Genomic DNA, 139,366 nt, shown 5'->3' with positions numbered 1-139,366 from the left:
TCCAGGAGGCTGGCCCAGCCCCAGGCCTGCTGGTCAGGAAGGCAGCCTGCGGGCCCACAAGCCGAGCCTGCAGGTCCTAGTTCCCTCCCGCCAAGCCCCGTGCCAGGGGCAGGGCACAGACCCAGGGCTCTGTGTGCTGCTTGCACGCATCGCTTCTTCCCTTTTGTGGTACGGCTTCCAGCTAAACGTACGTTGTTTGTAAAGTCAAACCAAGAGACACAGAGGAGAGAGAGAGAGAGAGAGAGAGAGAGAGAGAGAGAGAGAGAGAATCCTCAGGAGATGAGATGGGCTCGCAGAAGCAGGGAGGGAGCCAGGTTTGCAGAGAGGCTGGCATGGGCCTCCCAGGGAGACAAGCCATGGCACTCAGGCGGTGGGTGGGAAAGGATGAGATCAGCCCTGCTCCTGCGGCCCCCAGGCCAGAATGGGGGGGTGGGATTGGCTGCCCCCAGTTTGTGGCCCCGTTGGGGGGCTCCCGGGTGCTGGGGCTCAGGTGAGGCTCCTGCACCCCTCGGCACAAGCTCAGGTCCACCCTGTGAAGTGCGGCGAGCAAAGCCTTCCACCTTCCGCTCACTGGACGTCAGCGTGCTCATGGGAACCAGCGGAGCGGGAGCCACGAGTGGTTGGTGCTGAGGGAGGCGCCAGGCAGGGCCCCGGAGAGGAGAGGGCGGGCGCCCGCTACGTGGGGACAGGGTCAGTGCCCGCTCTGCTGTGGCTGTCGCTACACCATCCAATGGCACAGCTGTGGCTTTAAACTATTTTGCAGCCGCCACGCCCCGCCCAAGCCTCTCCCTCTCCATCCCCTTCTTCCCATTAAAGCACCAGGTTGTTCTCTGCTCAGCAAAGAGAATGTGACCACGAAGTGCAGAGCGAAGCGGTGCCCCCTTGTGCCAGATTTCAAAGGGCCCACAGCTTAGCCTCCTGGCGCAGGGAGTGGCCTGCAGCCTGGGGGGCAGGGAGAGCCTGGCGAACAGGAGCCCTGGAACCATGGGAAAGACGCCAAGGGGTGCCTGCTTCTCGAGGCAAACCTGAGCCCAGGGAGGCAACAGACTCCCCAAGGAGAACCGAGCCGGGCGGAGCAGAGAGAGAAGCCCCGTGCGAGGAGTGACGGGAGCTCCCTGGCAGGCGGCGCGGGAGGCTGGAGGCGTCCCTGAGCCCTGTCGCGGCCTGGGAGCCACCAAACGGTTTCTGTCCCCGAGGCAGCAGGGACGCCACCGAGAGGCCTGGCGGGGTCCCACAGCCGGGGCTGGGCTGGGCACAGGGCTGGTCCCCTGCATGGCATCTCAGAGCCCAGCCCAGGGGATGGCCATTGCCAGGGCTGCACCAGGGTGCCAGTGTGAGCAGATGGCATCAGGGACCGGGCCTCCCGCCCCCACTCCCTACATCCCCGAGAAAGGTGGGGAACAGGAACCCCCAAAGCCACCAGCGGCATCTTCTCTGCGCCGGGCACTGCTCTGGACACTTGTATGTTGGCGATAAAATAAAATATTAAAATCCCCGCCTCATGGAGATTATATTCCAGCACGGGGAGACGGACGAAAGCAAAACCAGTGAGACCGAGTGCTGGGAGGCGACCGGACACGGGGGAAGGAAGGCAGCGTGGCCGAGCTGAGGGCAGGGGCGGCTGTGAAGAACGTGGCCGTGGCTCAGTGGCTGGCCATTGACCTATGAACCAGGAGGTCAGGCTTCCATTCCCAGTCAGGGCACAGGCCTGGGGTTTGTGTTGGCGCCCCGGGGGGGGGGTGGGGCAGGCAGGAGGCAGCGGATGAATGACTCTCTCATCATTGACGTTCCTCTCTCTCCCTCCCTCGCCCCTCCTCTCTAAAACGAATCTGTTCTGAAGGCGGGTGGCAGTGGAGGAGAAAGCCCAAAGGCGGTGAGAGAAGGAGCACACGGGGAGACAGCGACTGTGGAACGTTCCTGGCAGGGGAGCAGCAGGTACCCCTGAGGCAGGAGCGTGCCACGCAGGCCCAGACCCCGCATCAAGGAGCCTGAGTGCTGAGCAGGGCGAGGGGGAGGGCCGCCGGGGAGGGGCCGGAGCGCTCACAGGTGCGGAGGGCAGTGAGGGAGGTGGGAGAGGAGCCTGCTCACGGGGGAAGGATGAACGCAGGGCTTAAAGGGGCGGCTTGGCGGCTGGGCTGGGAGCAGAGCAGGTAGGAGATGCCAAGGAAGCAGGAGAGCGGCCAGGAGGTGGCTGCAGAGCCCAGGCAGCAGCTGCCCGTCGGAGGGGCAGTGCAGCAGCTGCCAGCCCATGGCGTGTGGGTCACAGGGAGTGAGAGGCGAGAGCTCAGTCGTCGAGGCCTGGGGAGTGGCCCAGCGGGCGGACGGGTGGCTCAGCGGGAGCCGGGCGTGCTTGTGGAAGCTGAGATTTTGAAGGGTTTTCTCTTCGTCTCTTCAGGAATAGAAAGTACCAGAAGGAAAGCACCAGGCGGGAAATCACGGCCCCAGGGACCACGAGAGGAGCCTCAGCTGGCGCAGCCCTGCCCAGGGTGCCTCCTGCCTGGGGGGCCTGCGCTCTCTCGGGGCTCCCCCCTCTCCTTTCCACGATGCTCCTTTCCTGGCGCTGTCCACGGAGTCTCCCTTCTCACACCTTTACACTCTTACGATAAAACAATGTTAATCCTCACCGAGGATGTTTTCCCATTGGTTTTAGGGAGGGTGGGAGAGAGGGAAAGGCAGAGAGAAGCATCGAGGTGAGAGAGACACACCATTGGTTGCCTCCTGCCCACATCCTGGCCTGGGGCCCGGGCCGGGGAGGAGCCTGCAACCGAGGAGGTACGTGACCGTGACCAGAATCGAACCCGGGACCATTTGGTCAGCAGGCCGACGCTCTGTCCGCTGAGCCACATGGGCTATGGCTATTATGAAATATTTGATGCACAAGCCGTGCATAGGGTAGCCTGGCGAGCACCCCGAGCTCCCACTCCCCTCCCGAGACGTGAGAGCGTGGCCACGCCGCCGCCTCCTCAGTGTGGGTCCCAGAGCGCCCCCGCCCCGCCTCTGAGTGGCTGTTCTCCCAAAGCTGGTGCTGGCCTCCCTCGGCATGTTTTTAAACTATTGTTTCATGTGATCCCCATAAGGTGTGTGCACATGTAGATATCATTGTTTTACATTATTTTAAATTTTACATAAATGACGCTAGGTTCACTAATCACAGTTAGGACACTAATCTACCTGGAATTCATTTTTGTAGGTTATAAGAGAAATTGCAAAATACTGAAAACTGAATAATACTGAAAACACAACATATTTTTTAAAATGTGGATTGCCCGGCCGGTGCGGCTCAGTCAGTTGAACGATGATTCCAAGGTGGCTGGTTCGATTCCCGGTCAGGGCACATGCCCACGTTGCAGGCGCCACCCCCGGGTAGGGGGCGTGCAAAAGGCAGCACTCACATCAACGTTTCTCTCTCCCTCTCCCTCTCCCTCCCCCTCTCTCTAAAAAGCAATAAAAGTATTTTCTCTCCATGTGGATCAAGGAGACAGTGCAGGAGCGACCAGGCAGTGGAAGTTCACACGACGGAGGTGAGGGCGTAAGGGGAGAACCCCAGGAATGTGCAGAGCGCCCCCCAAGTTCGGGGACGGACCAGTGCATGTGAGTGAATGAACTTCCTGAAGCCAGAACGAGATCATCGGAAAGAACTCATGGCAACAGCGTCTAGCGTTGAAAGCGCGGAGAACGGTGCCTGTTCCCATGAGTCAAATGGAAAAACCTCAAACGCACAGGGCACTGGACGAGGCCCCAGGAAGGTCTGCCCAACCGTGGGGAGCAGTGCCCAGGCCGCTGCTCCGGGCCCAGCTAACGCTTCGTCAAGGCAGGAGCAGAGGGATGGAGCTGCTGCCTCGCAAGCTGACGGCTTCCCAGACCATCGGCTGGAAAACTAAACACCTGCCTCTCAACAAGGTGAAGGTCACAGGTCCGGCCTCCAGTCAGGGTGCCCGCGTGCAGAGCCGGGACGGGAGGACAAGGAGGCACTGAGCCAGCGGGCGGACACCGGGGCTGCAGGAGGGGCAGCGCGGGAGCCGCGGGAGCCGTGCCACACGCTCAGGAGGCGGAGAGATGCCGGTGTGGTGTGAAGGAGACCGAGCCCTATTTCTGGAAAGGAGCGCCCCGTGTTCAAGATTAGACACGTTGGATGGGTTAGCGGCAGGCGGGACATGGCAGAGGAGACAGCGGTGCCCGAGGAGACTGGCAGCAGAAACGATCCAGCATTGAACACAGAGAAAGCGTCACCCAGGCAAGTGAAGGCGTCCCAGCGTGGGATTCGAGCAGCGAGTGTGTGTGGAACTAGAGTCCGCAAAGGAGAACAGAGAAGTATTTGAAGAGACATGGCCCAAACTTCCAAACGTGAAGAACCCACCCAGTTATTTCTCCAGCCCGCCGGTGCAGACAGTGTATTCCCTTCCCTACCAGGAGCTCCGGGCCCAGGGCTGAGCCATAACTTCCTCTTTCTTTCCCTCGGTCATGTCACGGGACCGGGCGGTCCTGAGGCAGGAAAGGACCTCCTGCCTAAGAACCCTTTTTGCAGCCACAGGGTGTGCACGGCCTGGGAGGTGTGCAGGACAAGGACAGCGTCCTGGCCAGAGCGTGGGGCACGTGGTTTGTGCGTTGCTTATAAAGCGCAACAACAAACATTTAGAACTACACAAAGCCAGTGGGTGAGCCACAGAAAGTGAGAAGCTCGCCCCTCGTTCTCTCCCGTGCGATGCCGATGCTGGGGGGGGTTGGGGGGGGGGCAAGGAGGGACCATCTTCAGGCCCAGCCCACTGCTCCTCAGACATCAGGTGAGGAGAGCTCTGCCGTCAGAAGAGTTAACGGTGAGCAGGGAATCCTTCTCTGGGACTTCCTATAGGGAAGTAAACTTCAACCAACTCTGACACACTCCATTGGAGTGCAGGTTTTACATAAATCTTAGTAACTATGAACTTATGGTAAACTGATAAGCTTAATAATAGCTGTTTCCCTCCACGAAATCCAAGTTTGAGAAAGGGTCAACAGAACAACATTGGTCCCAAAGACAGTGCTGGAGGCAGAAATTCTCTCATGTTTTCAAATAGGTTGTCAGGTACACACCATGTACCTGACAAAAATCCACCATCACCTTTTATTTTATTTATTTTGTTTTTTATTTTTACTTAAATTAGTTTTCACTTTTTAGACTGAAGTATTATTGCCACTGTAAATAGAGCTCAAAGAAGTTAAATAATTCTCAAATCCACAGAGCTGTACACCCCAGAGTTGCAGCCTGAACCCAATTCTTTCTGGTTCCAGAGCCTTTCTCTTCCTCCTCCTCCTCCTCCTCCTCCTCCTCCTCCTCCTCCTCCTCCTCCTCTTCCTTCTTATAATCCTCACCTGAAGATATTTTTCCATTAATTTTTAGAGAGAGTGGAAGGGAGAGGGACAGACAGAGCGAAACATCAATGTGAGAGAGACACATCAATTGGTTGCCTCCCAAATGCCCCCCCCCCCCCAGGGTCAGGAGCCTGCAACCAAGGTATGTGCCCTTGACCAGAATCAAACCCAGGACCCTTCAGTCCACAGGCCAATACTCTATCCACTGAGCCAAACTGGCTAGGGCTCTTCTTTATTGATTAAAATTATTTTCTCTGTAAAATTATTAGAGAGAAATCAAATAAATTCTAGATGACATCTCCAAAACTATACTATCACTTTGAGAAGCTTCTTTAGCAGTTAGATAACAATATTAGCTGATAGCTGAAGCTGTCCCTCATGCAATATACTCATTACTGGCAGCTTTCAAAGGACTCAGACTCCCATTTTCAATACCAGGGAGTCATATATCCACATTATCCAAAAACAGTTTCAAATCACCAAGATATTGTTAAAAATGAGGTTATTCAAAATGAAAGTTCTATTTTGTGCCTCTCATAGCTGTTATTTGACCTAGGAAGAGTAATTTCTTTCAACCTCAATTCTTACGATTAGGATGCAGAGTTTGTATATGATCAGTAGCCACAGAGTCAAAGGTTAGTGAGGAGACCGTATGACTGTGGTCTTTCATTAGTCTTCACTGTCTCTCCTTGCTTTACTACCTCCCCTGAGCCCTGCTGATTGGCCCAGGTTTGCTAGTGGGTGGAGCCAATGTGTGTTAAAAGGCCATAGTCCTGGTCCTTTCATTCTATTTGCAACGTCCATATGTCTAGAGCTTAGGAGACCAGCCTTCGTGCCCCCTCGTTTATGTTCACACACTCTAATTAAGGCAGTTCCTTGCTCTTGCAGGCTCTTCCCATGACCAGTGCAGAGAGAGAGAACATGGGGGTTGATGAATCTTGATTAGAACGTGACGAGGTTTAAGGAAAAATGAAAAACCACAAGACTGAGACAGAAATAGAGTAAAAGCTGGGCCTGGGTGTGGCGCCTGCCCTCTGATGGAGGGACAGACCCAGAAAGCGCCAGCACCGGAAGGGGTTTATTAAATACTTGAATAACAGGAAGTTACATCACATCTGGGTGGGCCTTGAGTTCCTGGCGACATCATGAGATCCATCCCCTTAACACTGGGCAAGAAGGTCAAAACTGAGTGGTGTCCCAGTCTGTTGACCGGGGCCACCCCCAGGGCATGGCCCTGCCTTCGGTCTGAGTTTCAGCTGACATTTAAGCTGAGTGTTTTTGCCAGCGGCCCTTAAGAAAGATTTAAGATTTAGATTTGGGCCAAGAGGAGAAAAAAATGCCCAAGGGTCTTCAACCTTGGTCATTGCACCAGCCAACTTTTACAAGACAGGTCTGTGGAGACTTGAGACATAAGACCTATGTCATAATGTTACTTTACCTTTCTTTAACATTAGTCTATTGTTTCTTTACGTATAAATTCCCCAGAGATGTCATGTATTTTAAGGTAAGATTTCAGTATACCTGGGTCTGGACAAAATACAGTCTTCATTCCATTAAACATTCCATTTTACAAAGAAGCTTACTTGTCCTCATAAAAATTATTAACTTAGGAAACTCCAATTTTAGTTTGTAAAGTAGAAAATGGGCATAAAATGTACTTAGAATGATAAAGAAGAAAGAGGAGAAAGTGAAAGAGGGAAGAAGAGTCTGAGAAAAAGTGGTGTCTAGAGGTAAGTTAGGAGAGTTGGGAAAGAGAGGAAAAAGAGAATTGAGAGGAGGAGAAGAAGAAATTTATAGATATGTAACTTAGGTTAAAATAGTGGTTTCCTTTCTGATAATAAAATCAAGATGCAGGAGAATAGAGTCAGTAGTCAATGTGTCAGAAAAATAGAGTGTCTGAACTTAGCTACCCCAATAAATGGAATAGCAGTCACACAGAGTATAGCATAAGTGAGTAAACAAAACAATGTAAAAAGATAGAAAAATTTTCTTTTTATCCAGCATAAAAGAAAAATTACTCAAAAAATAGAAGGAGAGAGATTCTAGTCAAGGTGGTAGCACAGGTAAATGCATTACTTGTATCCTCCCACAACCACATCAAAATTACAACTAAATTTCAGAACAACCATGTTTGAGAACCACCTGAAACTTAGGTGAACAGAAGTCTTACAACTAAGGATATAAGGAAGAAGCCACATCAGGACTGGTAGGAGGGGTAGAGACACAAAATGGCTGGTCCCACACCCATGTGTGGTGGATAAAAATCTTGAGGGATATCTCAGCTTCAGAGATCCTCCCTGAGGGTTCCAATGCCAGGAAGAGAAGTCCCCATAACTTCTGGCTATAAAAACCTGCTGGGATTTTGGCTGAGTGAGAAGAAGGCTGCTGGAGTCCCAGGCAGTTCCTCTTAAAGGACCAGCTCATGGGCTTATGAGACTCACTTGCTCTGAGCTCCTGTACTTGGGCAGCAGCTCCAATGGCACCCATAAGACTGTCGGCTGATTTCTCAACAGAAACTTTGCAGGCCAGAAGGGACTGGCAAGAAATATTCAAAGTGATGAAAAGCAAGGACCTACAACCAAGATTATTCTGTCCAGCAAAGCTATCATTTAGAATCAAATGGCATATAAAGAACTTCCCGGACAAGAAAAGCTAAAGGAGTTTATCACCACCAAACCAGTACTACAAGAAATGTTAAAGGGTATTCTTTAAGAAGAAGAAAAAAAGATAAAAAATATGAAAGATAAAATGGCAATATACTAGTATACATATCTAACCCAATTACTTTAAGTGTAAATAGATTAAATGTCCCAATCAAAAGACATATGAAGGCTGAATAATAAAACAAAACCCTTACAGATGCTGTCTACAAAAAATTCACTTCAGATTGAAAGACACACAGACTAAAAGGATGGTAAAAGATATTGCATGAAAATGAAACAAACAAAAAAGTTGAAGTAGCAATACTTATACCAGACAAAATCAACTTTAAAACAAAAGCCATAACAAGAGACAAAGAAGGGCCCACTTCTTTGTATATTCACTTCTGGGTATTTATCCAAAGAAACAAACAAAAAACCCATAAAATTGAAAAAACATACATCTGTTTTTTGAACATTGCAGCATTATTTACAATAGCCAAGATATGATGAATTGGATAAAGAAGGAGTGGTACATATATGCAATGGAATATGGCTTACCTATAAAAAAAAAAAAGAATTAAATTTTGCCACTGCAACAGCATGAATGGACCTAGAGGGTATTGTGCTGCTGAGTGAAGTAAGTCAGACAGAAGACAAATGCCATATGATTTCAGTTACATGAAGAATCTAAAAAACAAAATAAACGAACAAGCAGAACAGAAACATACTCATAGATACATAGTGAACATTTTGAAGGTTGTCAGATAAGAGGAAAGTTGGAGGGATGGGTGGAAAAGGTGGAGATTAAGAAGTGCTAAGTGGCAGTTACAGAATAGTCACAGGGATGTGAAATACCACTGAGGGAATATAGTCAGTAATATTGTGATAAGTGTGTATGCTGTGAGATGGGTACTAAGTTTATTGGGATGATGACAGTAAGTTAGTTATATGTGTAATCACTGGGTTGCACACCTGAAACTAATATAATATTGTATGTCAATTTAAAACTAAAACATTATTTTAAAATAGATCCGCAAATCAATTCATGTGATATACCACATCAACAAAATGAAGGATAAAAATCATATGGTCATATCAATAGGTACAGAACAAGCATTTGACAAAATCCAGCATCCATTTATGGCAAAAAAACAACAACAAAAAAAAACCAAAAAAACCCCACAAAAACACAACAAAAACAAACTCTCAGCAAAGTGAAACTAAAAGGAACATGTCTCAGCATGATAAAGGCCATACATGACAAACCCAGAGCTAACTTCATGCTCAACTGGGAAAAACTAAATGCATTTATTGCCCTTAATATCAAGAAAAAGACAAGGATGCCCACTTTTATCACTCCTGTTCGACATAGTACGGGAAGTCCTAGCCACAGCGATCAGACAAGAAGAAGAAATAAAAGGCATCCAAATTGGGAGGAAAGAAGCAAAACTGTCATTATTTGCAGATGACATAATACTGTATATAGAGAACCCTAAAGATTCCACCAAAAAACTACTAGAACTGATAAGTAAATTTAGTAAAATATCAGGAAACAAAATAATGTCCAGATATAAGTTACATTTTTATACATCAGTAATGAACTATCATAAGGGAAACTAAAAAAACAATCTCATTTACAACTGCATCAAAAATAAGAAAATACCTAGGAATAAATTTAACCAAGGATGTAAGAGACCTGTATTCAGAAAATTATAAGACACTGGTGAAGGGAAATGAAGATACAAATAAGTGGAAGCAGACACTATGTTCTTGTATAGGAAGAATTAACATCATTAAAATGTCCATAGGATCCAAAACCATTTATAGATTCAACGCGATTCCTATCAAGATACCACTGGGGTATTTCACAGAACTAGTAATATTCCAAAAATGTATATGGAACCAAAAAAGACTGCGGATAGCCATTGCAATCTTGAGAAAGAAGAACAAAGTTGGATGAATCATGCTACCTGATATCAAAATATACTACAAGGCCATAGTAATCAAAACAGCATGGAACTGGCATAAAAACAGACATATAGATCAATGGAACAGAATAGCAAGCCCAGAAATCAACCCATGCCTATATGCTCAATTAATATTTGATAAAGGATGGAAAATACAATGGGGTAATGACAGCTTATTCAATAAATGGTGCTGGGAAAATTGGACAGACACATGCAAAAAATGAAACTGGCCCACCTTCTTGCACCATATACAAGAAGAAACTAAAAATGGATTAAAGACTTAAATGTCAGACTCAAAACATAAAACTCTTAGAAGAAACCACAGGCAATAAAATCGTGGACATTTCTTGCGGTAATGTTTTTTCTGATATATCTCACTGGGCAAGGAAAACAAAGAAAAAGCAAAACAAAAGGGACTACATCAAACTAAAAGGTTTTTGCACAGCAAAGAAAACCATCAACAAAATGAAAAGACAACCCACTGAATGGGAGGTGTTACTCGCCAATGTCACATCTGTTAAAGGTTTACTATCCAACATTTATAAAGAGCTCATAGAACTCAACACCCAAACCACAAACAACCCAATTTAAAAACAGGCAAAGTACCTTGAACAGACATTTCTCCAAAGAAGACAAGCAAATGGCCAACAGACATATAAAAAGATGTTCAATGTCACTAATCATCAGAGAGATGCAAACCAAAACAGTGAGATATCACCTCACACCTGTCAGAACGGCTATCTTCAACAAATCAACAAACAAGTGTTGGAGAGGATGTGGAGAAAAGGGAGCCCTCCTGCACAGCTGGTGGGAGTGCAGGCCGGTGCAGCCACTATAGGAAACAGTAGTGAGTTTCCTCAAAATTTTTAAATGGAACTGCCGTGTGGCCCTGCTATTCCACTTCTGGGTATATGTCTGAAGAAACCAAAACACACTAATTAAAAAGAATACATGCACCCCTATGTTCATTGCGGGGTATTTGCAATAGCCAAGATATGGAAGCAGCCCAAGTGCCCATCAATAGACGAGTGAATTAAAAAGCTGGGGGAGGTTTACGCAGAGGAAGACTACTCGGTCATAAAAACAAGTAAATCTTACCCTTTGTGACGGCATGGATGGACCTGGAGAGCAGTAAGCTAAGCAAAAATAATCAGAGAAAGAGAAGTACCATGTGATTTTACTTCCATGTGGAAGCGAAAGGACAATATAAATGAATAAACAAACAGGCTCTTAGATACAGAGAACAGACCAATTGTTGCCTAGGGGAGGAGGGTCAGGGGGTGGATGAAAAAGGTAAAGTCATCAAAAAGTACAGATTGGTAGCTATAGAATAGTCTTAGGGAGGAAAAGTGCAGCATAGGAAATGTGGCCAATAACATTGTAGTAACTATAGGGCACCAGGCAGGTACTGGGCGTATCGGGACCACTTAGGTAGATGATTGTCTAACCACTATGCTGTACACCCGAAACTAACACGAAATAATATGAATGCAAACTGTAATTGAAAAACTTTTTTAAAATTTAAAAAAGAGAAATCTCTGAAAACTTGTTTAAAAAAGTAAGAATGTGTGGTTTCTTAACCAAGACCACTGCTTCTCTCTCCGCTCTCAGCTCAGCAAGGGGGAGACGCAACTCACACTACTGCCCCCAAGAAGACAGGGCTCCCTCGCCCAGCGCAGCCAGCCGGAGGTCTTTCTTCCCCGGAGGAACAGAACTTTAGCGTTTCTCACTCTGTTCCCAGCTGCTTTTGCTCAGGCTAAGTTCCACACGAGGGTAGTCAAGAAGTGAGGACTTCTCTATGCACCCTATGTTCACTGCAGCATTATTCATGGTGGCCAAGACACGGAAACAGCAAAGAAAACCATTGACAGAATAGAAAGACAGCCCCAGATATTCACCACTGGCACATCTGACAGCCTTTATGAAGGAGATGTGGTCCGGGTACGCAGTGGAACACTACTCAGCCACGAGGAAGGGTGAAATACGTCATTTGCAACAGCATGGAGGGACCGTGAGAACATTATGCGAAGTGAAATGTCAGAAAAAGCTAAGAACCATCTGATTTCACTCGTATGTGGGATATAAAACGGAAACTCGTGAACACAAACAGCAGTGTGGTGGCTGCTGGGCGGTGGGGAGAGAAGGGGATCCTAATATGAGGTGACAGGAGAAGGCCTGACTCTGGGTGGTGGGCACATGGTGCTATATACAGATCTTGTAACTTAGAAACCCACACATGAAACCTATATGTTCATGTTGACCAATGTCACCCCAATACAATTTAATAATAATAAAAAAGAAGTGAGGACTCTTCCTTAGGCATGAGGTGCCAAGAAGATAGGGGCCCCAATCGCCCTTTACTTAGCTCACGAGGCAGTGGTTCCACATCAGAAGTAACAAGCCAGGAGGGACTCAGGCTGCTGCTCCTCTCCCCACCACCACCACCCCAACCCTCCACCCTTATTACCCCCTGCTCCCCCCCCCCACACACACATCTACTGGTTATTCAGTATCGCTCACAGAGAAATTTTGCATTGTCCCCATCCTTAGCTCCAGAGCCCCTGCCCAGAGATTTTTCTACCCCCGGGGGGGGGGGGGAGCAGGAGGACCAACACTTCCCAATTTCAAAACTTACTACAAAGCAATGGTAATTAAGGCAGTGTGGTCCTGGATGTGGGCAAACATATAAGTCACTGAAATAGAACTGAGAATCCAAAACTAAACCCATACACCTGCAATCAACTTTTTACAAGATGCCAAGACTATGCAATGGGGGATAGAATGGTGTTTTAAACAGATGATGCTGAAACAACTAGCTAGCCACATGCAAAAAAAATTAATTTGAACCCTTGCCTCACACCATACACAAAAGTTAACTCAAAATGAGTCAAAGATCTAAATGTAAGAGGTACAAGCCTACAAGTCTTAGAACAAAATATAGAGGTAAATCTTTATGCCCTTGGATTTGGCAAAGAATTCTTAGTTGAGTCACCCAAAGGATGAGCAATGAGTGCACAAATAGGTAAACTGGAATTCATCAAAATTTAAAACTTTTGTGCTTCCAAAGACACTGTCAATAAAGGGAGATTTTTCTACAGAATGGGAGAAAATAGTTGCAGCATAGGGAATATAGTCAATCATGTATCCGATAAGGAACTTGTATCCAAAATATATAAAGAAAATTTATAACTCAATCATAAAAAGACAAAAAAGCCAACTGATACACCAATAACTTCAGTGAGCAAAGGATCTGAATAGATATTTCTATAAGGAAGATATACATATGGCCAATAAGCACATGAAAAGATACTCTCAACATCATTAGTAATCAGGGAAATATAAATCAAAGCCACAGTGAGAGCCCGGCCAACGTGGCTTAGTGGTTGAGCATTGACCTATGAACCAGGAGGTCACAGTTCGATTCTGGTCAGGACACATGCCCGTGTTGCAGGCTTGATCCTCAGTGTGGGGCGTGCAGAAGGCAGCTGATCCATGATTCTCTCTCATCGTTGATGTTTCTATCTCCCTCTCCCTCTCCCTCTCCCATCTTCTCTGAAATCAATTAAAAAGAAACAATGAGATGCCCTTCACACCTACCTAGGATTGCTAGAATCAAAAAGTCAGATAATAAGAGTTGGTGAGGATGTGGAGAAACCAGAACCCCCATAAAACGCTGGTGGGGATGCAAAATGGCGCAGCCACTTTGGGAAACAATCTAGCCGTTCCTCAAACGTAATCATCACATGATTCAGCAATTCCTCTTAGGGACACAACCAGAAGAAATAGGAACACATGCCCATACAAAAGTGCCGCACAAACGTTTATAGCAGCAGCGCCTATAGTCGCTGGACAGTGGGAACGACACAAACATCCCTCACACTCAAATGGACAGGCAGAATGTGGTGCAGTCACACAGTGGAATATTGTTTAGACGTAAAAAAGAACGAGTGCTGATGCAAGCTGCGACCTTGAAGACACTATGCTAGCGGACGGAAGCTGACCGCAAACGTCCACCTGGTGTCTGAGTCCGTTCCTAAGAAAGTCTTGAGTATGAGAACCTATAGACAGGAAGTAGATTATTGGTTGCTTAGGGGTGGGAGGCGGGAGGGATGGGCGGCGGGGGGGTTGTAGCTAAAGGGTTTGGGCTATGGTTGTTATTTGAGGTGATGAAAATTTTCTAAAATTAACTGTGTGCCCCAAGTTGTGTGGGAGTGAGGTAGGGGTAGGGATAAAGAGAGACGTTCCAGTTTTGTCTTAGTGTTAGATTGAATCCTATGAAATTGCCATGTGTGTAAGTCAAAAACAGATATCAGCAATGCCATACCATTCTAATTTTTTGCAACAGAAATAGTTATGTAATAAAAAATGACACATGTAATAACAATAAAAGGACAGGTATCTCCTTCCTCAAAACTAGCCCCGAGGGGTTGGGAAGGAATGAGGCGGACGCAGGAGTTTTAGGGCAGAGAAAACACTCGTGTGATGTGATTTGGGGTGCACACCCTCATACAGTTCTCTAACCCCCCCTAAGGGGAACTCTGGACGTTGGGGGATAATGATGCCTCAATGTAGGCTCCTCGTTTCTAGCAAATGAACCATTTGGCCCCAGGCTCAATTCCAGTCAAGGGCACATGCCCGGGTTGCGTGCTCAATCCCCAGGAAGTGTGCGTGCAGGAGGCAGCCAGTCAATGATTCTCTCTCATCATTGGTGTTTCTCTCTCTCTCCTCTTCCTTCCTCTCTGAAATCAGTAACAATATATTTTAAAAACAATCATACATTACTTGCCTTCGCTGACGGTGAAATCTTCTAGAATGGTAGCAGAGGCGGCACCTCTGACCCCCAGGAAGACGCAGCCGGGCACCCAGCCGTGAGGCCACGCAGACCTCCAGCTGCCCACGCCGTCCGAAAGCCTGCCTGGGCCGGATGCAGGCACGAGAGCGGCAGTCGCCTCCTGACAGATGGGCTCTCCCAGGCTACCCAAGGCCGAGTGTGGCGGGCCCTCTCTCTGAGGGCCACGCAGTCTGATCCGCTTTCGGAGTAGACGACGCACACGGGAAGGGAAGCATCGCCCTTTGCAGACGACCGCTTCACGGAGAGCACGGGGAAGCCTCGGGGAGCCCTGCGCCCTGCGCCCCGCTCTGCAGAAATGCCCTCAGAGCGCCAGCTCGCTCTCCGCCTGCTCGGCCGGGGCCTCAGCCTGTGCCCGGACCCAGCCGGGGCGGGAGTGGACCGCGCGGAGCTTAGCCCCGCTGGGCGGCTGTGGAGCAGCTCCCGACCCCTCACCGTCCGGACCCCGGGACCGGGCTCCCTGGGCCCACTCCACACTGTCCGGCCCAGCTCTGCCGGGGCGGCCGGGAGCCTGAGGGCCACTAACTCCCAGGGGGCCTCTGCTGGCCAGGCAGCCCACGCGGGCCTGAGGGGAGAGGCGGGCGCTGCCAAAGGCTCTCCTCTGAGAGTCGGTGCAGGGAGTTGTGGGAGCTCACGCTGCAGAGGAAGAGGTGGGAGTCGTGGTGAGTCTACTGAAGGCCAGAGGCCAAGGTGCTTGGTGGGGGCGGATGGCTATGAGTAAGAGTTTGAGATAAATAAACACAGTAGATTTCTTGGTAGATGCCAGTCCCAAGAACACTTCGCTTCAGTACTTCTCTGAGCAACACAAAGTCAACGAGAAAATTAGAAGTGAGACTCGTTTCTACGAAGGGAGCCTTCGGAGTAAACGAACCGCTCAGAGCTGCCTCCCAGTCACTGTGGTATCTCCAGAGAAATGGCCCGATGGGTCTTAACAACAGAGAGACAGAGAGAACACGCAAAGGCGAAGAGACCCGAAGCAGCACTCAGAAAGCATGTGTGCACCCTGTGTCACAGCAGCACAATTCACAATAGCTAAGACCTGGAAACAGCCCAAGGGCCCATCAGCAGACGAGCGGATAACAAGCTGGGGTACATTTACGCCATGGAACACTGTGCAGCAGTAAAAGAGAAGGATCTCTTACCCTTTGAGGCGCATGGAGGGGCCTGGAGAGTATCATGCTGAGTGACAAAGTCAGTCAGAGAAAGACAAGTGTCACTGATCTCTCACATGTGGAATCTAATCAACAAAATAAACTGATGGACGGAGGGGATCCAGAGACATGGGAGCAGGGAACAGAGTGCGGAATCTCGGAGGGAAGGCGGGGAGGCTGGGTGGGTGGGGGGTGATCAACCAAGGACCTTGTATGCATCTCTGCATGGCCCATGGACACAGACAGTGGGGAGGTGAGGGCCTGGTTGGGGGGCGGGGTGGGCTGCAGGGGCTCAACGGGGGGAGAGGGGACATATGTAATACTTTCAACAACAAAGATTTATTTTTTAAAAAGGCCAGGCCCTGGCCCAGCTAGGCTGCTGAGGTTGCATCCTGGGCCTTCCTGACACCTGCTGCCTCGTCCGGGGCAGTCTCCGTGCCCCAGCGGAGCCAAGACACCCCCGGGGGAGGCGCACGTGGACACCGGCCGCCAGCCCCGCCATCGCGGAAGCCCCACTTAGATTGTCCTCCTGGGAAAGCACGGGAAGACGCTGCCCTGCTGGGAGCGGGTGGCCATGAACAGAGATTCCAGCCGCTCCCAGATTGGAGCAGAAGCTGTAGCCACTCACCTGGGAGAGCCGAGGCGGAGGTCCTGTCACGTCAGCTTCACCCCTGACCGCTGGGCGTTGCTGGGACCCCCCCACCAGCGCCACCGTTTTGACGAAGGTTTGCTGGGCTGTCTGCGTCTTGGGGAGCGTGGGGAGCAGGACGAAGCCCGAGTGCCTCAGGGGATCTCTCCGTGGTCCCCTAGGAGGTGTCCTCAGGCCCAGATGGGACCTTGCCAGGACCTCCACCCTCCTGTGCAGGCGCCCAGAGGGACAACGGGAGGGTTCGGTTTGGTGGTACCCGGACCTTCACATGTTCCTTAACAGCGAGGCACTTACTTCCACGTGTTTAAGAAAAATAGATGCTCAAATCTGAATTTTGTGAACTTTATTGCTCAGGACAAGGTTAAAGGAAGATTTATTTGTGAAAGTGCGTCCCATTGAAGGAGTACACTAAGTCCTCAGCGATGCAGGGGGTGGGGCTGAGGCGAAGGTCATAAAGCGGTTGGGAAGACAGAGCTCTGGATCAACCATGTGAGTCGCACGGGCCACCCCAGGAGAGATGAAGATGCCTCCTGGGAAGAAACGCCCTAAAGGAACAAAGTGCCACAGTGCTCTTCACGGATGGAAGATGAGCCTGGAGTTCAGAATGGCCCACCCACTGTCAATAATCATAACACACTACTTTTGTAATAAAAAAATTTTTAACTTAAAAAGTACTATTTTGCTGAACTTCCCATGGGAGGTCACAAGCCTGAGCTGTAGCAGCTGCAGGGGACAGCATCCCGGACCCCAGGCCCGGCGGGCAGGAGGCCAGCGAGCCCAGGAAGGGGAACGGCTCTGCACAGGGGCCGCCAGGAAAGCTGGTCACAACCGCCAGCCCGGGGCCACCGAGAGTAACTCGAAGGGAAGCCGTGATTCTTGCATGCTTGTTCCACCATCTTGATTTTTTTTTTAAATAGCAGGTCCTACCTGCCTTTATTTATTTTTATTTTTTTAAATATATTTTTATTGATTTCAGAGAGGAAGGGAGAGGGAGAGATAGAAACATCAATGATGAGAATCACTGATCGGCTGCCTCCTGCATGCCTTCTACTGGGATCGAGCGCGCAACTCAGGCATGTACCCTGACAGGGAATTGAACCTGGGACCCTTCAGTCCAAAGGCAGACGCTCTATCCACTGAGCCAAACCAGCTAAGGCCCTTCTTGATTTTAATCTCTATTTTTTTCTGTGTGCTTTATAATGGTCATATACACCACAGTGCAAGTACAACTATGATTTACAAATGCACTAGAGGCCTGGTGCACAGAATTCATGCACCGGTAGGGTCCCTAGGCCTTCCTTTCCCTGGCTGTTGGCTGCTGGCTGCTAGCGGGTCCTTCCTTCATTCTGTGCTGCCCCCTGGTGGTCAGTGCACATCATAGTGAGTGGTCAAACTCCTGGTCAGTCTAACTCCTGAAGGGACAATTTGCATATTAGCCTTTGATTATATAGGATAAGCACGAGAGAGCACACTCCAAATTGTTCACCCAGGGGAGGCGGGAGCCGGACCTTCAGCGACTGAGTGTACATCCTCGCTACATGAGCCCGACCGGAGGCTGAGGGGGCCGCGGAGCACAAACCACCCGCACTGGCTGTCCCGGCGAAAGGTGTGCCCAGGCTCCCTGGAAGGAGGCTTTGCAAAGTCTATAGAGTCCTGGGAGGAGGCGGGCGGCCTGCAGAGGGGCCTGCCCTGAGCACCGGCCCTGCCACATGCCAGGAGGGCAGCCTCTGGTGGGCCGCTCTGAACTTCAGGCTCACCTTCCTGAAGAGCTAATGAGGGACACACCTAATGGCCTTGCTGTGAGGCTCAGGTGCAGTATGAGGGAAAGGGGATCATAGAGCATCTCTCTCCTCCTGGGCCATGTCCTAGGCACAGATGGCCCCAGAGGCTGGGAGCTCTGAAGCCTGCAAGGAGGGGGTGCCACGTGCCAGCCAGGGACCCTGCACTGGGCACAGCCCAGGCACAGCAGGTCTGCCCAGGTGAGCCAGGAGCCATGCCACCCAGCCACCTGCCCCCAACCCTCAGTTGTCTCCCAGCTCCTGCCACTGCTGGGGAAGGAGAAAGGGAGGGAGGGAGAGAAGGAGGGAGGGAGGCACAGAGGGAGGGAAGGAGGGAGGGAGGGGAGGGAGGGAAGGGAGGCAGGAAGGGAGGGAGGGAGGGAGGCACAGAGGGAAGGAGGGAGGGGAGGGAGGGAAGGAGGGAGAGAAGGAGGGAGGGAGGGCAGGCAGGAAAGGAGGGAGGGAGGAAGGCACAGAGGGAGGGAAGGAGGTTTTGGTCTTTTTGGGATCTCTCCTCGGGGGTCTGCCAGGCCTTGGGGTGCAGAGGAGGGAGGAGGCAGCTGGCATACCCAGGTGTCTTCCTGCCTCACAGCCTCTTGTCCCCAGGCTTCCTCCAGACCCCACCTCATACCTCCCGGACACGCACAGGCTGAGCCCCGGCTCATTCCCGCCCACCTACTTCCTCCAAGAGCTTCTCTGGAAGCAGAGCTGGGCTTTGCCTCAGACCACGATAACATTTCTGATCCCTGCGTTTGGGGAAGCAGGAGAGAAGGGCTCTTCCATGCACCTTAGCGGGGGGGTGAGGGGGCAGCAGCTGGCCTACCTCTGCCTGTGCAGGGGCCAGGAGGGGATCAGGGGAGGTTAAAGCATCGCCTCTCCCGCCGGCTGGTGGCACAGAAGGAGGGAAAGCACCTTCCCCTGATGTGCAGACTGCAGTGACTCTGCTGCTGTCCGCGGCGGCCTGAGGCGGTGAGCATCTCACACAGGCCTGTGGCTGCCTGCCCATTGCCTGCGTCCTGGCCGCGCTGGGCTGTAGGCACGCAGTGAGTGAGCTGTGAGGATGAGGCCACACTGACTCAGCTGGTCCTTCTGGGGTTAACACCGCATCTGATGCAGCGGGTGCCCAGCACTGCTTCTGGGATTAAAGCTGCTGTCTCGAGAGGCCACCTCTCCCCCGCCCTCCCCGGCGGAGGCCTCCGAGTCAAACAGGAGCTTTGGACCACCCGTTGGTCTTGCCAGTCAGAGCTGAGTCTCAGAGATGCCCCGCAGAGATGGAGTCTCACGGGGTGTGAGGGCTCCCAGCAGCCCTGGAGGGGAAGGTGCGAGCTCCCCTACCTCAATGCAGGCCGTGACACGCCCGGGGCTGCAGACACCACCACCAGCAAACACCACCAACAGGAGGAGGCGCCCCAGGCCCAGGTTAATCAGCCCTCCCTCCTGGCCCACCACACTCAGGACAAATGCTCCGTGTGGAAACCGCCGTTCTGAGGGTCTGCCTCCATTTCTTTTCCTTTTTTAAAAATATTTTTTCTTGATTCAGATAGAGAGAGGGATAGGGAGAGAGAGATAGAAACATCAATGATGAGAGAGAACCATTGATCAGTTGCCTCCTGCACGCCCCTACCAGGGATCAAGCTCGAAAGCCAGGTATGTGCCCTGACCGGGAATCGAATCCTGACCTCCTGGTCTGCCGCCCTGTTCAGGCTGCGGCCCCTGCAGGCCTGAGGTGGGTGCATCTGATTCTGTATCCCAGAGCCTTCCTGCTCAGAGCTGGTCTCTCCCAGGCGCTGGGCAAATGGTTCTTGAACAATGGAATCCATGAATGTCCCTCGTGCTGGGGACAATGACAGAGTGATTTTGAAAGGTCAGAGTTCAGTCCTGGAGACTCACCTGCAGTCACACCCCTGCCACCCACCCTGGACACCTTCTCCAGGAAGCAGACCCTGAGAAACGGTACCTGGAGCCTGTGCGCCCCCTCGTGGCGGAAATGGCCACCTGCAGCTTCCCCTAAGAACTGGAGGCAGGGCTCCACCCCAACCTCGCCTACAGTCCCGCAGAGCAAGGTGCTTACAGGACCTTATCACAGGGAGGCTCACGTCCTATGGTTTCTGTAATCCCCTGGCCTGGAAGCAGCTATGAGGACTCCTGTCTCCATGCTCACGAAGACCCCACCTCAGACCCAGCTCCCCCGACGGCGGGACGTCCCACAGAAGGAAGGGGAAGTGGGTGCAATCCCCAGGGGAAGAACCTAAGCAACAAAAAGAGAGGACACAGCATGGGGAGGGGGAGGGGGAGGACACAGCTCGGGCCCTGAGGACACGGAGCGGAGGGGGGGGGGGGTGGGGGGGGAGGACACAGCGCGGGAGGAGGACACGGAGTGGGGGGGGAGGACACAGCGCAGGGGGAGGACACGGAGTGGGGGGGAGGACACAGCGCGGGGGGGAGGACACGGAGTGGGGGGGGAGGACACAGCGCGGGGGGAGGACACGGAGTGGGGGGGGAGGACACAGCGCGGGGGGAGGACACGGAGTGGGGGGAGGACACAGCGCGGGGGGAGGACACGAAGTGGGGGGGGAGGACACAGCGCGGGGGGAGGACACGGAGTGGGGGGTGAGGACACAGCGCGGGGGGAGGACACAGCGCGGGGGGAGGACACGGAGTGGGGGGGAGGACACGGAGTGGGGGGTGAGGACACAGCGCGGGGGGAGGACACGGAGTGGGGGTGAGGACACAGCGCGGGGGGAGGACACGGAGTGGGGGGGAGGACACAGCGCGGGGGGAGGACACGGAGTGGGGGGGAGGACACAGCGCGGGGGGAGGACACGAGTGGGGGGGGAGGACACAGCGCGGGGGGAGGACACGGAGTGGGGGGGAGGACACAGCGCGGGGGGAGGACACAGCGCGGGGGGGAGGACACGGAGTGGGGGGGGGAGGACACAGCGCGGGGGAGGACACGGAGTGGGGGGGAGGACACAGCGCGGGGGGAGGACACAGCGCGGGGGGAGGACACGGAGTGGGGGAGGACACAGCGCGGGGGGAGGACACGGAGTGGGGGGGAGGACACAGCGCGGGGGAGGACACAGCGCGGGGGGAGGACACGGAGTGGGGGGGAGGACACAGCGCGGGGGGAGGACACGGAGTGGGGGGAGGACACAGCGCGGGGGGAGGACACGAAGTGGGGGGGAGGACACAGCGCGGGGGAGGACACGGAGAGGGGGTGAGGACACAGCGCGGGGGGAGGACACGGAGTGGGGGGGAGGACACAGCGCGGGGGGAGGACACGGAGTGGGGGGGAGGACACAGCGCGGGGGAGGACACGGGAGTGGGGGGGAGGACACAGGCGCTGGGGGTGAGGACACGGAGTGGGCGAGTGGGTGAGGACACCAGCGCGGGGGGAGGACACGGGTAGGACGGAGTGGGGAGGACACAGCGCGGGGTGAGGACACGGAGTGGGGGGGGAGGACACAGCGCGGGGGGAGGACACGGAGTGGGGGGGAGGAACACGCCTCGGGGGAGAGACACAGCGCGGGGGAGGCCACGGAGTGGGGGGGGAGGACACGCGCGGGGGGAGGAACACGGAGTGGGGGGAGGACAAAGCGCGGGGGGTAGGACACAGCACGGGGGGAGAAGGACACGAAGTGGGGGGGGAGGACACAGCGCGGGGGGAGGACACGGAGTGGGGGGAGGACACAGCGCAGGGGGAGGACACGGAGTAGGGGGGAGGACACAGCGCGGGGGGAGGACACATGGGGGGGGGGGAGGACACAGCGCGGGGGGAAGGACACGGAGTGGGGGGGGAGGACACAGCGCGGGGGGAGGACACAGCGGGGGGGGGAGGACACGGAGTGGGGGTGGCGAGGACACGGAGTGGGGGGTGAGGACACAGGCGGGGGGAGGACCACGGAGTGGGGGGTGAGGACACAGCGCGGGGGGGAGGACACGGAGTGGGGGGGAGGACACAGCGCGGGGGGAGGACACACGGAGTGGGGGGGAGGACACAGCGCGGGGGGAGGACACGGAGAGGGGGGAGGACACAGCGCAGGGGGAGGACACGGAGTGGGGGGGTGAGGACACAGCGCGGGGGGGAGGACACAGCAGTGGGGGGAGGGACACAGCGCGGGGGGAGGACACGGAGTGGGGGGAGAGGACACAGCGCGGGGGGAGGACACGGAGTGGGGGGGGAGGACACAGCGCGGGGGGAGGGACACAGCGGGGGGGGAGGAACAACAGAGCGGGGGGAGGGACACAGCGCGGGGGGTAGGAACACGGAGGTGGGGGGAGGACACAGCGTAGGGGGGAGGACACGGAGTGGGGGGAGGACACGGAGTGGGGGGAGGACACAGCGCGGGGGGGAGGACACAGCGCGGGGGGGAGGACACAGTGGGGGGGGGGGACACAGCGCGGGGGGGAGGACACGGAGCGCGGGGGGAGGACACGGAGTGGGGGGGAGGACACAGAGCGGGGGGGAGGACACGGAGCGGGGGGGAGGGACACAGGGCGTGGGGGGAGGACACAGTGCGGGGGGAGGACACAGGCGTGGGGGGGAGGACACAGCGCGGGGGGAGGACACGGCGTGGGGGGGAGGACACAGGCGGGGGGGGAGGACACGAGTGGGGGGGGAGGACCACAGCGTGGGGGGGAGGACACGGCGCGGGGGGGAGGACACGGCGTGGGGGGGAGGACACGGGAGTGGGGGGGGGACACAGCGCGGGGGGAGGACACGGAGTGGGGGGGAGGACACAGAGCGCGGGGGGAGGACAAGGAGTGGGGGGGGGGACACAGCAGCGCGGGGGGAGGACACGGAGTGCGGGGGGAGACACGGATTGGGGGGGAGGACACAGCGCGGGGGGAGGACACGGAGGTGGGGGGGGAGGACACAGCGCGGGGGGAGGACACAGCGCGGGGGGAGGACACGGAGTGGGGGGGGAGGACACAGCGCGGGGGGAGGACACGGAGTGGGGGGGAGGAACACAGCGCGGGGGGAGGACACGGAGTGGGGGGGGAGGACACAGCGCGGGGGGAGGACACAGCGCGGGGGGAGGACACGGAGTGGGGGGGGCGGACACAGCGGCGGGGGGAGGACACGGAGTGGGGGGGAGGACACAGCGCGGGGGGAGGACACGGAGTGGGGGGGGGAGGACACAGCGCGGGGGGAGGACACGGAGTGGGGGGGGGAGGACACAGCGCGGGGGGGGACACGGAGTGGGGGGGAGGACACAGCGCGGGGGAGGACACAAGCGCTGGGGAGGACACGGAGTGGGGGGGGAGGACACAGCGCGGGGGGGAGGACACGGAGGGGGGGGGAGGACACAGCGCGGGGGGAGTGACACGGAGTGGGGGGGGAGGACACAGCGCGGGGGGGGGACACGAGTGGGGGGGGAGGACACGGAGTGGGGTGGAGGACACAGCGCGGGGGGGAGGACAGCACGGAGTGGGGGTGAGGAGGAACACAGCGCGGGGGGGAGGACACGGAGTGGGGGGGAGGACACAAGCGCGGGGGGAGGACACAGCGCAGGGGGGGGAGGAACAACGGAGTGGGGGGGAGGACACAGCGCCGGGGGGAGGGACACGGCGTGGGGGGGAGGACACAGCGCGGGGGAGGACACGGAGTGGGGGGGGAGGGACACAGCGCGGGGGGAGGACACGGAGGAGTGGGGGGGGAGGACACCGGCGCGGGGGGAGGAACCGGAGTGGGGGGGGAGGACACAGCGCGGGGGGGGACACGGAGTGGGGGGAGGACACAGAGCGGGGGAGGACACAGCGCGGGGGGAGGACACGGAGTGGGGGGGGAGGACACAGCGCGGGGGAGGACACGGAGCGGGGGGGAGGACACAGCGCGGAGGAGGACACAGCGCTGGCCCTGAGGACACGGAGAGGGGGGAGGACACAGCGCGGGGGGGGGAAGACACAGCGCGGGGGGGGAGGACACAGCGCTGGCCCTGAGGACACGGAGAGGGGGGAGGACACAGCGCAGGGGGAGGACACAGCGCGGGGGGAGGACACAGCGCTGGCCCTGAGGACACGGAGAGGGGGGAGGACACAGCGCGGGCCCTGAGGACACGGACACAGGCAGAGGAGACAGGAGAGACCAGGCAGAGGAGGGGAGCAGGCCAAGGTCTCTGGAAGACGCAAATCATGGCACACCACTGGCAGGTCACACGCAGGCCACGGGGACCTGGGCCGAGGCGGCCCCCGCGGACACAGGGCAGGCCAGAACACGGGGTGGGAGAGTGGATCTCGATGAAGAGGAGGTGGAGAAAGGAGCAACACAGAAAGGCCACCTGTTTCCCAGAAAAGCGGGGTGCCAGGCGGACCGGGCTCGCGAGGCTGAGCAGTGGAGGGAAGGAGCGCCACCGGCAGCCCAGCCAGAGCAGCAGGAGGGGGAACCCAGGGAGACCTGGAGAGGCCGGCGGGGCCACACAGGAGGAGCTGCTGACTGACTTCCTTAAGGAGAAGGTAGGATGGGGTTCAGAAGGATTCGAGGGGACAAAGAACAAACCTTCCATTAAAACGGAAGGGGTGTAGAACCGAGATGGCGGCGTGGGTAAACGCGGGCACTCACATCCCCCCACAACGGCAAAAAATTGCACCTAAAATCCAGAACAGCCATTATCCAGAACCACCTGAAAGCTGGCTGAGTGGAAGTCCTACCACTCGAGGAGAAAGGAAGAAAGCGCTCTGAGACTGGTAGGAGGGTGGAGGTGCGGAACGGGCTGCATCACCTCCCATGTGTGGCATTTTTTAATCAGGAGGGACACTGTGGCTGCAGAGGCTGCCCATGAGGAGCCAGTGGTCCCAGCCCCACACCAGCCCCCAGCCCAGGGGTCCAGAGCTGGGAAGAGACGCTTCTTGTCAGCTCAACACCATCCAGGCCTTCACCGCCGCACTGTCTGTGTCCACAGGTAGTGCATGTATGCATGTCAGTTTTTCAGATAATCTCCTCCCAACCCCCCCCCATCCCCCTTCCCTCTGAGATTCCTCAGTCTTTCCATGTTTCCATGCCTCAGATCCTATTTTATCCATCAGTTTATTTTGTTCATTAGATTTCTTGTTTATTTATTTTGATTTTCAGATTTAATTTAGATATGTATTTGTTGCCGTTTTATTGTTCATATTTTTCTTCTTCTTCTTCTTCCTCTTCTCCTTCTTCTTCTTCTCCTTCTTCTTATTCTTCTTCCTCCTCTTCTTCCTAACTGCTTTTCTCTTGCTGCTTGGTGTGGGCCTCTTTGGGTTCCTCTTGTTTAGGACTCTCTGCACTCCCTGGATGTATAAGTCTATTTTTTCACCAGGAAGGGGAATTTTTCTGTCATTATTTCTTCAAATGGGTTTTCAATATCTTGCTCTCTCTCTTCTCCTTCTGGCTCCACCATAATGTGAATGTTGGTATGCTTGAAGTTGTCCTAGAGGCTCCTTACACTATCTTCATATTTTTGGATTCTTTTTGCTCTTCTGATTGAGTGTTTTTTACTTCCTCATATTCCAAATCATTGAATTAAAGTCTCAGAATCCTCTACTCTACTGTTGAATCCCTGTAAATTATTTTTTATTTCCATTAGTGTATGTTTAATTTCTCACTAGTTCTTTTTCGTGTCTTTGATGTTCTCACTAAGATCCTTGAAAGTCTCACTAAGCCCCTTACAGTCTCATTAAAATTCTTGAGCATCCTTATAACCATTGTTTTGAACTTTGTATCTTAGTAGCTTGCTTGCTTCCATTTCTTTAATTTGTGACATGTTTCTTTGTCTCTGCATATTGGCTGCTCCCCTGTGTTTGTTTCTATGTATTAGGTAGAGCTGCTATGTCTTCTGGAATTGGTAGAGTGGCCTTGTGTAATAGGTGTCCTGTAGGCCCAGTGGCTCAGCCTCCCTAGTCACCTGAGCTGGGCACTCTAGGTGCACCCTGTGTGGGCTGTGTGCACAGTCTCATTGTAGTTGAGACTTGATTGCTGTTGGTGTCACTGGGAGGCACTGACCTCCAGGCCAATCGGCTGTGAGGACCAGCTGTGACTATAGTGGATGAGCTGCTGTGCTGGAGACACCCCTATGGAGCAGGACTTGCTTCAGTGGGGCTTTGCTGCTCACTGAGTCTGCTCCTTGAGTGTGTCGCTTGTGGATGTGTAGAGTTGTAATCTGCTAGGGTTTGAAGCTTTCCACCGGTTGCATTGGCGCTTGGGCCTTTCAGGAGGTGCAAAGTCAGCCACTGCCTGGGGCCACCTGGCAGGGGCTGCAGGGCGATCTGCAGATGTCTTCTACTTGTGTTGGGCTTGGAAGTGCCCAGGTGAAGCCAAGTTGTCTTGGGCCTCTTATTGATAGGTCTGGGGCATGCTATGTCAGCTGCTGCTTGTTTGAGAGATTTTAGCAAAGTCTGAAGCCTGAGCCAGGACAGGACATTCATATAGAAAAGCTGCTGCAAACAGCTTGGGTAGGGCTGCAAATTGGATGGGGCAGGGTCTCAGGGAATTACCAGGGTAGAGGGAACAGTGTGAACCAGGAAGATGGAAACTCAGATATGGCTGCCAATCAGCTCTGTATTGGGGAGATCTCAGCATAGGAACAATGATCCCTGTATGGGAGAAAGCTGCCCCTGAGTTCCTGCTTTGATGCCAGGCAATCCAATTCCTCTCTCTATGTCCCTGGACATGCCCCATCCCCAAGCCTCTGGACGAGGCTCTCCCTGCATTTCTTTGCTGCATCCCCTGGAAAAGCAGGTGACTCCCTGACAGGTGACTCCCTGACACTCTACCTCAACCTGGGCCCACATAACACCTCCTAGATCTGGGCACAGGGAGGGTGTCAGCCCTGCCAGGTAAATCCCTGCAGAGCCAGAGGTACCCCCAGGGCAGCAGAGCCCGGAAAATGCCAGTGACCTCCCCACCCTCTGTAGTAGGAAACGTGAAGTGAGGCACTTGCTGTGTGAAATTTGATTCATGTTCTATCTCCTCACCATGGGCTCTGGGCCTGTTGGAAGGAGGAGGCAACCTGGGCTCTGGGCCTGTTGGAAGGAGGAGGCACCCTGGGCTCTGGGCCTGTTGGAAGGAGGAGGCTGCCCTGGGCTCTGGGCCTGTTGGAAGGAGGAGGCTGCCCTGCCTGGCAGACCAGCCTGAAGACCCACCTGTGAGGGACTGGGAGGGGCTGGGGCACCACAGGCAGCAGGGCCCTGGGCAATTCCCAGGCTCAGGGACTCTCTAACCACACCCACTCTCTTGCCTCTCCCCCAGGTGGGGGGGGTGGTTGCCTGGAGTCCCCACCCAGAGCCCCGACAATTCTTATCTGCCAACCACCCTGGAGAGTGAGGAGGAGGAGGGAGGCTGAGGTCTTCCCCCATCCAGTGAGTGCTCCCCTCCACACTCTGAGGGGGACCCTCCCACAGCCTCATGCTGACGAAGAGCTGGGACTGAGTAAGACCTGTTGGCTTGGGAAGGCATGAGTCAGGGCTTCCCTACAGTGGCGTGTTCCTGCAGCCAATGCTGCACCTACTGGCTCTCCTGCCGGGGCAGTGGGGGGCACCCAAGGGAGCAGCAGGGTGGCTGCCCAGCTCCCAGAGAGATGGCCTGCAGCCTCCTTCCCTCCCAGGTTCAGCACCCAGCCTCCTGGTCATGGTGGGGAGCGCAGCGGCCACCAGCTGACTGCCATCCTCCTCTGGGCGGAGCTGGATCTTAGATGGTCCCTCTCCTTCTGCCCTCTTTCCCTCTGGCTCCCTGCCAGCTCCAGGTGCCCTGGGATGCCAGGTCCACATCTCCCTTCAGCATCCCTGAGGATAGCACAGGCCCTCCCATTGCTACCCTCCCGCTGAGGTGCCCTCACCCTTTGGAGTCTGGACAGATACTCGCGCTGCCCACCTGAGAGGAGGGGACAGAGAAAGCAGCTCCCGCTGCCCAGCCCTGTCCCACCACAGTGGTCCTGGGTGCAGGTTGGGTCTCCAGTGGGGAGGCCCAGCCAGCAGAGGCCTCCCTTCTGTGGCCTCACTGCCTCCGGCACCTGGTCCAAGCCCTGCCTGCCCAGAGCTGGGAGACCTCGCACCACCTCTCAGGCCGGACTCCTAGCCACCCTCAGGGTGGCCGGCAGCTGCAGGTGGGCCTGGGCTCTGGCCATCACTGAGCCTCATCCGCCCTCCCCCCCCCCACACACACACACCAATATGGGAGGGGTTAGGAGAGCAGAATGTGCCCTGGGAGCGGCTGCCAAACCCACACCTGGGCCCCTCCTCTGTCCGTGAGGCAGGGACCTGATGCAAACCCCTCGAGGGCGCTAGCAGCAGGGCTGGCACGCCCATTCACGCAGACTCCGCAGAGCCCGAGAAGCCTGCTTACTAAGTGGCCTTTCTGTTGCTATCGTGCCCATGGGCTGGTTTTTATACTGAATTATTCCCGGGACTGGTGTGGCGAGTCCCCACCCCGGGTTGCCTTCCTGGCATTTCCCAGGAAGGCTTATCAGCGACTAGGCAGCCTGTGAGCAGTCAGATCAGGGAGTGTGGGTGGGGTGGGGAGTTTCGGGCTCTGCAAGGCCCACACTCGGCCCCCACACTGTGCCCCGCCCAGCAGAGGCTCCTGTGGAGCCCATTTCCTCCCTCCAGGCCCGATCCCCAGTTCCAGGACTCTGGATGTGACAGTGCCACTGACTAAGCCACACCCAGAGCTCTGGGCCTGGGCCTCCCAGTAGGTGCCGCCCCTCCCACTATGACTGACTTCCCGAAACCAGCCCAGGGCTCAGGGCTTCCCTCTGCCGCCTGACTGTGGGTGAGCAAGTAGCAATGCCTGTCATGGCGCCCCAGCGACAGGCCCATGTGCTTCCCCCAGGCTGCCGCCGTCCAGGGTGGTGACCACTCAGCTCCCCTCTGACCTGGGAGGTCCTTGGCCACCAGCCACACAACCCACTATCGGGTCCTTCACCAAGAACAGCGGCTAAGACCACACCCAAGCCCAACGCCCAAGCCCCAGGCCGAGCCAGGCCCCTTCAGCGCGCAGGCCCCTGTCCAGGTCAGCAGCTTCTCTCCAGATCCTGCCATCAAGGGCCCTGCAAGCAGAGGCAACGGTGACCCTGCCTCCTCCTCCCCACAGTGACCCTGCCTCCCCCTCCTCCCCACAGTGACCCTGCCTCCTGCTCTCCCCATGGCCCAGCCTCCCCCTCCCCACAGTGACCCTGCCTCCTCCTCCCCACAGTGACCCTGCCTCCTCCTCCCCACAGTGACCCTGCCTCCTCCTCCTCCCCACAGTGACCCTGCCTCCTCCTCCTCACAGTTACCCTCACTCCTCCTCCTCCCCACAGTGACCCTGCCTCCTCCTCCTCACAGTTACCCTCACTCCTCCTCCTCCTCACAGTTACCCTCACTCCTCCTCCTCCCCACAGTGACCCTGCCTCCTGCTCTCCCCACAGTGACCCTGCCTCCTCCTCCCCACAGTGACCCTGCCTCCTCCTCCCCACAGTGACCCTGCCTCCTCCTCCCCATGGCCCAGCAGGTGCTGAGAGCGGAGACAGGCGTTTCCTGAGGCTGCAGCATCCAGTCTGTGACTGGGAAGCAGACAAATGGGTGGGAAGAAAGGACGGTGGGGAGAGGGCTGGTCCTCTCCACCCCCCTCCACATGCCTGACCCTCCCTGTCTCCTCTACATCTCGAGTTCCCGCCTCTTCGTGGACCTCCACCTGCTTCCCTGCCCACCCCCAGCGTTCTGGCCGCTCTGTCCCATCCCCCTCCTCCTGCTCTCTCTCCTGCCTGTCTTCTGGCTCTTCCTTTTATGTGTCTCTCTCTCATCTTCCTTTTTTTGTCTTTATTTTTAAATCTACTTTACTCTCACCCAGCCGGCGTGGCTCAGTGGTTGAGCATTGGCCTATGAAACAGGAGGTCACAGTTCAATTCCCAGTCAGGGCACATGCAGGAGGCAGCCGATCCATGATTCTCTCTCATCATTGATGTTCTATCTCTCTCTCCCTCTCCCTTCCTCTCTGAAATTAATAAAAACCATATTTTTAAATAAATAAATCTACCGTACTCTCTTAATTCTGTCTATTTGCCCATCTATACCTCTCATCTTTTTCCTTCCAAAATGCTAAACAGGATAAGAGAGCCACCGACCTTCCATTGATTTCACACACCCCAGCCCACCCCTCCACCAGACCCCGCGATCTGGCCAGATGTCTGAGCCGAGGCGCCAGGAGTCAGCACTGATAACACGGCCGGCCTCTCGTGTCCAGCCCCAGCGGCCTCAGCACAGTGCACCCCGGGCTCCCGAGCAGCTGGGGTGCTGAGAGTCCGGGCAGCCTCACTCAGAAATGGCCAGATACTACGAATGAAGCACTTCTGTTCCGTTCCGTGACCCCTCCCCCCACCCATGGAGCCTTCTGAATAGCTCAGTGCCTGTCCCTGCCTTGGCACCTGCTGGGCAGCCAAACCCATCCCCCATCACCCCCCCCCCCCCCCCCCGCTCCTTTCCTGGACTGCACTTTGCTTAGCTTCGCAGGAGAGGGGACAGAAGGACACCACAGCTTGCTCCGCCCTCCCAATAACTCTGGCCTGAATCCCATGGGTAAGTGGCCTGGTCACCCCAAGATGGCGGCGAGGAGGGAGAGAGGAAGGGGTCCTAGAGTTTAGGCCAGCCGTGGGCAAACTACAGCCCGCGGGCCGGATCTGGCTGGTTTGAAATGAATAAAACTAAAAAAAAAAAAAGACCGTACCCTTTTATGTAATGATGTTTACTTTGAATTTATATTAGTTCACACAAACACTCCATCCATGCTTTTGTTCTGGCCCTCTGGTCCAGTTGAAGAACCCATTGTGGCCCTCGAGTCAAAAAGTTTGCCCACCCCTGGTTTAGGTGGTTCCTGGAAGTGAAATACAAGAAGTGTCTGGGTCTGACCCCTGGAACCCGATGCCCAGTGGCCCGACTGGACTCTGGAAGCCTGGACAGAAGACACCGCTACTGCCCACCTGACTCCTTGCATCTCCATCAGCACCCGCCACCCTCACTCAGCAGAGTCCCCCCCCCCCCCTGCGCCCCCCCCCCACCGCCCCGGCCGCCGGGAGGTGCCTGCTGAGGCCGCAGAGGCCATGAGCGGGGCAGGGCCTCCACCTGCTCAGGTGCAGCAAACTCCCCCCTCCCCTCTGCTCCCCACCTTGGCAATGGGACCACTCTTTGCCAGTCACTGGGAGAACCGGGACTCCCCCTGCACCCTCGCCCTGGACCCTCCCCCTGGACCCTCCCCGGCCTCATTTTCCCAATCTAATTGGTCACCAAGTCCAATTCACCTGTGAAATTCTTCTGTGCCCTCCTGGTACCTACCCCTCCTCCCACTGGGACTTCTGCCTAGTCCTTGCTACTCTCTCCACCCCAGCCCCCCACCACCCTGCCCTGCTGTTGGGTGGGGGAGTCTGCCAAAATTAGCACAACAAAACAAACAGTCACCCTGTTTACACAATTGCTACTGGCTCCTTATTGCCTACAGCAGTGGCCTCCACACCTCTTTGATCCATTGATGAGTATACCTATACCAATCTGTAACATAGGTATATTTATTCATGTATGAATTGTGTTTACATGAACAATGATCATCGGCCAATGTCTGAAGGACAATAACCTTTAGAGAAAATTGCTCACATTAGGAGATTTATATTTATACTAGAGGCCCAGTGCACAAAAATTTGTGCACTCGGGGGGGGGGGGGGTCCCTCAGCCCGGCCTGTGCCCTCTCGCAGTCTGGGACCCCTCAGGGGATGACCACCTGCTGGCTTAGGCCTGCTCCCCAGGGGATTGGGCCTAAGATGGCAATCAGACATCCCTCTGGCAGCCCGGCAGCCCTCGGGGGATGTTTACTTGCCAGAGGGGTGCAGGCCTAAGCTGCAGTCGGACATCCTTAGCGCTGCTGAGGAAGCAGGAGAGGCTCCCACCACCACCGCTGTACTGGCAGCCATCAGCCTGGCTTGTGGCTGAGCAGAGCTCCCCCATGTGGGAGCGCACTGACCACCAGTGGGCAGCTCCTGCATTGAGCGTCTGCCCCTGGTGGTCAGTGTGTGTCATAGTGACCAGTCATTCCCAGTCTTTTTGCTGTTAGGGTCAGTTTTTATATTACCCTTTTACTGTATAGAATAGAGGCCTGGTGCACGGGTGGGGGCCGGCTGGTTTGCCCTGAAGGGTGTCCCAGATCAGGGTGGGGGTCCCGCTTGGGTGCCTGGCCAGCCTGGGTGAGGGGCTGATGGCTGTTTGCAGCTGGTCACACCCCCTTCAGGGTGGGGGTCCCCACTGGGGCACCTGGCCAGCCTGGGTGAGGGGCTGAGGGCCATTTTCAGGCTGGCCACACCCCCTTCAGGGTGGGGGTCCCCACTGGGGTGCCTGGCCAGTCTGGGTGAGGGGCTGAGGGCCGTTTTCAGGTTGGCCAGTGACTGAAGCTCCCAGTCTCTCCTTTTTTTCTTTTTTCTTTTTTTAAAAATATATTTTATTGATTTTTTTACAGAGAGGAAGGCAGAGGGATAGAGAGTTAGAAACATCGATGGGAGAGAAACATCGATCAGCTGCCTCCTGCACACTCCCTACTGGGGATGTGCCTGCAACCAAGGTACATGCCATTGACCGGAATTGAACCTGGGACCCTTCAGTCCGCAGGCCGACGCTCTATCCACTGAGCCAAACCGGTCAGGACTCTATTTTTTTTAATTCTGAGATTTATTTACCTTCTATAATTGAAACATTGTTGCCATCACTGGTGCTCCCAGCTCTGAGGCTGCGGCCGGCTGAAAGCAGGTATCTTGGGTTTGTTTAGCTTCTATAATTGAAACATTGTTGCTTTTGGGCTCAGAGCCGGGCCATGGCAGGTGGGGAACATTGGCTTCCTCCATCACTGGAGCAAGCAAGCCTCCTGCTCGCTTCAGCTGCTTGGCTGCCGGCTGCCATCTTGGTTGGCAGTTAATTTGCATATCGCCCTGATTAGCCAATGGGAAGCATAGCAGAGGTACGGTTAATTACCATGTTTGTCTTTTATTAGATAGGATGTCAGGATCTCTTGATGACTGAATGTTTCTGGCAGCTCCCATCAGCTATGATAGCCACCGATGTAAGAGCTTTTAGCTTGGGCCCATTCTGAGTTCAAAAGACACAGAAGCAGACGCTGTCATGCTGCCTGCCTTGCACAGGCTTGCTGGGTATGAGGACCAGTCTGGGAGCTTCTGGTCTGCCGGAGGCCTGCACCCAGGCTCCTGGCTTTGTGCGAGGCTCTCCCAGAGCAGGCGCCCGGAGCTGCTCACCACTGGAGGCCGCGGGACCTTCCCCCCAGCCCAGCCAGGCCGGCCTGCGGAGGCCCCAGTAAATCTTGGTGGAATCTATAGCCGGTTCCCAACACAGACGGCCTCCTGTCTGCCTGTGGAGGCTCTTCCCCTCTTGGTCCCCACTTTCCACCTACCCCATCCTGTTCATCCTCACAAGCTCAGTGCAAATGCTGCCTCCACTGGGGAGCTGCCCAACCTCCCGCCCTGCAGGCTCTTTCCCCAGCATTGCCAGCATGTCAGTGCATGTCTGGGCCATGTCTGGGCCATGTCAGTGCATGTCAGGGCCATGTCTGGGCCATGTCAGTGCATGTCTGGGCCATGTCAGTGCATGTCAGGGCCATGTCAGTGCATGTCAGTGCATGTCAGGGCCATGTCAGTGCATGTCTGGACCATGTCAGTGCATGTCAGGATGTCAGGGCCATGTCTGGGCCAGGTCATGCTCCACCTTATTAGAGAGCGTCAGAGGCCCAGAAGGCACGGTGTCCATCTGTGTGTCGGTGCCCTGCACACTGTCGGTGCTGCATTAATGTCTGATACACGAGACTCTCACACAGCTGGGGGTGGGGTCAAAGGGCAGTCTGGCCCAGAGGCTTTCAAGTTCAAGAACTTTGGTTCTGGGCTGGGGGCAGGGAGAGGATGGGGCCAAGGGTTATCCTGTGAGAGCCCTCCAGGACTGTGTCTGCTCGCGGACCCTCACAAAGCGCCGCGCTCTGATGGCCTTTCAGGCCGGAGGTGAGGTCTGTTTGGAGGAAAGCGGGGGCCTGGTGAGGGAGTGGGCCTCCGCCACACGGCGGCGCTGTGGCTGCCTCCCGCAGCTCCACTGTGGCCGGGCCTCCAGGAGCCAAGCAGCCTCCGTGGCCATGCACTCAGGCAAGCCGGAGGCACCAGCATCATCAATAAGTGATGGTCTGTGGGATCTGGCAAGGCCTGGATCGACCATCTAAAAGCCTTCCCTCTTCCAACAGGGTCAACCCAGTGAACTCATTTGCTAATGGCCCATCAACTCCATCCTCCACATGGAACCCTGAGTCATCCCCAGCTCCTCCCGCCAGTGCTCTGGATTCCGTGTCAGCAATGTCTAAGCCAGCGGCCCGGTGTCCTGTACCAACCATGCGCCATGGGTCCACCCGCCAAGCACCGGCTGGGGGGGGTCTGCCACTTACCTCAGTTTCCTCATCTGTAAAATGGGAACATGAAGACTTAGTTTGCGCCCAGCCTATGTGGCTCAGTGGCTGAACGTCAATCTATGAGCCAGGGTCATGGTTGCATTCCCAGGCAGGACACAGGCCTAGGTTGCAAGCTCGCAATCCCCAGTGCGGGGCATGCAGGAGGCCGCTGATCCATGCATGATTCCCTCTCATCATTGATGCTTTTTTGTTTGTTTGTTAATCCTCACCTGAGGGGATTTTTACACTGATTTTTAAAGAGAGTGGAAGGTAGAGAGAGAGACAGAGGGAGAGAAACGCCAATGTGGGAGAAACACATCAATTGTTTGCCTTCGCACATGCCCCAACCAGGGCTGGGGATGAAGCCTGCAACTGGGGTGCATGCCCTTGACTGGACTCGAGCCCAGAACCCTCCAGTCCACAGGCCGATGCTTTTTCCAGTGAGCCAAAACTTTAAAAAAAAAAAAAAAAAGACTTAGTTTGCAAGCTTATTGGGACAAACCTAGATCTCTTGTGTACACGCATACCCTGCCCCTCTCTGGTGTGTCCTGCCTCCTGCACTTCCCCTGCAGACCACGCCTTCCTCCAGGCCTGGGCCCTCCTGCACTGCAGGCGCTGCGCCCTGGCTCCCCGCTCCCCCGACTCTGCGCTCAGAGTTGTTTCTGGGGCAGGAACTGTGTGTTCAGCTAAATTTACAGCCACATTTGGACACCTTCTGTGGGCCAGGCACTGCTCTGGGGCTGCAGGCGTAGGTAGACGAGACCTCGTGGGAGCCCAGCACGGGGTCTATAAGTACTTAGGACAGTTTTATTGGGGTGGGGGGTGCACGATGCCCTGTGCAGATGACGTTTTGTTAGTTGTACACTTGAAATCTGTATGATTTTGTGAACCAATGTCACCCCAATAAATTCAATTAAAAAGTAAATTTTTAAAAAGGAAATATTAGCCCTAGCTGGTTTGGCTCAATGGATAGAGCATTAGCCTGTGGACTGGAGGGTCCAGGGTTTGATTCCGGCCAAGACCGCATGCCTGGGTTGCGGGCTTGGTCCCAGTAGGGGGCGTGCAGGAGGCAGCCATTCAATGATTCCCTTTCATCATTGATGTTTCTCTCTCTCCCTTCCTCTCTGAAATCAATAAAAAAAAATTTTAAATATTATACACACAAAAAAGTACTGTTTTAGCTAAACGATCACTAAGCTGAGATTGAAACTGAACCCACATTCTTTCCAATTCACCACCTCCTCTCCATGGCCCCTCACCCGCCCGCCTGTGCTCCCAGCCCACCTCAGCCAGGAAGGCAGCAGGAAGTCCCAGAATGAAGAGGCTGCCCAGGGACCGCGACAAAAACGATGAACAGGCAACGCTTCTGACTCAAACATCAGAGCACCTCGCTCAGTGGCTCTGTGCGGAGCACCCTGGCCTGTGTGCTGCCGGGAGCCGGTCCATCCTTGCTGTTTCAAGGGACCTGGCATATATGGCATATTGTTCTTAATATGTTTGCTCACCTTCTTGGCACTATGTGTTTTAACCAAGGTCACCTCTCTGAGAAAGGTTGTTTCCTCAGGTAGGGATTTTCCCCTGAAGTTAGGGAGGGAATAAAAGCCCTTAACTAAGTGCCAGGTGGGTAATTAATCACTTTAACTACGAACAATCACGCTTAAGCTACATAATCTTTACTCCCTGGAATGGAGATAAGAAACGCCCTAACCTTTGGAATAGAGATTGATGGGATTGGAATCAACTGGTATAAATACAGATGTAACAAGACAACAGGACACAGAACCTAGACACAGACCCTAGACATAGAACCTACACAGAACCTAGAGACAGAAGAACTTCACTGGAGAGAACATGGCAAAAGATCCTGGACAGAAACTGGCCACAGAACCTAGAGACAGAACCTAGCGAGAGAACCTGGCTGAAGAACCTAGAGACAGAACCTGGCTACAGAATCTGGATAGAACATGGCAAGAGAACCTGACTAGAACCTGGTGACTGAACCTGGCTGGAGAACTTGGACAGAACCTGGCTGGAGAACCTAGCAAGGGAACATGGCTACAGAACCTGGAGAACCTGGCTGGAGAACCTAGCAAGAGAACATGGACACAGAACCTGGCTGGAGATCCAGACCAGAACTTGGCTGGAGATCCTGGCTAGAGATCCTGGCTAGGCTGCTGATCGCTGTCTCCGTGTCATTCCTTCTTCGCCGACTCCGTCCACACCTTTGGGGACCCCTGGACCTGCTGGGGTTGGACCCCAGCAGTGTGCGGGAGCGCGAGGGGCCTCCCTCACGGCACTTCCCTTGGCAGGCGGCCCGAGAGGAACGGGCCCTCCCTCACAAAGCTTCCTCACCCAGAAGCCCCAAACCCAGCCCCCAGTCTCAGGAGAAGCAAGCCCAGAGCCCTGGCCTCCACCCGCCTCCTCGGCTGCACTGGGCCTGCCTGCACTTGAAGATCAAGGCCAAGATCCAACGTGACCCCTTGACCCCAAACTGAGACACCCTGCGGCCGGGAGATGGACTGAGGTTCTCTCTGAGGCCTGCAAGGCAAAGGCTGTCCTTAGGAGGCCGCGTCACCTCCTCCCTCCTCCCAGGCACGACTGCACCGCAGCGCAGACGGAGCATGCTCCATGTCGCTGAATAAAAGCCAGAGCCAGGACTAGACCGGCGAATGTGCTGCAGTAAAGAGAACCGAGGTCCAGCACCCACCCGTCTGCGTGGGCACTGCGGCCAGGACTTAGCCGCTCTGAGCAGAGCTGTGTAGGAGGGCAGGACAAGGTGGGGGTGGTGGTTCTGAAGGAAATGCGGGGAACCACCGAGAAGCATGAGACTCAGCTTGGCCACTGCACACATCATCTCCTGGGGCCCCAGGAGCAGAGTACCAAGACCTGGGCGGCAAAGACCCCGGAGCTCTATTGTCACGTAGCCCAGAGGCCAGCGGCCTGAAAGGCAGGTGAGGGCATGGCCCGGCTCCCCCAGGGGAGGAGGGAGCTCAGCGGCTCCTTGGCTGGTGGCAGCAGTGCTACAGCCTCTGCCTCTGACTCCACCAGGTTCTCCCTCTTCACATCTTCTCTGCGCGCGTGCCTCTGTGTCTCATCTCACCAGTCACGTGGGATGGAGAGCCCATGGCCCCAGTGTGACCTTATTTCCAAAGAAGGTCCCATGCTGAAGAGTCAGGTGGACGTGAATCACGGGGACACGTTCAACCAGTAGAGGCATCGCCGAGCCGGCAGCAGGATGGACTGCCACGCTGTCGCTAGAAGGCAGCCTGCAGGAGCTGCATGCGCCTGGGGCTGCTCAGTTCCAGGGGGCACCCTAGGAACTGCGACCTGGGCAAGTACCTCAGCTTCTCTGAGCCTCGGTTTCCTGGTTGACTCCACAGGGTTGTTCTGAAGGTCAAATGAAAAGAACTGCTTTGTTCCTGTCAAGCTCTGTGCACAGGTGCCTGTGGTTTGTTCGCTGACCAGGGCCCTTTCCCCTCGCTGAGCTTCCTGGTGCTGCGGTTGCTCAGGCTGGCCCGCTGCCCCTGAGACCAGCTCATGCTCCTGACATCTGGTTTCCTGGATGCACTGGGGCTGCCCCGATCTCAGCAGAAAGCACTTGCCAAGGTCCCTCCGCAGAGGGTCAAAGCCGGGTCATGTAGTGCTTCCGGGTTCCCAGACGGCGCCGGGCGGGACTGGGTGGGTCTTGTTAAACCCCTGCCTGGCTCACCCTCTCCTCTGGTTCAGGCTCCAGCTTGTACCTGGTGCTTTGCTTTCTCCTCTTCAGGAATCAGTGTGCAATCCCATCCCTGGAGAGGCGCACAGGCAGAGAGCCCGGAAGCAGGGCAGCCGAGCCCCTGCCCGGGCAGCGAGGTGCAGAGCAAGGTCAGCGCACAGCCCGCAGAGCTCAGGGCTGTTCTGAGAGCCCAGAGCGGCTGTAGCCGCAGGACAGCCCAGCCCTCACCAGAGCGGCAGGTGGGCTATCGCAGGACCTTCTAAGTCAGCCGTGGGCAAACTACGGCCCGCGGGCCGGATCCGGCCCGTTTGAAATGAATCAAACTAAAAAAAAAAAAGACCGTACCCTTTTATGTAATGATGTTTACTTTGAATTTATACTAGTTCACACAAACACTCCATCCATGCTTTTGTTCCGGCCCTCCGGCTCAGTTTAAGAACCCATTGAGGCCCTCGAGTCAAAACGTTTGCCCACCACTGGTCTAAGTTCTCACAGGCCCAGATCTGTAAGAACTGGTCCCACCCATGGTGCTCTGCACAGTGGGCCACGTCCTCGTCAAGCACTCCCTCCCCTGATCCTCCCGACTGGATGGAGCAGATGGTGCCACCACTAACCCACATGTGACTGAGACCAAAAAGGGTAAGGGTCCTGCCTTCACCCGCACAACTGGCAATAGGTGGGGCTAGAACCTGAATTTAAAAAAATAATAAGAAGAAAACACTGAAGAGAGTTCCAGTCAAAACAGCAAAGTAGGTAGATGCCGTGCTCACCTCCTCCCATGACCACATCAAAATCACAATTAAACTACAGAACCGGCAACACTGAGAATCACCAGAAGCCTAGCTGATCAGAAGTCCCACAACTAAGGATACAAAGAAGGAGCCACGCTGAGGCTGGTAGGAGGAGCAGGGACGCAGAACAGGCTGGTCCCACACCCACGTGAGGCGGATAAGATGCAGGAGAGCTGTCTCAGCTGGGGAGGTCCCTCCTGAGGAGAAGAGGGTCCCAGCCCCACACCGAGCTCCCCAGCCTGGAGTGCCAGTAACTTCTGGCTGTGAAAGCCAGCAGGGATTGTGGCTGGTGAGATGGAGACTTCTGGAGTCCCAGGCAGCTCCTCTTAAAGGGACCACGATGGACTACTTGCTCACAGACTCACTCTGAGCTCCAGTGCCGGGCAGCAATTTGGAAATGCTAGGGATGTACGGGGAAAAACCGGCTTCAAGGTGAGGGCTAAAGGGGCAACTTTCTTGCAGACAGAGTGTTGGCAGAAGTCGTTCCCTTGTGGAGTCTTCCCCACACCCAGCTGGCATGCACAGGCGGGCGCCATATCTGAGTCTCCATCAACCTGGCTGACACCATTCACCCCACCCTGATGAGTCCCTGAGATCCCCCACCCCAACCAACTTAGGCGCCTGGCCCAAACCTCTCCCAGCAGTTCTTCCACACAAACAGCCTGTCTCAGCTCACACTGTGGACTTTCCTGAAGTCTCTAAAATTTCTCAAACCCCTAACAAGCAGCATCCAAACTCAGCATGCCCCCTGCCTCTTGCTAAGTGGACCAAAGCCTGGCCCTATTGACAGTGGCCCCCATTCACAGCTTGGCCTGTCCCAGCTGCCTCCAAGTCCAACACAAGTGGCAACCATCTGCATATCACTCTGCAGCTCCTTCCAGGTGGCTGTGGGCTGGGCACAGGCAGTGGCTGACCTGGACCTGCACCAGAGCCCCTCCCAAGAGACTCCAGAACCTCCTATCCCTTCCCCCCATCCCTTCCACATACTGGTGGTTGTCTTGAGCCTACACCAGAACACCACCCAATTAGCACCACAAGTGGCACACCCAACGCGTGGATGAAGGGTGCACCGGAGCCCTGCTAAGGCAAACCCACCCCACGGAGTCAGTCCCTGCAAAACAGCTTGTCCCCTCTACACATAGCCAGTCCTCACAGTCAGTCAGCCTGAGGGCCAGTCCCTACCACTGACATGCCAACAGCAATCAAGGCTCAGCGACAACAGGAGAACACACAGCCCACACAAGAGACACCCCTGGAATGCCCAGCTCAGGTGAACAGGAAGAACACACCACTGGGCCCCACAGGACACCCACTACTTAGAGTCACTCTGCCAAGACTAGGAGTCAAAGCAGATATACCTAATGCATAGAAACAAACACAGGGAGGCGGGAGACAAAGACGCATGTCCCAAATGAAAGAACAGGTCAAAACTCGAGGAAAAGAACAAGACAAATGGAGACAAGCAATCTACCCAATGCAGAGTTCAGAACACTGGTTGTAAGAATGTTCAATGAACTGAGAGGAAGAATAGATTATCTCAGTGAGAACTTCAACAAAGAAACAGAAAACAGAAAAATTGAGATTTAAAAGAAAATAGCCCTGGCCAGTGTCTCAGTGGTTAGAGCATTGGCCTGCCCACCAAAGAGTCTCAGGTTGGATTTCCAGTCAAGGGCATGTTACCTGGGTTGCAGGTTCAACCCTGGGATCCAGTCCAGGCATGTGCAGGAGGCAAACAATTGACGTGTCTCTCTCACATTGATGTCTCTCTCTCTCTCTCTCTCTCTCTCTCTCTCTCTCTCTCTCTCTCATTCTCTCTCTCCCCCCATCCCTTCTACTCTCTCTAAAAATCAATGGAAAAAATATTCTTGGGTGAGGATTAACAGCAACAAAACACACACACACACACACACACACACACACAAAACAAAACATAAGAACCAATCAGAAATGAAGAATACAATACTGGAAATGGAAATGAAGAATACATTAGAAGGAATTAACAGCCAATTGGATGAAGCAGAGGATCAAATCAACAATTTGAAAGACAAGGTTGTAGAAAACACCCAATCATCATGCAGAAAGAAAAAGAACCCAGAAAAATGAGGACAGTTTAAGGGACCTCTGAGAGATCATCAAGTGTCACACTTGCATCATAGGGATACCAGAAGGAGAAGAGAGAGCAAGGAGTTAAAAACGTATTTAAATGAATGGCTGAAAACTTCTCTTACTGGGCAAAGAAAATAGACATACAAGCCCAGGAGAGAGTAGTCCTTCCTTCCCCCTGCTTCCAGCACCAGCTTCCCTCTGGCACCCGGGACCCCGGCTTCCCTCACAGCCCTGGCTTCATCTGGAAGGTCATCTAGAAGGACGTCCAGAAGGACATCCGGTCTAGTTAGCATATTATGCTTTTATTATTATAGACTAGAGGCCCAGTGCATGAATTCATGCACGGGTGGGGTCCGGCCGGCCACCCTGATGTGGGGAGGGGCCACGGGCGGTTGGCAGCTGGCCCCACCCCCAATCAGGGTGTTGGGGGCCAATCAGGGGCTGGGCCGGCATGGGGGGTGGCCAATTGGAGTCTGAATCAGGCTGGTTGGCTGGCGCAGTGCGTGTCGTTCCAGCCTTTCTGGTCATTCTGCTAATCTGGTTGTTGGGCTTTTATATATATAGATTAGTGACACTGAGCATCTTTTCATATGTCTACTGGCTACTTGTATGTCCTCTTTGGAAAAACATCTATTTAGGTCCGTGATGGCAAACCATTGACACGCGTGTCAGAGGTGACATGGGAACTCATTTTTTTGGTTGATTTTTCTTTGTTAAATTGCATTTAAATATATAAAATAAATATCAAAAATATAAATCTTTGTTTTACTATGGTTGCAAATATAAAAAATTTCTCTATGTGACACGGCACCAGAGTTAAGTTAGGGTTTTTCAAAATGCTGACACGCCGAGCCCAAAGGTTTCGCCATCACTGATTTCAGTCTTTTGCCCATTTTTAAATTGGTTTGGTTTCTTTGGAGTTGAGGTCTCTGAGTTCTTCATAAATTTTGGATAGTAACCCCTTACCAGATGTATCATGGGTGAATAGTTTTGCTGGTGCTTTCCTTTGCTGTGCAAAACCTATTTCATTTGATGTATTCCTGTTTGTTTATTTTTCTTTTGCTTCCCTTGCTCGAGGAGCTATAGCGGATAAAATACTGCTACAAGAAATGTCCAAGATTTTACTGCTTACGTTTTCTTCTAGGAATTTCATGGTTTCGAGTCTTACATTTAAGTTTTTAATTTTTTTGTTTATCTATAATCAGAACTATCAGAAAGGGAAACTAAGAAAACAATCCCATTCACAACTGCATACAAAAAACCACCACCAACACCCACACACCTAGGGATAAATGTAATCAAGGAGGTAAAGGACCTGAACTCAGAAATTATGATGCTGAAGAAAGAAATTGAAGAAGATACAAATAAGTGGAAGCATATACTGTGCTCACGGATAGGAAGAATTAAAATGTCCATACTGCCCCAAGCAACCTATAGATTCAACACAATTCCTATCAAACGCCAATGGCATATTCCACAGAATTAGAACTATTAACCCAAAAATTTGTGTGGAACCACAAAAGACTCCCAAATAGCCACAGCAATCTTGAGAAAGAAGAACAAAATTGGAGATACCACACTACCTGATATCAAACTATCCTCCTAGGCCAGTGGCCAGCAAACTCATTAGTCAACAGAGCCAAATATCAACAGTACTTTTTCAAAATAGACTCGCCCAGGCCGAAAACCAACTTCTGCGCATGGGCCACGAAGTTTCAATCGCACTGTACGTGCACGCCCGCACGTGGTATTTTGTGGAAGAGCCACACTCAAGGGGCCAAAGAGCTTCATGTAGCTTGTGAGCTGCAGTTTGCCAACCACTGTCCTAGGCTATCGTAATCCAAACAACCTGGTACTGGCATAAAAACAGACACATACGTCAGTGGAAGAAAACAGAGAGCCACCAAGTAAACTCACGCCTTATGGTCAATGAATATCTGACAAAGAAAGGAAGACTGTACAGTGGGTACAGACAGTCTGTTCAGTAAATGGTGTTGGTAAAATTGGACAGATGCGTGCAAACCTATGAAACTAAACCCCCTTTTTACATTATATATAAGAACTACAGGCCGATGCACGAAATTCGTGCAAAAGTAGGCCTTCCTTCCCCCGGCTGCCGGCACTGGCTTCTCTCCGGCACCCAGGACCTGGGCTTCCCTCCGGCCACTGGCGGGCAGTCTATTGCTGGACATTTGTTTTGCATCCTGCTGCTGTGCTGAATGCATTTCTCTAGAACAATAGTTCTCACGCTCGAAGGTGCATGCAGATCATCCAGGGATCTTATAATTCAGATTCTGACACAGTAGGTATGGGAGGGGCACCTGAGAGTCTGCATCTAACAACTCCCAGGTGATGCCAATGCGGCCCCCAGGGCCCCTGCCCTGATGGGGAGTGCAGGCCAGGGGCAGACCAGCTCTCCAAGGCACGAATCATTTCCGCCAATCACAGTGTCTAACCACAGGGCCTGATAACACATAGAAACTATTGTTAGATGGATGGACAGACGGACGGACGGATGGATGGATGGATGGATGGACGGATGGATGGACGGACGGACGGACGGATGGATGGATGGATGGATGGATGGATGGACGGATGGATGGGTGGATGGACAGATGGACGGATGGATGGGTGGGCACATGGGGATGGATAGGTGGATGGCTGCTGACATTAAGATCAAATGTATAATCAGAAACAACTGGCAATGAATATCCTTCCCTATAAATTACATATTTGGGTAAAAATGTCCTCAGGGGGGAATGAAGGAAAGGAGAAGGAAGAAAAGAAGGAAGGGGGAGAGAGGGCACTGGAAGATGGAAAAGCATCTCTGACGCCAAAGAGTGTTCTCGTCGCCTCTCCTAGACGTCTTTCTAGTTCAGTGGGGGCGTGGCTGTGTCCCACCCCTGCAGCAGACTGTGCAGGGCCTGCGTGTGGCCTGTGTCTTTTACTTCCTCACCCCCAGCGCCTGGCCCAGAGCTGGCTCCGGCAGGGGCTCCATAAATACACACTTTGGGAAAGGAACCAGGTGGCAGCTCCATTCATGGAGTCTCTTTTAGCGCCAGACACTTCACGGAGATGATGGAATTTGTTGCTGTTAATCCTCACCCGAGGATATTTTCCCATTGATTTTTAGGGAAAGTGGAAGGGAGGGGGAGAGACAGAGAGAAACATCGATGTGAGAGAGAGACATCAATTGGTTACCCCCTGCACGTGCCCTGACCAGGGCCCCAGGTCAGAGAGAAGCGAAGCCTGCAACTAAGTAAGGTACGTGCCCTTGACCGGAATCAAACCCGGGACCCTTTGGTCCGCAGGCCGACACTCTATCCACTGAGCCACACCGGCTTGGGCGAGACTATGGAATTGAATCCTCATAGCAGCCGCATGAGGCCGGTGCTCCTGTGATCCCCATTTTACCGGTGAGGAACGTGCGGCTCCAGAGAATGAAAGAAAGGCCCCCAGTCACAGACAATTGTCCGCTGGGGGGCGGGGGGGATCAGGACATGGGACTCTGGGCTACCACAGCCCTGGCTCCTACCGGGAGGGCTGGCCAGGCTTCGTGAGGCCTGAAGCTTTACATTTTGAGGGCCTTTTAAAGAAGAAGGCGTACCCCCAGAATATGCTGAAAGTTTGCAAAAACATATGTGAGCATATCACGGGGGCCTTTCCGGCCTTGGAGGGCCTGCAAGGGAGGGGCGCTGTGGCTGGGCTTTGTTAGCCACGTGGCAAAGCCCCCCTGAGCTGGCCCCCCAGGCTGGGAACAAGAGCAGAGGAAGAGGAGGAGGAAAATTGGAGAACAAGGAAGAGATAAAACAGGAGGGAATCTAAAGAGACCGCTGGGAAAGAGCACTCAGGGCAGGGCTCAGGGCGGGGAGGAAGGGGCTGGGGCTGAGGCTGGATGGGGGTCCAGCCAGCTTTCGCACCTGGCCCCTGAGGGTGGGCCTCCGGGCTCTCCAGGCCCCTGGCATCTACCTGTAGGCCTGGCAGGCTCCTCCTCCAACATCACAGTGGCCCTGCCCACGTCCTGCCCAGGCCTCTTCTCAGGCCCCCAGACCCCTGGGAGCTGGGCCAGCGCTGAGCCAGGAGGGCTGAGTAATCACCTTCCACCAGCCGCGCCCTGCGTGCTCCTGCCCAGGCAGCCGCCTCTTTCCTGCTTCCTCACCTGAGTGCTAAGAGATAGCTGCACCTTGTGGCCAGATGCTCAGCCTGGCACACAGAGGGGCCTCGGCGGGCAAGGCTGCACCAGGGGGGCCTGGCTCCTCGCTGCCTGTGCCGGGGTCGCCCTCAGAGAGGTGCAGCCTGGCCCCTGTTCTGAGATGGCAGGCACCCGGCTCTGCCCCAGACTCCCCATCCTGAGGGCGCCTCAGACCAGCCTCAGACCTCGGCTGCTCAGAGACAAGGCCATGCCACCCACAGTGAGCAACCTCTCCCCAGACCGGGGGCCTTTCAGACTCTCGTGTTCTGTTCGGCCTCTCACGTGGTTGCTCTCGCGTGGCTGGGAGTGTCGGAGAACCAGGTGCAAACCCCAGGTGTGCCCCACTGTGTGATGTGGGCCAGTCACCCCCTGAGCCACAAGCACGATCTCCCCGGCTGTCAATGGGACCAAATCCTCCTCGGAGGGTGGCTGTGAGAACTGGAGATGGCGCATAGACGCCTTTTCAGTGGCAGGGCCACTACCCAGGTCTGACCTGGGCTGACCTCCAGGGCAGGCCCAGGCTGAGAAGTGGAGGAAGCTCTGGCCCTGAGCCTGGCACTGGGTCACTGTCGTGTGTGACCCTGGCTTTGCCTCTAGGACGCGGTGTCCTCCCCACCAGAGGTCAGAGCACAGCTGCCCAAGTCTCCTTCGCTCCATGGCTCTGGGGTCCCACACCCCGTCCCGGCCCTCAGGCCTCACCACACAGCAGGATGCCAATCAGAAGAGACCCCGTGAGGAGGGGAGACCCGGGTCCGAGCCATGGCACTCACGGTGATGTGAAATGGTAAGTACCTGAGGCAGGAAAGTCGCTCTCAGCGGGACACTGCGGGCACACGGGGGACACTGCGGGCACACGGGGGATACTGCGGGCACACGGGGATACTGCGGGCACATGGGGGAGACTGCGGGCACACGGGGGATACTGCGGGCACATGGGGGAGACTGCGGGCACACGGGGGACACTGCGGGCACACGGGGATACTGCGGGCACACGGGGGACACTGCGGGCACACGGGGGATACTGCGGGCACACGGGGATACTGCGGGCACATGGGGGAGACTGCGGGCACACGGGGGATACTGCGGGCACAAGGGGGAGACTGCGGGCACACGGGGGACACTGCGGGCACACGGGGATACTGCGGGCACACGGGGGATACTGCGGGCACATGGGGGATACTGCGGGCACACGGGGGATACTGCGGGCACAGAGGGAATACTGCGGGCTCAGAGGGGATACTGCGGGCACACGGGGGATACTGTGGGGACAGAGGGGATACTGCAGGCACACGGGGGATACTGAGGGCACACGGGGGATACTGCGGGCACACGGAGATACTGCGGGCACACGGGGGATACTGCGGGCACACGGGGGGATACTGCGGGCACACGGGGGATACTGTGGGCACAGAGGGGGATACTGCGGGCACAGAGGGGATATTGCGGGCACACGGGGGATACTGCGGGCACACAGGGGATACTGCAGGCACAGAGGGGATACTGCGGGCACACTGGGGATACTGCGGGCACAGAGGGGATACTGCGGGCACACGGGGGAGACTGCGGGCACAGAGGGGATACTGAGGACACACGGGGGATACTGCGGGCACAGAGGGGATACTGCGGGCACAGGGGGGATACTGCGGGCACAGAGGGGATACTGAGGACACACGGGGGATACTGCGGGCACACGGAGATACTGCGGGCACACGGGGGATACTGCGGGCACACGGGGGGATACTGCGGGCACACGGGGGATACTGTGGGCACAGAGGGGGATACTGCGGGCACAGAGGGGATATTGCGGGCACACGGGGGATACTGCGGGCACACGGGGGATACTGCAGGCACAGAGGGGATACTGCGGGCACACTGGGGATACTGCGGGCACAGAGGGGATACTGCGGGCACAGGGGGGATACTGCGGGCACAGAGGGGATACTGTGGGCACAGAGGGGATACTGCGGGCACAGGGGGGATACTGCGGGCACAGAGGGGATACTGCGGGCACACAGGGGATACTGCGGGCACAGAGGGGGATACTGAGGGCACACGGGGGATACAGTGGGCACAGAGGGGATACTGCGGGCACATGGGGGAGACTGTGGGCACAGAGGGGATACTGCAGGCACAGAGGGGATACTGCGGGCACAGAGGGGATACTGCGGGCACACGGGGGATACTGCGGGCACAGAGGGGATACTGAGGACACACGGGGGATACTGCGGGCACAGAGGGGATACTGCGGGCACAGGGGGGATACAGCGGGCACAGAGGGGATACTGAGGACACACGGGGGATACTGCGGGCACAGAGGGGATACTGCGGGCACAGGGGGGATACTGCGGGCACAGAGGGGATACTGTGGGCACAGAGGGGATACTGCGGGCACAGGGGGGATACTGCGGGCACAGAGGGGATACTGCGGGCACACAGGGGATACTGCGGGCACAGAGGGGGATACTGAGGGCACACGGGGGATACAGTGGGCACAGAGGGGATACTGCGGGCACATGGGGGAGACTGTGGGCACAGAGGGGATACTGCGGGCACAGAGGGGATACTGCGGGCACAGAGGGGATACTGCGGGCACACGGGGGATACTGCGGGCACAGAGGGAATACTGCGGGGACAGAGGGGATACTGCGGGCACAGAGGGGATACTGCGGGCACACGGGGATACTGCGGGCACACGGGGGATACTGCGGGGACAGAGGGGATACTGCGGGGACAGAGGGGATACTGCAGGCACACGGGGATACTGCGGGCACACGGGGGATACTGCGGGCACACGGGGATACTGCGGGCACACGGGGGATACTGCGGGCACAGAGGGGATACTGCGGGCACACGGGGATACTGCGGGCACACGGGGGATACTGAGGGCACACGGGGATACTGCGGGCACAGAGGGGATACTGGCGGGCCCGTGGCAGGAGAGCCCTGTGCAGAAAGCACGCACCAGGCCATGTTTCTATCCTAAGAGGGCAGCAATCCGTCCCAGGGAGCATAAATGGTGTCACCCCAATCCCCAAACTCCTCCCACTTACCCCAGCCCCAAGCAGAAGCACCCACAGGAGTGAGAGCTCACACACCAGGAGAGGGCTCCTCTCGCACCCGGCAGCCCACGCCTGTGGGTTGGTGGAAGACATTTGGGCGGGAAGACTTTGCGACAAGGAGGTGTGTCCCCAGCTCTGAGGCCCAGGGCCCAGGAGCAGCTCCAGGTGCTGCTCCAGCCCCTCAGATGGGTGTCAGGTTACAGACGTACAATCATTCCAGTTTGGCAACTCCACCTGCAGGGCTGTTGCCCGCCCGCCCACACCCCACCTCACTCCTTGCAGGTACAGCAGGGCCGGGAGGGGCAGCTCGCTGAGCAGGAGGGGTGCCGGCACCTAGGCCTCCTCCTGCCAAAGCTTCCGGGGGCTCTGACCTGCTGACCAGCGGGGCCCCAGCCAGGAGGCCCTGCTCCCGACGCCGGTTGCTGACCTCAGCTCCAGGCCTCACAGAAAGCAAGATCTCAGAGCCAGCATGGTGAGTGTGGGGGCCCTGCTCTGAAGACCGGGTGGGGGTGGGGCTCCCTATAAAGAGCCCTTCAGGCAGCCTAAGAGGTCATCCGCGGAGAATTCCCTAACACCCTCTAGGTTAAAAAGAGGTCACACCTGGCCCGGCTGGTGTGGCTCAGTGGTTAAGCATCGACCTATGAACCTGGAGGTCACAGTTCAGTTCCTGGTCAGGGCACAGGCCTGGGTTGCGGGCTCAAACCCCAGTGTGGGGTGTGCAGGAGGCAGCGATCAATTGATTCTCTGTCATCATTGGTTTCTATCTCTCTCTCCCTCTCCCTTCCCTCTGAAATCAATTTAAATATATATATATATTTTTTAAAGAGGTCACACTGCTTTGCCCCCACCCTCCAGCCCTCACCTCTCTCAGCACCCGCCGGCCCCGTCTCCCTCCCTCCCAGCAGCCCTGCATCAAGGAAGCTGAGACACGGCGGCGGCTGAGGCTGCCTTCCTGACCACCCCGTCCTGAGCCCGCCTGCTCCCTTGCTGGGGCCTCCTGGCCACCTGGCAGAGGCTGGCACTTTCCCAGGAGCCGGGGGCTGCTCTGATACCTCATGGCCGCTGCCACCTCCCGGAGAGACGACTCCTTTTCCTTTTAAAGAAACTGGTGGCGGAGCCCCAAGGCTCCTGTGGCGGTCCTCTCCCTCTCCCTCTGCCTGCCCTCTCTCCTCCTCCTCCCCCCAATACTGGAGCTGCTCCGCTGCCCGAAGCAGAGAGAACAGACCCCAGACAGCGGCCATGGGGAGAGAGTAAATGTGGGTCCGAGGGGCCCAGAGAACCTGCCCTCTCCGATCGCAGCCAAGATGCTGCAGGTGCCCAGCAACCAGCATGGCAACGAGCAGTGAGCGGGCAGGGAAGGGGCAGTCAGGGCAGCGGAAGCTTCCTGTCCAGGGGAGAGGTGACTGATGGCCTTCAAGGCACTCGGCCGGCCCGCGCCCTGGGGCTCCTCTGGGAAGTCTTGCCCCACTTCGGCCCAGCACTAGGGTGGGGAGGCTCAGGGAGGGGAGGGCCTGGCCCCGCCACTCTGAATCCAGCCGTGTCCAGCCAGCTACCAGCCTGTGCGCAGAGCAGACCGGGGCCTCGGGCTCTGGGGGCAGGGGGGGTTGGAGGGGTTGCAGAGGAATCAGCACCAGCACCGACCTGAGCTGCCCCAGGGAACCAGGTGCCTGGGGGAGCCTGGGGGAGCCTGGGGGGCGGCGGGAGGGGCAGTTTCTAGGCCAATGACAAGAGCACTAGCTGTGAGTTAAGAGGGCGCGTGCAGCTCCCTGTGCCACTGAGACTGGACTCTTCCGGGACTCTGTCCTCTCTCTGTGAAAGGGCAGTGCTGTCCGCTCCGCCCAGGCACACGCGGGTTCATGGAGGCGGCAGGCGGCTAAGGATGCATGTGAGCAGCTCTGCAAACCTGAGGCCTGTGCAAATGTGAGGGGTTGCTCCAGGAAGTGAATGGCAGGTCCGCGGCCTGGCCACCCTGACCGCTACTCAGGGAAGGGGCTGGGCTTTGCTGGACAAGGGCGGGCGGGAGGGCGGGGAGGCTCCCTATGGTGGAGGCCGGGCGGAAGGCCAGGCAGCAGGGTGGCCAGGATCCTGGCCGAGACAGGAGCCTCTGGCCCCGAGCGAGTTTAAAACCACCTGCGCCTAATTACCCCCATTCTCCTCTAATGAGGCCAGGCCAGTGTAGCTCCCAGGCCAGGAAAGGCGGGACATGCCCAGGCCCAGCCCTCCCTCCCCCACAGCCCCGCCCAGAACAGAGTCAGTCCTGAGAGTCCCCTGTGGTTGCTGTTTCCTAACAATGTTCTCCCTTGAGCCTCTTACCTGGGTGTGCCCAGCAACAACAGAGGTGGGGAAGGCTGGCAGGGGGCGGGGCACCGTCTCTGTCCCCAAGGGATCCTGTCCCTGCAGGGACTGGGCAGCTCCCAGGGGGCCTCACCATGAGCCCCCAGGGCAGAGTGCGGCGTGCCGGCCACTCCCACCCTCTGGCTGCCCTCCCGTCCCTGCCTTACCAGCTGCCACAGGCCCAGGGCCCGGGGAAGGACATTCACAACCAGAGTCATCCAGAGACGCACACGACTCTGAGGCCTCGGGGTCCTCGGTCACAGGTGAGGCCACTCAGCAGGAGCAGTCGGGGCCGGGACTCCGAGCTCTGGGACCCCAGCACCAAGGGCCTGCCTTCCATTCGCCCTCCTTCTCCTCCAAGATGTGTCACCGTGAGTCCTGAGCTTGAAACTAGAACTTGAAATAGACACTAAAAACCAGGGGCCGCACTCCCTCACCTGGAAGCTGATGGGTGTTATGATGAAGTGGACACGGGCGGAGCCTGACAGGCAGCGCCTGCCCGCCAGGAGACGGCACCCCTCGCTCACCTACAAAAGGTCACCAACGAGGAGACCCTCACGGACAAAGACAAGCACGATTGACCTGGACCATCGAGAAGACAGAGGTGAAGTCTCACGCCCAGGGCTGCTCAGGGAACAGAACAGCACAAGCTCCTTAATGTAGAACACAGATTTGAAGAGAGAATTGTCAGTAAGTCAGGCCTGAAGCGAGTCCCTCTGAGGGAGGCCGCTGCACTGGGGCCGCCAGCAGGGCCTCCACATCGCAGGCCCCGCGGAAAGGGCCTGGGAGGCCCAAATCTCTTTCTGCCTCAGACCCCTTTGCCACCGGCATTTAAGTAGAACCCACATGTGGAAAACGGAGAAGACACCAGAGCTGCAGTGTTCACAAGCACCTTGATCCCCCAAATCCCACCGCCTCCTTCCCTCTGCAGCATCCTCTGGGGCCCCACCCCACCCCATCCACCCCAGACACTATAGAGCCTTATCTGGCCTTGCCTTTGTCTGTGGAACTCTCCTTCGCCATCCAGCTTCTACCCACACACCTCCTGTTGCTTAAAATAACCTTCCCACCCGACCAGCATGGCTCAGTGGTTGGTTGCGTGTCGACCTATGAACCAGGAGGTAACGGCTCGATTCCCGGTTAGGGCACAGGCCCGGGTTTCGGGCTCGATCCCCAGTGTGGGGCGTGCAAGAGGCAGCCAATCAGTGATTCTCTCTCATCATAGATGTTTCTCTCTCTCCCTCTCCCTTCCTCTCTGAAATCAATAAAAATATTTTTAAAGTAATAATAATAATCCTCTCTGTGCTGGGGGGAGCAGGCCTCTGTCCCTTCCTCACTGCTCCCAGCATCCTCTCTGCCTACTCATGGAACCGGCCCTCCCCTGAGCAAATGCAGGTCTTTGCTCTCTGGACTGCATCCTCCACCCTGGGCCACTCTCCCAAGACCTCTGGTCCGCGGCTTCCCTCCGGAAGTCAGGCCCTTGGCCTGTGGACCATACCACAGCTGCCACTCACTCACCGCCATCACATTCAGGCGAGGCCCAGGCTCTTCCCCATTCATACTTAATGAGTTTTCAGTATCTACTATGTCAGGCATTTGCTAGATCCTGTATTAATAGTGTTATTAATTGTTAATAAAATAATAGAATTATAGACTTTGCCACTTTTGTTTACTGCTGTATATTCAGCCCCCAGAACAGTGCCTGGCTGAAAGAATAAAGTATTATTACTAGAATAAAGTATTATTATTATTATTATTATTATTATTTTAATCATCACCCGCAGATGTTATTTTAATTGATTTTTTGAGAGAGAGAGGAGAGACAGAGAGAGAGAAACATCAATCGGTTGCCTCCCGTATGCACCCAACCAGGGATCAAACCCGAAACTGGGTATGTATCCTGACCGGGAATCAAACCGCAACCTTTTGGTGTATGGGACGACGCACCAACCCACTGGGCCACCGGGCCAGGACACGCACCACCATTGTTTATCTTTGTTGTGATCACCAGCATGTACTGTGTTCCTACTGCGTGCCCGGCAGCGTGCTGGGCCCTCTGTGAGCGCACTGGTGTCACTGAGCGCAGGCCTTCTAGAATCTCCCTTTCCCTCTTTCTCATGACACTGGGGCTCCGGGTGGTTAAGTTGCCTGAGGCCTAGGCTCCACCCACTTTCAGTAAAATCCCGCCTCCCTGGCAAAGGGCAGCCCCAGGAGGACACCTTCACGGAGCCAGGAAAGTGGTAGGAGCTGCAGAGAGCGGGGAGGCCCCGGGCCACCTGCCCGAGACGCTGCTTCGGGCTCCACACTCGGCTCCAAGGGGAGATGGGCCACGCAGACTGTGGGAACCACGCCACGTCCCCGGACAGCCAAGGCCAGTGGGAGCAGAGAGGCCGTGTTATCAACACACCAGGATGGCCACAGGCCGCGCTGGGCATGTGCCTAAACGGATGTCCAAGGACTCTGAGCCTGGGAATCCTCATCAGGCCAAGATACCATGAGCAGGTGCAAGGACACAAGGCACACTGTGCCCTTCAGTAGCCAGTATGATTGATGTCAGTGTTGGCACCAAGCCTTCGGTGTCTAAATGGTGTAAAACTGGGTTACTGACCAGCTAGTCGGCTGGAGTGAGAAGTCTGCTGGAGAGAGCCGCTGGGATGGAGGGAGAAGAAGTCTGCTGGAGAGAGCAGCTGGGATGGAGGGAGAAGAAGTCTGCTGGAGAGAGCAGCTGGGATGGAGGGAGAAGAAGTCTGCTGGAGAGAGCCGCTGGGATGGAGGGAGAAGAAGTCTGCTGGAGAGAGTAGCTGGGATGGAGGGAGAAGAAGTCTGCTGGAGAGAGCGGCTGGGATGGAGGGAGAAGAAGTCTGCTGGAGAGAGCCGCTGGGATGGAGGGAGAAGAAGTCTGCTGGAGAGAGCAGCTGGGATGGGGGGAGAAGAAGTCTGCTGGAGAGAGCAGCTGGGATGGAGGGAGAAGAAGTCTGCTGGAGAGAGCAGCTGAGATGGAGGGAGAAGAAGTCTGCTGGAGAGAGTAGCTGGGATGGATGGAGAAGTCTGCTGGAGAGAGCAGCTGGGATGGAGGGAGAAGTCTGCTGGAGAGAGCAGCTGGGATGGAGGGAGAAGTCTGCTGGAGAGAGCAGCTGGGATGGGGTGAGAAGAAGTCTGCTGGAGAGAGCAGCTGGGATGGAGGTAGAAGTCTGCTGGAGAGAGCGGCTGGGATGGAGGGAGAAGTCTGCTGGAGAGAGCGGCTGGGATGGGGGGAGAAGTCTGCTGGAGAGAGCGGCTGGGATGGAGGGAGAAGTCTGCTGGAGAGAGCGGCTGGGATAGGGGGAGAAGTCTGCTGGAGAGAGCGGCTGGGATGGGGGAGAAGTCTGCTGGAGAGAGCGGCTGGGATGGGGGAGAAGTCTGCTGGAGAGAGCGGCTGGGATGGGGGGAGAAGTCTGCTGGAGAGAGCGGCTGGGATGGGGGGAGAAGTCTGCTGGAGAGAGTAGCTGGGATGGGGGGAGAAGAAGTCTGCTGGAGAGAGCAGCTGGGCAGAAGAGACAGAGAAGCTGCTGAGCCGGAGCTCAGGTGCCGCTATGACATGAGTTGGTGAGTCTAGGAGGCAGCATGCGGCTGCTCCGCTGAAGCTGTGGGTGCAGGGACAGATGCTGCTTCATGGGGAAGATCTATGCTCACCAGCCAGTGTCCGCTGCCTGCCTGCCTGCCTGCATGGACTTGGCTGTGAGGACTATTCTGTCTGATGGCCACTGGCTTCTGCAATGAGGACTCATCCTTATACACGCACAGCCTCTCATGGCTTCTCCATCTGAGACCCGGCATCCTAGATGGTCCAGCCCCAGGCAGAGGGGCTCGAACCAACACCTGCTGTCCAGTGAGCAGAGGAGAGAGGAGGAACTTGGGCCAAGTTCCCAACAGCCAGCTCAGTGGGCAGGGTTCGAGGAGGACCAGCCCTGGCATGGTCGGATGGGAGGATTTAGAAGAAAACACGGACTCAGAACAAGACAGAGCCACTCGGAGCACCAGAGCTCACGTGGGGCTCCTGCTCCGTGCTCTACACAGACCTTCACCCGAGATGCAGCTGCCAAGCTCCCCCTCCCCCGCGGGCGCCCGGGAGCAGCCAGAACAAGGAGAACGCTCAGCCGCCCTGCAATCAGCCCGCGGCCCCAACGCTGTGGCTCTGCTCCCTGAGCCCCCGGCAGACTGCAGCCGAGGGAACCGCCTTTCACCGTCGAAACCCCTCTACAGGGCGCACCCGGCAGCATCCCGGCCAATCCTCACCCGCATCTTTGAAGTGGACCATTTTACAGATGAGGAGGCTGAGACTGAAAAAAAAGTCACTTGCCCGGGAGCCCGTGGCTTGCAAGGGGCACAGTGGGTCCAGGTCAGTGCCCCGACTCAGTGCAGGCGCCGCTGAGACCCTCAGACCCAAAGACCAAGAGAGGGAATGACGGAGCAGGGGCTCCTGTGGCTGCAAAGGACCTGTGACCAGCAGGGGCCCCAGCGGGGCCTCCCCTCCCCGCGCGGTCGCCCCCCTCCCAGAGGCAGACGCAGGCCAGGAGGGCACGGCTCGCCCGAGGTGGCTCTGCACCCAAGTCCCTCTTCCTCCCCACTCTCCGCCCCCTCCCCCCCCCCCCCCACCCCCACTCCCGCTCTCCACCTCCTTAGCGTTCAAACCAGAGGGCTTCAGAGGCCGTCCACACGCGTGGGATCCCTTCGTGAGCATCGGCGCCTCGTGGACGGCAGCTCGGGTCAACGGCCACGCGTGAGCCGCCGAGCGTTCAGGCCCCTGGCCCTTCCTCGCCCTTCCTCGCCCTTCCTCGCCCTTCCTACCACGAGGCTGGGTCCCTGTGTCTGGGTCCTGGCTCCTGGCGGCTCTCTGAGTCCCCCTCGGCCACGCCCAGGCATTGCCCTCGGCTGCACAAAAGTGGGGCGCCCTCCTTCCCCTCAGACCCCCTGACCTGCCGCCCTGGGACGGAAGGAAAGACCACTGAGCGGAGCGGAATTGTTGGAGCTCAGAGAGGACGGGAGGGCTGCCTGCCGGCCCGAGGGCCGGACCCGGGAGGGCCTGGAGCCGCAGTGACAGCGTCGCCCGGAGCCAAGGGCCTTCCTCCGGTCGGTCCCCTGGGCGACAGGCACTGGCCTCACCCCGCCCCCCCGCTGTCTTGACATGCAGCTTGGTGACAGAGCGCACAGTGGCCCCGTGCCTCAGTTCCACCTTCCGCCTCTCCCCGGGCCTTCCCCGGAGGTAAGAGCAAGGCTGGCACACAGAGGCCGCGTCTGAGCCGAGGGCAGCTGGCAGTGGGGTCATAGCGGGTACCTGACCCCGTCTGAGATGGGAAGTGGGCAATCGAACACTGCTGGGCATCCCAGCCTGGCTCACCTCGGGAAACCCTGCCCACCCTCCTGTGCCCCCCTCACCTTACCTGTCATTGCTGAGGCGCCCAGGAGAGAGGGTTTTGCTACCGCCTGGCAAAGGGATCCAACTGCTTTACCCAAGAGGCAGGGGGCGAGGGCAGGGCCTCTGGCCGTGGGGCTAGGGTGGGATGCAGGGTCAGGGGTCAGAGTGCAGTGTGAGGCCCTCAGGACAGCCCCCCAAACACCTGAGCCCGAGGCGGCCAGTGGCCAAGCTCTGCTCTGAGCTGCCTGTGAGCAGCCTCTGCTCGCCCAGAACTTCCCCTACTCCCCCTCCCCTGGGTCCCCCCTCCCCTGGGTCCCCCTACTGTGTCCCTGCCTCAGCAACCTCGCTGCCACCTACCAGGACCTAGAGGACCTGTTTATTCCATCACCTAGCAACGCAGCATCCTGGTCCTGGGTTCTCCCTGGGAGATGTGGGGAGCAAGGCATTCGCCCCCAGGAGAGCCTGAATCTACCCCAGCACCAGGGCCAGAAGCCCTTCTAGGTGCCCCTGCGCTCTGCCTTCTCCTACACCCCGACCATCCCCGCTCTGCCCCTGCCAACTCCATCCAGAACACGAATGCAGAGCGGCATTACAGCGAGGGTGAGGGAACACGGCCGGGCAGGCTGCTTGGCCAGAACAGCAGGCAGCGGAGCTGGCTCTCGGCCCCTGTGGCCTCTGCGAGCCTCTTCGTCTCCTTGTGTGCCAGGGTGCCATCGTGCCCCTAGTGGAGGACACCCCTCCACTGTGGGTTCTGAACTCTTTTATCCGAGAGAGAGTTCCCAACGACGCTGACCCTGCGGGACCTTGAGGTTAGAGAGGCTGAGGGCTGTGCCCAAGGCCGCCCAGCAGGTCAGAAGACAAGGCAAGATAAAAAAACAAAAAAAAAACCACACACACACACACTCCCTGGGCTGGGTCTTCGTGGCTCCTCTGCAGACACGTAATCCTCACCCCCCTTTTAAAGTAACTCCCCCAGCCCAGCCCAGCCCAGCCCGCGTGTCTGGACCCAGCATCTCTGAGCTGGAAGGTGAGACAGCGGAGTTTCTCTGGGACCTGACACCCTGGAGGCCGAGGGTAATGGTAAGAGAAGCGGGGAGCAAGGTGCACATCCACCAAAGAGAGGAGAGACGGGCTGGTCTCAGTGAAGACCCCGCTGGGTGCCACGCACTCAGTAGGCGCTTTCCCAGGCGCCAGGAGAGGGCAGGCCTCTCGCCCTTGTTCAGGGATGACGCCCCAGAGCCAGAATCCAGCAGAGTGGGGGCGCCCTCAGCTGAGGAAGGGCTGGAGAAGCCGGTGGAATCTCCGCGTGTTGGTGGCACGCTAACTGCATGCAACCAGGCTGCACCGCGGGGCAGTAAGGAAGCTAAAGGCCCAGCACCAGCCAGTGACACCCACGCAGGGTCCTGAAAGGGTGGGGAGATGCAGACAGCAGCCCAGGGGTCCAAGAGCCTGGCCCAGGGGCTGGGCCCGTCCCTCCTCGTGCGGAGGCCACAGGAGCCCCCTCACCGGCAGGAGCCGTGGTGTCCTCTCCGGGAACCGGGGCTCACTCCTCGGGGCTGTTCTGAGGCTCAACTGCGATGGCACTGATGGGAGACACCGCACAGCGTGCAGCCGGCCCGGCGGCCGTGGCTGCTGTTCTGCCTCCACATCTGGGTCCTGGATGAATGTCCTGCCGCCACCAGTAACCAACCGAGGAGCCGGCCAGGTGACCCCCTGACCGACCGGCAGCCCTGCATCCTGACCCCTGCCAGGTCCCCTCCCAGCCTCCCGCCCAGCTCCCCCCGCCCGGCCCTCCTGGGCTCTGGGATCTGAGCTTTCTTCCCAGACAAGCCCTCGTGGATCCCAGGTTGGCGGGATCTGTGCGTCAGGGCCTGCGGCACTGAATCAGCCCCGGCCCGCAGCCCAGCACAGAGCACAAGGCCAGCCTGCCTTGCTGTGTGACCAGGGGCTGGGCCAAGCTGGGGATAAACAGAGGCGCCTCCAGCAAAGCAGAAGGTGGCACCGTTGGCCTCTGGTGGGCTCTCAGTCCAGCAACTCCAGGGCCAGACATGTCCCGTCCGGCCTGTTTCCTCTGGGGCTGGTCCCCAGGGAGCCTTTCGGCTCTGCATCCTGTGATCAGGGCAGGGCCTCACCGAGTGCAGCGGCCCCGACAGATCCCTGCGTCCTACCTGCGCCCGCCTCGCTCAGCCCGTCCGCTCCTTCCCCAGCTCAGGACTGACTCTGGGCTGAGGCCATGCGATGTGGTGGGTCCCCATCTCCTGCTCAGGAAAGCCCCTGACACTGTGGACCCCCAACTGCATGCAGAGGCCTAACGTGCACCCACCTTTCCCTGCCCATCATCCCCAACACCCATGACCTTCAGCAACCCCTCTTCCCAGCAGCCCATCACCTCTGACCTCTGTGCCCGGGAAGTTTGCCAGAGAGGCTTCCAGAAAGGCCAGCAGCAGCAGCAGAGGCTGAGCAGAGGCAAAGCTGGGGGCAGAGCGGGGGCAGAGCAGGGGCAGAGCCAGAGACAGAGGGGGGCAGAGCTGGGGGGGCAGAGCCAGAGACAGAGGGGGGCAGAGCGGGGGGCAGGGGGGGCAGAGAGGGGGGCAGAGCCGGAGACAGAGGGGGGCAGAGCGGGGGCAGAGCTGGGGGCAGAGCGGGGGCAGAGCTGGGGGCAGAGTGGGGGCAGAGCGGGGGCAGAGCCGGAGTTGGCTCCTTGGGCCCCTCCGCGTGGCCGGGCAGGTGCTTTGCGTGTCTCTGACCCTCAGACACTGGGCGCCGAGGGCTCAGAATCCTGGCTCCTTCACGTTGGTCCATGCAGAGCCTCCTGTCACTCACCAGGTAGCTGATGGTTTTAAGAAGGAATAAGCCTCCACATCCCGTCACCCAAGGCAAAAGCTAGGACTCAGCAATACCTATGTCTGATTGTGACACCCTTCTACCAAGGCAGGTGGGCAAGTCTCTGTTTTAATGATTCGAAGGGCTTTTTTTAAATATATGTTTTTATTGATTTTAGAGAGGACGGGAGAGAGAGAGAGAAACATCAATGCTGCAAGAGAACATTGATCGTCTGCCTCCTGCACACCCGCCCCCCCCACACACACACACACACTGGGGATCAAGCCCGCAACCTGGCCGTGTGCCCCAATCGGAATGGAACCGTGACCTCCTGTTCGTAGGTCAACGTCAACCACTGAGCCACGCCGCTGGGCAACTCGGCAGGTCTTGACTGCACGTCTTTGATAGGCCGGGGGCCATGCCAAAGTCAGCAGCATCCCCAGTCCATGGCCCCATCTCCTTGCTTCTTTATGAAAAAGGGCCTGCGTCCTGTGTGATATGTGGGGACTTACTAGCACTCTCTCCTCTGACACTGCTCTGCTGGCGCCATCGCTGTTCTTTGGTGGTGCCAGACTCCATCTGTTTTGACTGCAGCTTAATATCCTTTGGTTGAATATGACGCAGTCAGCGTTCTCAAGGCCGGCCCAGGACTGCGTCCTTCCACACGTATTTATTAAATACCAGCTGTGTGCCCGGGCTTGCAGGGGACCCCGGGACGCCGTCAGTACCCTGAGAACACGGTCCCTCTCTCTCGCCTACGGTCTTCATTTAGTTTATTCATTTCTCTCTCTGTCTTGCTTTCAAAAGGGCGAGACCCTTGTCCGCACGACCTCTGTTCAGTGCGTAGCACCTGAAACATGAGTCGCGGGCTGAGGTCCCTGCAGGTCCAAGACGAGCAACTCAAGGTCCAGAAAATGCGGAGTGTGAGCGTCTTCGTTCCCTGTGTCTCAGCTTCTAGCACATTCCAGGCCCATCAAAGCCATACGGTCAATATTTGTTGAATTAATAATAAACAAAAGGGACTTGCCCTACCTATTCCCACTAAGGCTGGCTTGCATGTGCAGACTCAGTGGAAAGGAATGCATTGCCTGGGGAAGGGCCACTAAATGGGTGTCCATGCCACCCCTCCAGCCAGCCCCTCCTGTCCTGCCTCTCAGCCAGTACCCTCTCGCCTGCTCACTGAACCCCAAGAGCCTCCAATCCACGGGTGAGGCCTATGCCTTCATCTACCCAACCTCCGCCTCCCTCCTCTGTCCCCAGCCATGTGGGCCTCTAGCTTTTCTGCTGTATCTGTGTGTGGCCTGCTGCCTACCTGCCTGCCTGGCTACTTCATGTCATTCAAGCCTCAGCCAGAAGCCCGCCCTAACCCCTGGCCCCTCCCCTCAGCTTCCCACTCTAACTACCCATCCAGCCACTGACTCCTCACCGGCTTTACTCTCAGCACAACGCCCGTCACTCTCTGACCGTTTCTGCTGTATCTGTGGTCCTCCTCCCTGCTTCTCCCATCCAGCCCCGTCCCCGCCTTGCCTGAGGGGAGGGCACGACCCCACCTGCTTGTCTGGGCCTTTCTCCACCCCGCTGCAGTTACTTCTCATTTGCCTTTGACCCATAGCTCCTAGACCAGCTCCTGATATAACAGAGACACTCAGTAAGTGTTGGTTTGGTTTAGTAATTATTTCGTGCTACACATACTGGTTATCAGACAATTAGGATCAATCCTATTCACCCTTAAATTTGACTCAGACAAAGGACTTTGTCATGTGCCATTTGTGTGTCGATCACTGTCGTCATTATTGTCACCTGACTCTGTAGCCACAGCAAGGCAGAGAGGCCCGTTCACTCGCATCTTTATTGTGGAAACTGACCCTGTCCAGGCCCTGGTGATGGTGGAGGGAAATGTCTGGAAATGGACCACAGTGCAGAGGCCTGAGTTCAGCTCCATCCAGCAGGCATTTCTTGGGTCTTTGCTAAGAATAAGCCAATGCAAAACCCTGAGGGCATAAAGGCAATAAGAAACAGGAATCCCAGCCCTAGCTGGTGTGGCTCAGTGGATAGAACGTTGGCCCATGGACTGAAGGGTCCCGGGTTCGATTCTGGTCAAGGACATGTACCTCAGTTGCAGGTTCCCAGGCCCTGGTCGGAGTGCATGCAGGAGGCAACCAATCAATGTTTCTCTCACATCAATGTTTCTCTGTCTCTCCTCCCATTTCTCTAAAAATCAATGGGAAAATATCCTCGGGTGAGGATTAACGAGAGAGAGAGAGAAGCCGGCGCCAGCGGAGGGTGAGTGATGAAGTCCTGCACCAACGGGCACAGGGTGGCAGGGCACAGGTGGGGCCTCCGTGTCCAGCCAGCACTCCCACCAGGCGTCTCAGCTCATCCTCGCTGGGCACTTGGAAGTCGGGTGTTTCCCGCGTTACAGAGGGCAATGCTGACGCTCAGGGCGGTGAAGCCCCTCCCGAAGGCTCACAGTTCAGGGAGGCAGCGCCTGGGTGACAATGCAGCCTGCAGACTCGAGGGCCTGGCTGTCTGCTATGACCCCGGCCGCCCGGGGCCTGGTGTCACCAGAGGGCAAGCCAGGCATTCCCTCCAGCAGACTACAGTTTTTAAAGGAAGCTCCTTTGCCGCTGGCATGGCTCAGTGGTTAAGCGTCGACCTATGAACTAGGAGGTCAGGGTTTGATTCCTGGTCAGGGACATGCCCGGGTTGTGGGCTCAGTCCCCAGTGGGGGCCGTGCAGTAGGCAGCTGATCCATGATTCTCTCTCATGGTTGATGTTTCTGTCTCTCTCTCCCTCCTGCTTCCTCTCTGAAATCAATAAAAACATATTTATAAAGAAAGGAAGCTCCTTCTTCCAGTGACTATCTGCCGTGTTCAGCCATGGAAGCAGGCAGCACCCAGGGTCTCCCCATCTCTGATCTGGGACACTCACAGGGGTGAGGAGACACACTCTCCCTCCCAGATGGGACGGGAACATTCCCTGCCAGCAACGTCTAGGGTCCCGCGGTTTCTCCCCCCACCGCTGGCGCAGCCAGACCCTCAACACAGCACCGGGCAGGTCCCCGACTGGAGACCTCGCATTTGGAGCTGCTGTCCCCAGCCTGTGCGGTCCCCGACCTGGAGAGGGGAGAGACAACAGAGGCTCTGGAAGGCACAAGAGCCAGGGCAGGTTTCAGGGAGTGTGCACACTGGCAGCGCCCTCTCCCCTGCCCTTCGCCTGGCAGAAAGCGTAGCATGTGCCTTGTGCATGGCTCCTTCCGTGTGTGCCGTGTGGCTGTATGTGCCGAGCCCTCACAGGAAGCCATGTGACTACGTGCAACGCAGAGCCTTGCATGCATCTGTGCACGTGTGTCGATGGGGCCCTAGGATTGCACCCTGAGGTGCTGTGGGAGTTCCATGTTCTTGTTTGTCTGCTTGTTTTATTAGGAGTAACATCTATGCAGTAAAGTATTCAAACCGGGTGATACCACTCAATGAGTGTTTACCTATACCCACCCCATGCAGCCGGCTCTTCGATTAAGACCTGAAAGTTTCCAACATTACAAACGGCTCCTCCAGGATCCTTGCAGCCCCTCCCCACCCCCCAGGGGTGAGCACTGTCCTGATCTCTATCACTGCGCATCACTTTGCCTTTCCCACGATCTGAGTGAAGTCAGACGGAGAATGCTCTTCTGTGTCTAGTTTCTTTCCTTCGTTGTGTCTGAGATTCATGCAGGCGTCATTGCACTTAGCATTAGTGCTTGTCCACTTGGACTTGTTCCGTTAGGTGAACAGGCCATAATGATCGATCTCCTTCCCCAGGGATTGATGTGTGGGTTTTTCCACTGTTTAGCTATTGTGAGTTAACCTACCACAGCATTCGTGCACTGGCTTTGCGTTAGGTATATGCTCCTGTTTCTCTTGCTATAGCTGCCAGGTCATGGCACCATAGTCATCACAGGGTTAGCTTTGGCCGGTGCAGCCACACTACTCTCCAAAGTGTTTGTACTCCCACCAACCATGTCTGAGAATTCCAGTTGCTCCACATCCTCATCGACTTGGTATTGTCAGGATTTTTGTTTTTTTAATCCTCACCCCAGGATATTTTCCCATTGATTTTTAGGGAGAGTGGAAGAGAGAGGGAAAGACCAAAAGAAACATCGATGTGAGAGAAACACATTGATCAGTTGCCTCCTGAACGCACCCCAACCAGGTCAGGGCCGGGGAGGAGCCTGCAACTGAGCTACCTGTCCTTGACTGGAATTTATCCTGGGACCCTTTAATCCACAGGCCAGTGCCCTGTCCACTGAGCCACACCGGCCAGGGCTGTCAGGCTTTTAATTTTAGCCATCCTAGTGTCGGTGTAGAGATATTTCCTTGTGGTTTGGATTTGCATGTTGAGCGTCTTTGGGACTTACTGGCCACGGGCGTGCCCCTGTGTGGAGGACTGTTAAGTGTTTGCAGAATCACACCTGTGAGAACGGACAGATGACGGACGCAGCAGACAGTAGAGCAGAATCAGCTCAAGAAACTCGGCAGCACACACAACAAGGCAGCAACCAGCCATCTCTACTCTGGCAACTACTCACCCCAATAAGGAAACGGGTTGCACCAGGTCGCATGGGTGAAAACTAAATTTCATTTTCTGAACCAAGTAGTTGGATGTCACAGAGACCCTCCGCTTCGCTTCCGCAGGGAGAAGGGAACACGGACGAGAACCCAGCGCCTCCCCGGGCCTGTCAGCCCCAGCATGAGAGGTTTGTCCCTCAGTTCACTGCGTGTTGTCCTTCAATTTCAGGATCCCGACAGTGATCGGCCCCTGAATGGTGATCGGCCCCTGAACAGTGATCAGCCCCTGAACAGTGATCAGCCCCTGAACAGTGATCGGCCCCTGAACAGTGATCGGCCGCTGAACAGTGATCGGCCGCTGAGCAGCGACCGGCCCCTCGGTAAGTTCGGGTCTGGCTTTCCTTTGTCTCCCTCGGCGTCTGAGTTTCAATCCGGCCCCAGGTAGGTGCGAACCTCTCTCGCGTGGCCCTCACTACCTCCATCCAGGGCTAAATGCTGTGGGAAACTCCCTACCCCCTCCATCCATGGTGCAGCAAACACGTACGAAACAACGGGGAGAGCCAGGATTCATTCCAGAAGGGGAAGGCCTGGCGTCTGGGGGAAGGACCAGCAAACCTGAAGCCCCGAGAGCAGGGATTCCTCCTCTCCTTCCTTCGGTGACTCGTTCTCTCACTCCTCCAACGCCAGCGCCTGCCATGTGCGGGCTCTGGGCTGGACCCCGGGCCATAGCGGCAATCAGGCAGCCGAGGCCCTGTCCTGGGGAGTCCACATTCTGGCCAGGCTGCCAGGGGACACGCCAGCTGCATGCACTTTCACAGGAGAAAACTGGGTGAGCAGACAGTGTTCCCAAATTTAAGGGGCATTTCTTCTCCCAGTCCATTTTCTTGCCTTTTTAAATATATTTTTAATGATTTCAGAGAAGAAGGGAAAGAGGGAGGTAGAAGCACCAATGAGAGAGAATCATTGACTGGCTGCCTCCTGCATACCCCCAACTGGGGATCAAGCCAGAAACCTGGGCATGTGCCCTGACTGAGAATCAAGCTGTGACCTGGCTCATAGGTCGACGCTCAACCACTGAGCCATGCTGGCCAGGCTCCCCTTCCATTTTCTTAAACCACCGATACCCGCTCCCGATCGCCCACTGGATCAGCAAAGCGAGTGAGCACAGCAACTCCGTGGCCAATAAGGAAATGACCAACCTCACTCACTCTGCAGCGTTTTTATTTCGGGTTGCAAGTTAATCACGGTCACAAAGGACGTCACCTTCCACAAGTTGTACGCCTTGGGATTCCATGTACGGATAGGCCACGGTGCCCCTCAAGCCCCTCGGCTGGCCAAGGTCTCCCCACCGAGTGAGCCTGAGACCGGCCGACCGAACAAGCCCACTCTGCAACAGTGCCCGCGGGGAGGGGGCCACAGGAGGGCGCCAGTGCCCAGCCATCAGGGACCTGTCGTGAGGCAGGCAGACTGGGACAGGAGCCCCACAGGAGTAAACTGTCGGAAACAGAAGGAAGAGCCTGGCTGGTTTGGCTCAGTGGATAGAGCATCAGCCTGCAGACTGAAGGGTCCCAGGTTTGATTCTGGTCAAGGGCACACGCCTGGGTTGAGGGCTCGATCCCCAGTAGGGTGCATGCTGGAGGCAGCCGATCAGTGCTTCTCTCTCAGCATTGATGTTTCTATCTCTCTCCCACTCCCTTCCTCTCTGACATCAATCTATATATATAAAAGCCTAAGTGACCAGAATGACCGGAACAACCAGAACAACCAGTCCACTGGTCACTATGATGTGCACTGACCACCAGGGGGCAGATGCTCAAGGCAAGAGCTGCCCCCTGGTGGTCAGTGTGCTCCCATGGTGGGGGCGGGGGGGGGGGGGGTACTGCTCAGCCAGAAGCTGGGCTCATGGCTGGCAAGTGCAGCTGCGGCAGTGGGAGCCTCTCCTGACTCCACAGCAGCACTACGGTCAGTGCAGTGGCAGCATGAGCGCGAATGGCGCTATGCCCAGCCCCAGCTCTGGCTCCTCCCTGGCTGCCTGCCGCTTGGTGCATTGCTACATCCCTCGGGGGATGTCCGACTGCCAGTTTAGGCATGATCCCCGCAGGCCAGGCTGGGATTGGGCCTAAACCAGCAGTTGGACATTCCCAGAGGGGTCCTGGATTGTGAGAGGGTGCAGGCTGGGCTGAGGGACACCCCCCAGCCCCTGCCGCCACAGTGCATGAATTTCGTACACCAGGCCTCTAGTAATACATATAAAATGTATTTTAAAGTGTATAGTCTTAAAGAAAAAAGAAAGGAGACAGAAGGAAGAACTGGCAGTCTCTGGTGGAGGGAAGAGCCGGGGCAAAGACCCCGAGCTGCACAAGGGCCAAGCCTGCCTGGAGGGCCGGGCTGGCTGCAGCCCCCAGTGGGAGCCCACTCGGTGGGAGAGGCGGGCTGGACGGCACTGGCTCCGGGACCCCGAGCAGAGCTGGTTCAGCTGCGGAAGACACGGGAGCCCTGGCGGTTCTCGAGCAGGGAGGGCGGATGAACGCTCCCCGGCAGCTGGGCAGGGCAGCTGGAGGCAGCACAGTGCAGGCAGGGAGGCCATCCACAGCTCAGTGGGCTCGTGAACTGAGACCAACAGGAGACAACACAGCAAGGAAGCCCGCCCCCTGTGATGCTTCTCTCCCTGCGAGCGGCTGAGGCAGAGGCCTCGGCCCCGGACACGGGAGCTCAGCAAGGGGCTCCCAATAGGCCGCTCGTCTCTGAGGAAATGAGCCAGCGGGTCCCAGAAGCAGGCGCTGGATCAATAACCCTCATGAATGAGTGAACGCACTGTCGCCGAGTCCACGGCCACGGGAAGGAGGAACAGGGTGGCTGGCGCTGTAAAGCGCCATCAGCTGGCATTGAACCCACTCTGTGCCGGGTCCTGACAACAGCGGGCGGTGCCAGCCTCGCCCTCCACCAGAGCCTGTGCCTGAGTTAAACTCTCCCTGGAGGAGACGGGTTCCCTGAGCTGCCCCTTCAGCAGAGCCCAGGGTCCCAGCCCTCGCGGGGCAGCGGGCTCCGGAGGCTGCCATTCTCTGCTTCTGAAGAGCTGAGGAAAGAGTCAGACACCATGCGATCCACCACAGGATGAGATGAGGCCCCAAGGAAGACGGGGGACGCGCTTCAGAGCAGGCAGAGGGCATGAGCTGCTCCAGGCAGCAGATATGTGCTGAGCGCCTCCTGCAGGCCAGGCCGGGTCTAGACGCCAGGGGCCGAGCAGCCAGCACAACAGACAAACCCCTCTTCATGGAGCCATCCTGTCGGGCAGGGGCGGAGGGTACAGAAATACACCACACAGGTCCAATACAGACACGCAGAGGGGCTAGTGCTTTGGGGGGAAACAGGGAGGGAGGGTGGGAAATAATAGAAGATTGCCTTTTCAAAAAATATTTTCATTGATTTCAGAGAGGAAGGGAGAGGGAGAGAGAGATAGAAGCATCAATAATGAGAGAGACACACTGGGGATGGGGCCCACAGCCCAGGCAGAAGATTGCCTTTGAAATGGGGGCTTCCGGAAGGCCTCACGAAGGCGGTGATGGACAGTTTGAAAGGACGAGGAGCAGCCACGTGGCAGTGAAGAGGAGGAGCTGACCACTGCCTCGCAGAGCCCTGCGCAGCTCCGGCCTCGGTTCCCCCTGGAAACTTCTCGCGTGGCCTTCCCTGCTGGCTACCTGCAAGGGAGGGACACGGGGGAACCCTGTCTGCTATTCCCAAGAATTAGCTTTCAAAACCTCGCCCGCGGGCCCTCCCCTCAGATACAGCGTGAGATGGACAGTATAGTTCTTGTTCCCCCTCCTTTAAGCACCAACAGGTTCCCACCTGGTCTCCTGGGCCCCCGATTCTTGTTCCAACTCATCTCCTCGCCGAGGAAGGATGCGTCTCCTTAAATATTCATGCGTCTCTGAGGCTCAGCTTCCAGTGGCTCCTCGCTGCCTTCGGGCTAAACTCCAAACCCCGGATGTGGTCTTCAAGGCTCTCCACCAACGGACTCTGCCCAGTCCCGCCTCCACCACACGCTTCTCCCCACTCCCCACACCCCGGGCCCCCAGGAGCTCACGTCCCCACCCCCAGCTCCGTCAGCTGGTCCAGCGCCTGCCTCTCCCGTCTCCGCTCACAGAGGCCCACTTAAGCGCTTAGCCGGTGTCCCGGGCGGGACTGACAGTGGTACCTCTGTCTGTCTCTCCCCCAAACTGTCATCTCCTTAAAGACAAGCGCTGTTCCTGAGACAGAGAGGCATTCACTAGAGTGTATTTTTGTTTAGTTGTTGTTTTTTCAAAATATATTTTTATTGATTTCAGAGAGGAAGGGAGAGGGAGAGAGAGAAACATCAATGATGAGGGAGAATCATTGGTCGGCTGCCTCCTGCATGTGCCCTGACCAGAATCGAACCATGACCTCCTGGTTCATAGGTCGACGCTCAACCCCTGAGCCACGCCTCATAGAGGCACACACTGACAGAGGCCCAGCCCTGCTGGAGCTTCTAGTTAAATCAAACGATAAGTCAGGAGCCCTACTGGTGTGGCTCAGTGGACAGAGCATCAGCCTGAGGACCAAAGGGTCCGGGTTAGAGTCTGATCAAGGGCAGGTACCTCAGTTGCAGGTTCCTCCCCTGCCCGGGTCCTGGTCGGGGCACGTGTAGGAGGCAACCAATCGAGTGTTTCCCTCACATCGATGTTTCCCTCTGTCTCTCCCTCTCTCTTCCACTCTCTCTAAAATCAATGGGAAAATGTCCTCGGGGAGGTTAACCAAAAGGGCAAGTCAGGAAAGAGGATGAATGATAGCAAAATGCATGACGGTGCCTCTCAGGGCAGGGGCAGGGCAGGCTGGAGGGGCACATCCTAGAGCGCCCCCGTTAAGGCAGGGGGGCGCCACGGTCAGGGACTCCCCTGAGGCCTGCGGATGGAAAAGCCTGGGTACCTGCACGGAGCTGGTGCTGAGGAAGCTGAGCTGTTCTGAGGGAGTAGCCACCCCCGATGCTAACCACAGCGCCCCCCAGGCCGGGCAGGGAGACGAGAGGCCTCCCAGCGCTGACGCAGGCTCTTCCCTCCGCTTCACAGACAGGACCCGCCTGCGCAAACCCCGCACGCCCCTGGAGACCTTCAGGAAAGTGGGGGTCCCCATCCTCGCAGCACTGCTGAGCCTGGTGATCATTGTCATCGTGGCTGTGCTCAGTAAGTGGAACCCCTCACCCTCATTACGGCCCCACCCCCACCTTCACCCCTCATTACGGCCCCCACTCCCACCTTCATCGCCACAGTAAGTGGCAGCCCCCTCTCACCCCTCCCCTGTCCCCACCTCCGAGTGACACCCTGGCCTTCCTTCTTTTCACCCGAGTCACAGGCGGGTCCTGCTAATGTGTTGTAGCCACAGGCACCGCCCTGCTTTGAAGGGGCCTCCTGTGAGAGAGGACAGCCCGGCCCGCGTGGCTCGGTGGTTGAGCATCGACCTACGAACCAGGAGGTCATGGTTCGCTTCCTGGTCAGGGCACATCCCCGGGTTGTGGACTCGATCCCCAGTGTGGGGCGTGCAGGAGGCAGCCGGTCGATGCTTCTCTCTCAGCATTGACGCTTCTCTCTCTCTCCCTCTGCCTCTCTCAAATGAATATTTTTTTACAAGAGACAGAGAGGGAGGACATGAACTCAGCCCATCTGTCCAGGCGGCTTCTCCACCGATGATCCTCTGCAGGGAGGGCACACGTGCACACGTTACCCACACAGGTGTCCACATGGCAGGCATACCGCCTGCCTGCCCCGCCCCATCTGCAGACGAGCTGAGTGGCGAGCAGCCCTGTGGCTGGAAGAGCAGAGCATCTGCTGTGAGGGGAGATGAGAGAGGAGGCATCGGGACCTGGGGCAGAGAGCACCCTCCGCCTTTAGCACCATCTTCATCGTCTGCGTGTGGCCAGTGCCTGGACCTGTGTGGCAGGCCACTCTAGACCGAGGGGAAAAGTGAATGAGCAGGGATTCCCGAGCCCCTCCCTCTCCACACCCATATTCCACGGTGAGGCCTGGCCTTCCTCTCCCCCAGTCACCGCAGGCTCCCGCCTCAGCTGTCACACGGGAGTAAACCGCTGCCCGGGAGACGGGGCGGGGCTCCTGTGCGGCCTGGAAAAAGTGCCTCAGCCTCGCTGAGCTGCGGTCCTCCCGTCTATGAATGTCCTGCCTCCTCAGGGGGACATCGGAGAGCGGAGGAGACAGCGTGTAAAGAGCTCGATAAACACCAGGCTGTGCACACGCGGGGCCACCGGACAGCGTGCAGGGGAGGAACCAAGGTCACACGCCTGCTCACGGGCCGGACGGCCCTCAGGGACCGGCACTTGGCACCACCTCGCCGAGGACATTCAGAGGTCGTCTGGTCAAATCCTCATTCTGTCGTGAGCACCGGGGCTCAGAAGGCACGGCCGTGGGGACACTGAGCCAGCCCCAGGCCGCTGAGCAGGCCCATTGCCACCTGTGGCCGTGGAAGCGCAGCCGCACAGCACGGACACCAGCGGCTCCAAGAGCCCCGCAGGGGCCGGAGGTGCAGACCGCCCTCCCTCGGCCGGTGCATCCGCCAAAGCGTGGTGGTCTCAGGGGCAGCGGCTGGCCACCCTCAGCCCAAGCTGTGCAGACGAAGTTACCGGAGCTCTCCTCCTCTGAGCAAGTGCCCGCCGTGGTGCCAGCAAAGATCCAGTCCCCCGGGAGCCGGGCAAGGCCAGCGCCCAGAGCAGGTGACCTGAGCTTCCAGCCTGGGTCAGGTGCCCTTGGTCTTTTGGCTTCTGGGGTCTCACCTGGTGGCACCGTGTCCTGGCTTTGCCCAGGAGGGCAGAGTACCATGCACCAAACTCTGAATGTCTAGGACGTACCCGACCTTCTCCCTCGCCTCACCCAGAGCAGGAGCCGCAGAGCCAGCGGGCGACATCCCAGCCCCTCGGGGAGGCGTGAAGGGGCAGCAAAGAGCTTGGGAGCCGGGCAGCCCCTCCCTGAGATCCCGACTCTACCCCTCAAGTGCTGTGGGGCGTCGGGAAGTAAACCCTCACTCTCTAACCTCATTCTCTGATTGGCACCTGCCTCCTGAGGTCCGGCCAGGGCTGCGGAGGACCCAGGAAGCTCTGTGCAGTGAGAAGCGGGGGTGCGTCAGGCTTATCACTGCTGCTCAGGGCCAGCGGGTTTTCACTGGGCTGCAGAAGAGCGCCGGCCCGGAGGCACTCGGCCTGCAGGGAGGTCAGGAAAGCGGTGAGGGGCATGCTCCCTGAGGAGGTGAAGCGGCAGCTCATCCCCTCGCCCGGGCAGCAGAGGAGCCACAGACCCGGGAGGCAGCAAGCGGAGGGCAAAACCAACTCGAAACATCAACCTCTCCGGGGTCTTGCAGCCCCAGATGAGAGCGCCTCCTCCTAGAGCCACACTTGACGTGGCCGCACTCGCACAGCCACCAGATGTTCTCACGCCCCGGGAGGGTGCACCACCCTCTGTGCAGATGGGGACACAGCCCCAGAGCGTATGCGAGCGCCTGAAGTCGCACAGCAGAGCCAAGCCAGCTCTTGGGCCCCCAGGCTCCAGGCCCAGCGTGGCTCCTTTCTTTGTTTAATTCTCACCCGAGGACATTTTCCATTGATTTTCAGGGAGAATGGAAGAGAGAGGGAAAGACAGAGAGGAACATCAATGTGAGAGAAGCACATTGATTGGTTGCCTCCTGCACATGCCCCAACCAGGGCCCTGCTGGGGAGGAGCCCACAACCGGGCATGTGCCCTTGATCAGAATCGAACCCGAGACCCTTCAGTCCGCAGGCTGACGCTCTATCCACTGAGCCACACCGGCTAGGGCACGTGTCTCCTCCTTGCTCACAGGCCTGTGCCAGCCGTGGGGGTGTGAGGCGAGGGGGCTCTGTCTACATTTCTCCCCCCCGCAACCCTCCCCTACCCCCGCCCTGCACGCGCACACACACACACATACACACACACAGAATCTCGCCGAACTCCCCAGCCATCTGCAGGCCTGGCCCAGGCTTTATCTCACCCGCTTTACAGAGAGGACTTGTGGTAGCACTGGGACCGGGTCTGCCTGGCTCCACGCCCAGTGCGTGTCCAGGAAGCTCAGCCCTCCCTGCCCCCCTGCCCTCGCCTTCCAGTCAAGGTCATCCTGGACAAGTACTACTTCCTCTGTGGGCCGCCCCTCCGCTTCATCCCCAGGCAGCAGGTGTGCGACGGCCAGCAGGACTGCGCCTCGGGGGACGACGAGCGATTCTGCGTGGAGAACTTTCCCGAGGGGCCCCCAGTGCCAGGTGAGCCCGGGGCTGAGGGCTAGAGCAGGGCTCAGAGGGACGTCTGCACGGGCTCCACTGGTGGCTCCATCTGCCACCTGTCAGCTTGCATCCCTGTTGTAAGGTTCTTGACAGCAGGACCACATCTTGCTCACGAGACCCCCGCGCTTAGTCTATAGCGAACACTCAGCGAACATGTGGACCAATGTGAGCCAAAGGAAACAGAACTTCCCGAGCTGCCCATTTCCGCTGTGCCCTGTGGCAGGGAGGTGGGGGTTGGATCAGGAGACCTGGGGGAGTGCTCTCCTCTCTGCTACTTCCAGAGGATAGGAACGCTGTGAGGCCACTCACCCTCCTGTCCGTTAGACACGTGTTTTATAGCGTGCTGCGTGACAAGACGGAGCCAGGCCCTCAAAGGGACATGAGAAACCCATTTCTCACCCTGAGCTCTGGAGAGGATGTAGCCCAGGATATGGGTGGCTGAGGCTTTGTGTTTTTTAATGTTTTTATTGATCTCAGAGAGGAAGGGAGAGGGAGAGAGAGAAACATCAAGGATGAGAGAGAATCATGGATCGGCTGCCTCCGGCATGCTCCCTACTGGGGATTGAGCTCGCAACCCGGGCATGTGCCCTGACCAGGAATTGAACCGTGACCCCTTGGTTCATAGTTCAACGCTCAACCCCAGAGCCAGGCCGACGGGTGGTGATGGGGCTTTTGAGGAGCGGGCTGAGTGACAGCCTGTGTATTTGGGTTTTTATAAATCAGAAGTCAAATGCCTATGGGCACCCCCATTCCACTGCCTCAGTCCTCGCTCACGCTCCCCTCGGACCTTGAGGTCCCTCGTTGAGGAGTTCCCCAGGCTGTGCAGGCTGTGTGAGCCGTGGGTAGGGCCATGCAATACATCATCAAAGCTGGTACCTCGAAAGCAGAAGGAGGAGCTATTAATAATGATGCCAGGCAGCAGGCAAAGTGGAGGCGGGCCCAGAACATCTGGTCTCTCCAGCTATGGTCAACACAGGCTCAGCCAAGCAAAGCCAGATGCGAAGCCACCCTGGAGGCTGGAGGGCTGGTGTTCTGTGATGCCCCGGGGCAGGATGGGGTGGGGGGTGGAGGGGAGGGGCTGGTCTCGACGCCTCAGGAGGGAAACGGGTGGTGGGCCCTCACAGCTGACCCAGCTTCCCGCCTGCAGTCCGCCTCTCCAGCGACAGGTCCACCCTCCAGCTGCTGGACCCGGCCACAGGAACCTGGGCCTCTGCCTGCTTTGACGGCTTCACAGGAGCCCTGGCCCAGACCGCCTGTGGGCTGATGGGCTTTCACAGGTACCCAGCCCAGCCTCCGAGGCGGCCACCTCCCCCTGAGACCTCCCTCCTTCGCTGTGGTCCTCCCTCTTCCCCTCTGCTTCCCACTGTCTTCCTTCTCGCCTCCTTTCCTGAAAGCCCAGGTGTGGGGCAGACAGATGGCTTCCTCCCAGCACGCACAAGCCTCGGTTCAGGCTCCAAAGCCCCGGTTCGCTCAGGAGCCACCGGGAAGAGCAGTGCCAGCCTTGTGGGGTGCATGTGAGGTGCCAGGGAGAGTCGTGCCCACACGCCCCAATTCCTTGGCAGCCTCCCCTGTCCTTCACTCCCAGCCTCACCCCTTATCCTGCAGCCCTTCCCCTGCAAAAGGCAGTCCTTGGTCAAATTTGGTTTGAACAAACTCGATTTCCCTGCTCTCTCAGCGAATCCAAAAGCAGTCCCAGGTGATGGGTGGTGAAGAAGGATGTAATTATAAGGGTGACAAGCAATATATATTTATATTCATCTGATCTTGGCAAAAGCCAAAAAAAATATTGCTATATCTATTTTAAATTTATTTTTAATTGATTTTAGAGGGGAAGGGAGAGGGAGAGAGAGAGAGAAACATCAATGATGAGAAAGAATCATTGACTGGCTGCCTCCTGCACACCCCCTACTAGGGGGATCGAGCCCGGAACCTGGGCATGTGCCCTTGACCAGGAATCGAACCATGACTTCCTGGTTTATAGGTTTGTGTGTGTTTTTTAATTTCACTTGTTTTATTTATTTATTTTTTATACATTTTTATTGATTTCATAGAGGAAGGGAGAGGGAGAGAAACATCAATGATGAGAGAGAATCATTGATTAGCTGTCTCCTGCATGCCTTCTATTGGGGATCGAGCCTGCAACCTGGACTTGTGCCCTGACTGGAATCAAACTTGGGACCCTTCAGTCCGCAGGCTGACGCTCTATCCACTGAGCCAAACCGGCTAGGGCTGGTTTATAGGTTGATGCTTAACCACTGAGCCATGCTGGCCGGCCTATTATATCTACAGTGGGGCCTTGACTTAACGAGTGTCCCAACTAACGAGTTTTTTGAGATACCAGCTGTCTCTCCGCCGATTTTTTGCATTGAGTTGATAGAGTAATTTGAGTTAACGAGCTCCTTAACTCGGTCTCGGAACGAATTAAAACTCTTAAGTCAAGGCCCCACTGTATTTTAGAAATAGGTTTGGAGGAAGAAAGTGACTTCCCGGGTAGTAGCTGGAAGGGAGCGGCTGGGGTCTGTGCCCAGGCCCCGAGTTCCTGGGCTCAGGAGTTCTAGCAGGCTGGCTGTTTTCTCTGCCCGACGTGCCATCTGTAACGGGAGGGAGAGTGGGCCTCTCCGAGGGCCCAGCCGCAGGGACGGGAGGTCCAGGTGCTCAGCACGGAGTGGGATGGCCTCTTCCTGACAGGCCCCAACTTCGTGATTCTAAGAAACGGCACCCAGAGACAGGCAGGAATGACGGATGCCAGGCCCACCACCCACCAACCACAGAACTCGCCCTCCGTCCCTCGAGCAGCCTCAAGGCTCCTTCCCAATGGACGCTCCAGGCAGACTTTCCTAACCTTTCAGACCTGCGTGTCCCGCTCTCGGGGTGCCAGGCTTCTGCTGGTCTCGGCCCCCAGGGAGGCGACTCCCAGCGCCTCTGGAGAGGGAAGCTCACCACCGTCATTTCTGTCATTTTGAGGAGGCTGGGAAGGCGGGCCCCGCCCTGCGCTTCTCCCTGCTCCCCACAGCCCGGCCCCTGCAGGCTCGGCTGCGCCCGCCCAGCAGGCTCGGCTTGGCTGGGGAAACAGGACGTCCTGAAATGCCCTCAGGTAGCAGGCTCCTGGAGTGTCTCCCTCCGCCTGCTCTTGAGCTCGACAGAACCAGAGCCGGTCCCCGTGATCGTCAGGATGTGACCCGTGACTTACCTTTCCTGGGACTGCCCGTTGCCACCCTTGTCCCTGCTTCTGGGTCTCAGACTCCTCTAGGTTTCTTCTTCCGCCCGGACAGGAGGTCCTGCTCGTGCCAGGACACAAAGCCCTGCCTGGTTAGAAGTGAGAGGGACTCTAGAGACCATCTGCCCCTCCCCCCGCCCCCCATCATCTTGCAGAGGAGAAAGGAGGCTCAGGAGATCTGGGGAGGGCGGGCCTGCCCAGGTTGTACTCCAAGCCGGTGCCGGTGCCGGTGCCAGGACAGGCACCTCAGTCCCTCTCGAGGGCTGTAACACAAAGCCCTGCTGACTCCAGTCCTCCGGGAGGCAGCATCTGCACCCAGAGCCAGGTTCCGGCTGGGACTGTGAGGATGTGCCCGTCAGCCAGGGCCGGGGGTTGGTCTGATCCCTGCAGGCAGAGCTGGTGCTGGCCTGACTGGGGGGAAGGATGCCAGGAGTAAAGAAACAAGGGGAAAGCCCTGGCCGGTGTGGCTCAGTGGACAGAGTGTCAGCCTGCGGACTAAAAGGTCCCGGGTTCAATTCCTGGTCAAGGCACATGCCCAGGTTGTGGGCTCAATCCCCAGTAGGGGGCATGCAGGAGGCAGCCGATCAATAATTCTCTCTCATCATTGATATTTCTCTTTCTTCCTCTCCCTTCCTCTCTGAAATCAATAAAAATCTATTTTAAAAAAGAAAAGAGCCCTAACCGGTTTGGCTCAGTGGATAGAGCGTCAGCCTGCAGACTGAAGGGTCCCAGGTTCGATTCCGGTCAAGGGCATGTACCTTGGTTGCGGGCACCTCCCCAGTAGGGGGTGTGCAAGAGGCAGCTGATCGATGTTTCTCTCTCATCGATGTTTCTAACTCTCTATCCCTCTCCCTTCCTCTCTGTAAAAAATCAATAAAATATATTAAAAAAAAAAAAGAAGAAGAAGAAAAGAAAGAAACGAAGGGAAAGATGGGAGTCATCCAGGAAGCCATCCTGGAGGAGGAGGACTCAAGCCCAGGGTCTGAAAGAAGAAACGTGGGTTTGCAGAGAGAAAGGAGAGAGGCCCAGGAGAGCGGTGCTGCCTGGACTCGTGTGAAGGCCGGCTGTGCTCTGTCCTATGCCCGAGGGGCCGGAATGCACCTCCACCACCCACCGCAGGCGAGGTGCCTTAGGGACCCAGATCCACATCCTGTCCCCGCCGAGGAGGGCAGCTACCCTGGGTCCTGCTGGGCCCTTTGGGACAGGGACAGAGCTGAGAGTTAGGAAGGGTGTCCCTACCATTTCTCCTAAGCTCTGATCAGGACTGTCCCCTGCCCGGGAAGGCGAGGCCACGACAGCATTGCACCTGGATGGGGTCCTGGGAGGCCAGGGACTCGCTCGGGACACCCGTGCTGACCAAGGCCACCTGTCCCCTGCGGCGCCCACGACGTAGTCCCGGCCACCTTCTCTCTTGAGGGGGGCTGTTCCCACCCTCTGGTTCTAAACTCCTGCCCTCGCTCACATCTCTCTCTCCTGCCGACATGAGCAGCAAACCCACCTTCCAAGCCGTGAAGATCGGTCCAGACCAAGAGCTGGACGTGGTTGTCATCACAGCGGCCAGCCAGGAGCTCCAGGTGCAGCACCCCCGCGGGTGAGTGAGGGCCAGCCCCAACCCTGACGCTCACACCGGGGTGCATCCCGGCAGCACCAGCCCGCCCCGGGCAGACACGGCGAGGGGGTGCGCTTCCAGGACAGGAAGAGGGCAGATAGCGAGGGCGGGAGAGCCACAGCTCTGAGACTGTCCATGTTGACTCTCTTTTTATTTTATTTTTTAAAATATGTTTTTATTGATTTTGGAGAGGAAGGGATAGGGAGAGAGAGAGAAACATCAATGATGAGAGAGAACCGTTGATCAGCTGCCTCCTGCATGCCCCAGCCCCACGTGAGGATCGAGCCCACAACCCAGGCATGTGCCCTGACCAGGAACCAAACGTGACCTCCGGGCTCAGAGGTCAACACTCAACCACTGAGCCGCACCGGTCGGGCTTGACTCTTTAAATCAATGGACAGCTGGACAGAGGTGTGTCCACACCTTGGTGGCCTTCCCATCAGCCGACGAGTAAAACCGTCTCTCGTCCCATTGCCGATGCTCCCTCCTATTCCCCAGGCCACTGCCTTCCCCTCACGCACAGGCCAGCGTAGGCCCCCTCACCCCAGCCCCCGGCAGACCGCGCAGCGGCCGGTCCCCACGCCTCCCCCGGAGTCAGAGCCACGTCTGCCAGCCTCCAGGGCAGCAGGCGGCACCGGGAGGACGCTGGCTGCTTAGCCTTCGGGCTCGCTGCCCGGCTATCTGTCTATCGAGGAGCAAGGCTTGCAAAGGGCAGGCTGGGAGCAGGGTGGTCCTTGCTGGGTTCCCTGGCAATCCCGCCCTTGGGCGAGGCTGCCGCACAGCAGGTGCTGTTCCGCTCTGCTTCCTCCTCGCGGCGGCCGAGAGCCGCGTGGGCTCTGCCCGGGGCCCACCTGTCCTGGACGCTTGTCCCCGGGGCGGTCGAGTTCAATCAGGTTAACTCGAACGGAACCGAGTGGCAGTGCAGCAGCCGGGGCAGAGTCCAGCTCCCCAGGCTGGGAGGGGCTTGAGCCAGTGTGTCCAGAGGCCAGGGCCGGCCTCCCAGCAGAGCAGGCGCAGACAGCAGCCGTGTCTCCGCAGGCCCTGCCTCTCGGGCTCCCTGGTCTCCCTGCGCTGCCTGGGTGAGTACCCCTCAGGGGGCGGGGGGGGGGGGGGGCAGGCCACTGCGGGCACGAAGGAGGGCCTGGTGCTCGTCCTAAACCTCTCAGACTCCGAGTCTCCTCTGGTCTGTCCCAGCTCCTCTCTGGGCCTGTGCTCCTGCGAGCGGTGGGCATGGAGACACCCCTCCGTCCGCACGCCTGTCCTTCGCACTCAGTGCACTGAAGGCACCCCGGCTTCGGTCCCTCACCCTCCCTGAGGAGCCGGAGGTCTCGCTGCTGAGAGCCTGACCGTGGCAATGAAAGGCTGGCCACAGCCACCTGACCTCCAAGAGGAAGCTCCTCCGGAGGGCAGGGACCGCGTCTGTCTGTCTGTCTGTCCATCACTCTCTGCTCAGCTCCCCGAGGCAGAGCAGGCACTGGTGTACATGGGCTCAGATGATTTGGGAAAATGGGGAGGAGCTAGTGGTGCACAGGCAGGGCCTGCCTGGAACAGACAGGAGGACTGACAGCTCAGGGACTTCCTAGCGCTGGATTGGCTCCGGGTAAACTTTACCTGGGACCGCGGGCGGCTGCGAGGGAGCTAAACCCTGCCCGGCAAACGGAGGGGCGCGGGGCTTTGCCAGGAGCTGGCGCAGGCACACAGCGCTGTTCGCTGTTGCTGTTCCGAGGGCGATGGTGTTTGGAAGTCCCCGGCCAGCGGGCCCAGGAGAGCGGCCTGTCTGTGAGAGCCGCGTGGGGGGAGCCGAGTGGGGGAGCCGCATACGATTCGAGGACTAAAGAGGCTGAGAACAGGGCAGCGGGGTGGCAGGTTCTTTTTTTTTCTTTATTGATTAAGGCAGCGGTTCTCAACCTGTGGGTCGCGACCCCTTTGGGGGTTGAACGACCCTGTCACAGGGGTCGCCTAAGACCATGGGAAAACACATATATAATGACATATTGTTTTGTGATTAATCACTATGCTTTAATTATGTTCAATTTGTAACAATGAAATTGTCACCACAACATGAGGAACTGTATTAAAGGGTCGCAGCATTAGGAAGGTTGGGAACCACTGGATTAAGATATTACAAATATGTCCTTATCCCCCAATGTCCCCTCATCCCCCCAATCTTGCCCTCACCCTCACCTCTGCTGTCCACATCCATCGCTTATGCTCATATGCGTGCATACGAGTCCTTGGGTTGACCGCTCCCCCTCACCACCACCCTCCCCTGCCTTCCCTCGGAGTTTTGAGCATTATGCTACGTGAAATAAGCCAGTCGGAGAAAGATGAATATCTCACGCTCTCACTCATTTGTGGACTATAATGAACAACATAAACCGATGAACAAAAACAGGTCCAGAGACAGAGAAGCATCAATCAGACGCTCAAACCTCAGAGGGACAGCAGGTTTCTGCGAGTCGCGTGCGAGGTTCCCTAGAAAAGCCAGGAGGTGGGATGAGAGAGGAAGACCCGCTCAGAGAGCAGGGACTTGGAGGAGGTGAGCTTAGGGTGGGAAGAGCCCGTTTTTGAAACTTTCTTCCCACTTCCGGCTCCCAGATCAGCGGCTGGGGCATGGGGTCCCGCATCCCTGTTCAGTGTGAAGGTCATAACCTGCCCGCACAGGGGACACCCATGTGCACAGTAATGCCAAGCGCACCCAGCGCTGACAAAGAAGGCGAGGGGCTTGGGGAGCCCTATCTGGGGCCCCCATAGCGCCCCAGGAGCCTAGGAGCGGGCCCGGCCCTCTCCACCGCGCTGGTCCGTCCCAGCCTCCCTGAGCCCGGGCCCTGCTCTCCCTCCCGAGCCCAGCCTGCGGGGACAGCCCGAAGGCCCCACGCGTGGTGGGCGGGCAGCAGGCCTCCGTGGAGTCCTGGCCGTGGCAGGTCAGCATCCAGTACCACCAGCAGCACGTCTGCGGCGGGAGCATCCTGGACTCGCACTGGGTCCTCACGGCGGCCCACTGCTTCAGGTAAGCCCAGTGCCCGCAGGCCTGTGGGAGCCAGAGCCTCGAGGGCCTGAGGCCCGGGCCCCTTCCCCTGCCCTTAAACCCTATGTCCTAGGGCAGCGGTTCTCAACCTGTGGGTCGCGACCTCTTTGGGGGTCGAACAACCCTTTCACAGGGGTTGCCTAAGACCATCGGAAAACACATATATAATTACATATTGTTTTTGTGATTAATCGCTATGCTTTAATTATGTTCAATTTGTAACAGTGAAAATTGAGGGTCACCACAACATGAGGAACTGTATTAAAGGGTCGCGGCATTAGGAAGGTTGAGAACCACTGTCCTAGGGTGTGGCCCCCCCCGTGAGATGGCAGACACAAGGTCCTTTGTTAAACGCGGTCTGAGCAGAGGGTGGGAAGCATCAGCCGCCCTGTCCTCAGCCGCCCTGTCATGCACCCCATGAAGGCTCCTCCCACCTGCCCGGGGCGAGCACCTCTCCCTCTTCCCTGGTCTTCCAGGAAGGGGTCCTGGGGCCCGGAGCCCTGCCGCTCCCTCACTGTGTTCAGAAACTTAACAACAAGCCAACAAGCATAGATTTCCTCCCAGGCCAGCCCGGGCCTGCCCGCCCCTCAGGGGGAGGCCCACCCCCAGGCCTTTATTTCATTCATTCATTCATTCATTCGTTCGTTCGTTCGTTCGTTCTGCATCTGAGGAGTTCCTACAAGGTACCAAACCGTCTACTGTGTCCGTGGACATTAGCCCCATTACTGCCTTAGAGGATTCACAGTCTAGGCCAGTGATTATATATACTACTGATTCAGAGAGGGAGGAAGAGAAAGAGAGAGAAGCATCAATGATTAGACAGAATCATGGATCGGCTGCCCACCCCACACTGGGGATCGAGCCCGCAACCTGGGCATGTGCAGTCCGACGCTCTATCCACTGAGCAAACCAGCTAGGGCTAGGCCAGTTTCTTAACCTTTTTTGAGAATCTGACAAAAGGTGTAAACCTCTCCTGGGAAACCATCCCTAAGCGGTGTCTGGTGTCAGAGGAAGAAAGCCGCGCACATAAGTACCTGCCCACATGCAGGTGCCATGGGCGACTGTGACCAGAAGCAGGGGAAGGCCCCGCGCTCCGGCCTGGAGGCAGCCCTCCCCAGCCCTCCAGCTGGAAGTTTGCTTGGGCAGGTTTCCCTGGGAAAAGGATCCCATCCCCTTTTAGACTTGGCCTGTGGTCGGAGATTCCTCAGACCGGCCCCTCTCCAGCACCCCTGCCAGCACCATCCTTACCCGCTGAGGCAGGCAACTGGAGCTCCCACCCCCAGGGCGCTGGGGGCCCGGCCATTGGCAAAGCCCCCTCCTGCTTGGCTCTGCCCCAGGAAGCATCTCGATGTGCCCGGCTGGAAGGTGAGGGTCGGCTCAGACAGACTCGGCAGCTTCCCAGCCCTGCCCGTGGCCAAGATCTTCGTCACCGAGCACAACGCCACGTCCCCCAAAGAGAAGGACATCGCTCTGGTGAGGCTGCGGGACCCACTCACGCTCTCAGGTGAGTGATGCTCCTGGGCAGAGCCCTTAGCTCAGGCCCATTCCCGCTCTGCCGCCCGCTCACTAAGTGGCCTGAGCTCGTCACTTCTCGAAGGCCCCAGCTGCCCATCTGTTCCAGCAAATCCGCCAGCCTAGCGTCCTGGACGTCAGGAGGCTCAGGTCGGCCAGTGGACACCCCACTATCCCACACCAGCGCTCCGGGTGCGGCACCCTAAGTGAGGGTCACAGGTCCCTCCAGTCGTGGAGGTCACAGTCCATCCTCCACCCCCAGCCGATGCCAAGCGCCTCCCGCTGTCCCTGCCAAGGGGTCCGCGTGCCCATTGCTCTCCTGCAGGGCAGGGACTCACCGCTAGCAAGGCCGCCACCGAACCTGGTGCAGTTCTGTTGTACGACTCATGCCTATAGAGGACGGTATTTCCTTTGTTCTAATATATTTTTATTGATTTCAGAGAGGGAGGAAGGGAGAGAGAGATAGAAACATCAATGATGACAGAGAATCATTGATCAGCTGCCTCCTGCACGCCCCACACTGGGGATTGAGCCCGCAACCCAGGCATGTGCCCTGCCCGGGAATCGAACCCTGACCTCCTGGTACATAGGTCAACACTCAACCACTGAGCCACGCCGGCCGGGCTCTCGGGCAGTATTTAAATCAGCATTTCCAGCTGTTGGTTCCACAGGACATGGGTCCCTTAGGGCAGTGGCCGGCAAACTCATTCGTCAACAGAGCCAAATATCAACAGTACAACGATTGAAATTTCTTTTGAGAGCCAAATTTTTTAAACTTAAACTCTATAGGTAGGTACATTGTTATTAACTTAATTAGGGTACTCCTAAGGCTTAGGAAGAGCCACACTCAAGGGGCCAAAGAGCCGCATGTGGCTCGCGAGCCGCAGTTTGCCGGCCACGACCTTAGGAAAAAGAAGGGTTCCTTCTCAAATAAGTTTGGGAAACATTTTTATAACTAGCTCTTTTTGGAGCACTTTAGTATACTAAAGATGGAGACATTTAAAGATTTTTTAAAAATAATTTGTTTTATTGTGTTTAACCCACATTTTCTAAACTTATTTGACTATAGAACCCTTTTTCCTCCCACTTCTATTAACATCGTGTGGACTGTGTGCTATGGAGGCTTAACGCCAGGGCCTCCTGCACATGGGGTCCCCTTCCTCTCTGCTCCCCGCAGGCCTCGTCAGGCCCATCTGCCTGCCCTTCTCGGATGAGGAGCTCCCTCCGGCCACCCCGGTGTGGGTCATCGGGTGGGGCTTCACAGAACAGGGTGCAGGTGAGTCCCGGGCTCAGGGCGGCAGGGCCGAGGGGGCAGTGTTCAGAGGGGGTGGGAAGGAGGGCCATCCATCAGGGTGCCCGGTGACCGGGAGCATTCCCTGAGCTGGGGCCAAGGCCAGGACAAGGACAAGGAAGTGGGTGTGCCTCCGCCTCCAGGGAAGATGTCTGACCAGCTGCTGCAGGCGTCGGTCCAGGTCATCGACAGGGCGCGGTGCAACGCGGAGGACGCGTACCAGGGGGAGGTCACAGCGGAGATGCTGTGCGCGGGCGTCCTGCAGGGCGGCGTGGACACCTGCCAGGTGGGCCTCCACGGAGCGGAGGGAATCCCGTGGGTAGGAACAGGGCCTAGAGAGACAAGGAAGCCAGGAGCTCAGTGCCCAAGGAAGCCTCGCACAGGAAGGCCCCCACGTGTGCGCACGGGAGGAGGGAGAGAAGCAGGGAGAGAGGTGACGGCCGGAGAATGGCACAGGGATGGATGGACAGGTGGATGGAGACGAGCAGAAGGATGTTAAGCGGATCCGTATTTCACACCTTCCCACCCACCCCACGTCCCATCGTCTACGGAGTAAGAGCCCCTGAGGGCAGGAATTCCGCCCGGTTTCTCTGTCCTCAGCTACTGCACTGCCCTCGACAGCCCCCTCGTGCTGGTGGGCCGGCGCTGTGTCCCGCCCTGGCCATGCCTCACTTCCCTCCCCCAGAGGCTCTTCGGAGACCCTCTCATTCAAACCCCTCACCCTGACCTGGCCTGTGTGGCTCAGTGGATAGAGCATTGGTTTGTGGACCAAGGGGTCCCGGGTTTGAGTCCAGTCAAGAGCACGTACCTCGTTTGCGGGCTCCACCCTGGCCCAGGCCCTGGTCAGGGCTCATGCAGGAGGCAACCAATCAATGTCTCTCCCACATCAATGTTTCTCTCTGTCTTTCCCTCTCTCTTCCACTCTCCCTAAAAATCAATGGAAATATATCCTCGGGTGAGGATTACAAAATAATAATAAATAAATACATAAATACATAAAAATAAATAAAACCGCCATCCGCACCGCTCAGTTCTCTCACTCGAGAGGTGCCGCTCAGTCGCCTCTTAACCAGGCCAGGGCTGGGCGTTGGGACCATGTCTTCCCTCGGGGGGTGCACAGTGAGGGTGAGGGGTGCGCACAGCCCTTGGCCACCAGTTACTGGGTTTTGAAGGAAGAGACCCCAAGGGTTATAGGAACTGAAGGGGCAGACACCCAAGTAGGTGCACTTTTTATTCTCTGACATTTTTGTCTGTCTTGTGTGCTTACCCCTCCCTCCCTCTCCCTCCCTCTCCCTCTCCCTTTCTCTCCCTCTCTTTCTCTCTCCCTCCCTCCCTCTCCCTCTCTCTTCTCTCCCTCTCTTCTCTCTCCCTCCCTCCCTCTCCCTCTCTCCCTCTCTTTCTCTCTCCCTCTCCCTCCCTCTCCCTCTCTCCCTCTCTTTCTCTCTCCCTCTCCCTCCCTCTCCCTTTCTCTCCTTCTCTTTCTCTCTCCCTCCCTCCCTCTCTCTCTCCTCTCCATTTGATTCTAAGCTACCCAAAGGCAGGGATCTTTGCTCTTTTCATGGGTTGAATCCAATTGCCTAGAACAGTGGTCGGCAAACTGCAGCTCACGAGCCACATGCGGCTCTTTGGCCCCTTTGAGTGTGGCTCTTCCACAAAATACCGACTTCTGCGCATGGGCCACGAAGTTTCAATCGCACTGTACGCGTGCGCCTGCACGTGGTATTTTGTGAAAGAGCCACACTCAAGGGGCCAAAGAGCCGCGTGTGGCTCGCGAGCCGCAGTTTGCCGACCACTGGCCGAGAACATGCTAATCGCCACACTGTGGTTCAGTACCTTGAGAAATGCTATATGAAAGGAAGATAACCAGCTTCCTGCTGCAGGGCCCTTGGCGCCTCCCCCGCTGGGGTGAGGTGTGGGTCTCCACAGGAGGGCCTGGGCACACCCACAACCCACTTGACCTCCAACTGAACCTTTTTGCCCCCAAAGAGAAGGACACTCTAGGCCAGCCGTGGGCAAACTACCGCCCGCGGACCGGATCCGGCCCATTTGAAATGAATAAAACTAAAAAAAAAAAAAAAAGACCGTACCCTTTTATGTAATGATGTTTACTTTGAATTTATATTAGTTCACACAAACACTCCATCCATGCTTTTGTTCCGGCCCTCCGGTCCAGTTTAAGAACCCATTGTGGCCCTCGAGTCAAAAAGTTTGCCCACCCCTGCTCTAGGCTCAGGGACAGTGCAAGCAGAGAGGGCAGGGCACAGCCAGCATCGGCGGGCGGGCGCAGGGGGCACAGGGACACCCACCCTCCACCCTGCCCGCCTGCCTACCCAGCAGCCCCTGCTCTGCCCTCTCCCAGGGAGACAGCGGAGGACCCCTGATGCATCACTCCAGCCAGTGGCACGTCGTGGGCATCGTGAGCTGGGGCCACGGCTGTGGGGGCCCGAGCACCCCGGGAGTGTACACCAAGGTCGCGGCCTATCTCAACTGGATCCACAGTGTCCGCCAGGTGAGCCCTCCCTCCTCTGCTCTCAGGCTTCACCCAGACGTGCGGAGGCAGCGTCCACCCCCCAGTGTTGTCCGCACCAGGGAGCGGCCTGGGCTTCCCGCCACGAGGGCTGAGCGTCCTTAGCTCGGAGGCTGGAGGCCGTGCAATGCGCATGTTGGAGTGTGGGCTGCGCCCAGCGGCCTCACAGCTTCCCATGGGAGGGGGGCAGCGTCTGAGGCCTCCCCATGGGGTAGGGGAAGGGGTGACGAGCTTCGGGAAAGGGAGTTAATTTTGCACACAGCACTGCTGTGTCCGCTTTCAAATCCGCTGACTCGCTCTCTATGGGTCTCTTATTCTAGTCTGAGCCCTGATGCCGCGGCCCCTCTGCAGGCCTGGGGACCCCGGACGCCAGGCACCGGGCAAGCGCCCCTCGGCACGCCCCTGTGCCCACAGCCTCAGCTTGTCCCGGCGCAGCTAAGGGCCTCCAACCCTGTAAGCGCCCTGTGGCCCACAAGAGCTCAAGAGGAGGGCAGCAGCCTGCTCAGCAGCCCCGCTCGGCCCCCCTGGTGCTCCCCGCACCCCCCGGAGAGACCCCGCCCCCAGGCGGTCTCAGGCATCGCCAAGCCGGGAAGGAGCACCCCCACTCCGCAGGCTCTCTGGGGAGAGCCCCGGTCACTGCGAGCCGGAGTGGAGGGAGGAGAGGGTCTGAGTGAGCCTCGCCCTCTCCACGCCTCCCACGTCTCCGGGCAGAAACCAGCTGTGGTGGGAAATGCAGTCCCGCTGGGCGCAGCTGCTGTGCCCGCTGCTGCTGTCACTGCTCCCACGTGGCTGCTTTTATTAAACAGGAATGTGAGGTCTGACACGTCTGACTGGGCTGCTTCATCAGCACTGAGTGGGCTATTGAGCCACAATCTTTACTTTTTAATTTTATTTTATTTTCTTTATCTTTATTGTTGAAAGTATTACATATGTCCCCCTCTCCCCCATCAACCCACTCCAGTCCACCCCGCCCCAGGCCCTCACCTCCCCACTGTCTGTGTCCATGGGCCATGCATACATGCACACAGGGTCTTAGGTTGATTGTCTCCCACCACCCACCCTGCCCCGCCTTCCCTCCGAGATCCCGCACTCTGTTCCCTGCGTCCATGTCTCTGGGTCCCCTCCGTCCATCAGTTTATTTTGTTCCTTAGATTCCACATGTGAGTGAGATCAGTGACACTTGTCTTTCTCTGACTGACTTCTGTCACTCAGCATGATACTCTCCAGGCCCCTCCATGCTGCCTCACAGGGTAAGAGACCCTTCATTGTTACTGCTGCACAGTGTTCCATGGTGTAAATGTACCCCAGCGTTTTATCCACTCGTCTGCTGATGGGCCCTTGGGCTGTTTCCAGGTCTTAGCTATTGTGAATTGTGCTGCTGTGACACAGGGTGCACACATGCTTTCTGAGTGGCGCTTCGGGTCTCAGGGTATATTCCTGCGGGTGGGATCCCTGGGTCAAACGGCAGTTCCACACTGTTTTCCGTAGTGGCTCAGCAGCCTGCATTCCCACAGCAGTGCGCTAGGCTGAACAGTCTGTATTCTTTGGCCTCGGTAGGGACAGCCTGCGCAGACAGTGGGTCCTCGGCGTAGAGGCCTGGGAAGAAGGAGAGCAGCGGCGCTGGGCGGGGGCAGCAGTGGGCTGTGGACTAGGGGAGCCAGTGAGCCAGGCTCCTTCCATACAAGCCGCCAACCACTGCCCTCCCGCTTCCTCCTGCCCGTGGCACCAGCCATGGGCCCGAGATAACCTATGACCTGGGAGGGCGATGGCCTAGACATTCAAGGGTGACACTAAATCATGGCTCCCCAGGTGGCTGGGAAGAGAGCTTGCACCTCTGACTCCTCACCAATCTAGAGAGCCCGGGGTGTGGTTTTATCATTCTTTTTTAAGTCATTCATCACCTGCCAAGTATGAGGTGGTCCCCACGCTGGGTTCTGGGAACATAAGTTCCTACTTTCAGAGAAGGGAGCTCATGGGCTTCTCTGGCGATGTGGGAGTCCCAGTGTTTGGAGGACCCTCTGCACTAGGTAACTCAGACCTAGATGAAACATGCCAAGTCCTTAAAGATTATATATATGGATCCATCAGAATCGTGAGCTGAAACTAAGGTGGAGATCTGGGAGCAACCGCGAATTAAAATCTTGGGCTGCCCCTGGGATGAAGACCTACATGGAGGCCGAAGAGGCTGGCGAGGCCTGGAGAGGAGTCCAGAGAGGCTAGAGAAGAGCCGAGAGCTCAGAGAGAGCTCAGCCGCTGCTGCGTGAAGCTGTGAGTCTGAGGCAGCGTGCGGCTGCTCAGATAACGGCCGTGGGTACGGCGACTGCTACTGCTTACCGGGAAAGGTGTGTGCGTTTATCAGCCGGTGTGCAGCTTCCTGTGTGGGACCTCGCTGTGATGGAGTGTTTTGTCTGCTGGCTATATGGCCACTGGCCCCTACAATAAAGGCTTTCCTATATACACCCTCAACTTCTCATGGCTTCTCCGTCTACCACCGAGTGTCCAAGAAGGTCCAGCCCCTGGCAGAGGGGCGTGGCCCCCACAGTTCGTGCAATGGGCGGGGCTTGAGAAGGAACCTGCCCTGGCAGTTGGGTAGTCAAGCAGAATTCAGGAGACTACACGGACTCAGAACATCTGCGCTCTGGCTGCCAGCTGCTCGGACACATGTTTTTGGTAAGTTCTTTCTCTCTTTTTTAATCCTCACCCGAGGATATTTTTCCATTGATTCTTAGGGAGAAAGAGGGAAAGACAGAGAGAAACATCGATGTGAGAGAAACACCGATTGGTTGTCACCTGCATGCGCCCAACCAGCGCCTGGGCAGGGGAGGAGCCTGCAACCAAGGTACATGCCCTTGAGTGGAATCGAACCCAGGACCCTTTGGTTTGCAGGCTGATGCTCTAGCCATTGGGCAAAACTGGCTAGAGCAGTTCTTTGAATTCTGAGAGGCTTTGGTTTGATTGTGGGTGAAATAGGCATTACGATGCCTCCCTTCTGAGAGTTTAATCAGACACAATGTTGTAAGGAGGTAACTAGCAAGTCTGGGAATTCTGAAAGGCCGGGATAGTCTCAACAGTGTCAGGCCTAGGACCGGGCAGGCGGCGCAGGCCTCACAGAGGGAGATCAGAGCGGCCAGGGACCCAGACCTCTGGCCTCCGATCGGTGCCGGCAGGGCAGGGAACCACCGAGGCTGAGGAAGGACAGCCGGACGCACTGGCAGGACAATCCCTGGAGCTCACAGGGGCCAGCACAGGAACACCGCCGCCCACTGGGACGGAAGCACTGTACTTCCTGGGAGACATGCCAAAGGGATGGCCTCAGTAGCGGTGAGATGGGCCCGAGGTGACGCTGTCTGCTAGCCCTGGCCTTGGGGACTTGCCTCACACACTAGCTGTCAGCACTCAGAATCCAGGGCAGCCCGCAGGTCCCTGGCGCTGCACATTCTCCCTGCCTTCGCCTTCCCAGGTCCTCAGGGCCTCCATCAACGCTCTGGTCCCTGCACTCCAGCCTGGAAATTCTCCCCAGGCCATTCGCTGGGCCAATAGGAGGGCTCGCCTCCTTTGTTCCTCCCTCTCAGGGTCATAGCCTCCATCCCTTTGTCCTATGTCTGTAGAAGCACCATGTCATTTCCCCACCTGTTTGGTGGTAGTGGTATAAGAGTAAATGATCCCCATTGGAGACCAGGCTCAGGCCGGCGAGGGCGGCAGCAGGAAGCCTGGCAAGGAAGCTAGCGCCCTAATCCAGGGGAGAGCTGTGGGGAACTGGCCAGGGGAGGGAGCTGCTGGGTGATCCAGGAAGACCTGCGGGGACTGGCCTGGGTCGGGTGCTGCTGGTGAGGGGTGGCTGAGTTCAGGCTGCGCTGTGAACATGCGTCTGACGAGCTCTGCTGCTGAAAAGGACTCAGGTGTCTGGCTGGACACGAGGGGTCATGGCCGACCCTGCTTCTGCAGCCTGAATGATGGGTGACCAGGGAGGACGGGACGAGCAGCTTTGGGGTTGAAATGAGGTGAGATCACAAGGCACATTTTTTTGTTTTGTTGTGTTGTGTTTTTTTAAAATATACTTTTATTGATTTCAGAGAAGAAGGGAGAGGGAGAGAAACATCAGTGATGAGAGGGAATCATTGATTGGCCGCCTCCTGCACTCCCCGCACTGAGGATGGAGCTCACACGAGGGCATGTGCCCTGACTGGGAATCAAACCCTGTCCTCCTGGTTCATAGGCCTACGCTCAACCCCTGAGCCACGCCGGCGGGGCACGAGGCCCCTTTTGATCACCTGACTTAACTGTGTCTGCAAGGAAGTCATTTCACACCCCCCTTCCCCAGGCTGCCCCTCAGACAGCCTCCCTGAGCAGGAGCAGGAGCAGGGGGGAGGGAGCTACGTGATGCCACGCAGGGCCTGCCTCCCTCCCGTGGCCGTGCCTCGCGGCCTTTGCCTTGGGCCCTGGGACACTCGTGGACGCATTATGCCAGCCTCGAGGAGGCTGAAAGCACTTCACTCCCGCTGCCTGGTGTCGTGTTGTCCTCGCCAGAGCAGCAGGAGTAGGAGTGACCACCCCCTTTGCGGCCCGGAGGCGGGGGGGGGGGGGGGGGGGGGGGGGGGGGGGCCCAGGCCTCCCACTGAAGCCACAAAGTGAGCGCTTAAAGCAGAGTCTGGGCCCCGAGTCCAGGGTGGCTCTTCCCGCACCTGCCTGACAGGGAGGCGGCCTGCACCGGAGCTGCCAGCCCAGGGCGCTGCTCTGCCCGTGATGAGCTGGGGCACGCCCTCCACCCACTGCAGGGAAGGGTCTACCACCCACCTGAGAAGTGCGGGCATGGGCGGCCTAACTGGGAGGGCCTGGGCTTCTGTGTCTTCGATCTTGTTGCTCTACCAAGAGTCTGACAACAGGAGGAACCAGACACCGTGGAGGGAGGATGTGTGTTATGGGAGGAGGGAGGATGTGTGTTATGGGAGGAGCGAGGATGTGTGTTATGGGAGGAGGGAGGATGTGTGTTATGGGAGGAGGGAGGATGTGTGTTATGGGAGGAGGGAGGATGAGTGTTATGGGAGGAGGGAGGATAGTGTGTTATGGGAGGAGGGAGGATGTGTGTTATGGGAGGAGGGAGGATGTGTGTTATGGGAGGAAGGAGGATGTGTGTTATGGGAGGAGGGAGGATGTGTGTTATGGGAGGAGGGAGGATAGTGTGTTATGGGAGGAAGGAGGATGTGTGTTATGGGAGGAGGGAGGATGTGTGTTATGGGAGGAGGGAGGATAGTGTGTTATGGGAGGAGGGGGGATGTGTGTTATGGGAGGAAGGAGGATGTGTGTTATGGGAGGAGGGAGGATAGTGTGTTATGGGAGGAGGGAGGATAGTGTGTTATGGGGTGGAGGGAGGATAGTGTATGTTATGGGAGGAGGGAGGATTGTGTGTTATGTGAGGAGGTAGGATAGTGTGTTATGGGAGGAGGTAGGATATTTTGTTATGGGAGGAGGGAGGATTGTGTGTTATGGAGGAGGGCGATGTATGTGTGTTGTTATGGGAGGAGGGAGGATGTGTGTGTTTTGGGAGGGGGAGGATGTGGTGTTATGGGAGAGGTAGGATAGTGTGGGTTATGGGAGGAGGGAGGATAGTGTGTTATGGGAGGAGGTAGGATAGTGTGTTATGGGAGGAGGGAGGTAGTGTGTTAGGGAGGAGGGAGGATGTGATGTGTTATGGAGGAGGGAGGATGTGTGTTATGGGAGGAGGGAGGCTTGAGGATGTGTATGTGTGTTATGGGAGGAGGGAGGATAGTGTGTTATGGGAGGAGGGAGGATGTGTGTGTTATGGGAGGAGGGAGGATGTGTGTTATGGAGGAGGGAGGATGTGTGTTATGGGAGGAGGGATGATGTGTGTGTTATGGGAGGAGGGAGGATGTGGTGTTATGGGAGGAGGGAGGATAGTGTGTTATGGGAGGAGGGGAGGTGTGTGTGTTATGGGAGGAGGGAGGATATGTGTGTTATGGGAGGGGGAGGATGTGTGTTATGGGAGGAGGGAGGATGGTGTGTTATGGGAGGAGGGAGGATGTGTGTTATGGGAGGAGGGAGGATAGTGTGTTATGGGAGGAGGGAGGATGTGTGTTATGGGAGGAGGGAGGATGTGTGTTATGGGAGGAGGGAGGATGTGTGTTATGGGAGGAGGGAGGATGTGGGTTATGGGAGGAGGGAGGATAGTGTGTTATGGGAGGAGGGAGGATGTGTGTTATGGGAGGAGGGAGGATGTGTGTTATGGGAGGAGGAGGATAGTGTGTTATGGGAGGAGGGAGGATAGTGTGTTATGGGAGGAGCGGATGTGTGTGTTTATGGGAGGAGGGAGGATAGTGTGTTATGGGAGGAGGGAGGATGTGTGTTATGGGAGGAGGAGGATGTGTGTTATGGGAGGAGGTAGGATAGTGTGTTATGGGAGGAGGGAGGATAGTGTGTTATGGGAGGAGGGAGGATGTGTGTTATGGGAGGAGGGAGGATAGTGTGTTATGGGAGGAGGGAGGATGTGTGTGTTATGGGAGGAGGGAGGATGTGTGTTATGGGAGGAGGGAGGATGTGTGTTATGGAAGGAAGGAGGATGTGTGTTATGGGAGGAGGGAGGATAGTGTGTTATGGGAGGAGGGAGGATGTGTGTGTTATGGGAGGAGGGAGGATGTGTGTTATGGGAGGAGGTAGGATAGTGTGTTATGGGAGGAGGGAGGATGTGTGTGTTATGGGAGAGGAGGATGTGTGTTATGGGAGGAGGGAGGATAGTGTGTTATGGGAGGAGGGAGGATGTGTGTGTTATGGGAGGAGGGAGGATGTGTGTTATGGAGGAGGGAGGATAGTGTGTTATGGGAGGAGGGAGGATAGTGTGTTATGGGAGGAGGGAGGATGTGTGTTATGGGAGGAGGGAGGATAGTGTGTTATGGGAGGAGGGAGGATGTGTGTGTTATGGGAGGAGGGAGGATGTGTGTTATGGGAGGAGGGAGGATGTGTGTTATGGAAGGAAGGAGGATGTGTGTTATGGGAGGAGGGAGGATGTGTGTTATGGGAGGAGGGAGGATAGTGTGTTATGGGAGGAAGGAGGATGTGTGTTATGGGAGGAGGAGGATGTGTGTTATGGGAGGAGGGAGGATAGTGTGTTATGGGAGGAGGGAGGATGTGTGTTATGGGAGGAAGGAGGATGTGTGTTATGGGAGGAGGGAGGATGTGTGTTATGGGAGGAGGGAGGATAGTGTGTTATGGAGGAAGGAGGATGTGTGTTATGGGAGGAGGGAGGATGTGTGTTATGGGAGGAGGGAGGATAGTGTGTTATGGGAGGAAGGAGGATGTGTGTTATGGGAGGAGGGAGGATGTGTGTTATGGGAGGAGGGAGGATGTGTGTTATGGGAGGAGGGAGGATGTGTGTTATGGGAGGAGGGAGGATGTGTGTTATGGGAGGAGGGAGGATGTGTGTTATGGGAGGAGGGAGGATGTGTGTTATGGGAGGAAGGAGGATGTGTGTTATGGGAGGAGGGAGGATGTGTGTTATGGGAGGAGGGAGGATAGTGTGTTATGGGAGGAAGGAGGATGTGTGTTATGGGAGGAGGGAGGATGTGTGTTATGGGAGGAGGGAGGATGTGTGTTATGGGAGGAGGGAGGATTGTGTTATGGGAGGAGGGAGGATGTGTGTGTTATGGGAGGAGGGAGGATGTGTGTGTTATGGGAGGAGGGAAGATGTGTGTGTTATGGGAGGAGGGAGGATGTGTGTTATGGGAGGAGGTAGGATGTGTGTTACGGGAGGAGGGAGGATGTGTCTCTTATGGGAGGAGGGAGGATGTGTGTTATAGGGAGGAGGGAGGATGTCTTGTATGGGAGGAGGGAGGATGTGTGTGTTATGGGAGGAGGGAGGATGTGTGTTATGGGAGGAGGTAGGATAGTGTGTTATGGGAGGAGGGAGGATAGTGTGTTATGGGAGGAGGGAGGATGTGTTTTATGGGAGGAGGGAGGATAGTGTGTTATGGGAGGAGGGAGGATGTGTGTGTTATGGGAGGAGGGAGGATGTGTGTTATGGGAGGAGGGAGGATGTGTGTTATGGAAGGAAGGAGGATGTGTGTTATGGGAGGAGGGAGGATGTGTGTTATAGGAGGAGGGAGGATGTGTGTTATGGGAGGAGGGAGGAGGGTGGATGGCATTTAGTGGCACCAGAATCATGGCGCCACCCCAGCCCAGGGAGGCCTGAAGGTGGTCAGTGTCACTCCCCCCTCGCCAGCCTCTGCAGGAAGGTGGCAGCGCCGCTCTGGTGTGGATCCCATGATACACCCTCAGCCAGGCATGTACTCCCCAGGCCAGGAGCTTCATTTTCATGCTCAGCACAGTGGTGTTGTTTTTAAGATGTTTTTATTGATCTCAGAGAGGAAGGGAGAGGAAGAGAGACGTCAATGATGAGAGAGAATCATTGATTGGCTGCCTCTTACATGCCCCACACTGGGGATCGAGCCCATAATCTGGGCATGTGCCCTACCGGGAAACCATGACCTCCTGGTTCATAGGTCGACACTCAACTACTGAGCCACGCTGTCCAAGTGGGTAACATTTTAGACACAACTCGACCGAGGCTGGTGACAAGCTGCAGGTGACAAGACTGGAACCCAGTGCCCAATTAGCCAACAATGAGGACCACACACCACGTTGTTCAACATAACATTTATTTCTTCCAAGGCAAAGCGAAATAAAGCCCTGCAATGCAGTCAGGTTGTAAAGGCGAGACAGCCTGGCCACCCCGGGCTGGACCTGAGCCAGCGCTGAAGGTGCTCACAGCCGGCCTCCCGCAGCCGGTCCGGGCTCCAGCTCTGCTGCTCACCGGGACCTGGGCCGTCCAGGGAGCTGGCTGTGGGTGTTGCTGTCGCCCCAGCCAGGGAGACCGTGCATGAGTCAGAAGCACTGCAGACCCGGGCGGGGGTGGGAGCGGGAGAGAGGGGAGCGGCTCCGGCCTGGGAGGGTGGACAGTTTCATTTCTCCCAGGGGTGCGGGTGTCCACCCCAGCGCTCCGATGGCAGCTGGGGTGCCAGTGAGGTGCAGACATTGAGTCACGGAGCACAGGGGTGTGGCTGGTCTCCCCCCACTCCCTGCCCCCTGGTTTCCTATCCTTTCTCAGCCTCTGGGTGCCCCCCAGGTCACACTGAACCAGACCAGAGCTCCTGCGATGCAGGCTGCCCACCTCAGGCACCCCAGCCTTTGCCCCCCTCCAGCACCCTCTCTCTCACAGCCACCGCCCACAGTCATGAATTCCCACCTGCCCCTGCCACCTTGGGAACATGGCTTCCGCCACCTCCACCGGCATCCCAGGCCCCGCTAGCAGCCCGGGTCCATTCTGGCCGCCTTCTGCTCAGTTCCTGCCCGAGGAGCCCCAGGCCTGGGGTGCGGAGCCCGAGGTCACGGCCAGGAAGGGGAGCTGGGAAAGACCTGTCTCTGCTTGCACGCACCTTACTGCCCCCCAGCCGCAGCGCCTGGGCCCCCAGGACATTGTGCAGATGGCCCTGTGGGGCCACAGACCCTGACACTCCCTCCTCCCTGGTATTGGCGGCAGGCACTCCAGGTGGTCTGCGGGGAGACGGCTGTGCTTCACCTCAGGACATGCCAGTTTTTCCCAGGGGTGTGATCCCGGCGTCAGGCGGGACCATTCTTTGGTGTGGGGACTAATCTAACCTCCTCCGCCCACTTACAGGTGCCAGCAGGTAACCCCGGGCCTCAGGCCACCAGGAGTCCCTGACAGTCCCCCTGCCTCCGCTGAAAGCCACCCACCAAGTGTCATTACAGGAGCCTCAAGCATCAGGGCCCAGGTTCCTGACAACAAACACTGAAATAGTCCCCAGGGGAGACTGGGAAGGCAGGAGGCCAGGAGAGAGAGGGAGATAAGGAGGGAGGGAGAGAGGGGAAAGTGGGGAGGGGGAAGTGGAGGAGGATGTGTGTTATGGGAGGAGGGAGGATGTGTGTTATGGGAGGAGGGAGGATGTGTGTTGTAGGGAGGAGGGAGGATGTGTGTTATGGGAGGACGGAGGTGTATGTTGTAGGGAGGAGGGAGCATGTGTGTTCTAGGGAAGGGACACAGAGAGGGGGACAGGACAACCTTGAACATCCCACCAGTTATAACGCTGGCCTCCTCGGTCACTTTCCAAGCCCAAAGGTCTTTTAAACACAATTCGCCAAGCCTCACAATAGTCAAGTGAGGTAGGTAGGCATCAGGCCGCCCATTGGGTAGATGGGGAAGCTGAGTCAGAGACGTGCTGGCCGGGTGTGCATTAGCAGCAGTGGCAGCGAGGGGCACCCTCTCCCGTCCAGGGCCTGGGCCTGGACGGCAGCCTGTCCTCAGGGGGGGCTGGCCCTCCGGCCAGGGGCGCTGGCAGAGCGGCTGCAGGAAGGCAGTATAGTTTCCCCGGTGCCTGGTGGCTCTGCTCTGTCTGCTCCCAATGCCAGGAACCGGGGATGGGTTATGGGAGCAGAAGGACAGAAGGGACAGCGGCAGCTGGCGGGGACCCTGAGCTCATGGGGGGGCAGGGCCAGGGACAGCCCATAGTGCCGCTGCCCCCCAGTTTCCTCCCCGACCCCCTCCTGCCCTGTCTCCACCCTGAGGAAGCTGCTGCCGCCTTTGGAGAAGAGGCTCCTGCCTCCCTTCCCCCCCAGGGCCCAGGAGCCTGCCTCAGGGCTTCTGAGAGCCGGGCAGAGGGGGCAGACATGACCTCCGAATGCCACCTCCTGCCACCTGACTTCTGCCCCCACCCGGGGACAGCACCTGGGGCCACTCCCGCACCTCCACATCCTAGCCAGGGGCCCCCGGGAGCCTGGGGGCCGTCTCTGTGACTCAGCCATTGCCCACGGGGCCACAGTGACACGCCCCCACCCTGCCCCGGCCTGGGGGGGGGGGGTCACGGGGAGCCGTCAGCAGTGCCACAGGAGACGGGTGGCATGAGGGGGAGGGGGAGCTGGACCTGGAGCTAAGGCACAGTCTAGCCTCTAGCCCCACGCACCGGTCAGCAGTTCTGGAAAAGCAAAGGAAAACTGGCACCCTCCCTCCTCCCCACCGGGACCTGCGGGCGAGGCCCAGCTGATCAGGAAGCAGCCAGAACCCAGGGCAGTGGAGGCGGGCGCTCTCACCGAAGGAAGGGGACCTGAGGCGGAGGCTGGCGGGGGGGGGGGGGGGGGGGGGGGCGGGGGTGCCCACACACAACCCTGAGTCAGGGGAGCAGGTGTGAGGGCACCGAAGCACCCACAGCAGAGGGGGCGGCGCCCAAGCAGGATGGGCCCCCTGTGCCCCGGGAAGGGCTGGCAGGGGTGGTGGACGGGGGCAGGGGGTGGGGAACCCATCAGAGCCTCTCCCTGCCCCCTCCAGCCCCACCCCACACCCTGCCAGGGTCCCTGAGGCCAATGTGCCCCAGAAGGGTTCGTGCTCCCAGGGCGCCGGCTCCAGGAGAAGCCTGGGGCCACATCCTCTGCCACCGGGAAGAGGAGCGCCACCTGCCCAGGGGTGAGGCCTGGCCCCCACCGGACCCTCCCACCGCACCCCACCCCTTCTCCGGGTGGCAGGCCGGACAGGACCCGCTCCCACAGGAAAACGAGAGTTTGAGCCAAGCAGCAGCGTCAGGCAGGCGGCCCACAGGCCTGCGAGTCCCCCTCACAGGGCGCCCTGGGCTGTGGCCCCCAGGCTCATGCCTTGCTGGGTGCCTTCTCTTCGGCCTTGGAGCCCTGCAGCCCGTTCTCCGTGTTGTCATTCCCTGAGGAGCTCACAAGGCATTCCTTCCTGTGGGGGGGGGGGGGGGACAGTGAGGGGGGAGGGCACTGTGAGGGGAGCAGGGGAGGGAGCAGTGATGGGGAGGGAGCAGTGATGGGGGAGGGAACAGTGATGGGGGAGGGAGCAGTGATGGGGAGGGAGCAGTGATGGGGAGGGAGCAGTGATGGGAGGCTGTGGGCCCTATGCCCAGCCCTCTCACTGGCCTTTCAAAGAGCTAATGAAGCCAGAGGCCAAGCCCCCCGTCCCTGTGCCTGCCTGTGGTCTGTGGATGGACCAGCGCCCCTTCTCTGTGGCGGCAGGAAGAGCTGGCGAACGCCTGCCCGGGGAAGGCCCTCACCAGGCGCCTCAACATGGCAGGAGGCAGCTGTCAGGCCCCACCCCCAGGTGCAGTGCTGAGGGACTCTAACCAGGGCCTCCCGGGCTGCGCCCACCGGGCGGGCGGTGTGCCGAGGGGACCCAGCAGCCCCTGCTCCCTGCCCCCAGCAGTGGAAGGAGCAGGAGGCTCTGGCCTGGGGGGTGGCAGGAGGCCCTGGGGGAGAAACAGGGGGGAAGACATCTCCCTTCCCTATGGGCTTCCAGGGGGCAGCACCTGCCCCTGTGGGTTTCTTTGTCTCCCAGGGGATTTTCAGAATCTCCCAGGAACACTCCCATCTCCCTAGAAGGTCTCCCTCCTGCGGCTTCTGCACATGGACTCTTACCTTTTCTCCGACTTGGAAAGGGAGGGACTCCTAAACCCTTGACTAGAGCCTTTGGTTAGGGTGACACGAGTAGAAAGAGGGAGGCTAACAGGGTGAGCAGAAGACAGTGGGGTGAGGAGCCCAAGGCTGCACTCCTGCCCTCGGGGAACTGAGCAGCCACCACAGAAACCTCCTGGCAGCAGGGAAGAGGTAACAGTTAGTGCAGGAGCGGGGAGCGCCTGGTGGGGCTAGGAAGGCAGCATGGGATGGGCAGATGGAAGGAGGAGGGCGATGGAAGGAGGAGGGCGGATGGAAGGGGGAGGGCAATGGAAGGAGGAGGGCGGATGGAAGGGGGAGGGCAATGGAAGGAGGAGGGCAATGGAAGGGGAAGGGCGATGGAAGGAGAAGGGTGGATGGAAGGGGGAGGGCAATGGAAGGAGGAGGGCGGATGAAAGGGGAAGGGCGATGGAAGGGGGAGGGCAATGGAAGGGGAAGGGCGATGGAAGGAGAAGGGTGGATGGAAGGAGGAGGGCGATGGAAGGAGGAGGGTGGATGGAAGCGGGAGGGTGATGGAAGGAGGAGGGCGGATGGAAGGAGGAGGGCGATGGAAGGAGGAGGGTGGATGGAAGGAGGAGGGCGATGGAAGGAGAAGGGCGGATGGAAGGAGGAGGGCGATGGAAGGAGGAGGGTGGATGGAAGGAGGGCGATGGACAGGGGAGGACAGTGGCCCCGGAGGATACTGGGGCACCCATGGGCGCGTGGTGGAGGGACAGGCGGCAATGGAGCCACTTACTTCTTTTCCTGGGTCTTCTTGAGGATGAAGGTGACTAGCTTCTTGATCAGCAGGATGAGGACCACGAGCCCAACGACGCCGCCCACCACCGACAGGATGATGAGTGTCAGCGTGTTGTCCACTTCCTCCACTGGCGGGGGCGGGGGGACAGACAGGGCGCGGGGTCACCTGGAGCCGAGCACGGTGGCCGTCCAAGGCCGACACTGCCTCCGACCCCTGTATCTGGGATGTCCACCTGTGCTCCTACCCTCCCCCCCCCCGGGCCACGCTTTAGGGATGGAGCAGAGAAGCTGGGACATAGGGGCCACCCAAAGGAGCCCCAGGTCCTCTCCCCTCCCCACACGCGTCCTCCCACAGGCCCAGGTTCTGAAGAATTCAGACTCAGACCCCCGAGCCCACGTGAGAAGCGTGGCCTCTCTCTGGGCTGTTCCCTGAGCAGAGAACGTTAAGATTCCCCGTGTCTCCCGTGGCGGGAGAACTGGGGAGTCCCCGGCTTCCAACTGCAGGTCTCGGGGTCACTCCGGCTGGTGGCCCTGAGCCGGTCATGGAGCCCTCGCCTGTCTCTCCTCTGGAGAGTGGCCTCCTGGCTTCATCACCTGCCCCACCCACAGCCGCTCCCATCTCTCCAGCTGCTCCGACCAGAATCCTTGTGCGTCCTCAACCCCTCTGCTCCTCACGCCGTCTCCACGCCCCCTGAGAATCCCGATGCCCTAACTCCAAGACAATTCCGGAAGCCGACCTCTGGCCACCACGGCCGTCTGGACATCCGGCGAGGGTGTCGGTCGCAGCCCCTGACCGGCCACCATCTGCTCTGGGCCCAGCAGCAGAGGGACCTGCTCCAGCACTAAGTCTCCTGCTCGGATCCCGCAGAGAGAAGCCGCTCCCCACCCTCACACGGCCCCCGGAGTCTGGCCTAATCTGACTCGTCCTCACTCCACCCAATGCTGGGACTGTCCTCCCAAAGGCCTCCTCACAGCCTCCTCCCTCCTCCTGATGCCCTCGCCCTCTGCCGCCCTCGCCAGCGCCAGCGAGGCCTCGCCGAGCGACCCTGCCAGCACCACCTGCCTCCCTGCCCATGGTCTTTTCTCTCCATAACACTGACCCTGTTCTCTGATACAACAGAATGTTCCTCTCTATTCTGTTTTCTAGATGTCTCCTCCCATAGAAGGTACTCTCCATATGGGCAAGAATTTGTCTGCCTTGCCCTGGCCAGTGTTGCTCAGTGGATAGAGCGTTGGACTGTGGACTGAAGGGTCCCAGGTTCGGTTCCGGTCAGGGCCCATGCCCAGGTTGCAGGCTCGATCCCAGTAGGGGGTGTGCAGGAGGCAGCCAGTCAATGATTCTCTCTCATCATTGATGTTTCTATCTCCCTCTCCCTCTCCCTTCCTCTCTGAAATCAATAAGAATATATTTAAAAAATAATAATAAACAAATACGTATAAAAATAAGGAAAGAATGTGTCCATCCTGTGCCTGCTCCCGCCTCGCTCAGAGCAATGCCTGCCACAGGCAGGGGCTCAATGCGCATGCGCTGCAGGTGGGTGCCTGAGCCTGTCGCAGGCAGGGACCCTGGGCTTGAAGAAGCGTGGGAGGCAGAGGAGCCACGGGAGGGCGCCTGGCCCGGCGCCTGGCACTCAGCCGAGCCGCAGACTGGGTGCCCTTCCCCTCTCCCTAGGGACAGGCTGAGCCCCCAGAGGGTGGCCTCCAGAGAGCAAGAGGGGGGCAGACCTGCCTCCGAGCACTGACTCCAGGCTCAGACCACACGTGGCCCAGGTTCCCACTTCACCGGAACGCTGTGAGGGCACCCCATCCCCCCCCCGCCCCGCCCCTCCCCGCCCCGCCCCGCACCCCGTCCCCGCACCGCCCCGCACCGCCCAGCCCCGCACCGCCCCCCACCGCCCCGCCCCGCCCCGCACCCCGTCCCCTACCCCCCCCCCGCCCCGCACCGCCCCGCACCTCCCCGCCCCGCCCCGCACCCCGTCCCTCGCCCCGCCCCGCCCCTCCCCGCACCGCCCCGCACCGCCCCGCACCGCTCCGCACCGCCCCGCACCCCACCCCGCCCCGCCCCGCACCCCGTCCCCGCACCGCCCCGCACCGCCCAGCCCCGCACCGCCCCCCACCGCCCCGCCCCGCCCCGCACCCCGTCCCCTACCCCCCCCCGCCCCGCACCGCCCCGCACCTCCCCGCCCCGCCCCGCACCCCGTCCCTCGCCCCGCCCCGCCCCTCCCCGCACCGCCCCGCACCGCCCCGCACCGCTCCGCACCGCCCGCACCCCACCCCGCCCCGCCCCGCACCCCGTCCCCTACCCCGCCCCGCACCGCCCCGCACCCCGTCCCCCACCCCGCCCCGCCCCGCACCCCGTCCCCTACCCCGCCCCGCACCGCCCCGCACCCCGTCCCCCACCCCGCCCCGCCCCGCCCCGCCCGCCCCCGCGTACGCTTATCCACCACTTGGAGGAAGATGGTGGCCTGGTGCTGCAGGTCCTTCTCCTTGGGGTTCCGCACGTGGCAGGTGTAGCGGCCGGTGTCGCCGAAGTCCAGGTCCCGCAGCAGGATGGACAGGTTGTTCATCTTCTCCTTGGTGGAGCCCTCCAGCGTGATGCGGTCGTCGTTCCTCAGGTGCAGCCTGGGGTCCGACTTCTCGTTCTTCACGGTCCCGCTTAGGAGCTGCGAGGCGGTGGGAAGAGACGGTGACGAGAAGCATCAGTCCCGGCACCGCTCCAGCCTCCGAGTCCCGCTCGCAGGAGCAGCCTGCGGCCAGAATGCTCCCTCCCGCCTGTGCCCGCAGCTCTGCCGGGCGAGCCGGATGTGGCTGCTTCGGCGGAAAGCCGTGCGTCTCCCTGGGATGTAGCACAACGCCCGCGAACGCCCCCCTCGCTCCCCTCTGCCGCCCCCCAGGTTGGCGGGCACCGCCCTCTGTCCCTCGGAACGGTGGCCCCCAACCCCACGGTCCGTGCTCAGCATGTCATTATGTGGAGGCGGCCATCCGTGGCTTCCCTGGTGGTCTTTCTGGTCCCCTTCGAGATCGCAGGAGAGGCCTCAGTAACCCCTGTGGCTGACCCCCCCCCCCCCCACCGCCCCGGCCCTGGGGTGCTCCTATAGGTCTCCCTGTCTTCTCGGCTCCCTCCCCCTGCTCTCCAAGTCCCTTCTCCTGTTTGGACTCTCCTCATTCCCTCCCCACGCCTTCCTCGCTCCTGCTTTAGAAATTAAACTATTCCTTTTTGCACACGCAGTTCCAGTGTCAGGTACTCCTTCCGACCACACAGAAGATTCCAAGAATCCCAGCAGCCCCCAATCCCAGCCCCCTGGCGGCATGATCCCAGCATCCCTCCCCTGGGGGGCTCTTCCTGGGTCGGCTCTACAAAGAGCACCAGGAGAAGCAAAGGATGGGGTCCCTCACCAGGGGCCAGTCTCCAGGGCCGAGTCTGGGATGGAGGCCAGGCTGAGCAACAGGGCGGGAGGGGGTCTGCCCGCCCCCCCTTGGTACTTACCACCCGGAAGGCGTCACTGCTGTTGTAGGACCAGGAGAAGGCCAGGTTGTGGAAGCCGAAGCAGCTGGAGAAGGTGCAGGGCAGCAGGACCTCCGTGCCGTTGACAGCGTAGATGGTGGCGGCCTTCCCCACCGACACCTCCAGCGCCAGGGCCGCGGGCAGCAGGAAGAGACCTGTGCGGCACCACTCCCTTAACCAAAGCCCCCGGGCTGGGCCTGCCTGGCTCAGTGGATGAGCACTGACCTATGAGCCAGGAGGTCAGGGTTCGATCCCCAGTGTGGGGCGTGCAGGAGGCAGCCGATCAGTGATTTCCTATCATCACTCGTGTTTCTCTCTCTCCCTCTCCAGTCCATAAACTATATATAAAAATAAACAAATCGAAGCCTTCTGAGGCCTCCAGGCTGGAGCTCAGGAGGGGCCGGGAAGGGGGTGGCTCGGCCAGGCAGGGTGCAGTCACCCTCGGCGGGAACTGCAGGAAGATGGTTCTCTTGACTTCCACGGACACTGCCTGGGCCACCAGCCTTCCTTCTCCTTCGGACCCCCTTGCTGGGCAGGATTGAAGGCAGGACCACTTAAGCCCTGGTGGCATTCCGAGTGACCACTAGGGGTCACCCCACCCAAGAAAATGAGGCTCGTGCTCAGTGCTGAGCCTGAACCCTGTTCCACCCGAGCCCGGAGCCCCCCAGGGCCAGGATGGAGCGCGGTGGGCATGGGAACGGTGGTCCCCGGGCCGGACAGCAGCTGGCAGAGCGGCCACAGCAGCGAGCAGATCAGGGAGAGTCAGGGCACAGCGCTGGGCAGGCAGAATCCTGATAATCAGACCATCGGGATCACGCAAGAGGGATGGTGCGAAGCGGCGCTGTCCTCTCCTGAGTAGCCCATCCCGCCCCCAGCCCCACAGCCCCGCTCTGTCCCCTCCACCCCCCACCTCCACACCCACTAACCAGCGAATCCATACCACCCCGGCCTCGGGGACCAGAGGACCGGCCCTCCTGCTACCCTGCAAAGTCCTTGAGAAAACCCCACTGTGCATCGAGGTGGGGGAAGGGGGTTGGCATTGGATGCCACCTATTCTTGCCCCCAGATTAGATGGTCCTTGGAGTCAGGAGGGTGCGGACTCAGAGGGGGCCTCCCCAGGCTCCCAGTGACCCCGAGAGCACCTCTCTGACCTGGGCCCAATCCTCGCTCAGTGCACATGCACGTGAGCACGCGTGTCATTCTCACCTCCTCCCTGAGTTGGTGTTACAAGCACATGTCACAGGGGGGAAAGTGAGGCTCAGAGGAGCCACGGGCCTGCCCAGAGCCTCGCGACCTCCAGGGGTCAGACTCGGGTCTCGTGGGCAGCTGAGCGCAGCCGCCTGTCTCGTCTCCCCGGCTCGCCCTCCCAGACGCTGCTCCCCTCAACCACTCGGACCTCCAGCCTGGCGTCGCCACGAATGTCAAAGCTAAAGGACCAGGACGGACCCGCTAACCCCACCGCTTCACTGTAGAGACGGAACCACCACGGCCCCAGACGGAGGAGACTTGGCTGAGCCGACCCGGTTCCGGCTGGGCCGATGGAGACCCTCTCCGCCCAGGCCGGCTCCTGGCCCTGCAGGCACAGCCCAACCTGGCTTGTCCCCCAGCCCCCTCTCCGCCCAGGCCGGCTCCCGGCCCTGCAGGCGCACCCTGACCCGGCTTGTCCCCCAGCCGCGGGGTCGGCCTGCGTTTTAAAGGCCGCTGGCCGTGCTTTGTCCCGTGGTTTGAGGAAAGCCCCGGGAGGTGGTTTGGATGTGAAACAACCACCTGCTGGGCTCTATGTCCCCTTTTCGCCCGATTGTGAACGTGAGCTGCAGCCGCCGCCAGGACCCACCGTCGGTCGTCACGAGCCAGAGCTAACCAGCCTGGTTGCTATTTCTCCTGGTCAAAGCTGGTCCAGGACACACTGCCGGTGCAAGCGAGGACCTCTGTTCTGCCTGAACAGCTTTTTCTTTTTTGCAACAAGGCCCTCAGTCTCTGCTTCCCTTGGGCAGCCCACCCCTAAATGACTGCATAACCTCACCCTTACAGGTCCTGCAACCCCAAACGCTGGCCATAGAGCCCAGCAGTATTTAATGGTCATGGGAAAAGTACAATAGCCCTGGCCAGTTTTCTCAGTGGATAGAGCTAGGCCTGTGGACTGAAGGCTCCCGGGATCCATTCTGGTCAAGGGTACGTACCTCGGTTGCAGGCTCCTCCCCGGCCCGGGCCCTGGTCGGGGCTTGTGCAGGAGGCAACCAATCAATGTGTCTCTCACATTGATGTTTCTCTGTCTTTCCCTCTCTCTTCCACTCTCTCTAAAAATCAATGGGAAAATATCCTCAGGTGAGGATTAGCCAAAAAAAAATTTTTTTAAGTGCAATAAAATGTAAAATCCTTGCCATGCATAAATAAATAAGTAAATGTGTGTCGCTGGCCTTCTCTTCCCCCCAATCCGCTCAGGCGGGGCCTTTTCAATCCGACTCCCTCCCGCGCAGCGAGGCGCAGACCAGTTTCCTCCCGAGGTGCCCACAGGCGGAATGACACCTCGTGCGTCTGAGCAACAGGGACAGGAAGTGACCAGGGTGTCGCTCCGAGGACAGCTGGCAGCCCAGTGGCCGCTCCCGGCCCCCTCGGCTTCGCGGCATCACGGTTTCTGAAGCCAGAGGGCTCTCCCTCAAGCTCACAGACAGCACCAGGGCCTGGGCTGCTACCAGCCTGACTCAGCGAGTCCTCGCTTTACGTCCGGCTCTGAGACTCCAAGTGAAACGAGCGGAACAAACCCATTTACACTGGTCAGCGATGGACACAGGAGGCCGTTCCCACGCATCTCGTTAGCGTCATCTCCAACCCCCTGACGGAACTGGCCTGACCCGAGGACCTGCTGCCGGACGCGCTGAGCACTCACCATGTGCCGCCCGCCTGCTCCCCGCGTGATGAGCGCCGCCTGTCACCGCTCACAGGGCGGTGAGATGACTCGCTTACGGTCCATTTCCCCCGCCCCCCCCCCCCCCCGCCCTTACATTTTAGAAGTGCAGGCTCTGCCCACCAGGGTCCCAGTGAGTCTGAGAGGTGTTTTGTGTGTGTGTTTTGCTTTTTTTTTTGGTTAATCCTCACCCAAGGATAGTTTCCCATTGACTTTTAGGGAGAGTGGAAGGGAGAGGGAGAGGCAGAGAGAAACATGGATCTGAGAGAATCACATCGATTGGTTGCCTCCTGCACAAGCCCGACCAGGGCCAGGGCCAGGGAGGAGGCTGCAACCGAGGTACATGCCCTTGACCAGAATCGAACCGGGACCCTCTGGTCCGCAGGCCGACGCTCAGTCCACTGAGCCACACCGGCCAGGGCCCGAGAGGTTATTGCAGTGACCCCTCGCCTGAGTCCCCGAGGACAGTGACGCGTGGCCCGGCGTCTGCGGGTCCTGGTTCTGGAGCTGAGGCCGGGGCCTGGCGAGCTGCGTTGCTCAGGTCCGGGGACTGCGGGGCCCAGGGGACTCTGAGAGCCACGCGCTGAGATGCTGTACGAGCCCCACTGTCCTTACAAAGCCGCAGCGCGGGGTCCTGTTCGCACTGACCGGCGCTTAAGCTGCGGGGCCCACAGGAAACGGGGAGCCTGCGCCTCCACCACGGGACAGCGCCTCACTCCCCTCACATGGACCCGGGAGGGCAGGGCTGTTTTTAGCCCCAACGGACAAAATGAGGCATGAGGCACCGGCTCGGAGATGGCAAGGCTCCCTCCCGCCCCCGCGTGGGGTGAGCGGGGTGCAGGCGCAGGTCTGCTGCTCCCCCTCTCAGCGGGCACCTCTCCGGGAGCATGACGCTGTCCGAATAGTGCTGCTGGCTTCTTTCAACCTCTGCCCCCACACCCCGCACCCACCCCGCACCCTGCACCCTGTATCCTGTACCCCGCACCCCACCCCGCACCCAGCACCCCACCCCACACCCAGTACTCCATCCGACACCCCACTCCGCACTCCACCCTGCACCCCACCCTGCACCCTGTATCCCGTACCCTGCACCCAGCATCCCACCCACACCCCACACCCTACACCCCACCCCGCACCCTGCACCCTGTATCCTGTACCCCGCACCCCACCCCGCACCCCACCCTGCACCCAGCACCCCACCCCACACCCAGTACTCCATCCGACACCCCACTCCGCACTCCACCCTGCACCCCACCCTGCACCCTGTATCCTGTACCCCACACCCCACCCCGCACCCAGCACCCCACCCTGCACCCTGTATCCCGTACCCTGCACCCAGCATCCCACCCACACCCCACACCCCACTCCGCACTCCACCCTGCACCCCACCCTGCACCCCACCCTGCACCCTGCACCCTGTATCCTGTACCCTGCACCCAGCATCCCACCCACACCCCACACCCCACCCCGCACCCTGCACCCTGTATCCTGTACCCCGCACCCCACCCCGCACCCCACCCTGTACCCAGCACCCCACCCCACACCCAGTACTCCATCCGACACCCCACTCCACACTCCACCCTACACCCCACCCTGCACCCCGCACCCTGTATCCTGTACCCCGCACCCCACCCCGCACCCAGCACCCCACCCTGCACCCTGTATCCCGTACCCTGCACCCAGCATCCCACCCACACCCCACACCCCACCCCGCACCCTGTATCCTGTACCCCGCACCCCACCCCGCACCCCACCCTGCACCAGCACCCCACCCCACACCCAGTACTCCATCCAACACCCCACTCCGCACTCCACCCTGCACCCCACCCTGTACCCTGTATCCCTCATCCTGCACTCAACACCCCACCCCCACACCCCGCACCGCACCCCACACCCCACCTCTCACCCAGCACCCCAGAGGTATAGGAACAGGAGCCCAAAATGACGTTCCACCCTCCAGCTTAGGAGACAGCCTCTGGTCAGAGACCCCAGCCGGCTTCCCCCCTCCCCCGCCCCACAGAGTGTGGAGCTGGCAGGGACGCTGTCCTGTCCGGGGAGGCCGCCTCCCGCGGGCTTCCCACAGGATCCCAGGCCTTGCTCCCAGGAGCAGCAGCGCCGGCTCCCAAGCTCACTGGCACCCCTGCCTGGGGACTGTGCTCCTGGGGACAAGGGGGAACCCACGTAGGGGCCAGACCCCCGCCCTGGCCCAGCCAGAACGGCACACCCAGGAGCACAGGAGAGTGGGCTGCCTCACACAGACGGAAGCAGAGAAAGAAGAGTCCAGAACGTGGAGGAAACTGCTGCCTTGAGGCCTGGCTCACGGCGGTGCACATCTCCACCCGGTTAGAGGGCGCCTGTGGGGATGGCCTGGCTCACACTGAGCTCCCAGATGCCCAGAGTGAGGCACTGCCACTCCCGCTGGGCCTGGAAGGGACACAGGACAGCCAGAGACGGGGGTTCCCAAGCCCAGAGCCCGCCCATATTAAGGCGCCCGAGAGGTGGGCCAAGCAGCCTGGCCTTCATCTCCCCAGCATCCCCCGCACCCCTCTCAGCCTGGGAACTTCTGCCTGGGGGCCTGGGCACAGGGATGTCCAGCCTGGTCTGGGTCACCTGGGAGGCTGTGCTGGAGGAGGAGGGAGCAGGGAGACCCGCCCTCCCCCCTACACACACCCCCTTCCTCGCCCCCCCCCCCCCCAGTGCTCAGCAGGGGTGGGGGAAATGACCCAGCCAGGAGAGGACAGGTCAGGCGCCAGGCAGGCCCCATGCTGCCCGCTGACCTTGAGGAAGTCCGAGCTGCCACATTGGTGTGCACAGCCCCAGGCCAGGGCGGGCTCTCCCCTGCCTCCCCACCTGGGGCTAAAGCCAAACCAGATCACAGGACACAGAAGGGTTCCGTGCTCCATCCCTCCACCTCGGCTCCTACAGGGAGGAGGGTGGGGCTGGAAGGAGGGAGGGCAGGCCTGGGTGGAACCAGGCACCCCCAGCTAATGACCCACGTGGTCAAGGTGTATCCAGGCATCGCACACTGTTCTATACGCCCCCCTGCACCCCTCTTGGCGGCAGCTACTTCCATGCGTCTGGCTGTTTCCCTGCGTAAAGAGGTAAGACTTTCTTCCATGGTCCCAGACCTCACTCTAGGATTTCGCGGGGAGCAGGTGCGTTGGGGTGGGGCCTGTTTCTGGGCCGGGGACTGATGAACACGCGTGGGATCCGGTCCTGAGCCGGGTTGTGCCTTTGCTCACTGAGCGGCCCTCGCCTTGGTCGGCCCTCGGAGGACCGGAGGACCGTTGCCCGCTGTGCCCTGAGGCCTGGGGCCCCACCCCCTCTTCCTCCAGGCGCCGCACTTCTGAGGACTGACTCAGGACTCCCAAGTTTTTTAAGGTGAAAAGTATCTGGTACATGCAGATGCGAGTTCCAAACATTCACCGGAGCAGGAATCTCACGGCTACCCTCAGCTCTCCAAGGCCAGTGCCCGCCCAAGCCTCAGCCACTCCCACCCGGTGCGGAGGGAGAAAGGGGCCCCGTGGCGCCCACTCTGGGTTCTGCTCCAAGGGCTGGCCCGGCATGGCGGGCGGAAGCTGGCTGGCTTTCACAGGGAAGCGGACACGCTCAGCCCCGGGGAGTCGGAGAAGCCTGAAGCCAGAGCTGGGAGGCAGGAATCAGGATGAGACTCCTCCTGGGGTGCAGGCCCTGGGGGCTGTGGGAGGCAGAGCCCGGCCAGGCAAGGCCCCTGGGCCCTGGGACCGGGAAAGATTTCAGCTCTCTCTCCCTAGGCAACACGACTGCTTCCTGCCACCCCCTGGAGCTTTGGGGTAGGAGCAAGCCCCTGAGACATCCCGGGTGCTCAACAAACCAGCTTTGCAAACAAGTCCAAGCAGTGTGCCTGCCCTCCCCTTGCAGGCCCCAGAGGTGTGTTGGCAGGACCAGCTCAGGGCTCACAGAGATCCCTCTACCCTCAGCCACAGGGCAAAGTGGGTGACTCTGTGCCCGGCTCTGCCTGTCAGTCTGACCCCGCCAGGAGGGGGCCAGCCATAAGGGTGAGGGATGCCCCACAGGCCTGCATCTCCAGAAAAAGAACTAACCTGGTTCCACAATCAAGCCTGGGGCTCCATCCTGCCCCTTCCTCTCCCACCCTCCTTCCTTGCCCTCTCCTCTTCCCGCCGCTGAGTGGGGTGAGCACCCTCTGGTCATCCGCTCTCTCGTGGAACAAACCCTAAGAAATACACAGCAAGGGGAAGGGGCTGTGCAATCCAGCACCTTCCCCCATGGGTGATCATTAAACCCAGCAATTAAGCAACTCAGGGAACAGGAGGGGTGCGGGCCAGATGTTACCAGCTACGCGCCTAGTGCCTAAGACGGGGCTGGCCCCACACAACCTCGATTGCCATTCTGCAGCCTCAGGAATGACCTCTCAGTCAGGAAAAGGGCGTGTGGTCAGACAATCCTAGTCACTGAGTCTTCGTCTGGGAGGCTGAGTTTGATGTGGGGAGAGGGGCTGGAGGGGCAGAGTTCTGCTCCATCCTCAAGCCCCATAGTCTGCACCCCCACCCCCAGGCTCTATCCCCCACCCCCAGGCCCCACAGTCTGCACCCCCACCCCCAGGCTCTATCCCCCACCCCCAGGCCCCATAGTCTGCACCCCCACCCCCAGGCTCTATCCCCCACCCCCAGGCCCCATAGTCTGCACTCCCACCCCCAGGCTCTATCCCCCCACCCCCAGGCCCCATAGTCTACACCCCCACCCCCAGACTCTATCCCCCACCCCCAGGCTCTATCCCCCACCCCCAGGGCCCAGAGCTCCTCATTCTTTTTTTTTAAATCCTCACCCGAGGATATTTTTCCATTGATTTTTGGAAAGAGTGGAAGAGAGAGTGGAAGAGAGAGGGAAAGAGAGAGAAACATCAAAGTGAGAGACACATTGATTGGTTGCCTCATGCACTCGCCCTGACCAGGGCCCAGGTCAGGGAGAAGCCTGCAATCGAGGTACATGCTCTTGGCCAGAATCGAACCCACAACCCTTCGGTCTGCAGGCCGAAGCTCTATCCATTGAGCCACACCGGCCAGGGCCAGAGCTTCTCATTAACCCATCAGCACACCCTGCTGACCTTCCCCCTCGCAGGCTTGGACTAACTGGGAGGCAAGTGACTATGACTGAGCAGAGAGGCCTGCTTCCGTCCCCTTGACCACCCTCGGCCATGCGAGGCGGGAGGTCCCCTGCCCCCTGTGGGGCATGGCTTCCCCGTCCTTAGGGGAGCTCTGTGCACGGGTCCCGTTGTCCCCACATCTTCCCCCGGGGCTGAGAGCAAGGATGGCATCTGTGCCCCAAGCTCAGGGCGATGCTGGGGCCGGGCTGGGGCCAGTTCTGGAGCCTGCTGGTCGCCCACCTACACATCACTCCGCTTTCTCCTGGACCCCGAGGGTAGCTCAGGGCTCCCTCCAAACCTGCTCCTGTGGGCCCTGCTGCCCTGACCTAGCGGCACAGTCCTCAGAGGAGGCAGGGCTGCCACCTGGAGAAGAGTGCTGTGCCCACAGTCTCTCTCACACACGCAGGCACATGCACACGCACATGCACACGCACATGCACGTGTGCACATGCACGCACACATGTGCACACACACAGACACACACTCAGTGTGCGCTGGGTTCCCACAGAAGGCTGGGTCTGTGAACACTGGAGCAGCCAGGGACCCAGCAGCAGGAGGTGTGGATAAGGGGCCAGTTTCCTAGCCGTGGGTTTGAATTCCCCAGGAATCCCTGACCCGCTGCTGTGGTCACGTGAGAACCTGGGCTGATCAGAGAGGAGAGGAGGGGGAGCTGGTGTGGAGTGGCACTGTGCCACCCCGAGGGGAGCCCAAGAGACCTCGGCCTCACAGAGGTCCGTTTCATCGGGTCCGTGAACCCAGCGTACAGCGGTGCCGAAGGTACCAGAGGACACGCCGGTTTCACCCATCCGGCGTCGGGTGTCACTAAATCAGTGGCTCCCGAGTAAACACTCTGCCCTCTCCACCACCCCACTGAGGCCCGGGACAGCGCGAGCACTTACATCTGCAGAAGCGGCGCTGCACTGCCCCTGAAGGCTTCCAGCTTCTGTTCTCAGCACAACTGCCTACATCATGTGCCCAAGCCAGCGGGGCAGCTGCCAGCTCTGACCAATATAAACAAGAAGAGGTGCGGTGCCAGAGCCGGAGTCGGCTTACACTGAGCCCGTCTGGTTCATGAAATTACATTCTGGACTAATAATGACCCTTCCCGCATCTCTCCTCGTCCGGCACTCAGAACTCATGTGCACATCACAGACCTTCACTCTGCTCCTCTGTGTCCTCCGCGCGGTCTCCTCCGTGGTCACAGTCCCCCCAGGAACGGAGAGCAGGACAGTCACACAGGCCTCCCTGTGGAACCGCCCTGTAAGAAGAGAGAAGCCCCTTCCCAAAGGGGGCTGGATGGATCCTCCAAGTCCCTGCAACCCCTCCAGGCCAAGTGTGGAGCTGCAGGGAAGGGGGCGGGGCCCCGGAGGAGGCAGAGGGCAGAGGAGCCAAATGGAAAAAGGGCCAGGAGGAGGGGGAGGCCTGAGGAACAAGCGTCCAAGTTGCACACAACCCAGGCAGGGGTAGAAACCGCCATCCCAACCTTCACACGTGCAAGCCACCCGGCATTCCCACACCGAACCCCCTGCTCGGAGCCGGAGCTGGGAGACCGCACTGCAGCCCCAAGATTCAGCTCCAAAGAAGACGCCGAAAACAGCAAAGAACTAACTCATGGCGAGGCGGCCAGGCGGTGCGGCGGAGGGGGGGGGGGGGGGGGGCGCAGACCCAGCGCGCTCGGCAGGACGCCGGAAGCCGCGGGCTCGCTCCGCGCGGCACACACCCCATCCCAGGCGCTGCTTTTCCTAGTGTCCCCGCCTAGGGAGAAGGGGGCGAGGGGCGGCTGCCTTACCCAAAATCCCAGCGCCCAGCCATCTCACCGGGGCTGCGCTGCGGCCCCCGGCCCCGGGCATGGCGCTGGTCTCTGCAGAGCGCGCCAGGGGCGCGGGGATGGGACCCAGGGCGCAGCGAGCCGGCGGCCCGCGGTCTGCAGTGGCCCCGCCTGCCGGGAGCGCGGTGCGCCCGCAGGACCGGGAAAGTTAGCGGGGAGAGCGCGGAGGAGGAGCCGGCTGCGGGAGAGGCGGCCGAGAGCGAGGGGGAGGAGGGGTGCGCGGAGCCGGGAGGAGGAGCGGGAGGACCGCGGGCGAGCGCGGAGGCCGCGTCGCTGTGCCCGGCCCTGGAAGCGCTCCAGCCGCAGGAGGAGGCGCCGCGGAGCCCGGGGGGCCCGCCCGCTGCGCACCTGCCCCGCGCCCCTCGCTGTCTGGGAGCGCGGGGAGCAGGCGGGCCCCCCTCCAGCTCGGGCCGGGCGGCTGCGGCGGGCAATGCGGAGTCGCGGGCACTCGCCGCATCTTCCCTACGCCGAGCTGCCCGTTAGGAGGAGAGTTTTGGGGAGTAGCATGGAGCTTTGCGGAGTTGGGCGGCCGTGTGTGGCGCCGTGGGGAACGCGGGTGGGGCAGCGGCTCCCCTCCCGGGCTGCGAGGGGCCGCAGGGTGGGCGTGTGCGGGCTTGCCCTGGGGGCCAGGGGAACCGCGTGCCCGGCTCCAGGAGCGGAGCTTCCATTGCGCACTGACTGTCCCCGCCCCGCACCCCCATGTCTTCACAGAGTCCGCTGAAATGTGGGGCTCCTGGTCAGGGACTCCGGCGATGTCCTGATCCCCGCCCGATTCCACCACCACCCTCTCCCGCCTCCCCCTGCCCCGTGCACCCCTACCTCGTTTACCCTCTAAGGAGGCCTCCCTCAGGCTCCGCCCCTCACCCCTCCAAGGCCTCCCCCTCCTTCAGAACCAGGAAGGTTCTGGCCTCTGCTTTGGACTCCGGGTTTGGGGGTGTGCCAGGTCAGAGGGCGGGGGTGAGACTGCCCACCAGCAGACCTTTCTCCAGGGGGTCTGAGTTCAGAGGGAGGAGGCTAATGTCTGAGAGCCTCCCGCACAACCACCTAAGCCTCCTCCCTCCAGGCAGAGCCTGGCTGCCTCCCACTCTCCCTTCTTCTCGCTCTGGAAACTGTTCAGACTTGGGGACAGGCTCCCACTTCACTGTCTGATCCCCGCTACAGCCCACCGCCTTCTTACCTCCTCCCCGTGGCTTCAGGGAGGCCCCTGAGGCTGTATGAGAAATGCTGGGTATGTATTTGTGTGTGTGTGTGCTTGGTTTTTGGTTTTTAGTATTTTTATTGATTTCAGAGAGGAAGGGAGAGGGAGAGGGAGACAGAAACATCAGTGATGAGAGAGAATCATGGATCGGTTACCTCCTGCACACCCCACACTGGGGATCCAGCCAGCAACCCCAGGCATGTGCCCTGACCAGGAATCCAACTGTGACCTCCTGGTTCATAGGTGGATGCTCAACCCCTGAGCCACACCAGCCAGCCCGAGTGTGTATTTGTTTTTGAGACGCGCTGTCTCTGGTGTGGTTGCCCCCCATATAGTGGCTCTATATTCAGGCACTGGGGACTCAAATCCCAGCTCTGGCATTGAGCTGTGACCTTGAGCAAGTTATGCAACTTCTGCAGAAGCCTTGTCTGTAAATGGTGAAAAGAAAGATATTTACCTCCTGGATTGTTAAGAGCAATGGCACCCTTAGAGCTGGGCGACAGGGGCCTCCACCCACGGCCCCTGAGTTTAGGGGGCCATACTCTTCCCACTGGGAAGGGGTTCATGGGACAGGAGGGGGTAGCCATGCACCTCCTTCTAGACCAGCCGTGGGCAAACTAGGGCCCGCGGGTCGGATACGGCCTGTTTGAAATGAATAAAACTAAAAAAAAAAAAAAAAAAAGACCGTACCCTTTTATGTAATGATGTTTACTTTGAATTTATATTAGTTCACACAAACACTCCATCCATGCTTTTGTTTCAGCCCTCCGGTCCAGTTTAAGAACCCATTGTGGCCCTCAAGTCAAAAAGTTTGCCCACCCCTGTTCTAGACCATGCAGCATCCTCTCAGGGCTGACCCGCAGGTGTGCACCCACAGGCGAGGGCAGCGTCTGCAGGCACTGGGGGCTGACCGGACGGCATGCGGGGCAGCGGTCCCAGGATGCCCCAGAGCCTTCCCTCGGGCCGGAGGAGCGTGGGCCATCATGGATTTTGGACCTGGTCTTAAAATTAAGGCCAAGAAACATAATCAAGGCAGGGAAGGGGGGATAATAGGTGAATGCTAACACTTTTTTTTATTGTTGTTAATCTCACCCGAGGATACTTTTCCATTGTTTTTTACAGAGAGTGGAAGCAAGGGGGAGGGACAAAGAGAGAGATTATGATCGGTTGCCTCCTGCACGCACCCCAGCCAGGGCCAGGGCTCGAGCCTGCAACCAAGGTACTGCCCTTGACCATAATCAAACCCAGGACCCTTTAGTCCACGGGCCGATGCTCTATCCACTGAGCAAACTGGCTAGGGCTAAATTTGAACACTTTGATATTTAATCTTTAACTTATATTTAGACATCTATGTCATTTCCTTTTGTACACTTGCCAGGTCATGCACACATCACAGTGGCCCTGGCTCTGGAGCCTGGCTGAGCTGTGACTGCATGAAAGGTGCTGGCGGCTGCTGGGCACAGGGTGGGTCTGCAGTCCACTGAAGCTCTTAGACCCTCAGCGTCTGTGGCCCCACAGGCTCAGCCTCTCCCTCCCCAGGTTGCACACTCACCCTCTCCCTCCCGGGCAGCCTCGGACATGGGATCCGCAGGCCGGGCACCGCGCTGCCACTTTATTTTTACAGCAGGGTCATGTTTCTCAGAGCAGAAGGTGAGGTGAGACAGGCACAGAGCCAAAGGGAAGGACAGTGACCCTGCCCTGAGGGGCGGGGGCAGAGCTCCCTGATGCCTTTATTTTGTTTGTGTGTTTGTTTCCTTGTTCACCCTCACCAGGAGACATTTTTCCATTGTATTTCTCATAGCAACTGTTTGCCTCCTGCACGCGCCCCTGTCTGCCCTACAGCCCAGGTATGTGCCCTTGACTAGGAATCAAAAATGAGACCCTTAGGGCAGCGGGCCGGCGTCTAACCACTGAGCAGCTGGCCAGGCCTCCCTGGATACCTTTAGATCCTGGGACAGGAGAAGGTGCCCGTTCCGTCTGCCCCCACCGCCCCTGCTGCCTCACCGTTAACCAGTTCTCAGCACCACTTCTTGGGAAACCCACACACACGCCTCACAGATGAAGAAACAGGCCCAGCGTGTCAGGGCACGGGGCGGCGGCTCTTACGGCTCTTACAGCCTAGACCACCCCTGCTGTCTGCTTCACTCCCCAGCCTCCAGCTCCATCAGGGGCCACCACGGTGGGGGAGATGCTTGGGAAACGCATTAGCAGCTGGGGAATTTTTATTTATTTGTGTGTGTTTTTTAATCTTTACTGTTGAAAGCATTACACAGGCCCTCCTTTCCCCCATTAGCCTCATCCAGCCGCTCCCAACCCCTGCACCGACCCCCCACCCTCCCCAGCCCATTGTCTGTGTCCACGGGCGGTCACCTATGCACACAGGTTCATTGGCTGAGCTCTTCCCACCCTCCCCTGCCTTCCCTCTGAGGTTCAACAGTCTCTGCATGCGTCTGTGGCTCTGGGTCTGTTCTTGGTCATCAGTTTATTGGGTTCATTAGATTCCACATGTGACTGAGATCATGGGATACTTGCCTTTGACTGGCTTATTTCCCTCAGCATAATGCTCGCCGGGCCCCTCCATGCTGCTGCAAATGGTAGTAGATCCTTCTTGTTTACAGCAGCGTAGTATTCCATTGTGTAGATGTACCACAGCTTTTTAATCCACTCATCTGCTGATGGGCACTTAGGCTGTTTCCAAGTCTTAGCTAGCAGTTAGAGAATTTTCACATTTATAGAGCACTCTCCTCAAAATTTCTCAAAACACCTGTCCATTGGGCAAGCGTGGAGGATCCTCCTGAGGGTGCCGGGGAGGGGGTGCCAGGGGAGGGGGTGCCAGGGGAGGGGGCAACAAGAGGTCGGTGTTCCTTCTCTCCCACCTTTGGGGAGCCCTCCCAGCGTCGGGGTGGGAAGGAACGTTGGGGCGCCTTGCCCCCTTTCCCTCCTTCTACTGAAGTCCCTTGTGGGTGGGAATGCTGACTTGGACACAGCCCCCAGCTGCTCCCGGACCAGCTTGATTCTTGGTGATGGGATAGTGCAGCCCAGGTCTCAGGGGAACCAGCTCAGAAATAGCCTGAGAGGCATGTTTTCAAGGATGTGGAGGGGTCCACGCCCAGGAGCTGTGGGGCTCAGGCTGGAGGAGAGAGGGCCTACATTCAAGGGGAAGGAGGTTTTCTTGGGGCCGGGGGCCATGTCCATTCTTCGCAGCAATTAGCCCAGCAGCCCTGTCCCAGACCAGGGGGCCCGGCTCCTGCCCACCAAGGAGCTGGGTTGGAACGAGGGGAGAGCAGGTGAGAGGGTGTGTGTGGTGGGCAGTGGGACCAGCAGGAATGGGGCGGAGCTCAGCGCCTGGCCCGGGGGATGCTCCCAGGAAGGCACTCACCCTGGGGACAGTCCCACCTTCTCCCGGGGAGGGTCCCTCCCCTGGCAGTTCCCAGAAAGACAGCCAAGCCCCCAGCAGGGAGGAGGGGAGGGAGCGCTGGGGAGGTTTCCAGAGCTATTTTGAGAGGAGTCCCTCCTTCGTACCTAGGGCCGGGCTGCGAGCTTCCTCCCCTGGGCTCCCCTAGGGCCCGTGCCCTTGCCTACCTCCCCCTCCTCCCCACAAGCCTAGGGCTCCCATCCCCCGCGGGCACTGCAGGTGAAGGCTGAGTCGGCTCTTCCAGGCGGAGGACACGGGCTCTGCAGGGAGCCCCCTCCCCCACCCCCGCCTCAGCCTTGAGGATGGGCGGGAGCGCTCCCCTCTGCACCCTCGGCTGGAAGCAGGTCCCCCACGCAGGACGGGGACGGCAGGAAGTGAGGTCTCTGCGTGCACTCACTTAGTTCCATGCCCCCCGGTCCTTCCGCCTGCAGGTGGATACTGTGCGAGCCGCCTGGACTAATTTGGGGTCTCCTTCTAGTGCCCCAGGTCTATTCCCTGCCCTTCCCTACTCACCACTGTTTCCCTCCAGCTCAGAGCGCCCGCCCGCCCCCCACAGGCTCTGCGGCTCCTGAAGTTGGGCAGCTTGAGGGCTTGGACAGGCCAGCCTGTACCAACCCGCCCGGCAGGGACTGGCCCTGGCCACCCTGCCCACTGCTCCGGCCGCCCTCCCAGCAGCGAGTGGGGTTAAAGAGAAGTTCCTCCTCCTCGGCCCTCCCCACCTCTCCCCGCCTTCTAAGGGCGCTGAGCACAGGCAGGAGTGCAGGTCCCTCCTCCACCCCTCTCTCCTCTTCTGTTTTCTGTCCAACATCCTTTCAGGCCAGGGGGTGGGGAGCCCTGGGCAGATGAGCTCATTGGGAGGCTGCGGGCAGAGGGAGGAGGGAGCAGGAATGTCCTAGCCAGGGAGCTGCTCACTGGATGGCCCGAGCCGAGCTGAGAGGGGCGTGTGCCCACTCCAGGAGCAGGCGCTGCTCCCTCCCTGCAGCTGAGACGGTGAGTCTGGTTCCTTACTGTGGCCACGTCGGTTGGGATGGGAAGTCCTAGGGCAGGGGCTTACCCTCACCCCAAGCAGCCCTCACCTCTCGCCTCCTGCAAAGGAGGAGGGCCCAGGGAGTGAGGGCTGGAGGCCTTGAGGAGGCTGTGGTCAGGTGGCTGCCCACCCAACCGCCTGGTTAGCTAAAGGGCCAGATGTCCTCCTGGAACCAAGGCCGGGTCCCAACCAGAGTGTCAGCGGGTGCACAGGGCCAGGCAGACTCCTGGGCGCTGGCCCTGTCCCTGTGAACCTAGTGCAGAGCTGTGTCTTGCAAAGTGAGGGTAGAGGGAGGGGTGGAGTGGGAGAGGAGATGTGGTGGGGGGAGGAGATGGGGAGGGAGGGAGTCTGGGAGAATGAAGCAGGGGCCAGGGAGAGCCTCCCTGGAGGGCAGGGTGCCTTGGAGAAGTTGGAGCATGGCCCTAGCCAGTGTGGCTCAGTGGAGAGAGCGCCAGGCTGCAGACCAAAAGGTCCCGGGTCTGATTCCAGTCAAGGGCATGTATCTTGGTTGCAGGCTCCACCCCTGGCCTGGGCCCTGGTCGGGCTCGTGCAGGATGCGTTCCTCTCACATTGATGTTTCTCTCTGTCTCTCTCTTCCACTCTCTCTAAAAACCAATGGAAAAATATCCTCGGGTGAGGATTAACAAAAATAAATACATTTTTTTTTAAAAAGGAGTTGGAGGCGGCATGGCCTGCAGCCGAGGAGGACGGGGAGGGACAGGGAGACAGCCAGCCAGCAGGCGCTGAGCGAGGAGCAGGGCTCCAGAGGTCAGAGCTGTTCGTGGAGCTGTGGGGCCGAGGAGGGCCAGGTGGGACCTCAGGGGCCTCCTGAGAGGCCGCGCCTCTGCTTCCAAACACTCACCCTTGCCCTGTCACCACAGTCATTCTGAGGCTGGCCCTCCCCGCCCCCCCCCCCCCCCCCCCCCCGCAGAGGAGTCCTCTGCTGCCCTCTAGCCATACCCCCTGCACACACAGCACCTGGCCGTCCCGCTGCGCTGCGCGCCCACACACACACGCACACACACACACGCACACACACACACACACACACGCACACACACACACACACACGCACACACGCACACACACACACACGCACACACACACACACACACACACGCACACACATACTCAGCAGCGCAGGACCTGGGGCGCCCGGTGGGTGAGGTGAGGAGAGAAGCACGCGTGGGAAGGTGCCCTGAGCACCATCCACTGACACACATAGAATCCTCTCTCGGCCCCAGCGCGCATTAACGACAGCTTCTCTTACTATTTGCCCCCTCTCTTTCCTCCCACACCCTCCAGGCCCTTTCAGGGGGACACAAGCCCACCCCACAGCCCTGCCCACAGCATCAGCCTTGCTATGGGGCAGGGGTTGGGAGGGTGAAGGGAGGCCAAGCCTGTCCCCCTTTGCAGTCTTGCCTGAAGGCCTGGGACGCGAGGCCCTGGCTGGAGGGCCAAGGACGAAAGTTAGAGGGGCCCTGATTTTGGAAAGAAGTTCCCAGGGGGCAAAGCTTCTCGTTTCTACCCTCTCCCTGCCGGTTTCTCACTGAATGGGGCTCTCCACTTCTCACCCCACTGGGTAAAGATGGAGAGGGTGAAGGGGCCTGAGTGTAAGAGGCCGCCTGGGGGGGAGCAGGACTGGGTAGGAAGGTAGGGGCAGGAGCTGGCCTCTGCATGTGCCATAGTCACCTTTGGGCAAACGAGAGTGAATCCCCTGCTGTCGTTTTAATCCTGAGACGGGAGCTGCAAGGGCCGCTCTCAGTAAGCTCTGGCCTGGGTGTCCTCTCGTCAGCACCCCACGCCACGCTTGCACGCCTTCCAGAACGGGTTCATCACTGCAGGGGAGCAGCGCTCTGCAATGCTCAGACTTCATCCGATCAATATGTGTCTGCCGGCCAGCCCTAACGTCTCCCCTTGGCGCCACGGGACAGGCGAAGCCCTCTGCCCGCGGCTGCAGCCCCAGCCCGCACTGGCCCCCAGCTCTGGTCCCGCTTCCCCTCCGGGTGGGACACCCCCTCTGGATCTGCCCATCTGCCCACAGGAGCAACTCAGGCTATGGAGGCAAACAGTCCCGTCCCTGGGCCACCGGGTCGTGGGGAGCCTGGTGCCGTGGAGAAGCAGAGGCAGCTGTGGTTGGGATAAAGGTGACTTTGCCTGTCCACGGAACCCCAAGTAGCCAAGATGGGTGTCCAGTGTCCACTGCCGCTCTCCCCTGACACCCCCTGGGCGCTCAAGGTCATTGCTGCCAGAGAAAAGGAAAAGCTGCTTTTCCAAGCTCCCACCCCCACGCCCACCTCATCTCCTCCCACCACGTCCATCACCATCACGTCTTTTCCCCTTTTCTAGCCAAGTCCTCTGAGCCCTGCAGTGGGTGGCTCCCGGCAAGGCTAATCTGTTTAGGACCAAATCCACATGCCAAGTCCAGATGTGGTTCTCAGCTGGGCTGCCTTCCCCACAGCCCTCTGGGCTTTTACCCCTGGGCAGCCGAGCCTGTCCCGGAGGTGGCAGCGCCCTGACATCAGCAGCCGCAGGCGGCCGGGCCTGTCCGGAACCAGCGGCTTCGGGTGTGGTGAGTGGTCTGGGAGGCAAGGCCACAGGCGCCCTGAGAGGGTTCCTGCAGAGTCTGCCAGCAGGGCCTGTCTGTGCCCCCAGCATGTCAGCAGAGGAAGGCGGGGCCTGGGGGGCTCCTGCCTCTGCATCCAGCTGCCCAGCTCACATCCCAGCGGGCGCTGCCCTGCCTCCTCTCACCTGAAGGTTGTTGTTTTTTTAATATATTTTTATTATTTCAGAGAGGCAGGGAGAGAAAGAGAGAGATAGAAACATCAATGATGAGAGAAAATCATGGATCCGCTGCCTCCTGCACGTCCCCCACTGGGGACGGAGCCCGCAACCCGGGCCTGTGCCTTGACCTGGGATCAAGCCATGACCTCCTGGTTCATAGGTCAATGCTCACCCCCTGAGCCACGCCGGCCAGACCACCTGAAGACTTTTAGTCACTCCCCCTCCCCCCCACCAGATGGGAGGAAAACAATGCCCTAAAGAGGGACCCGGTACAGACCAACCCTGTCAGACCTGGGAATGGGACCGGAACGGGAGCTCACAGACGGGGGTCTCCCGCCCGTGGCCATCAGGTCAGCCTGGCGAAGGCCCCTGCCTGGGCAGCAATGCGTCTGTCCAGGCTCTCAGTGGCCAGCTGTGTGAGCTTGGGAGGACCACTCTCTCTCTCTCTGCACCTCACCTTTAAAAGCAGCCCTTGCAGGCGGCGTGGGGGTTCTTCTAGTTAAACTCAGGCCCTGCTGGGGCGGGGGGGCGGGGGAGCAGGTGCCAGGGCTGGAGTGCACTGAGCGTGTGCTAGGCCCAGACGAGTGTGGGCTGTGGGAGAAGAGCTGCTCTGGAGCCTGATAGGAGAGCCTGTCTTTGTCCTTGACTCATCACGTGGCTGTGAGCAGGTCACTTCCTGTCCTAGCCTGTGTTCCCTTCAGGAAGATCAGGAGGCGGGCCAGGTGGTCCCTGGGGTTCCTCTGACTCTGAGGTTATAAAGATCTCCTTTCCCACCGGGAGTGGGCGTCGGCCTCACGCCCTGAGAGCCCAGGGACCCTGAGAGCCCAGGAGTGCAGGCTCCAGGTCCATGCAGCCGGCAGTGCTTGGGAGGCCCTGCTGAGCCTGCAGGGGGCGCCAGGGGGCCACGAAGGAGCAGTGGAATTGGGAGGCGCTTGTCCAGGCACCCCCACCTCAGCTGGGGGACACAGACAGCCGGTGACCAGTGAATGCTGAGCCCTAGAGTGGAGCTAGCCCTTCCCCGACCAGGCAGCGGGTTCTGCAGCCAGAACTCCTCCTCCAGGCCCCAAGCAGGCTGGACCCAAGAACATTGATTTAGGGGCCAAGCCTGAGCCGAAGCCAGTCCCCCTGGAAGCCAGCCCAGCGCCAAAGTGTCCTCCCAAGTGTCCTGGGGGCCAAGCCCCAGGATGAAAAGATGCTGCCTCTACCCCAGGAGCACCGGCAAGAAGCCCAGTGCTCTGCGGCTCAGGCCTCGTCCCCAGCCTCAGTTTCCCTGTCTGCTCAGCAGAAAAGCACCCTGTCTTGACAGCCCATTTTTGGTGGCTCCAGAGGGCAGACACCTTTTATTTATTTTTAATTTTTAAAAAATATATATTTTATTGAGGGAGAGGAAGAGAGAAATAGAAACATCAATGATGAGAATCATTGATCAGCATGTGCCCTGACTGGGATCAAACCGTGACCCCCTGGGTTCATAGGTCAACGCTCAACCGCTGAGCCACGGCGGCTGGGCCAGACGCCTTTTTACACCAAGGTAACCGTGGCTCCGTCAGAGACCGGCCACCGCTGTTGAACCTGCCACTTCCTTCCTGGCCTCTCTGTCGGCCGGAGCAGTAACCCTCACAGCATCAGGACTCTCCATGTCAGGTCCTCCTGGAATGTTCTAGAATGCACCCGCCGCTAGCCACTGGCCAAGGCCTCTCAGAGGTGACAGTGAACAGCAGAAATGCAGGAACCGACCCCGTCAGCACTACCTTACCCTGCAGAGTTGCGATTTTTCTCATCTGGCAAGTGTGTGTGTGTGTGTGGGGGGGGGGGGGTGAAAGAGAAAGTGCAAAGAGCTATAAGAACAGGGACCAAGAGAGAAAAAGACTGAGTGCGTCTGCAATAGTGGCACCAGGGTTGACTCTGGCCCTGAGCTGGGGGCTGGCCCAGCAGCACATAAGCAGGGTAGGGCGGCGGCTGGGACATAACTCCCCCCACCCCCACCCCCCCGGCCACCCCCCGCCACGCTTGCTTGTGGAGCTGCACGGGGCAGACTCTGACCAGCTGTCCTCTATCTTCCCTGAGTCCAGAGCAAGCAAAAGAGGCTCTGCAAGCGGAGGCGGGAAAGGTGACCCCTCTGCTCAGAAAGAACAGACGCATCAGTGCACAGGCAGCCGTGGGGGGGGCGTGAAAGATGGTCGTCGTCCCAGGAATAACCGAGAGCCCACGGAGAAGTGGCGGCGCAGGGGAGGCAAGGGGGCAGGAGCGACGCCCCGTCAGGGCAGTAGGAGTAGCCTCGAGCTAGCTGTGTCCGGATGGGATGGGGCAATGGCAGCAGCGGGACCAGGAAAGCGGCCCAAGGTCTCTGTGGGGATCCTGGCAAAGCCTCCACATGCCCGGCCCCGCCCTCCCAGAAAAAGAGCCACGCTCACGGGAGGTTCAGGGAAGACAATCTGTTTATTGTCGCAATCGATCCAACCAAGAGGACGAGCTGCCGGACTCAGGCTGCTCCGAAAAGCAGACACGCCGCACGGCCAGGCCACAGGGCACCGTGTGAGCTGCTCGCCACCACCCCACCCACGGCTGGCCCGTGGAACCTTGAAGTGCATCAGTAGTTGAGTTTTCCCCTCCAAGTGCGCAAAGAGCAGGAAACGCCTTCCATCACTTGCCTTTCGTGAATTAACTCAAAACACTGAGAAATGATTGTTTCCCTCCCCAGCGTTGCTTTTGGGGTGGACGTAGTGAGAGGTGTGATCTGTGTATTTGTCTATATAATATGCCTACACCTATAGAGACTGTAAATGCATCAGCAGGCTTTAATAAAGAAGACGTCCGCGAGAGGCACAGCAGGAGACGCGGCTGTCTGTCCTTAGAACAGAAGCAGGAAGGAAAATTTCTTGATTCATCACCCGTTCCAACTGCCCCGGCCACTCCCGTGGCCAGGGCTGTCCTTTGGACATGGCCGGCATTTGCGATTGTCCATCTGCTTGCCCTGGCCTCGGAAGCACTGCGGCCCAGCCCTCCCCTGGTGACCGATGGAGAGCGGGTGGGATCAGTCCACACCTAGGGCAGCGGATACATCCAAAGCCAGTTCCAAGGCCCCGAGAGGAGTGTCAGTCCGGAATGATTGTGCTTGGTTCTTTAAGCTAAGTCCCGGTCGGCCAGCCCTTCTCTCCTTATGAGGGCCCTTCATTAGGGAGAAGAGACAGTTGGGGGTTCGGAGAGCAGGAAAGGGGGCAGTGGAGAAACCAGCAGGCTAACCCCAGCAGCTCGCAGGGAGGGGACATGCAGCCACAGGGGGCCTGGGGCCCACAGAGCAGAGGAAGCAACCTCTCGCTGGTCTGAAGGAAAGCAAGGGGGAGAGCAGGCGGGGGGGGGGGGGGGGGGGCGGGGGGCTCACGTTCCCACCTCCACTCACAGGAGCTAGCTTGTCCCCAACCTCAGTGCCGGAGGCGGCTCTGGGAGAGTCCTGGAGGGGGTCCTAAGGGCTGGAGGATAAAGTGCGTATCAGGGTGTGCGCCTGGGGCAAAGGCGGTTCCGGCCCATCCCCCTCTGCTTGGCCCTGAGGCCATGGAGAAGACTTGCCCTCCCTGGGCCCCCAGACATCTTAGGCTACTTATGGGGAGTTGGGATTTCTTAGAATAACCCCCGGGAATCTGACAATCGTTCTCCGGAATGTGATGAGTCCTGGAAAAGGGGAAGTCCTGGCCCAGCACAGATCCTCACTCATCCAGGAGAGGGGCCTTGAGAGGTGGCAAAAAGCGACATCTGCGGACTGAAGAAGCATCCCACCACCCCCGGTCCCAGCGGCACCAGGCGCCCACCCACCTCTGCCCTCTCGGCTGGTTGGCTTGAAAGATGGGCCATGCCGCCTGCCCCGGGCCTTCTGGTGGCTTAGCCACCCCGTTGGCAGTGTGTTGATTGGCAGTTAGGTACTGAGCAGAAGAGTTAGAATTTCCTGGTGGGCTGGACCCACCCCACCCAGGACGCACCGAGCTGGTGGCCCACACGCCCTGTGCCTGGCCCCCAGCCCCCTTCCCTGGACTCTCTTCCTTCTTCCCTAACTCCAGCCCTGGCAGCAGCGGCTGCACAAATGGAATTAGATGCACCACAACAATTAATCTTGCCCCCCACCCCCACCCCGTGCTGGCCTGGCGGTTCCCAGCTCCGTATGGCTTTGTGTACAACACCAGCACCTACACAGGCCTGGCACACGGCAAATACTCAGTAAACAGATGTTAAATGGAAGTGAATTACACTGAGCCTCCCAGATGCTCACTCCCCTGATTGGCCATCTGACGGGCAAAGGCAGAGAGCGGTCCCTGAGACTGTCACTGTCCTGTCCCCACCCCTCCCCCAGGCTCCTTCCCGCCCTGAGCTCTGCCTCCCTGAGTCTGCGCAGGACCTGCCCTCCCCCCCCCCCCCCCGGACCCCAGGAGGAGGCCCACCTGGGGCAGGGGAGGGGCATGCCTGCAGCTCTGTCCTCATTCCCACACCCCACCCCCGCCGTGGGCATCCCCACTCAGGGGAGGAGCAGGGCATCCCCTCCCCTCCTCTCCCGCCAGGACAACTATGGCTGTTCATTCAAACTGTAGGCTGACGGCCAGAGGAGGTGCCCGGGCCCTCACTCTGTCCCCCTGAGCCTCGGTTTCCCCGTGTGCAGTAGGAGTGATGTGGCTCGTTGGCCTCTGGGGGTCTCCCAAGGCCTCTCACCGCGCCTCCCTCTCCTGAGATTCCCCTCAATGTGCGTGACGTGAGGGCGATCGGCTCCCACAAACGCCCCTTCTTCCCCAGAGAGTCACGGCGGGGGTGTAGCCCAGCTCTAGACCGGACACGGCCACGGCCACGGGCTCCCCTCATGCCTCCCTCAGGCCTTCCCTTCGCGCTCCAGTGGAGCCGAGGAAAACTGCTGGGGGCCTGGGATGGGCTGTGAGGCCGGTCCCTCACCCTGCGCCCTGGGCCCAGCTCACTGGCGCCCCCTCCCCATCCCTCCGCTCACTGACATGTGCCTCCTGCTGGTGGGCACTCTGGTGGCAGGAAATGACCACCACCTGGAGCACACGCCCGCCCGTGACCGTGACTGACCGTGACCAGCTCCTGGCCCTTCCGTACTGTTCTCACCAAAACCCCCAGCATCACAGCCAACAGAAACCACCGGTTTCAGAGTTCATCCACGGAGGAGAGGGCGGAGCTGGGCGCCCGGACCGGAGTCTCCACTCGCCTCCATCTCGGCTTCCCTTCGATGCCCTTGCTCGTGCCCACCCCGGTCTCCAGGAGCCCATCAGCACCCAGCCTGCAGGGCTGCCCGCAGGAGCACGCAGCTCAGGGAAGCCCCGCCACCCACAGGTGCCTCTGAAGCTGCCCCCAGATGAGTCCCGTGAGAGCAGGCAGGCTGCTGGACCCCTCCTCCACTCCCCCCTGCCCGCTGGGCGCTCACACGGCCTCCCCTCCTCTCAGGGGCAGCGGGACCCCTTCTCCCTCCTCCAGGGCCCTCACATCCCGTACTCCACGGCGGGCTTCTCCCATGAGAGAGGTGGGTGACTGGTGCAGTGGGGGGACAGTGAGGGGTTGGGAGGCGCAGGCCGGCCCTGGGGCCTGGCCCAAGAGAAGCGCACACCGAGGCGGGGGCACACTGCACAGGAGAGCGGGGGCGGGGGTGGGCGCGGGGCCGCCGGCCGCCGCTACTTGGCACCGTCCTCAGCGTGGCCCTCGCCGTCCATCTTGCCCTCCTCCTCCGTCTTCAGGTCATCGGTGCTCAGCTTCTGCTCCTTCTTCCTCCTCACACACTTCACAACCATCAGCACCAAGATGACCACGGCCAGGAAGCCTCCGACCGAGGCGCCCACGACCACGGCCACCGTGGAGTCCCGCTCGGGCGGCTCTGGGGAAGAACAGGAGACAGACGCTGAGGGCCGGGCTGCAAGGGAGCCGCCCTCTGGCCCCTGCTCCCAGGTGCGGGCGTCCCAGCGCTCCTCTCCTCCGTGGGAAGAACTGGAGGAAGAGCCTCATCCGCCCAGGCCATGGGCCTCTGAGCCCCCCCCCGGATCCCAGGGCCCTGACAGCCCAGGGCCGCAGGAGGAGGCGGCGGGGAGGGCATGGACTTGGAGGTCAAGCAGACCCCATGGGAGCCCTGGCTGTATCTGTGGAGAGCTGATCTCAGATGACTTCCTCTCCGCCTCTCTGCCTCCGCGCTTATAAAACAGCAGCTCCTCCCTAAGGCCTCCTGAGGGTGAAGGAGCGGCTGCAGCTAGAGCTCCGTCCTGGACCTGAGACACATCAAGTCCCAGTTCGCGGAAGCTGCTAGAAGGATTCTGAAGATCCTGATCCTGATTGACAGCATCATAAGGACTCTCGGAGTCACGCTCCCAGGTCTCTAAGGACTGGAGGGAAGAGAGCAGGTGCTGGGACCACCCTCAGCTGTGGCTCCCCAGCGCGCCCCTGCAGGACAGACTCCCAGGGGCCTCCCCTGGGCAGCAGGCGAGAGTAACGGCCAGGACCAGCCAGGGGCCTGCAGCCCCGCGCCCTCGCCGCTCCCTGCCCTCGCCGCTCACCCTCCATGAGGACCCGCAGCTGGATCCTGCCGTGGCCGCGGTGGCGGTCGGGCGGGTTCAGGATGTAGCAGCTGTAGAGGCCCTCGTCCTCCGGCTGCACGTTCCGCAGCGTCACGGACACGTCGTACTTGCTGGGGTTCCCCGAGAACTCCACGCGGTCCCGGAAGCGCTCCAGCTTCAGGTTGATGATCTTCATGCGGAACTGGAGGAACTGGGGGTGGCGAGGGGCAGGCTGAGGGGGTGGCAAGCCCTGGCGAGCGGGTGCCTCCCCCGAGCGTTCTTACTTGGAGACAGGCCCTTACCTCCAGACCTCCACCCCTCCCCGGGCCGGCAGGACAGCACACCTTCCGCCCGAGCAGACGGCCCCAGGTCCGGTCCAGGCAGGGCAGGGGCTCCACACCCACCAGACTCACCATCTCCTCGGAGCAGTTGCCGCACTCCTGGTAGGTCCAGTTCAGGGAGAAGTGCTTGTGGTTCACGGTGTAGCAGGAGTTGAAGGTGCAGGCCAGCCGGGCGTCGGAGCCATTGAGCACATTCAGGGTGGTGGGCACCGTGACTTCCATGCTGCGCCCTGGCGGCACTGTGGGCAGAGCACACACTGGTGAGGGCTCTGGCTGATGGGGCCAGGAGGGGCACGCCCGCCACCTGGTGGGATTGGGGCCGGGAGGGGGCACGCCTCCTGCACCTGGTGGGAGTGGGGCTGGGAGGGGGCACGCCTCCTGCACCTGGTGGGAGTGGGGCCAGAAGGGGACATGCCTCCTGCACCTGGTGGGAGTGGGGCTGGGAGGGGGCATGCCTCCTGCACCTGGTGGGAGTGGGGCTGGGAGGGGGCACGCCTCCTGCACCTGGTGGGAGTGGGGCTGGGAGGGGGCACGCCTCCTGCACCTGGTGGGAGTGGGGCCGGAAGGGGACATGCCTCCTGCACCTGGTGGGAGTGGGGCTGGGAGGGGGCATGCCCACTGCACCTGGTGGGAGTCGGGCTGGGAGGGGGCACGCCTCCTGCACCTGGTGGGAGTGGGGCAGGGAGGAGGCATGCCTCCTGCACCTGGTGGGAGTGGGGCCGGGAGGGGGCACGCCTCCTGCACCTGGTGGGAGTGGGGCTGAGAGGGGACATGCCTCCTGCACCTGGTGGCAGTGGCCTGGGAGGCGGCCCTCCTCCTGCACCTGGTGGGAGGGAGCAGAGCTCAGCAGAGGCGTCCCTTATGGCTGAAGTAGTCAGGGGGTCATGGGAGGGTGGGGAAAGCAAAACTCCAAAGGGGTAACAGATGTGGCCTGTGTGTAAAGTGGGGGCAGCACAAAGCTGGGGTAGAGAAACCAGATCCCCTGTCAGCCAGGGACAGACAAGGGCCCACACCTTTCCCAGGCAGGGCAGGCAGCCCTCTGCCCGCCGCCTGCTCCTGGCTCTTGGCCCTCCGTGCTGCCTGCTCTGCTAGCTGCAGACCCTGGAGAAAAGTTTCCTTGTGCTGCCTCAGTCTCCCCGCTTCTCCTCCACTCCCAGCCACCTCCGTGGAGCGGGAGCCCTTGGGCTGAGCCAAGTGTCCCCAGCATGTCAGACAACACCTCCTGACATTTTGCACCCCAGGCCCCTACTTGCCTCACCCTAATCCTGGCCTTTTAAAAAATATATTTTTTTATTGATTTCAGAGAATAAGGAAGAGAGAGAGAGAGAGAGAAAGAGAGAGAGAGAGAGAGAGAGAGAGAGAGAGAGAGGAAAACATTAATGATGAGAGAGCCTCCTGTTTGCTCCCTACCTGGGCATGTGCCCCGACTGGGAATCGACCCATGTCCTCCTGGTTCATAGGCTGACACTCAACCACCGAGCCATGCCAGTCGGGCCTAACCCTGGCCTTAATTCTAAGGTTCTTTGCCAATATTGTCAAAACCTCATCCCCAAAGCCTGAGGACAAGCAGTGCCCTTCAGTGTCAGTCACTCTCACTCCTTTACGACGTTGGTAAACCACCCACTGTGCGCTGAGCCCAGCCTGGGAGACTGTGGGCGAGGCCGGCCCAGTGGCCGCCGCGTGGAGCTCGTCCTCTCGGGAGGAAAGGACGTGGGACTGTGCCTTTGGCTGTGAGACAGGTGACAGGTGTAAGAAATGCAGCCAGGTGGGGGTTGTCTGTGGTTGGGAAGGCTGCCCGGAGGCGTGTGGGTGCCCCTGGCTGAAGGGAGGGAGGGAGCCGCTTGACATGCTGAGGGGATCAGTCCTGAGGCAGGAAGGTCCCAGGAGCTGGAGTGAGCTTCCTGTCTCTGAGGCACCAGGAGCAGAGTGACCAAGGGGCAGACGGGGAGGCTGAGGCCCCAGGGTCAGGCAGGGACCGAGGCACAGGTCCATGGGCCAGACAGGACTTAGGGTGGAATTCCTGGGGGTGAGTCAGGAAGCCACGGGACTGGGAGCAGGGCCCTGGGAGCAGGGGTCTCTGTGGGAGCTGCACTGACGTGGAGACCTGACCAGATGTGAGTTCAATCCCCGCCCTGCCTTCCTGCCCTCAGTCCTCTGCGAGACCCGGGCAGGTCCCTCCCCTCCAAGCCTCATCCCCGCCCCTGAGGAACGCAGCTCCTGTTGCTGGGAAAATTAAAGAAGATGAACTGTACAGAGCACAAAGCGCAGTCTGCCGGCAAAGGGAGCTCTCAGCCCTGCTTCCCTAGACAGGAAGGGCTTTCGGACAGTCCCCTGCAGAGGGCGCCTTGGGCACGACCCCTCGGGACTGTTTTCCAAGCTGCTCTGTTGTGCAAAGCTGTGCCTTTCCCCCCCTCCCCCAGCAGCCGCTGCAGCCCTCGGCTCAACCCACCCTCAGCAAGAGGACCCAAGGCGGACCTAAGACCAGGCGGTGCTCCGAGCTGCTGGCCCAGGAGGTCCGGACGGAGCCCAGCCGGAGGGCTCAGCAGACACCTGCCAGGCAAGCCCGGGGGGCACGCTGACAGGCTGCCTAGGGGGCATGAGCTGGGCGGCTGGGCGGACCCACCGAGAACACAGCCCAGGCCCTCTCCCCCTTCATAGCCCGGAGGGAAGCGCTGGCTTGCTCCAGGCAGGGAGGGCGCCCACCACGCCCCCCCGCCCCCCCGCCCCCCCGCCCCCCCCCCCCCCCGCCCTGCAGACGGGGCGGGGAGCGCAGAGGAGCCTGGCAGCCTCGTCCTGAGCTCACCACCCTCCCAAAAGCTCCCTGCTTCGCTGGCACCTTCCCTGGAAAGGCCAGCCCCGTCCCAGGCCCCCCACTCCCCACCCCCTGCCACATCAAAGGAGCCCCCAAGCGACACCAGGAAGCAGGGGCTGCCAGTCTGGCTGGCCCACCCCTGGCCCCCATCCTGCCCCAGGCCACAACCTCAGCCCAGGAGAGCTGGAGCCCCCAGGCAGCACCTAGACGCCCAAAGAGCCGGGACCTTGCCATGTAAGAGGGCAGAGCGCGAGGTGAGGGGCTGTCAGGAGGGGCAGACAGAGAGGCACAATACAGGTCCGTCCCCCAAACCCTGACAGCGGGTCCTGCGGAAAGCACTGGCCAGAGAGGACAACCACCAAGTCCCAACTCAGAGGAGCCCAGAGGAACCTCAGGAATGGGGGTCCAACCTGTTGTCCTGCCAACGGGGAAAGGGAGGCGCTGCGAGAGACACGGAGGATGGGGCGAGCTGGGGCCAGAGCCAGTTCCGGCTCCTAGTCCAGGACCCACCAGCGAGGCCTCAGGGGGCGGGGGCCGCAGGCCCTCCTGACACACAGGAGCCGCCCCAATGCGGTGGGAGCTGTAGGAGAACCCTGGGCTGGTGAAGCCGGTGCGTCAGGGAGAGCGAGTCCCCGGCCAAAGCCCGCGAGGAGGCAGTGACCTGCCACTGTGTCCCAGGCCCTGCCCAACCCCTTTAATCCTCACCACACTGACACCTCCGTCTTCCAGAGGAGAAAGCTAAGCACAGGGCAGGCCCATGAACAGCCGAGTTAGTAAGTGGCAAAGTTCGATTTGAACCCAGGCCGCAGGCCCCCCACCGAGGGCCGAGGGGCTGAGGCTGGTGGGGTGACTGTTTCTCCAGGGGTCCCAGGGACCTGACCTCCCACTGTCTACACAGCAGGCGCGCCCCTCGGGGCAGCTCCCAGAGCGGGCGGGTCTATTCCAGGGACCTCCCTCCAGGGCCACCCACAGTGCTGCCGGTGGTCTGTTTGAGACCAGGTCCGGGGCCTGGTCTCCTGAGTTCCAAGTCTCAGAAAGGAAATGACGCTCACTGGGGGCAGTGAGCATGTCGCTTCTGATCTCAGTTCCAACCTCCCTGGTGCTGGGCTCCCCATTTCCTCCAAGCACATTGCCCCCACCCCCGGCCCTGTCCCCCACTGTTCTCACCGGCCCGTCCAGAGAGCACACAAAACACACAACTGTGCCTGTCTCCCGCCAAACAGTCACCGCAGAGGCTAGTTACTTCTCTCCGTGCCGGCTTCCAGCCTCAGCAAGCGAGGAGCTTGGTTTATTTTCTTTTTGGTTAAAGAGAGGCCCGGCTGCGTGCTCATGGTTGAGCATCAACCTGCGAATCAGGAGGCTCCTGGTCCAGGCACAGGCCCAGGTTGTGGGCTCGATCAGTAGTGTGGGGCGTGCAGGGGGCAGCCAATCAATGGTCTCCTCTCATCATTGATGTTTCTATCTCTCCCTCTCCCGTTCTCTCAGAAATCAATAAACATCTATCTATATATATAAAAACCTAAGTGACCTTTATGACCAGATGACGGGTCAACAGGTACCTATGACACACACTGACCACCAGGGGGCAGACATTCAACACAGGAGCTACCCCCGGTGGTCAGTGTGCTCCCACAGCGGGTGTGCCGATCAGCCAGAAGCCAGGCTCACAGCTGGTGAGCGCAGCTGTGGCGGCTGAGACTCTCCTGCCTCCATGGCAGTGCTACCGAGCAGCAGCGGCAGCAGGCACAGCGGGGCTGGACCAGGATGAGCTGGAGCAGCATGGCGCCCGGTCCCAGCTCGGGCTCCTCCCAGGACGCCTGCCGCTTCACACACTGCTACATCCCTCGGGGGATGTCGGACTGCCGGTTTCAGCCTGATACCCAGGGATCGGGCCGAAAGTGGCAGTCCAACATCCCCTATGGGGTACCAGATTGTGAGAGGGCACAGGCCAGGCTGAGGGACCCCACCAGTGCACAAATCCGTGCACCGGCCTCTAGTATATTTAAGGAAGAGAGAGAGAGAGAGAGAGAGAGAGAGAGAGAGAGAGAGAGAGAGAGAGAGAGAGGGAGGGAGGGAGGGAGGGAGGGAGGAAGGAAGGAAGGAAGGAAGGAAGGAAGGAAGGAAGGAAGGAAGGATCGGTCTAAGCAGAGACATTGCCTCCCTGACCGTTGGACCCACAGTCTCCTGGGGCAGTCCCTGCCCCTCAGACCTGTCCCTCCCCAGCAACCAGGAGGCAATTACCCCAGACCTTCCCTGGCTCCTGGCGCCCTGGACCACGTCCAGGTGCTGCGCGGCGCCCGCGCCCTCTGCCAGCGGCCAGCCCCGTGCTTCCTCCACGCCAGGGACCGGGCTCTGACTTCCCTGGAAACACCGCCCTCCTTCACGCTTCCCTTTCACACCTTCCCCCGTGACTTTGCCTAAGCTGGGAAGCGAGTTCACCTCCCGCACCTGGGGCCTCCCACGTACCCAGCAGATGCCAGCTGATAAGGCGTCGCCTGGGTGACGGCCCCGCCACTGCCTGTGCCCACACTCAGCCCCGCCCGCCGCCGCCACAGGACGGAGTCTGCATGGCACAGGGGCCGGAGCGGGCTCCAGTGCCCCCAGCTGGCCTTGGGCAGCGTGGCTAACCTGCCAGCGCCTCGTGTGGCCTGGAAATGGGGACGATAGGAGAACACCACCCTTCGCTGCTGGGAGGCTAGCTCAGTCGCAGTATGAAGCTCACTGCAGCGCCCGCACAGTCAGCTGCTATTCTTTTCTTTCCTTTATTATCATTTTTAGTCCTCACCTAAGGATATTTTTCTATTGACTTTTAGAGAGAAACATCAGTGTGAGAGAAACACATTTATTGGTTGCCTCCTGCATGAGCCCCAACCAAGCCCAAGCCAGGGAGAGCCTGCAACCAAGGTACGTGCCCTTGACTGGAATCGAACCAGGGACCCTTGGTCCACAGGCCAAGGCTCCATCCCCTGAGCCACACTGGCCAGGGGTTAGCTGCTATTCTTATCACTATTATTGCTGTTGTCACAGCATTTCACTGCTGGGTTGCTATTATTTGTCCTGTGCCTAAGTCCCTCCAGAGGCTCCGAGGAACTGATGTTTTTTAAAAAAATATGTTTTTAATGATTTCAGAGAGGAAGGGAGAGGGAGAGGGAGAGGAAGAGGAAGAGGGAGAGGGAGAGGAAGAGGGAGAGGGAGAGGGAGAGGGAGAGGGAGAGGGAGAGGGAGAGGGAGAGGGAGAATCAGATCAGCTGCCTCCTGCACGCCCCCTACTGGGGATCGGGCATGTGCCCTGACCAGGAATTGAACTGTGACCTCCAGGTTCATAGGTGGACACTCAACCACTGAGCCACGCCGGCCGGGCCGATTCCTGTTTGCCTCAGCATCCCTGGCCCCAGACACCATGTGGCACCCGGTGGGCACTCGCGGGCGTCTGCAGGAGGAAGGAAGGCACGGTCCCGCCCGCCGTGTCGGGGTCCCCCCCCAGCAGCAGACACCTGCGGGGGGCTTGAGCGGGGACCAGACTCCACGGGGGGCTTCACCTAGCACCACCCAGATTTTGGTGAGCGCGCCAGTGACCGCAGAGCCAAGTCAGGAGCAACTCCAGGGAAGCCCAGCCGCGTGGATCGTTTCTGGCGGAAAACTGGTCTCACGTGCTTCTGTCGTGTGGGCAGCGGCTGCCCGGCACGTCCGCTTTGCCAGCTCTGTCCTCCCCACACGCAGCCCCTGGCCGTCTCCTCTCTCGTCACTTACAGCGTCCCTCCCGCTGAGGGCGATGCTGCACGGCCTCCCCAGCCCCGCTGTCCACCTCGGGGAGCCGGCGGCCTCCCACAGCGCCTCAGCCACGCCAGCGTCTCCTCCCTCCTCCTCTTCCACCAGGCTTGCAGAGGTGTCGGCTTCCTCCCACCACCTGCCACAGCCAGGCCCGACCTCTTCACCCCAGAATCCATCTTCCCCTGAGCCACCTCGTCCTGGCCGTGAGCCGCTCCTTTCCTCACTAGACAGGCTCTCCAGCGGCCTCCCCAAGGAGCCCTCACTCCCCAGGGAGCCCTCACTCCAAGGCTGGACCTGTGCTGAGATGCTTTGGCCATTAGGCTCATGTAGCAGTAACGCTTCTTGAACACCGGGGGCAGCAGAGGTCAACAGTTCAGGTGTTCAAGTCTCAGCTGACCTTACCCTGGTCCTGTGACCTCCGTGGGCACGTGGCTTAACTTCTCTGTACCTGTTTCCTCACTGTAACACGAGGGTGACAACAGCATTCACTCCTCCGATCACTGGCCACCGTGGTGGGCAGCGCCGGGCACAGGAAATGCTTCCATAAAGGTCACCTGGTACTGAGCACCTGCTCGCTTATCCTCTCACAGAAACCCAGGCGGCAGGTGTTCCCCAGGCTCCCAGGAAGGGACTGAGCACAGAGCCATCCGGTGCCCTGTCTACGGATAGGAAGTAAATGACCAAGGCGGCCTGGAGCCCAGATCGGCTTCCGCAGCTCATCTCTGGCACCGCCACACACTCCTGCTCTGCTGGTGAGATGTCTAGTAACTCGGCAGAGCGGACGGTCTCATGCGCGGGCTCCGGGGCGAGCCTCTGGCCAGCACTCCGGCCAGACAGGCGCCCGGCAGCGAGAGGCACTGCGCAGTGCTCCTGGGACAGCCCGGGCGCACCTCAGCCGCTGCACCAGCAACGGCGACGTTTAGGAGCGAGAATGAAACTCCCGTAAAGCAATCTAGCGCTAGCTCTCCAGCCCACCTCCCACCAGAAGGTCCATGAGTGGTCTGATCGGAAATTAGCACTTGGATCCCTGAACAGGGCAGTCCGCATACCCGGGCTGGACCGTTCTTAAAGGGCCACAAATTCACTGGCCCGTGGCTTCCTTCTTTTTTTATTTTTTTATTTTTTCCTCCTGATTCCTTCCCCTGACCCCTCCTCTGCTCCCTCTGGCCCAGTGCCGAGCAGCAAGCCTCCTCCCACCCAGAGACCGTTCCTCAGCCAGCTCCCCCGCCCCCACCACACACACACACACACACACACACACACACACACACACACACGTTTCAAAACGTCAGTGGTTTGGGTTCCAGAAAGCCAGACAGATTCAACTTGCTGCCTGCCCCACCCCCCCTCCACTGCCCCCCGTCTCTTCTAATATCATCATCCACCAGATTCCAAGGGCCAGGGGCACCAGGGGGACCCCTGAAGGGAGCATTAAGTCTCAGCACCCCACCTGTGCAGCAGCTCCCAACACCCACAGCCTCTGCACATGGAGCTCCCCCTCCACACACACAGGTCCACTGCAAAGCTGTCCAAACACAAACTGCCTCCCCAGACGCCTGTCAGCCCTGAGCAACACTCAGCACTTCTGAGCCAGCGCTGCGCAGTCCCCAGCCGCCTCGCCGGCCCCACACCCCCTCCCCAGGACGGGAGGGAGGCAGGTCTGGGGGCCTCCTCCGGCTGCACTGGGGACCCCCTAAGCATGCGACGCGCGGTGTGCAATCTGACTTACCCAGAGAGAAAAAGAGACCGAGGCCCGTGAGGCCGAAGGCAGGGCGCGGGACCCAGGCATGTCTGTGCATTTCCAGAGCCTGGCAGCCCTGGGAGGTGGGCGAGGGCGGCTGAGGGCTGCACGGGAGGAATTGTTAGGGGCCAAAAAAATAAATAGGATACCCGGGTGTACTACAAGGACACACACAGCGTTAAGGAAGCTTTATTTCCATCTCTCTAATATGGCCGGCCTGTCTGTTGCTGCTAAAAAGAACGAGGGAGTGTGTGAGGGAGAGCGAGAAAAGGGGGATGGAGTAAATCTTGCGGTTGTTGGATTTCAAACGGCAGGTGGGAGGGCGTAAAAAAGTCTTTCTGAAAAGAAGCAAGTTCCCCAGAAATGTTTACCCTGGAAAACAAGAACTAAAGCAGACCCTGCCTTTCTTCTTGGTTGGGTTTTGAAAGCTGTTAGAGGAACCCCTTTGTTTCAAAGCTGCTGTAAGGGTGAGGGGACACCCCCAAAAAGGAGACACTTGTTCATGTTATTTGGAAAGCATTCGGGGAAGTGAGTCAGGAGACTTTGGGGGAAGTAGGGACTTCCTCATTATTCTGGCATTTTCACTGAAATCAGAGTATGTCAAAGCGAGCTGGTGCGAACGCACCTAAGCGGTCCTACAGGGGGATGTAAGGCACATCCACAGCCGTGCGGGGAGGGGCCACGCCAACCTGACGAGCTCGGGGAGGCTGCGTGGCGGCCGTGCCACCTAGAGACCCAGAATAACCACAGAAGATGGTCTGAAATGAAAACTGTTTAACTGAAAGCCGTTTAAGGCAGGTGGCCACGTCCTCGGCTAGACTCTTCCCTGATCAGGCCGATCTTTTTATTGTTGAGAGAACACATATGTTCCCCACTTTCCTCCCTTTGCCCCCCTCTGCCAGCTCCCGCCCACCCCAGGCCTTCACCACACTGTGGCCTGTGCCTGTGGCTGTGTGTGTGCACGCACATCCTTGGTCACCTGCTCCCCCCACCGCCCCTGAGAGCTGTCGTTCTGTTCCAGGCGCCGTGCCTCTGGGGCATTTGTCAGTTTCTTTTACTCATTAGATTCCACACATGAGGGAGATCACGTGACACTTGTCTTTCTCTTACTGACTTGCTTCACACGGCATAATGCTCTCCAGGTCAGAGATCCTTCATTGTTACTGCTGCATAGTATCCCATGGTGTAGATGTGCCACGGCTTTTTATCCATCACCTGCTGATGGGCACTTGGGCTGTTCCAGACCTTAGCTATTGTAAATTGTGTTGCTATGAACATAGGGGTGCATGTATGTATCCTTTCTGATGGGTGTTTCTGGTTTCTTGGGATATATTCCTAGAAGTGGGATCACAGGGTCAAATGGCAGCTCCATATTTAATTTTTTGAGGAAACTCCATACTGTTTTCCATAGTAGCTGCACCAGTCTGCATTCCCACCAGCAGTGCACGAGGGTTCCTTTTTCTCCGCATCCTCGCCAGCACATATCAGTTGTTGATTTGTTGATGGTAGCCATTCTGACAGGTGTGAGGTGATACCTCACTGTGGTTTTAATTTGCAGCTCTCTGATAATCAATGACTTTGAGCATTTTTTCATGTTCTGTACATTCTCTTTGGAGAAGTGTCTATTCAGGTCTTTTGCCCATTTATTTTTTTTAAGTTGGGTTATTTGTCTTCCTTTTGTTGAGCTATATCAGTCCTTTATATATTCTGGAAATTAACCCTTATCAGATGTGTCACTGGCAAATATGTCCTCCCATTCCGTGGGTCGCCTGTTCATTTTGTGATGGTTTGGTGTTTGCTGTGCAGAGCTTTTTAGCTTCATGTAGCCCCCCTTGTTCATGTTTCCCTTTGCTTCTCTTGCCCTAGGAGACGTATCAGCAACATTTTTTTAAAGATAGAGGAAAAGGGTAATAAGCCAAGGAAGATGGCCGTGTTTGGAATGGAAAAGGCAAGGGATGCTCCCCTACAGCCTCCAGGAAGCAATGCAACTCTGCCTCTGCCTTGATTTTCGCGACGTGAGACCAGTCAGACTCCTAACCGACAGAACCGTAAGATAATAAGTTTGTGTTGTAAAAACCAAACAGCCCAGCCAGTGTGGCTCAGTAGTTGAGCGTCAACCCATGAACCTGGAGGTAATGGTTTCATTCCTGGTCAGGGCACATGCCTGGGTTTTGAGCTCAATCTCCAATCCGGGGCGTGCGGGAGGCAATGGATCAATTATTCTCTCCCATCATGGGTGTTACTATCTCTCCCTCTCCCTTCCTCTCTCTGAAATCAATTTAAAAAAAAACACACAAAAAAACACTCTCCAATGGTTTCCATGCTCAAATAAAGGTCACTCTTTACCTTAATGGAGCCTGTCTGTGGTCTTTTGCATCTAAGATAACAGGCCTTTGGAATGTCAGGGTAACTCCCTTCCTCCAGACCCCTCGGGGCACAGCCACTGCACCAGAGCAGAGACTACAAATGTCCTTGTTGTTACTTTTATGTTGTTAACTGTTAACTACTATCCTGTACCCACTGTTAGACCCAAGCGAGGACGAAGGGCGGGTACAGAAGGTCACCAGGGCAGAAAGCTCCAGGTGCCCAGCAAGGGGCAAAGCTGGGAAAACAAGCACCTCGCCCCAGGGTGACCTCTCCTCCCCTCCCATGTCACTTGTCCTGCGGTTTGGACCCCGATCTCTCATATCCCTGGTGAGGCGGTTTAGACCCGACCTTCGCTCCCTAGAGATAACATCGAGGCCTCAGTTGCCTTTCGGCACCAGGCCCAGAAAAGCAGCAAAACCAGACAAGTGACACCGTGGCTGCCTCAGGACCAGCTCTACTGACCAATGACCCCTGGCCCTGGTGCTGACCAATCAGCAGAGACCACGACCCCTGAAAGCTCACCTGGGAAGCTGATGAATTTTCTATTAAGGCCCTGAGCCCTCCCCTAAGATTCCCACCTGCAAGAGAGAGAGAGCTATGCTCAGAGCAAAGGACCCCATGTGCACTCTCCCTCCAAGGAGCACGCCTGTGCCCTTCCCTTCCCCTCTCCTTCCCCCACAGGCACGTCTCCCCCAAACTCTAAGGGCCCCCATGAGACTGCAACCAGGGAGCCATGGACAGTGGTAGCTAGTCCAGGGCTAAACCCCTGAAGCGGTCTCCAGTCCCATCCCCTTTTCCTTAAATAAATTCAATTTTCTTTAATCACCATCTGAGATGCACCACCAACCTTAACCTTTCACCCCCTGTGTATGTGTCTGTCTATCATTTCACTTTTTATCCAATCCCAGAGATGCCCTCTCCTTCCACTTTGCTTTCTCCCGCCTCCCTACCCTATCACCAATGGGTCTCCTGTGCCCCACTTATGTCTCCTCTGGTGGTTGTAATGTATAAAACAAGGTGGGAAGCTGCCATTCCCTGGGGCGTTATCTCCATGAAGTGAGATTTTGCTTCCCTGTCCACAGTTTGGCTCAAATAAACTCACAAAAGTTCCCCACAGGTTTGAATGTTTCTTACGTGGGCAGTAAAAAGACATTCCTGAGACAATTGGGGGGAAATGCATATAGTCTGTGTAATTGATTATATTAATGTAAGTTTATTAATTTTGTTAGGTATGAAAAGTGTTGTGCTATGTGCTCTGAGAGCTTTATCTGTCACACGCCAGAAATTTTACAGGTAAAATCATATGATGCCTGGAATTTGCTTGGAGATATTCCAGGGGGACAAGGCAGGAGGGAGGTGGTGTCAGTTGTTGGAACTGGTGGTGGGTGCCACGGTTCATGACACAGTTCTCTCGTCTGTCGCATATGCTTGACATTTTTCTTTAAAAAGGAGGGGAAAATAGGCTAATACCAAGAGTAGGAGAACTTGGGGTGGAGTCCCAAGGGCCTCTAAGCAGAGAAGATCA

At 58.5% G+C, this 139,366-nt stretch overlaps 3 protein-coding genes across 8 annotated transcripts; 1 reads left to right on the top strand and 2 right to left on the bottom strand.

Moving 5' to 3' along the window:
- Positions 1-48,901: 48,901 nt before the first annotated feature.
- Positions 48,902-87,712, top strand: TMPRSS4 (transmembrane serine protease 4). 4 transcript variants are annotated; one of them, XM_036324170.1, is made up of 15 exons: positions 48,907-49,134; positions 63,991-64,141; positions 68,846-68,959; positions 71,896-72,048; positions 73,217-73,346; positions 76,776-76,877; positions 77,934-77,974; positions 79,291-79,434; positions 79,746-79,905; positions 81,261-81,427; positions 82,613-82,711; positions 82,870-83,012; positions 85,086-85,235; positions 85,574-86,503; positions 87,342-87,712. In XM_036324170.1, exons 1-14 carry the CDS (start codon positions 49,132-49,134, stop codon positions 85,583-85,585), a joined length of 1,569 nt encoding a protein of 522 aa, XP_036180063.1. In that variant the 5' UTR covers positions 48,907-49,131; the 3' UTR covers positions 85,586-86,503; positions 87,342-87,712. The 4 variants fall into 4 exon arrangements, with proteins under 4 accessions (XP_036180065.1, XP_036180063.1, XP_036180064.1 ...); XM_036324172.1 differs by lacking the exon at positions 82,870-83,012 and having other exon boundaries at positions 48,902-49,134; XM_036324171.1 differs by lacking the exon at positions 79,291-79,434 and having other exon boundaries at positions 48,909-49,134.
- Positions 87,713-96,427: 8,715 nt separating this feature from the next.
- SCN4B (sodium voltage-gated channel beta subunit 4) lies at positions 96,428-112,057 on the bottom strand. 3 transcript variants are annotated; one of them, XM_036324167.1, is made up of 5 exons: positions 111,814-112,057; positions 101,959-102,131; positions 100,906-101,134; positions 98,470-98,599; positions 96,428-97,008 (listed from the first exon to the last, which is right to left on the bottom strand). In XM_036324167.1, exons 1-5 carry the CDS (start codon positions 111,872-111,874, stop codon positions 96,915-96,917), a joined length of 687 nt encoding a protein of 228 aa, XP_036180060.1. In that variant the 5' UTR covers positions 111,875-112,057; the 3' UTR covers positions 96,428-96,914. The 3 variants fall into 3 exon arrangements, with proteins under 3 accessions (XP_036180060.1, XP_036180062.1, XP_036180061.1); XM_036324169.1 differs by lacking the exon at positions 111,814-112,057 and adding an exon at positions 111,179-111,264; XM_036324168.1 differs by lacking the exon at positions 111,814-112,057 and adding an exon at positions 110,924-111,007.
- A 12,645-nt stretch (positions 112,058-124,702) lies between these two features.
- Positions 124,703-135,724, bottom strand: SCN2B (sodium voltage-gated channel beta subunit 2). Its single transcript, XM_036324165.1, has 4 exons — positions 135,463-135,724; positions 127,223-127,389; positions 126,810-127,020; positions 124,703-126,139 (listed from the first exon to the last, which is right to left on the bottom strand). Exons 1-4 carry the CDS (start codon positions 135,530-135,532, stop codon positions 125,940-125,942), a joined length of 648 nt encoding a protein of 215 aa, XP_036180058.1. The 5' UTR covers positions 135,533-135,724; the 3' UTR covers positions 124,703-125,939.
- Positions 135,725-139,366: the final 3,642 nt, after the last annotated feature.

Source organism: Myotis myotis, unplaced genomic scaffold, assembly GCF_014108235.1.
Source record: "Myotis myotis isolate mMyoMyo1 unplaced genomic scaffold, mMyoMyo1.p scaffold_m19_p_10, whole genome shotgun sequence".
Taxonomy (NCBI): Eukaryota; Metazoa; Chordata; class Mammalia; order Chiroptera; family Vespertilionidae; genus Myotis; species Myotis myotis.
This window is presented reverse-complemented; position numbering and strand designations above follow the sequence as displayed.

Coding starts and splice junctions, on each gene's coding strand:
- TMPRSS4 (XM_036324170.1), top strand. Junction 73,347..76,775: donor GGGCTGATGGGCTTTCACAG/GTACCCAGCCCA, acceptor CGACATGAGCAG/CAAACCCACCTTCCAAGCCG. Junction 79,906..81,260: donor ACGGCGGCCCACTGCTTCAG/GTAAGCCCAGTG, acceptor GCTCTGCCCCAG/GAAGCATCTCGATGTGCCCG.
- SCN4B (XM_036324167.1), bottom strand. CDS start 111,874: ATGCCCGGGGCCGGGGGCCGCAGCGCAGCCCCGGTGAGATGGCTGGGC. Junction 102,132..111,813: donor GCTGGGCGCTGGGATTTTGG/GTAAGGCAGCCG, acceptor GGTGCCGCACAG/GTCTCTTCCTGCTGCCCGCG. Junction 101,135..101,958: donor GCAGTGACGCCTTCCGGGTG/GTAAGTACCAAG, acceptor ACCGCCTCGCAG/CTCCTAAGCGGGACCGTGAA.
- SCN2B (XM_036324165.1), bottom strand. CDS start 135,532: ATGCACAGACATGCCTGGGTCCCGCGCCCTGCCTTCGGCCTCACGGGC. Junction 127,021..127,222: donor GCAACTGCTCCGAGGAGATG/GTGAGTCTGGTG, acceptor CGCCACCCCCAG/TTCCTCCAGTTCCGCATGAA. Junction 126,140..126,809: donor GCTGCGGGTCCTCATGGAGG/GTGAGCGGCGAG, acceptor GTTCTTCCCCAG/AGCCGCCCGAGCGGGACTCC.